Source organism: Zingiber officinale, chromosome 11B, assembly GCF_018446385.1.
Source record: "Zingiber officinale cultivar Zhangliang chromosome 11B, Zo_v1.1, whole genome shotgun sequence".
NCBI lineage: Eukaryota > Viridiplantae > Streptophyta > Magnoliopsida > Zingiberales > Zingiberaceae > Zingiber > Zingiber officinale.
Window position 1 is genome coordinate 78,963,169 of NC_056007.1, and position 144,179 is coordinate 79,107,347.

General features: G+C 38.6%; 2 protein-coding genes and 2 non-coding genes across 4 annotated transcripts; 2 read left to right on the forward strand and 2 right to left on the reverse strand.

The window, feature by feature from the left end:
* The first annotated feature begins 55,115 nt into the window (after positions 1–55,115).
* On the forward strand, positions 55,116–72,457 carry LOC122034078. Its single transcript, XM_042593208.1, has 3 exons — positions 55,116–55,126; positions 71,571–71,867; positions 72,167–72,457. Exons 2-3 carry the CDS (start codon positions 71,676–71,678, stop codon positions 72,455–72,457), a joined length of 483 nt encoding a protein of 160 aa, XP_042449142.1. The 5' UTR covers positions 55,116–55,126; positions 71,571–71,675.
* A 2,709-nt stretch (positions 72,458–75,166) lies between these two features.
* On the reverse strand, positions 75,167–75,238 carry TRNAD-GUC. The gene has a single exon. It is a non-coding gene; the product is annotated as a tRNA-Asp (tRNA).
* A 21,716-nt stretch (positions 75,239–96,954) lies between these two features.
* LOC122034784 (N-terminal acetyltransferase B complex catalytic subunit NAA20-like) lies at positions 96,955–108,614 on the forward strand. Its single transcript, XM_042594137.1, has 6 exons — positions 96,955–97,297; positions 100,256–100,346; positions 103,713–103,845; positions 106,541–106,610; positions 108,158–108,218; positions 108,301–108,614. The coding sequence occupies exons 1-6, from the start codon at positions 97,220–97,222 to the stop codon at positions 108,390–108,392; spliced, it is 525 nt and encodes a 174-aa protein (XP_042450071.1). The 5' UTR covers positions 96,955–97,219; the 3' UTR covers positions 108,393–108,614.
* Positions 108,615–134,144: 25,530 nt separating this feature from the next.
* On the reverse strand, positions 134,145–134,216 carry TRNAD-GUC. The gene has a single exon. It is a non-coding gene; the product is annotated as a tRNA-Asp (tRNA).
* Positions 134,217–144,179: the final 9,963 nt, after the last annotated feature.

Here is a 144,179-nt window from a genome sequence, read left to right on the forward strand (position 1 = left end):
TGATGACCGGAACAAGCATTCATCCTCCAAAATTCGACGGAGACTTCGCGACATAGAAACGAAGAATGGAGGTATTTTTTAAAATGGATTTCGATATTCTTCTAACTATGAAATTTAATTTTATAGTTCTAAAAGACAAAGAAGAGTATAAGTGAACGAAGAAGGAGCAAGCTGATTTTGTGGTCAACGGAAAGCCTAGTTCCATCTGCTCAGTGTTCTGCCGCCCCAGGAGGTAATTCGGATCGGAAGCTACGACTCTGCCAAAGACCTCTGGGAAATATTCCTAGAGCTCCATGAAGGCACCTCAGAAGCGAAATTAGCAAGGCATGACATCCTCCGAACTCAACTGAAAAATCTCCGGATGAACAACGATGAAAGGGTAGCGTAACTCCAAGCAAGAATAAAGGAGCTGATAACTCAACTGACCAATCTTGGAGAATCGGTAACGAACCAAGATTCTATCCGGTATGCGCTCAACGCCTTCCCAAGAACTCCAGAGTGGGCGTCCTTAGTAGATGCATACTACATCTCTAAGGACTTTGAGGTAAGTACTTTAGAAAACTTATTTTCTACTTTCGAACTTCACGAGTCTCGAATTGTAGAACCAAATCAAGTGAAGTCAGATCTCAATGTTGCCCTACAAGCCAAGATGGATGATCCTGACTCTGAAGCACCAATCGACGAAACTGAAGCGGCGCTATTGGTAAGAAAGTTAAATAAATTTATTAAAACTAATAAATTTAGATCGCAGTCGAAAAAGCTTCAACGCAACAGAAGGACAGTCCGTTGCTACAACTGCAACGAGGAAGGGCACATCAAGGATGAATGCCTAAAATTAAAGAAAAGGGATAAGGAGAAGTTTCAAAGACCAACGTCCTCTAAACGCAAGAGTCTGAAGGCTACATGGGATGAATCATCATCCTCCGAATTAGAAGTCGAAGCCTTCTCGGGACTAGCGCTAATGGCCAACCATCAATCAGAGGAAGAAACCAGCTCAGAGATGAGCATAGATGAAGGGGGAGGATCATCAGAAGAAAAGTTGCGATGAAGTGGGAGCATCAGAAATTGAGGAGGTAAGTAAGGTACGTGCTCTAACTCTCACGTAGTCGTTTCATTTCATTAAAGTGCTTACTAAAGATTTAGTTAAGTTAGAAAAGGAAAATGCTGAATTAAAATTAAATTTAGCAAAAACATGTCCTCTACAATTATATGATAATTTAAAATCAGAAAATGAAAAATTAAAGATAGAAATTGATAAATTAAAAAATAATCATGCATGCTTGAATAAATTTCAAAAATCAAAATTGAGAATTTATGGTAAATTAAATTGGTGTATTAGACATTACCAAGGTCAACTTAGGAAAATTTCTAAAGAATATGCACCCCCTAAGTTTTTGACTAACATAGTAGGAAGGAACCTCTATTGGGTTCCAAAATCATATCTAGAGTAAAACTTCTGTTAATCAAGGCTTTCAGAAAGAATTAAATATTGAAATTCCTTAAAAGACTTTTTCTAGAAGTGGTTGATGATCCAATAACCAAGAATGCCTAGTGCCTTGCCACAGCCTGGAAGCCGATTATCGAATTAAATATTTAATTGACAATATGATAAAGCATAAAATATCAGTTAAATGCTTTTAAAATTTCTTGTCAATTATTTGAATTTTTTTTAACTTAAAAAAAATAGTGTTAAAAGTTTGTTTTAACTTAGACAATTTCTTTAGTCCATTAACTTGGAAATTTCTTTCACTAACTATGTTACCGGCAAGGGGTTCCTATAACCTTTGAAGATATTGAAGGAAAAGACAATCAATTAGCTGATGCTCTTTCAAGGCTAATAAATTGTCTTCTTATTTCAGCATGGCCGACAAAGAAACTTGGAGAGCTAGAACTGGTAGCTCCAGGAATTCAAGAACTATATGAGAAGCCCAGGGGGAAGCACAAGCACAAATGATACAAGCCCTCATGACCCTCTCCAACTCGTTGAACAATACCAACGATTACTGCACCATATGCCCCCAATCACATTGGAAGAATTCAACAGAAACAGCCAGCAACTCCAACAACTACAACAACAAGCGGCGGTTCATGTAACAAACGCCCTCCAGCAGCTTAGGCTGCTCCACTCCCTGAAAAGACAGGAGTGCCGGAGAAGAAGCATGTCAGACAATTGGTGGTCAGATTGGTATCTAGCTACAGAACAAGTGGACAAATAGTTGGAAACCATTTCTTACCTGCTAAATGATGTGATTAGATGGATGGCTTCTTTCCAACTGTAAAGAAGAACTTTGTGAAAGTGGTGGACCCGCAAAAGAATCAAATGACTCAGCCCACCAAACGTTATCTTGTGAATTATTGAGTAAGTGTGCTGTAAAGTGATTGATAGTACAATCACGAGAATAAAGTGTGATGTAAAGTAGATTCCCTCTTAGCTAGAGGACAATAAGCTTCTTATCAGAAGGCAAAGGCCATGTGTGATGGCACCTGACATTGTCTTTCCTCCTTCTTTATAAAAAGAATCCTACTCCTTTGCATAAGCATAAGCAACTCTTAGCTTCTACTTAGGAAATATTGTAAGAAGTTTGTGTAGCAAGTAATAGAATCTGTGAGTTTTCATCTTTCTCTCCTTATTTTTGTTATTTGCTTTATTTTCTTCTACATTCCTTCAATCCCTGCCTAAATCTGGTTGAAGGGAAAAGAGAACATAGATGTTTTCAAAGGCTCATTTGGATTATGTGGAATATTTTGGTTCTTTTGACAAGGGAGACAGGTGGCAACGAGTCGAGTAGAGTCATGTTGCAGATTGGACTAAAAATATCCTGCTAATTGAATTTTTCGAGCGAGCGCTCGATTTTTACCGTGATTACCGCAACAATCTTAGTGAATTGCCTATATAACATGTTGAATATCTTCTGGTCCGAGGCATTTGAGCAATGGGTGAGAGAAAACCCACTTATATAAGATGCCGCCAATTAAAGTGAACCGATTGGCTTATTTTGAGCCGATCGACAGAATTCTGTACCGAAGGTATGAAATCAACAGGGCTCACCAGTCTTTTTTATGCTTGCCTACTAATCAATATAAGCTATTAGCAAAGTCTATGCAACAGAATTGTCAAAAACCCAAGTGGATAATGAACTAGCCATTTTTTCCAGCTCATCTATCCTCTGATTATCATATTGGGGGACTTTATGTAGGATAACTTCCTGAAAACTGACCTTTAATTTCTCAAAAGCTTCTACATACATCTTTAGTTGCTCATTATTGACTTCAAAATTCTCAACTATTTGTTGAACTACTAACTGAGAATCCTAGTGGATTATGACTCAGGAGGCTTCCACACGTGCTTTGTTGCCTGAAGTCCTGCTAGCAAACCTTCATATTTAGCCTCATTGTTAGAGGCCTGAAAGTTCAACCGAACTGAGAGCTGCATTATGTCTTCATGGGGAGATATTAACAAAATTCCCACACCGCTTCCTTACCGAGTGAAAGACCCATCTGCATAAATTTCCATGTGTCTTCTGTTTCTGGGTTGTGAACTTTAGTTAGAAAATCGGCTAAGGCCTGAGACTTAATAGACGACTGGGGTTGATATTATATATCATACTTGCTTAACTCCGTAATTCATTTGATTAGTCTCTTCGAAGGTTCTAGATTAATTAACACTATGCCCAGAGCATTGTTAGTGAGAACTACGATTGGGTGAGAGAGGAAGTAAAGCCTCAATCGACAAGTTGTCAAGACTAACCCGAAGGCTAACTTTTCAAGAGTAGTGTAGCAGCATTTAACATCTTTCAATAAATGGATAAGGAAATACATAGGCGGTTGTATATTGCCCTCTAATCTGATCAACACTGGCTGGCTACCCCCTCAGCAGCAGATAGATACGCTGAAAGTTGTTCTCCAACTGTTGGTCTAAAGAGAAATGGGAGATACACCAAGTATTCCTTAAGCTCAGCAAAGGATTTATCACAACTCTCATCCCACTAGAACTTAATGGCTTTGCGAAGTATTTTGAAAAAGAGGAGGCTCTGGTTGGCCGATCAAGGAATAAACCTAGAGAATGTTGTGATCTAACCAACCAATCACCGGGCTTCTTTGAGATTATGAAGATTCATATTTTGAATGCTTGAACTTTTTCTGGATTAGCTTCAATCCCTTGCTCCGTCACCCTATAATTGAGGAAGCGACTACTTTTAACTCTAAATAGACATTTGTTTGGGTTCAATTTGATCTCATATTTCCTCAACGACCACATGATCAAAACTTAATTTGTGAGCTTCTTTAAACATATATCTAGCATAAAATATTTTTCCTTTGGCTCAATCACCCTTACCATGGATATACATCTCTTTGTTGGATCGAGACGCGCTAGAGGGGGGGGGGTGAATAGCGCTCGTGGCTATTTTGTTCGATTATCGGAATCGTAAGAATTATCGGAGTAATTAAGCAGCGGAATAAAACAAAACAAGCACACAGAGACAGGAGGATTTTTACTTCGTTCGGAGCCTTGATCGACTCCTACTCGAAGGCCCGCGATCCTTGATCGATTCCGGTGGGCAACAACTATAAGCTCGATAAAATGATTACAAGATGAAGTACAAGAAAATGGAAAAACTAGTTATATCGACGACAAGAGTAGAATTTTAAAGCTTCGGGTCATCGGAGACTTGTGGCAGCACTTCCGGGCGTCTTTCGGAGCAGCACGTTGAAGAGAGAAGACTTAGAATGCGTTGTATTGAAGTGTTGATCGAATCCCCCTTATAAAGGGTGTTCAAGGCGCCTTGAGGGCTGTTCAAGGCGCCTTCATGCTGCCTGGTCTTCCGCGTGGATCAAAACTGAACTGGTCGAATTTCATCCATTCAAGGCGCCTTATATCCCTCTCAAGGTGCCTCCCAAGGCGCCTTCTGCCTGCTTCAAGGCGCCTCCAGTGGTCTTTAGAAGCCAGCTCAGCTTTTGCACCCGAGGCGCCTCCATCAGAGGCTTTAGGTTGCTCCTTTGCACCTGCAAGATACGTTAGTCCCAAACACTATCCTGCAACACAAAGTTAGCACAATACACATGATAAATGAAGTATAGGCGGTCTCGGTTGTCCGAGATCGACGGGTTTCCAAGGAAACCCTAGGTTCGCCTCTTGTTCCTCTTGAGGCAGCGTCCTCCTACTCCACTCGGAGATTTACATTGCGGTTGATCCTCGGATCAGTGGACTTTTCTCGATGCTCGATGCTTGACTTTCTTTGGACATCCGCTTCCCGGCTAGTCCAGTCTTTCACCGTTCGCGACACCGGGACTTTCCACCTAGGGTTACCCTGTTAGGATCCTCGAATGCGGCTAGAGAGGGGTGTGAATAGCCCCAAATCTCTCGCGTTTCTTCCTACAATTCGTTAGCGCGGCGGAAAATACAAAGAAGAAGAAAACCAAACCTTAACACGAGGATGTAACGAGGTTCGGAGATTAGGGCTCCTACTCCTCGGCGTGTCCGTAAGGTGGACGAGTCCAGTCAATCCGTCGGTGGATGAGTCCCCGGAGAACCGGCTAATACAATATACTCCTTGTGGGTGGAGAAACCTCGCCACAAACGTTTGCAACAGCAAACAAAGAGTACAAGAACAAAGAGTAAGCAAGAAATACAATAAGAATACACAAGCACTCTACCAATCTTGCTTTCTCGTCGACTGGAGTCCGGATGAAGCAGCAGCTTCAAAAACTCTAACAGCAGCAGCTGTTCCAGTCGGTGAAGCTCACGCGAAGCTTTGGACGAGCTCAACAAAACTCAAGCACAGCAGCACTTAGCAACAGGAAGGAGGAAGAAGAGTTGTCGCACAGAAGATGCCCTCGATCCTTTTATACCTGCGAAGAAGACAGCGAGAAAACTAGTGATCGGTCCACAGACCGATCAGGGCTCTGCAGGACCGATCGGCCTGGGGCTGATCGGTCTGTGGACCGATCAGGCCCCTGACCGATCGGTCCCTAGGCCGATCGGACCTTGTAGAGCCCTGATTACCTTCGTCATGTGCTCACGAGTCGGTTGTCGTTTTCTGTCTCGGACAGGGACAGGCAGAATCTCGGGACAGAAGATTTGTCTCTTGATCGATCGTGGAGACCGATCGGCATACACCTGATCGGTCCCTGGACCGATCAGGAGCTTCTTTTCTCCGCTTCGATCGTTGCCTGATCGGTGCGGGGACCGATCGGGAACTCCACAGATGCTACTGAGTGGAATATGATCGGTCACAAGACCGATCAGGAAACTCAGTATCCGGATCGATGCAGGCCGATCCGAGCTTAATTTTGCCCAACCAAGTCAAACCAATATCCGGTCAACCTTGATCTATTGGTTCATCATGCTTAGCATCTGGTCACTCCCTTGACTGCTAAGACTCCCCACCAAGTGTCCGGTCAATCCTTTGACCTGCTTGGACTTTCACCGAGTCCGATCATCACTGATCCATCTGGATTTTCCAACACCAAGTCCGATCATCCCGATCCATCGGATTTTCCAACACAGTCCGATCATCACGATCCATCTGGATTTTCCCTTGCTGGTTTCACTCACGGGACTTTCAAAGCCTAACATCCAGTTAGGACTTTCCCCTGCCTGGCTTCACTCACCGGGACTTTCCACCTGCCTAACATCCCGATTAGGACTTTCTCATTCCTAACATCGATTAGGACTTTTCCTTTGCGGCTTTACTCACGGGACTTTCATTGCCTAACATCCCGATTAGGACTTTTCCTCGTGCCAAGCTCCCTGCTTGGACTTTTCCGATGCCAAGTCTCCATACTTGGACTTTTCCGTGCCAAGTCTCCATACTTGGACTTTTCTAGTGCCAAGCTCCCTGCTTGGACTTTTCCGTTGCCAAGTCTCCATACTTGGACTTTTCCCGAATCAGGTCAACCGGTCAACCTTGACCTACGGTTGCACCAATAATCTCCCAAACATCTATTCTTGTCCCATATCAAAATAGAACTCTCTCACAAGAGTCAAACATCAACATGCAACTCAACTGGGTCAATCTTGACCTAAGGTTGCATCAACAATCTTCCAAGTCAAACATCAAAATACAACTCGAGTCAAGTCAACTCGAGTCGGGTCGACCAGTCAACCTTGACCTAGGTTGCACCAACAATCTCCCCTTTTGATGTTTGACAAAACCATAATCAAGTTAGGTTAACGGTAACCTAACTTAGGTTTTCAACCATCTTCCAATGTCCGATGTTCTTTCCTTGAACATTCTCGGACATTCTCCCTTTAGGTTAACCCGATAACCTAACTTGGGTTCTCCAATAATTCTCCCCCTTTTTGACACACATCAAAAAGTATTCCAATGTTCTTCCTCGAATATTCCTTGACATTCTTCCCTTAGCTTAGTTTAACCCGATAACCTAGCTTGGGTCCTCAATAATTCTCCACACTCTCCTTTTGACACACATCAAAAGGAGGATATCAGGTCGAGAGTTTCTTCCTAATGAAAGTCTCATACCTTTCATTGAAACTCTTAATTTCCCCCTTGATACTAAACTCAACAACCAACTTAGTGATAATTCCATATCACTCAAGTCTTTAGGAGTAAAAACTCCCCCTAAAAGTCAACTCCCCTTGACAATTAGGTAAAAACTCCCCCTAAAGGTCAACTCCCCCTTGACCATTGCACCAACAATGTCTTGGAGAGTTTCAAACCTTTAGAAATCCACAAAACCCAGCTTCCAGTTGAAATTTCAGACCAACAGCTGAAAATCAGAAGCGCAGCTGATCGGTCCCAGACCGATCAGGAACCCATGGATCGGTCCCAGACCGATCCACGCTTCTGGATCGTCAGCGATCGGTCACGAGCCGATCGGGCCTTCGCCGAATCGCGCAAGCTCACGGATCTCCTTTGGATCGGTTTGCGAGACCGATCCACAATCTCTGGATCGGTCCATGGACCGATCAGATCTTCTGGATCGGTCCCGGACCGATCCGATATGGTCGAATTTACGATTTCCCCTTGAAATTCAGAAACTCCTAATAAATTCAGAAAATTCCAAAAATCGTGAAATTTTGAGGATACATTCCTCATAACATACACTATCATGGAAAAATAGTTTTCTATGAAAATAGTTTCTATTTTCAAATCTTGATACAAAATTCGAAAACTTTGAAATAGTTCAAAGTTAAGTCAATTTTGTATCACAATGTCCAATGATGAATGCTATCACTAGGAAAGCTTCATCAAGGTTTTTCAAATCAATTTTAAAATGCTTTTAAAACCATTTGAATTTAGGACCATAATCTTAGGGCTAGATGTACATGACTTGTACACAAGCTTTCCCTATGATCCCCATTTCTTGAATTAGGCTCATCTAGGTACAAGGACTATGCACCTTGATCCTAACTCATGATCCTAATATCTCACACACATCTAAGGTGTATCAAACCACATTCAAGTCAATTTGATGTGAGATATGAGTTAAGGTCAACTTAGGCTAAGTTCTCATGCATTTTCTAAACCCCAATTTGATCTCAATATCAAATTATATGTTTGTCCTTAAATCAATTTCATTGATCATAATGCAAGAGATGATGACATGGCATAAATGATATCGTAAGTAAAAACATGTGCCAATGTCATGATGTCATGGCATAAAGTTTGAATTTTAACTAAAGCATGACATATAAATAACCTAAGCATTATCATGACATTTCAAATGATCATAAATTAAATATGATGTCATGACATGGCATATGACAAACAATCATGGTAAGTTAGCACAAATGAAATACCTAGATTACCTATCTAAGTATCCTTAATCACTTAGCTAATTTAACATCTAATCCTAGATTGCCCTTATATCCCTAAGGGAAACCAAAATCCCAATTATGGTATTTCCCTAGGTTTTCCTCAAATTGTGCCACTTAAGATTAAAAATGATATTTCCACCATTAGGCACATTTAGCTCTTCAAGGAGTAACTAGTAATTCTATTTCATTTTCAAAGGTTAACAAAACCTTGAAAATGCTCCTTGAGTGTCAATTTCCTCAAAGTTGGGTTAACTACCCTTCTTATTGGAGTTGACACTCTCTAACCCATCTATGGGGTAGAGAAAATGCTCCTAGGAACCCAATACCTATTAGAGCTCATTGGGTTCACTAAATATTCACTAGGGATAACTTCCCTAGCAACCCTCCTAATGACCCTCTTAGGCTTTGAAGCCTTGGTCATTTGGGTCTCATCAAGGTCAACTATAGGGGCGACTCCCCTTGTGACCTTGGTAGTGGTCTTCCTAGCCCTAGGTTTTGTTCCATAATCGAATGGAACATTATGATAAGTGGGCTTGACCACTTGGAACTTAAGTTTGTGACCCAAACCCTTTTTGTCCTTGGACATTGGTTTTTGACCCTTAAACCCTAGAGATGACTTCTCCAAGTTCTTAAGAGCATTTTCCAAAGTATCAAGTCTTGACCTCAAGACTTGATTCTCCTTCTCTAGTACCTCAATTTTTAATTTGTCATTTTTCTTTGAGGCATTCCTAGGCATGTGTCTAGTTGATTTGGGATTCCTACCTAGGTTCTCCTTAACCTTAGATGAGGTAATTCTAGGGTTGGCTTTCCTAGTGTTATCCTTATCTAGGCTCACATGTTTGGTACCTAAGCATGTGTATCGATTTCTAATGTTATCATGCTTATCATTATTGACTAGTGCAATAAAATTTCTAGCATGCATCTTACTAGTATTGCACGAATGAGACTTAAATGATACCTTAGGGTTTGCCTTAGCTCCCCCTATAGAAGTGCTCGGTCTCTTGCCCTTGTGAGGTTGCCTCCCCCTCGGACAATGACTCCGATAATGTCCCCTTCGCTTGCATTGGAAGCACACCACGTGCTCCTTGCCCTTGCGTGTCGGGACTCCGGCTACCTTGACCTTTGGCGCCGGTGGAGTCTTCCTTACCCTCTTTGGACACTTACTCTTGTAGTGCCCAAATTCCCTACACTCAAAACACATTATATGCAATTTACTTGAACTTAAAGTGTTTGAGTTACCTAGGGTTGAGGATGAATGGATGCTCCCTTCTTCATCCCTCCCGGAGGTAGAAGCTTCTTCTTCGTGCTCCGATCTTGAAGAAGAAGAACTCACTTCCTCTTCTTCTTTAGATGTTGAGTAACCCTCAACTTCCAATTTGCTCTCTTCATGATGTGAGCTACTTGACTCACTAGGCTCCTCTTCATGGCTTGAAGTGGAGCTCTCTTCATGGTACTTGGCCAAGTTATCCCATAATTCCTTGGCATTGTTGTAACCTATCTTACACAAGATGTTAGTAGGCAATGAAAATTCAATTATTTTCGTTACCTCTTTGTTGATTTCGGATTTGTGAATTTGTTCTCCGGTCCACTCCTTCTTCTCAAGAGGTTTTCCTTCCCTATCCACCGGAGGAGAAAAGCCTTCTTATACACAAAACCAATTCATTATGTTAGTCATAAGAAAGTACTTCATCCTTACCTTCCAATACGCGAAGTCGCCGCATTCGTAGAAGGGTGGAATGGTGACGTCTTCTCCATAGAGATCCATTCTCTAGCTTTGCTCCCACGGGTGTTGATCCGATGAAGAGCGACCTCGCTCTGATACCACTTGTTAGGATCCTTCGTACGGCTAGAGAGGGGGTGTGAATAGCCGACCCCAAATCGCTCGCGTTTCTTCCTACACTTCGTTAGCGCAGCGGAAAAATACAAAGAAACGAAAGGAAGAATATCAAACCTTAACACGAGGATGTAACGAGGTTCGGAGATTAGGGCTCCTACTCCTCGGCGTGTCCGTAAGGTGGACGAGTCCAGTCAATCCGTCGGTGGATGAGTCCCCGGAGAACCGGCTAATACAATATACTCCTTGTGGGTGGAGAAACCTCGCCATAAACGTTTGTAACAGCAAACAAAGAGTACAAGAACAAAGAGTAAGCAAGAAATACAATAAGAATACACAAGCACTCTACCAATCTTGCTTTCTCGTCGACTGGATGAAGCAGCAGCTCAAACCACTCGAAGAAGTCGAGGAAGCTCACGCGAAGCTTTGGACGAGCTCAACAAAACTCAAGCACAACAGCAAACAGGAAGGAGGAAGAAGAGTTGTCGCACGAAGATGCCTCGATCCTTTTATACTGCGAAGAAGGCGGCGAGAAAACTAGCCGTTGCAATGCAGCGGCTAGAACTCTGATCGATGCGGGCCGATCGGTGTCGCGATCGAGCTCGATCGATCGTGGACCGATCAGGCCCTGTTGATCGGTCCCGGACCGATCGGCGTCTGAGAACCATGTGTACTACGATCGATGCGTGGACCGATCGGGCTATCTGATCGGTCCCGGACGATCCCTCTCCGGCTCTCTCACGGGCATGAGAATCGCTTCGTCTCTTGATCGATCGTGGAGACCGATCGGCATACACCTGATCGGTCCCTGGACCGATCAGGAGCTTCTTTTCTCCGCTTCTGATCGTTGCCTGATCGGTCTGGGGACCGATCAGGAACTCCACAGTATGCTACTGAGTGGAATATGATCGGTCACAAGACCGATCAGGAAACACTGAGTATCACTGGATCGGTCTGGAGACCGATCCAGAGCTTGGTTTTTGCCCAAACCAAGTCCAAACCAATATCCGGTCAACCTTGATCTATTGGTTCATCATGCTTAGCATCTGGTCACTCCCTTGACCTGCTAAGACTCCCCACCAAGTGTCCGGTCAATCCCTTTGACCTACTTGGACTTTCCAACACCAGAAGTCCGATCATCCCTGATCCATCTGGATTTTCCAACACCAGAAGTCCGATCATCCCTGATCCATCTGGATTTTCCAACACCAGAAGTCCATCATCCACGATCCATCTGGATTTTCCTTGCTGGTTTCACTCACCAGGACTTTCCAACTGCCTAACATCCCAGTTACTTCCCTTCTACGGCTTCACTCACCGGGACTTTCCACCTGCCTAACATCCCAGTTAGGACTTTCTCATTGCCTAACATCCAGTTAGGACTTTTCCACCGCCTGGCTTTACTCACACTTCCATCGCCTAACATCCAGTTAGGACTTTTCCTCGTGCCAACTCCCTGCTTGGACTTTTCGGTGCAAGTCTCCATACTTGGACTTTTCCCGTGCCAAGTCTCCATACTTGGACTTTTCTAGTGCCAAGCTCCCTGCTTGGACTTTTCCGTTGCCAAGTCTCCATACTTGGACTTTTTCCCGAATCAGGTCAACCAGGTCAACCTTGACCTACGGTTGCACCAATAATCTCCCAAACATCTATTCTTGTCCCATATCAAAAATAGAACTCTCTCACAAGAGTCAAACATCAACATGCAACTCAACTAGGTCAATCTTGACCTAAGGTTGCATCAACAATCTTCCCAAGTCAAACATCAAAATACAACTCGAGTCAAGTCAACTCGAGTCGGGTCAACCAGGTCAACCTTGACCTAAGGTTGCACCAACAACCACCCCCTAGGACTTTTGCCTGAAGACATCGACCTACCAAGACTTTCCGCATAGGGTTACCACCCCCTATGACCTAGGGTTACCACCCCCTAGGGTTTTACCCTTCGCCTAACCGCAGCTAGGACTTTCCTGAAATCCTCAAGTAGACTTGTTAGACTACAAAACATCTTAACTTTGAATTCTTTGTCATTATCAAAACACGAGTTCGATCGTCGGATGCTTCCCGCACCAACAATCTCCCCCTTTTTTATTATGGCAATTCAAATTCAAAGTTAAGTAAACAACCGAATCGATAAACGTTTTTAACACAGGCAAATCTGCTAAGTTTAGATGAACACAGTAACTAAAGCAAATTTGCCCTATATGCTCCCCCTTATGCTCCCCCTTAACTTTTGCTCCCCCTTAACTTGAATTTTATATTTATATTTTTGCTACTCTCCCCCTTTGCCATATATCAAAAATGGGCAAAAATAGACATTGAATTGTACAGGAATTTACTGAGGTCAACAGGTTAGCTATGTTCAACAGGGTTTGAAAGTTAAGGTCAATTGGAACTTAGTTTCAATAATATTTTAAGTTTTAGGACAAGGTTATTCATTTAAGTTCAGTTGATCCTTAAGTCCAAGCACAAGTCATGTTCACTAGATTGATTTACTAGGTATCAGAGCCATAAAGAACAAAACATTCTTAACTAGAAAATTAAGTATCTTTTACCAACTGTCTAACCTTTAGTTACTTGTTGATAGTCTACAGGACAATAGCTTTCACTAGGTTAGTCAAGTTAAGTTATTTTGGTCCAGATAGACTTGACTAGAGCTGGAGAACTTAACTTGATTAATGTTTATTGCATATTTAATGCCCAGACTCATATTGATGCACAGATATAAACATTCTTGAGTCCAGGGTATACCCTATGCATCTCACGCCGTTCTATGTTTTTAACTAAACATCCAGATCTATCAAAATTGACTAGATATCCACTGTCACATAATTGACTTATACTTAGTAAATTAAAGTTAAAATTTTCAACCAATAAGACATTTCGAATAATAAAATCGGAACTAAGTTCAATATTACCTTTTCCGATTACTTTAAGTTTACCGTCGTTGCCGAATGCAACCGATCCTAACTTTTTGTACTTCAATTTTGTAAACTTCAACTTATCTCCAGTCATATGTCTAGAGCATCCGCTATCCAACATCCATTGATCTAACTCCTACACATGAAGGAGTTTGAGTTGGATTTAAATGGATTTAAAGATGGCTTATTTGAAGTAGACTCCTTAGTTTTTCTATTTTACTCAATTATATTTAAAGTAATTCAGCAAATACTTAACCTATTTTGAAGTTTTGAATTGATATAATTAGATTTTGACAAGAATAATAAAGTTAGTTAACTTTGGAATAATATTAAAGATAGTTTAGTAATTTTGAAATTTAAGTTTTTAAAATAATTTTGAAATTTAAGTTTTTTTTAAAAATAATTTTGAAATTTAAGTTTTTAAAATAATTGTGAAATAATTTTGAAATTTAAGTTTTTTAAAATAATTTTGAAATTTAAGTTTTTAAAATAATTTTGAAATAATTTTGAAATTTAAGTTTTTTTTTTTAAAATAATTTTGAAATTTAAGTTTTTTAAAATAATTTTGAAATTTAGGTTTAAAATAATTTTGAAATTTAAGTTTAAAATAATTTTGAAATTTAAGTTTTTAAAATAATTTTGAAATTTAGGTTTAAAATAATTTTGAAATTTAAGTTTAAAGTAATTTTGAAATAATTTTGAAATTTAAGTTTTTTTTTAAAAATAATTTTTAAAATTTAAGTTTAAAATAATTTTGAAATTTAGGTTTTTAAAATAATTTTGAAATTTAAGTTTAAAATAATTTTGAAATTTAGGTTTTTAAAATAATTTTGAAATTTAAGTTTAAAATAATTTTGAAATTTAAGTTTAAAGTAATTTTGAAATAATTTTGAAATTTAAGTTTTTTTTTTAAATAATTTTTAAAATTTAAGTTTAAAATAATTTTGAAATTTAGGTTTTTAAAATAATTTTTGAAATTTAAGTTTAAAATAATTTTGAAATTTAAGTTTAAAATAATTTAGAAATTTAGGTTTAAAATAATTTTGAAATTTAGATTTTTAAAATAATTTTGAAATTTAGGTTTAAAATAATTTTGAAATTTAGGTTTTTAAAATAATTTTGAAATTTAGGTTTTTAAAATAATTTTGAGATTTAAGTTTTAAAATAATTTTGAAATTTAGGTTTTTAAAATAATTTTGAGATTTAAGTTTTTAAAATAATTTTGAAATTTAGGTTTTTAAAATAATTTTGATTGAATTTGAATTAATTAATTTTTTTATAATTGAATTTGAATTAATTATCCGTTTGATTTTAATTACTTAGTTATCTCACCCGATCTAAATTTTCAATCAGGGAATCCTATAATTTTTGTGAGATGAATTATGGTTGAATTTTTAGGGTAAGGTTTAACTTTGTGTTAGATTCAGGTTTAGCTTTGGGTTCAACAAGTAGACATTCTTTGGATAAACTTCTGGGCTATGGTGAGTCACAAGGAACTCATTAAAGTAACCATGCCTTCGAGGTCTTCCAAATAGTCCTACCCATTGAACTTAATACCAATCCTTGGTTTAACTAGTTAGGATCCATTTAAGGGTAGCTTCGGTCAGTTCCACTTAGCCAAATGCACCAGCTCGAAGCCATATCTTCCTAGACATGCGATGCCCAAGCTTCCCTAACGTACTATCATCTAAAAACTTCACCAGTACTGTGGTTCAAGTTAAACTTATCCCGTTTTAATCTGACCTTAATTACCCTGCCGGGTAATCTATTCTTGTTCTACCCATTCCGGGTAAATTAGGTTCAGTTACCCTGTCGGGTAGTTCAGTTGGAGGTGCCAGCTAGTTTGGATCCTCCATCTATTTTTCAATTTTGAATTTATAATTTATAATTTAATTTTGAGTTTTTAATTTAATTTCGAATTTTGAATTATAATTTTGTAATTTAATTTTGAATTTTTAATTTAATTTCGAATTTTGAATTTAGAATTTTAAGATCGTTTTCATTTTAGCTTTCCCTGGTTCACGGTCTCGATATGGTCTGTCGAGGTAGTATATTTGATCCTTCGGAACCCAGTATTAGCCAAGTCCAACTTGATTGATCAATTTGGACTTGGGGACCCATGCTTGGACTGATTTACTACTTTGTTTGTTTATTAGGGATAAATAAGATTTATATTTCTTTTTTACTTTTATATCCTAGCCCAGTTCTATTGTAGACGGCTCTTTGTGTCCCAAGAATTAGGTCCAGATTCTTGGATCCTAAAGAAAACCGTTCTAAGGTATTTTTTAAGTCTTTTACCTGATTTTTTAAACTTGAATTTTCTTCCTCAAGTTGTTGAACTTGAGTTGAATCTTCAGTTTGAACTTGATCAGGTAAGTATTTTGAGTTAGGTACTCCTTTAAGAATAGCAACTTCTTTTAGAAGTGACTTTATTTTCAGATTTGATTTGGCTAATTTGCGAAGTAAATAATTGACTAAATTATTAAGCCTAGGAATACTTACAGCGGAGTCTGGCCCTTCGGAAACGGATGCGGATCCGTGGCTTTGCTCGGAGTCGGCTTCTGACTCGCTCTCGGATTCGGTGATCTGGTCCCGGGCCATCAATGCGAGTAAACTCGTTTGGTCGAGTTCGTCGTCTTCGTCCTCCGAAGAAGATTCGTCCCAGGTTGCCTTTAGGGCCTTCTTTCTTCTTTGCTTCTTGGCTTCCTTTTGGTTGGGGTAGTTGGCTTTTATATGCCCCTTCTGGTTGCACCCGTAGCAAGTGACTTCGAATTTTACCTTTGAGTTATGTTGGGCTTCCTTAGTTTGAACTGCCTTCTTCAGATCTTTCTTGTTGAAGCCCTTCTTCTTCTTGTAGAGCTTCTTTACAAGATTCACAAGTTCGCTGGTCAGTTCATCTTCTGAATCTTCTGAATCGGGTTCGTCTTCTGATTCCGATTCAATTTTTCGCCGTCCTCTTGATTCCCGTGTTCGACTCGTTCCTGCAATCAAAGCAATACCTTTCTCGGATGGCTGTGCATTAGTTTGTTCATGGAGTTCAAATTCGCTAAATAACTCGTCTAATTTTAAGGACGACAAATCCTTAGAGACTTTGTAGGCATCTACCATTGATGCCCACAATGTACTCCTAGGAAATGAGTTAAGTGCATACCTTATTATATCTCTATTTTCTACCTTCTGCCCGATTCCATGAAGGGAATTCAGGATATCTTGAATTCGAGCGTGTAAAGAACTTGCCGTCTCGCCTTCCTGCATTTTCAAATTGTATAGTTTATTAAGTAACAAATCATGCTTACTTACCTTGGTTTCCGAGGTGCCCTCGTGAAGTTCGATCAGTTTCTCCCATAGTTCCTTTGCGGAGGAGAATGGACCGACTCTGTTGAGCTCTTCTTTGGTAAGACCGCACTGGATGGTGCAGGTGGCTTTGGCGTCGGCTTCCACCTTTTTGATAAATGCTGGCTCCCAGTTCTCACAGGATGTAGGCTTACCGTCGGTACCAGTTGGTAGTTGCAGTCCTGTTTTGACTATCATCCAGGTGTAGAACTGGATCTTCAGATATATCTCCATTCGCCCCTTCCAATATCCGAAGTCTTCTCCGGAAAATAGTGGGGGGCGAACGGTGCTATATCCTTCTTGTTGGGCCATTTAGATCTACAAAAACAGAAACAACAAGATCTATTCCAAGACTAAGTCTTGGATTAGTAGTGCGGGAGGAAGGAAGAAAAAAAATAACAGGCTCAAGTGGTATTGACCAACTTTGAGCAGAAAATCGATTCGTGAAAAGAAATTAGAATATAGCTATGAGGCTAGATTCTAATCGACCAAAAAAAATAAAAATACCACGTGAAAATTATTTTGAATAGTGGTTACACTGATTCAAAACGACCCCGCTCTGATACCAATTGTTGGATCGAGACGCGCTAGAGGGGGGGGTGAATAGCGCTCGTGGCTATTTTGTTCGATTATCGGAATCGTAAGAATTATCGGAGTAATTAAGCAGCGGAATAAAACAAAACAAGCACACAGAGACAGGAGGATTTTTACTTCGTTCGGAGCCTTGATCGACTCCTACTCGAAGGTCCGCGATCCTTGATCGCTTCCGGTGGTCAACAACTATAAGCTCGATAAAATGATTACAAGATGAAGTACAAGTAAATGGAAAAACTAGTTATACCGACGACAAGAGTAGAATTTTGAAGCTTCGGGTCATCGGAGACTTGTGGCAGCACTTCCGGGCGTCTTTCGGAGCAGCACGTTGAAGAGAGAAGACTTAGAATGCGTTGTATTGAAGTGCTGATCGAATCCCCCTTATAAAGGGTGTTCAAGGCGCCTTAAGGGTTGTTCAAGGCGCCTCCATGCTGCCTGGTCTTCCGCGTGGATCAAAACTGAACTGGTCGAATTTCATCCATTCAAGGCGCCTTATATCCCTCTCAAGGCGCCTCCCAAGGCGCCTTCTGCCTGCTTCAAGGTGCCTCCAGTGGTCTTTCGAAGCCAGCTCAGCTTTTGCACCCGAGGCGCCTCCAAGCTCCATGGAGGCGCCTCGGACATTGTTCATCCGAGGCTTTAGGTTGCTCCTTTGCACCTGCAAGATACGTTAGTCCCAAACACTATCCTGCAACACAAAGTTAGCACAATACACATGATAAATGAAGTATAGACAGTCTCCGGACTGTCCGAGTCTGACTTCGGGTTTCCAACCGGAAACCCTAGGTCGACCAGACGCCTACTGTTTCCTCTTCGGGGAACGCGTCCTCACCTACTCCACTCAGGAGATTTACCTGTTGCCAGTCGATCCTCCAGATCGACTGGACTTTTGCTCAGTACTCGATGCTTCCGGACTTTCTTGCTGGACATCCGCTTCCCCGGCTAGTCCAGTCTTTCACCTGGTTCGCGACACCAGGACTTTCCACCTAGGGTTACCACCCCCTAGGACTTTTGCCTGAAGACATCGACCTACCAAGACTTTTCGCATAGGGTTACCACCCCCTATGACCTAGGGTTACCACCCCCTAGGGTTTTACCCTTTGCCTAACCGCAGCTAGGACTTTCCTGAAATCCTCATGTAGACTTGTTAGACTACAAAACATCTTAACTTTGAATTCTTTGCCATTATCAAAACACGAGTTCGATCGTCGGATGCTTCCCGCACCAACACTCTCTACGCTAATACTCCTAACCTCTCCAATAGTTCTCGCTTTGGCGATAGTATAGGTTTGACTAAGCAGCAAGAGCGAGAAAGAATACAGGAAAAAATGTTGAAAAACTGAGCTAATCAATTGTCAATCGATTAATGTCATCTACTAATCGATTGACACACTGCTTAATTTATTACCAACAGGTAGCAATCAATTGATACTCCTTATGTGCCAATTCTTGGAAACATCAATCGATTGTCCACCAATGGCAATGGACAATCGATCGGTACACAGTAGTCGAGTTCCTTGATCGACTCGAAAGGCTCCTGTCCATGAGTTCATTCACCCAAATCAATTGGTTAACACTAATCGATCCACCGATCTATTTGGAAACCCTCAATGGACAACCCATCGAACAACAATCGAATGGTACTTATGGCAATTGAGTGGTGTTAACCAATCGATTATGTGACCTTCTGCATCTGACTCAGGGTTCTTTATTCGTTGGCTCCTCATGGAAATCGATTGGTATTAACCTATCGATCAGCCCAATCAATCTCAGGCCCTTTTATTCGCAACCTAGGTTTAACAATCGATTGATCCTTATGGCACCAATTGATTGTCCAATCGATTTTAGTCATTTCTATGGGTGATTCTAGGCATCCCAATCGATTGGTCTTTATGACAATCGATTAGTAAACATCATTTAATCAACCCGATCGACTTGGGAGCATTCTGTGCCCAAATTCACACTTACCAATCGATTGATATAAGAAAATCTAATTTTCTGAACATGATTTTTAACTCAAAAAATCTTAAACATCCGTAGTTATTCACGTTCTTCATGGATAATGCGAAAAACTCGAAATCTAGGTTATATCCTAGAGTTTCCAATGATCTATTCGACAGATATATATCGATTTACTCATCCATAAGGAATTAAATACAAAATCAATGTATATTTCTAAATCGTCGAAAAACCAACGATACGCTAATCCTAAGCTCTGCTACCAATTTAAAGCATTGTTATATATGTTGAATATGTGTGAATGGAGAAGAGGTGGAAGAGGATAAAAGCTCAATTGTGAATGGGACTATAGTCTCACATTAAGAGTTTCATGGCATGTTAGTTGGTTTATATTGATTCACATGCATTGAGGATGTGAAAAAAATACATAGAGAGAGGCTCTCTCTCACGCGTGGGTGCGCAGGGGGTACAAATCCAGGGCCTGAATTGCACTGAACCATGTTGACTCGTGTGCGGGCATGACCTGCGCGCGTCGAATGCCGGACCAGTTAAGGCAAAATTTGCCCAAATGGAACAACCAACATTTTTCCACGTAAACCTTTTGCTGCTGTGAAACTGATGCATTAAAGTCGAGATTAATGCAGAATCAAAACAGTCGAGTGATAATGAGTGAAACGGTGAGCATTTCATTGCTTGGCAAGTAATGATCATTAATAAACTATTAACGCTACCATTGATCTGAGCTCCTATATAAGGAAGCTGCGATCTCAAGCAGAATACATAGTAGCACAAAAAAGCAGCAGAATCTTTTCACCTGTGTTTCCTCCTCCTCTGTCATGCAACTCCTGCTCGACAGAGTACCCGTGATAGCAATCGGGGGTCTCTCAGTTCGCCGTGACCACCAATGCTTGGTGGGATTCACGGTCAGCCGTTGTATTATGGAAAACAGACGACACTAGTAAGCCTCGAAGCATAGCCGGAGGTGGGGCAAATCTGTTTCAAGGAAACTGCGACTCTCGCAGGCCTCGATCAGCTCGCCCGCTCGGAATCTTCGCCCGACCAATCTGTCTGACAACCCAGCCTGTCTGTTCGCCCGATCGACACCAGCTCGCCTGACTAGTCTCTTTGCTCCTCGGCCTGCCAGCTCTCTCGGTCGGCCATTGTCCGCCCAACCGACTTCTCTGATAGCCCGGCCTATCTGCTTTGCCCGGCCAATCTGCCCGATCGGCCTGTCTACTTCGCTTGGCCAGTCTGCTCAACTGCTTGACTGTGCATCCCGGTCAGTCGCTCTACACGCCCGGCCAATCTTCCTACACGAAACTTTCTGCTCGGCCGGCCTGCCCTCCCGGTCGCTCAGCCGACCTGCCCGCCCGGTCGCTCAGCCAACTCTGTCAACAATGTGCAATCTGCCTTCATCACTTGGCAGAAACCAGCCCCTGCTGGCAGCGTGAGATTATCCGCTCAGGTCATCTTTATTGTAAGTTGAATTTAAATTCTGTATAATTTTAAATTCAGCTAAGTCACCAAAAAATCTCTAGTAACAGATTGTTTTGTCCAACAATCTTGAAACAAATTTGATTCTGTTGAGATAGCCACAGAATGGAATTTAAGGTGCTACAGACTCAACACGTGCAGACCCCCTCTGCCCCGATTGGAACTGTGCCAATCAACCACGGGGAAAATCCAGAGAAGTTCAGTGGACTGAACTTCAAGAGGTGGCAGCAGAAGATGCTCTTCTACCTAACCACGCTCAACTTGGCTCGGTTCTTGACCGAGGACCCTCCCAAGCGTGCTGAGGATGCTGATGCCCAGACCATCAGTGCAGTGGAGGCATGAACTCATTATGAGTTCCTTTGCCGAAACTATATCCTCAACTACCTTGCCGACTCATTGTACGTTGTGTATAGCATGAAGAGAATGACTAAGGAGTTGTGGGAGTCCCTGGACAAGAAGTACAAGATGGAAGATGCAGGGGCCAAGAAGTTTATCGTGGGACGATTCCTGGACTACAAGATGGTTGACTCCAAAACGGTGATCAGCCAAGTCCAGGAGCTTTAGGTGATCTTGCACGAGATCCACTTAGAAGGGATGGTTCTGAGTGAAACCTTCCAGGTGGCTGCTATCATTGAGAAGTTGCCTCCCGGTTGGAAAGACTTTAAGAACTACCTGAAGCATAAGCAGAAGGAGATGAATGTGGAGGAACTCATTGCTCGACTTCGCATCGAAGAAGACAACAAGAGTTCAGAGAGAAAAATGTTCTCTCAGGCTACTGTGAAAGCCAATGTGGTCAAGCACAGTCAAAGCTCGAAACGGAAGAACCCTAAGTCTTCCAAGATGGGACCCAGAGGAGGCATCAACAAAAAGTTCTCTGGGAAGTGCTTCAACTGTAACCGAGTGGGTCACAAATCTTCGAAGTACAGGAAGTCGAAGAAGAAGCAGGAGGTCAACCTGAACGAAGGACCAGAAATGGACGACCTCTGCGCTGTGGTCTTAGAGCTGAACCTGATCGGTTTAAATCCGCGACAATGATAGATCGATACTGAAGCCACCAGACATGTCTACTGTAATAAGGAGCTACTCCACAACTTTGAAGAAGTCACTGGAGACAAGTTGTTCATGGGGAACTCAACTCGGACATCATGGGCCAAGGAAAGGTGGTGCTGAAGATCACCTCGGGCAAGGACCTTATTCTGAACAATGTGCTGTATGTTCCGGAGATTTGGAAAAATCTAGTATCCGGATCATTGTTAAGCAAGCATGACTTTCACATTATTTTTGAGTTGAACAGAGTTGTATTGTCCAAGAATGGAGTGTTTGTAGGAAGAGGTTATGTATCTGATGGGTTGTTTAAGCTCAATGTAATGGTAATTAGGCATAAGATAAATAAAAATGAAAGCTCTTCCACTTATATACTTGAGTCTTCATGTTTGTATCATGGTAGACTAGGACATATTAACTATGATGTATTACGTAGATTAATTAATATGCAAAGCATACCTACATTCCACCTTGACATAAAACACAAGTGTAAGATTTGTGTTGAAGCGAAAATGACAAGGTCATCATTTCAACATATTGAAAGAAGTAACGAACCACTTGACCTAATCCACACTGATGTGTGCGACCTAAAAGGTACGCTAACATGTGATGGTAATAAATACTTCATCACTTTGTAGATGATAACACAAGATATTGTTATGTGTATCTTCTCAAAAGTAAGGATAAAGATATAGAGAAATTTACTTTCTATAAGAATGAGGTTGAAAACCAATTTAATAGAAAGATTAAGGTGGTTCGAAGTAACCGAGGTGGTGAATATGTATCATTGTTTGTTGAATTGTGTGCTGAACATGGGATCAGATACGAAACAACAGCTCTTTATACTCCTCAATAAAATGGAGTTGCTGAGTGAAAGAATCGAACTCTAAAGGAGATGATGAATGCTCTTCTATTGAGCTCTAGATTGCCAGAGTCCATATGGGAGGGGAGCTGTGTTAACAGCTAATTACCTTTTAAATAAGATGTCCCGGAAGGAAATAGATAAAAGTCCTTATGAGTTGTGGAATGGAAGACAACTGTCCTACAAATATTTACGAATGTGGGGGTGTCTTATCAAAGTGTTAGTGCATGATCCGAAAAGGATTAAGATAGGACCAAAGACTGTTGATTGCGTATTTATTGGATATGCACAGAATAGCAGTGCTTATCAGTTTGTTGTGTATGAATCACAAATACCGGAGATACACAAGAACTCGATAATAGAATCGAGAAATGCCTCGTTCTTCAAGCATGTGTTTCCGTATAAGACCCGAGAGGATGCTAGCTCCTCAAAGTGGGAATATGACACACAAGGTGAAAAAGATGATGATGGACCAGTCGAGGCTGAGCTTAGACGGAGCAAAAGAGCTCGGATAGAAAAATCCTACGAATCGGATTTTATCACTTTTATGTTGGAAAGTGAGCCCCGAAGTTACTCAGAAACAGTAAGCTCATCTGATGGCCTTCATTGAAGAGAGACAATTGCATCTGAGATAGAGTCTATCTTACAAAATCACACTTGAGAACTTATGGATCTTCCTCCGGGAAGTAACCCACTAGATTGCAAGTGGATCTTCAAGAAAAAAATGAAATCAGATGGAACAATTGATAAGTATAAGGCCAGATTAGTAATCAAAGGATACCGACAACAAGAAGGCCTTGATGACTTTGATATGTATTCTCCGATATCGAAAATAACTTTCATTAGAGTATTGTTGGCTATTGCCGCTCTATGGAATCTCGAAATACATTAAATGGATGTAAAGACTGCCTTTCTAAATGGGGATTTAGAAGAGGAAATCCACATTGAGCAACTTGAGGGATTTTCTGTGCCAAGACAGAAAAACAATGTATGTAGATTAGTGAAGTCATTATATGGCTTGAAACAAGCAACAAAGCAGTGACATGAAAAATTTGATAATGTCATGAAGGAATGTGAATTCAAAATCAATGAATGTGATAAATGTGCCTATATGAAAGCCATAAAGAGTGATTATGTCATCTTGTGCCTCTATGTAGACGACATACTTATCATTGAAAGTAATGATAAGATAATAAAATCTATAAAAGGTATGTTGAGCTCAAGATTTAATATGAAAGACATGAGTCTAGCTGATGTGATTCTAGGAATCAAAATTCTTAGAACAATAGAAGGACTTGTTATTAGTCTCATTATGTGGATAAAATTCTTGAGAAATTCACCAAGGGTGATACTGTGTTGGCACGAACGCCGATAGATATGGGTCAACATTTATCAAAAAATTAAGGTAAAAGTATCTCTCAGTTAGAGTACTCTCGAGTGATTGGAAGTCTGATGTACCTGATGAGTTATGCACGACCAGACTTGGCCTACGCAGTAAGTAAACTGAGTAAATATACGAGTAATCCCAGTATTGAGCACTGAAAAGGGATAACAAGAATACTGAGGTACTTAAGGTATACTCGTGAATATGCTCTACACTATAGAGATATCCTATTGTGATAGAAGGATACAACGATGTAATTTGGATATTTGACATAAAAGACTCTAAGTCTATGAGTGGATATGTATTCACTCTGGGAGGTGTAGCCATTTCCGAAAAATCTTTTAAGCAAACCATAATAACCAGATCCACGATGGAATCTGAGTTTGTAGCTCTTGACAAATGTGGTGAAGAGGTTGAATGGTTACGATAATTCTTAAAAAATATTCCACGATGGCCGAAACCTGTGCCGACAATTTGCATACATTGCGACAGTCAATCAACGATTGGTCAGGCATAGAGACATCCGTATAATGGTAAGTCTAGATATATACGTCGTAGACATAATACCATTAGACAACTACTCTCAACGGGAGTTATCTGTTAGTGCAATATCCCTCAGGTCAAGGTTGACCTGGTTGACCTGGTTGACCAAGCTTGAGTCTTGGTTTGGGTTTCGATGTTTGACAATACAAGACTTCGATGATATGGACAAGTGCAGGTGCAGTTGTTTATTTGGGGAGATTGTTTGGTGCAATTCCCCTCTGATCAGGGTCTGATCAGTTTGGTTGTAGAAGAGTCAAGTAGGTCAAGGTTGGCCGGATACTTGACTGGGAAAGACCTAGTGGTGAAGCTAGACAGAGAGGAAATCCTAGTGAGTGAAGCTAGGTGAAAGTCCTGATGAGTGAAGCCAGGCAGAGGAAAATCTTGGTGAGTAAAGCCAGGTGGAAATCCTAATGAGTGAAGCTAGGTGAAAGTCCTGGTGAGTGAAGCCAGGCAGAGGAAAATCCTAGTGAGTGAAGCCAGGTGGAAATCCTAGTGAGTGAAGCTAGGTGAAAGTCCTGGTGAGTGAAGCCAGGCAGAAGAAAATCCTAGTAAGTGAAGCTAGGTGAAAGTCCTAGTGAGTGAAGCTAGGCAGAGGAAAATCCTGGTGAGTGAAGCCAGGTGAAAATCCTAGTGAGTGAAGCTAGGTGAAAGACCTGGTGAGTGAAGCCAGGCAGAAGAGAAGTCCTAGTGAGTGAAGCTAGGCAGAAGGCAAGTCCTGGTGAGTGAAGCCAGGCACGGGGAAATCCAGATGGGTCAAGGTTGACCAGACATCTGGTGAAAAGTCCAAGTAGGTCAAAGGGATTGACCAGATACTTGGCACGAGAAGGAAAGTCCAAGTAGGTCAAAGGGAGTAACCGGATACTTGGCACGAGGGAAAAAGTCCAAGTGGGTCAAAGCGATTGACCGGACACTTGGTGATGGAGTCCTAGCAGGTCAAGGGTGACCGGATGCTAGGCATGATGAACCAACAGGTCATGGATTGACCGGATGTTGGTTTGGGGGCTTGGGACTTGGTTTTGGGTAAAAACCAATGTCTGGATCGATCAGCCGATCGATTGGCTGATGCCCAATCGATCGGCCAATCAATTGGGAAGGTCCTCGCGACAAGCCTCGAGTGGGCAAGTCGCAGAGCGCACCGAACGCCTCTGGGTCAATCAGCCGATCGATCCAGAGCTCCCAATCGATTAGTGGATCGATTGGGAGATGGCGATATTGCGCGATAAGCCCTGGATCGATCAGCCGATCTATCCAGGCGATTCCTGAGAGCACAGAGGTGCTCTGGATTGATCAGTCGATCGATCCAAAGCCTCCCCGATCGATTGGGAGCAATCCAATCTATTGGGATCCGACCGTTGGCGCAGATAAAGGTCATTGGTGTGCGTCTTCTTTGGCAGAACTTGCACTGTTCACTCCAGATCCTCAACAACAACTCCACAGCTCTCTCTAAGCTCCAGATCGCCAGTTCTTGAAGGTTCTTGGAGGCTCTTCCAAGTCAAGAGGCGGATCAAAAGCAAGAAGAAGAAAGCTAGGGTTAGGGTTTCTTGTATTCATTGTAAGTGTTGCTTATACTTTTGTTCCCTTTCCTTTCTTTCTGTATTGAGAGTATTGTAGGGCTTCTCCGCCTTCGGTAGTTACCAAAAAGGAGTGTTTATTAGTAGAGGTGTGTGTGAGTGTGTGGATCCTTGGACTAGTCACCTCCTTTGGAGGTGGATACCAAGTAAATCTACTTGTTAGCGTTGTGTGTGTTGTTTCTTGTATATTTCCGCTGCACATCTTTGAAGAAATAAGTAACGCTGACCACGAGCACGCGACGAGCTATTCACCCCCCCCCCTCTAGCTATATTTTGGTCCCAACAAGTGGTATCAGAGAAAGGTCGCTCTTCACCGGAATCATCGCTGGAAGGGACAAACAAAACAAGCAAAGCTAGAGGGTGAAGAAGTTGGAGCAAATTCATCAAAGTCAAAGAATTCAAGAAGCTCAACTTCAAGATGCAATTCCAAGATGGACTTGGATTTGACACAAGGGTGGCTCCACCGTACACATCTACAAGCTTCGATCTTTGGAAATCAAGGATCGAAAACTTCTTAATGGTGGAGATAGAGCAATGGTTTGCTCTTATGGAAGGCTTCGAAGCTCCAACGAATTCAAAGGGCAAAGTTCTCAAGAGGAGCAAATGGAGCCCGGAGCAAGTCCAAAGGTGCGAAGCAAATGACAAGGTAACCAAATTATTGGTTAATTTATTGCCTAGCACACTTCTATGCAAAATTGGACAATATGAAGATGCCAAAGAGCTTTGGAGCAAGTTGGCTAAGCTCCATGAAGAACCCTCCATTGTACCAAATCAAGGGGAATCCAAAGAGGGCGACTCATTGGAGCAAGACCAAGAGGAGGACTCCGAAGTTGAGAGATGCTCAACTTCCGAAGAAGAAGTCCAAGAAGAAGCTTCATCTTTGAGGGAATGCAATGAAGGGAACAAGGAGGGAGCATACTCCTTGTTCCATGTATAAGATGATGAAGCCTCCACCTCTAGAATTGAGGGGGAGTGTAGATCATTGACCCCGGAGTAAAAAGAAGTTTCTACATCCGGGTCAAATGGAGAAGAAGAGGATGAAGTGGCTTCCACCTCCACAAGTCGAGACAAATCAATAGGAGGGAAATCAATTTTGGATTAAGAAGAAGCCTCCACATCCGGATCAAATGGAGGAGCAAGTGCCACCCCTACACAAGAAGGTATAAATAGTTCATTTAAAATTAAAAATCATATTATATGCTTTGAATGTAGGGAACATGGGCATTACAAGAGCAAATGCCCTAAATTGATCAAGAAAAAGGGCCAAGTGGCACAAAAGGGCAAGGAGAAGCCCAAGGAGACCGCTCCCGGAACAAAAAGGAGCAAGGAGCACATTGTGTGCTTTTTGTGCAATCAAAAGGGACATTACTGGAGTCAATGTCCCAAGGGGAAGAAGGCGGTCAAGGCTCAAGGAGGAAGCACACCTCAAGGGGGAGTCTCCAAGGTAAAAAGAAAGGTATCATTTATTGAGCCTACTCCTTTGAACAATGGTAAAAAGCATGCTAAGTCAAGTCTTTATCATTTTAATGTTATTTACCATGAAAATAGGAAGCATGATAGCATTAAGGAAAATCATATGACTCTACATGCTAAAACCACTACACCTAGGGCTAGGAATGTAGATAAAAATCTAGGCAAGAACACTAAGGTCAATAACTATAAGCCTAGAAATAAAAACGCTCAAGGATTAAATAGAAAACCTAAATCTAGGGATTTATGGAAAGAAAATCAAGTCTTGAGGTCAAGACTTGATAAAATGGAAAAGACCCTAAAAAGGATGGAAAATATCCTAAAAGGGCAAAATGAGCAAAACCTAGGTTTAGGAAAACAAAGGTCATCCAAGGGACATAGGGGTTTGGGATACAAACCTACCACATGGTTCCATACAATTATGGAACCAACCCTAGGTCTAGTGGTCAAGTCAAAAATACTAGGAAAGTTATTCCTACGAGTATTTTTGCAATAAACGTGACTAAGACTTCTAAGAAGTCTAAGAAAGTCACTAACAAGGTCACAAGGGAAGCAATCCCTAGGGTTGACCTAGAAAAGGTGACCAAGGCTTCTAAAAAGCCGAACAAGGTCACTAGGAAGATATCTAGGGAAGTTATCCCTAGTGAATACCTAGAGCATCCAAGGAGCACCAATAGGTTTTGGGTTCCTAGGAGCATTTTCTCTACCCCATAGATGGGTTAGAGAGTGTCAACTCTAAGAAGAAGGGTAGTTAACCCAACTTTGAAGAAATTGACACTCAAGGAGCATTTTAAAGGTTATTATTAACCTTTGAAAAAGAAATAGATTTATCATTTACTCTTTGGAAGAGTAAAATGTGCCTAATTCCGGAGATATTGATTTTAATCTTAATTGGCACAATTTGGGAAAACATAAGAAATACCAAGTTAGGACTTTGATATTTTCTTAGTAATTTAAGGTCAATCTAAGCCTTAATTTAAAGTGCTACTCTTGTGGAAAAATGAAATATGCCAACACTTGAGGAATATGCTTAATTTCAATTGGCATGAGTTAATCAAGAGAACTAGAAATGTCAATTTAGATTTGGCATTTTTTTGGAGCGTTTAGAGGGCAATCTAGGTCTAATTTTTAACTTAGCTAAGGTTTAAGGACACTTAGATAGGTAATCTAGGTATTTTATTTATGCTAAATCTTGCCATTATTGTTTGCCCATTATATATCATGACATCATATTTAGTTTTGTATTTTGCATTCATGACTTATTATGAAAAATATAAAAATATCATGTCATGTCATACATATATCATGTAGTTATAGGAAATTTTCTTTTGAAAGCTATTTCATTTTGATGTATGTCATAACATTATCATGCATTATATTTATTTCCTTAAAATTAAGGACAAATGTCATTTATCAACAGGTTTATCAACAAGTAACATCCTTGGTGGATGTCTATAATTAAAAAATACCTAGATAGATATGCATGATCCCTAAATTAGGGCAAAATTAAATTTTACATCTCACAAAGACCTATAAGATGACTTGTATGTGTTTTGTGCACAGTAGATACAAGTGAGATGTTAGGATGATGAACAAAACTCAAGATGTTGATTTAGTGCATTCTTTTGAGTTTTAAGTTCATCAAAACACATAGTTATGTGTTTTCCCATCATTGGGAAAGCTAATGTACAAGTCATGTGCATTAAGCCCAAAGAACATGGTGGGATATTGGTTTTGAAAATATTTTTAAAATGATTTTGGAAAACCTTGGTGAAGGCTATCTTTTGATAGTAATCACCATTGAATAGTTAGACACAAACTTGAAGAAAACACTAAAGCTTTTACAAGTTTTCAAGTTTGTGTCAATCTTTGAAAATATGATGTATTTTCTTAGAAAACTATTTTTCCTTGATAGTATATACCCTAAGAAATGTCTAAAGGAATTTTTATGATTTTTAGAATTTTGTAGAATTTTCTAGGGGTTTCTGAAGTTGATTGAAATGAAATTTCAGCAACTATCAGACCTCAATCGAACACCCGATCGATTGAAGGGTCTCAATCGATCGGGCGATCGATTGAGAGCAGGCTTCTCGCGAACAGAAGCTTCCTGGATCGATCCACCGATCGATCCAGCCCTCCTGAATCGATCAGTGGATCGATTCAAGCTGGTTCAATCGATTGGAACCCAACTCCAATCGATCGAAGATGCTGATTTTAGCTGGGAAAGCTTATTTTTAGCATTTTGAACATATTTTAGTCTATGTAACCATTCCTAACCCCTCAAAATACATTTGTATACATAAAAAGGGTGTTTTCATGTTGAAATCAAGGATGGATTGGTTAAGGGAGACTAAGTAGAAGTTTACGTTGAGGTTGATTCAAATTTTAAACTTTTGAACCTCAAAACTTCTAAATTTGGGTTTCCTAAAGGTTTAGGGATTCCAAGTCATTGTTGGTGCAATGACAGAAGTTACCACCATGTCTTTAGGGGGAGGCATTCTTTAAGGACATGAAAACTATTTTTCATGAACCTTGGAAGGTGGTTAACCTTCTTTTAAGAACATGCTCAAGGTTGAGAGTTTGAACTTTAATGGGGAGTGGATATCCTCATTGTTCAAGTGGTTCAAGTTGGTATATGCTCATGGATGAGCATTCGATACAAATGAAGGGTATGAGACCTTCATTTGGGTTATTGGACCTTGTTAATGCTCAAGGGCGAGCATTGATGATAATGAAGGGTATGGGACCTTCATTATCGTGTTGATCACAACGAGTGAAGTTGTGAACAACGATGAGCATCTTTTCAGGGGGAGAGTCTCAAAGGGGAGAGTTTTCAACAAGTGAATTTGTTGATGTGTGCCAATAGGGGGAGAATGTAGGGTTTAAGTTAGGCCTTCATTATCTAAGAGGGAGTTTGCCTTCTTAGTGGGAGAATGTAGGATTTAACTTGTGCCTTCATTACCTAGTGGCATGAAGGAGGTTTAGGCTATGGGATTAGCCTAACTTAAATGAGGTATTGTCAAACATCAAAAAGGGAGAGATTGTTGGTGCAATATCTCTCAGGTCAAGGTTGACCTGGTTGACCAAGCTTGAGTCTTGGTTTGGGTTTCGATGTTTGACAATACAAGACTTCGATGATATGGACAAGTGCAGGTGCAGTTGTTCATTCGGGGAGATTGTTTGGTGCAATTCCCCTTTGATCAGGGTCTGATCAGTTTGGTTGTAGAAGAGTCAAGTAGGTCAAGGTTAACCAGATACTTGACTGGGAAAGACCTAGTGAGTGAAGCTAGGCAGAGAGAAAATCCAAGTGAGTGAAGCTAGGTGAAAGTCCTGGTGAGTGAAGCCAGGCAGAGGAAAATCCTAGTGAGTGAAGCCAGGTGGAAATCCTAGTGAGTGAAGCTAGGTGAAAGTCCTGGTGAGTGAAGCCAGGCAGAAGAAAATCCTAGTGAGTGAAGCTAGGTGAAAGTCCTGGTGAGTGAAGCCAGGCAGAGGAAAATCCTGGTGAGTGAAGCCAGGTGGAAATCCTAGTGAGTGAAGCTAGGTGAAAGTCCTGGTGAGTGAAGCCAGGCAGAAGAAAATTCTAGTGAGTGAAGCTAGGTGAAAGTCCTGGTGAGTGAAGCCAGGCAGAGGAAAATCCTGGTGAGTGAAGCCAGGTGAAAATCCTAGTGAGTGAAGCTAGGTGAAAGACCTGGTGAGTGAAGTCAGGCAGAAGAGAAGTCCTAGTGAGTGAAGCTAGGCAGAAGGCAAGTCCTGGTGAGTGAAGCCAGGCACGGGGAAATCCAGATGGGTCAAGGTTGACCAGACATCTGGTGAAAAGTCCAAGTAGGTCAAAGGAATTGACCAGATACTTGGCACGAGAAGACAAGTCCAAGTAGGTCAAAGGGAGTGACCGGATACTTGGCACGAGGGGAAAAGTCCAAGTGGGTCAAAGGGATTGACCGGACACTTGGTGATGGAGTCCTAGCAGGTCAAGGGTGATCGGATGCTAGGCATGATGAATCAACAGGTCATGGATTGACCGGATGTTGTTTTGGGGGCTTGGGACTTGGTTTTGGGCAAAAACCAATGTTTGGATCGATCAGCCGATCGATTGCCTGATGCCCAATCGATCGACCGATCGATTGGGAAGGTCCCCGCGACAAGCCTCGAGTGGGCAAGTCGCAGAGCGTACAGAACGCCTCTGGATTGATCAGCCGATCGATCCAAAGCTCCCAATCGATCAGTGGATCGATTGGGATATGGCGATGTTGCGCGATAAGCCCTAGATCGATCAGCCGATCGATCCAGGCGATTCCTGAGAGCATAGAGGTGCTCTGGATCGATCAGCCGATCGATCCAAAGCCTCCCCGATCGATTGGGAGTAATCCAATCGATCGGGATCCGACCGTTGGCGCAGATAAAGGCCGTTGGCGTGCGTCTTCTTCGGCAGAACTTGCACTGTTCACTCCAGATCCTCAACAGCAACTCCACAGCTCTCTCTAAGCAATCCAATCGATCGGGATCCGACCGTTGGCGCAGATAAAGGCCGTTGGCGTGCGTCTTCTTCGGCAGAACTTGCATTGTTCACTCCAGATCCTCAACAGCAACTCCACAGCTCTCTCTAAGCTCCAGATCACCAGTTCTTGAAGGTTCTTGGAGGCTCTTCCAAGTCAAGAGGCGGATCAAAAGCAAGAAGAAGAAAGCTAGGGTTAGGGTTTCTTGTATTCATTGTAAGCGTTGCTTATACTTTTGTTCCCTTTCCTTTCTTTTTGTATTGAGAGTATTGTAGGGCTTCTCCGCCTTCGGTAGTTACCAAAAAGGAGTGTTTATTAGTGGAGGTGTGTGTGAGTATGTGGATCCTTGGACTAGTCACCTCCTTTGGAGGTGGATACCAAGTAAATCTACTTGTTAGCGTTGTGTGTGTTGTTTCTTGTATATTTTCGCTGCACATCTTTGAAGAAATAAGCAACGCCGACCACGAGCACGCGACGAGTTATTCACCCCCCCCTCTAGCTACATTTCGGTCCCAATATTATCGCTGTTGACTATGTGTGGTCAAAGGATAACCTAGCAGATCCGCTAACCAAAGTGTTAAATTGAGAGTTAGTTGCAAGCTCATCACGAGGAATGAGTTTGATGTCGTTGTCAGCAATCAATGCAGAGGATACCCAACCTATGCTGACTAGAGATCCCAAGAACTAAGTTCAAAAGGACAACTAATCTGCACTGACTAAACACACTGTGGGAGATAGCCCAATACAATAGTGACTATACCAGGGTAAACCGATGGACTCTTAATGATCAAGAAGAGTATATGACAACTCTTGAGGGATCACCTATGTGAGAAAGAAGTGAGGATGTTTCGAAGAGAATTGGAGGCACAATTCTTAGAGCTTCTCACAGAACCAGGTGTGTTCATGGTTAAGAACAAACACACTAATGAGAATTGAGTTGTATCAGGGAGAGTCTTGGGGTGAGATTTGTTACTGCTTACACAGACGACAGTATAGTTCAAGGACATCGTGTCTACTATCAGCCAGTAAGCAACTAGATCTTCACAAGGGAAGGTTCAAAGGGTAAAGCCTACCTATCATATACTTGAGTCAACTGCTGAATGCTATGACATACCCTATCTCCATTCATGTGGGGATTGTTGAATATGTGTGAATGGAGAAGAGGTGGAAGAGGATAAAAGCTCCATTGTGAATGGACTTTAGTCCCACATTGAGAGTTTCATGCCATGTTTGTTGCTTTATATTGATTCACATGCATTGAGGATGTGAACAAATGCATGGGGAGATGCTCTCTCTCATGTGTGGGTGCGCAGGAGGGTGCAAATCCAAGGTCCGGATTGCACTGAACCATGTTGACTCGTGTGCGGACACGACCTGCGCGCGCCGAATGCCGGACCGGTCGGGGCAAAATTTGCCCAAGTGGAACAACCAACATTTTACCACGTAAACCTTTTTCTGCTGTGAAAATGATGCATTAAAGTCGAGATTAATGCCAAATCAAAACGGTCGAGTGATAATGAGTGAAAGAGTGGGTGTTTCACTGCTCGACAAGTAATGGTCATTAATCAATCATTAACGATGTCATTGATCTGAGCTCCTAAATAAGGAGGTTGTGATCTCAGGTAGAATACATAGTAGCATAGAAAAATAGCATAAGCTTTCCGCCTGTGTTCCCTCCTCCTCTGTCGTGCAACTCCTGCTCGGCAGAGTGTCTGTAATAGCAATCAGGTGTCTCTCAGTTCGCCGTGACCACCAATGCTTGGTGGGATTCACGATCAGTCCACTACAACAAAAATAGCTTTTCGCAACTTGCTAATAACAACACACATTAAAAGCACGCTGTTAATAGTATTATTAATGACGTGCATGTTGATGCGCGCTGTTAATAGTATAAACTTGAATAAGAAAAAAATTTATGTCTAAATATTAACAGCGCACATTAAAAGCATGTCATTAATATTATAAATATTTAATAACAATAACAGCGTACAAGAATAGGCATGCTGCAAATATTTTTATTTATTATCAATAGCATGCAACATATATGCTGCGATTAGTTTGGAAATAATAAAGAAAAGTAATAATAAAATAAAATTATGTTAAACAAAATTAAATAAAAAAACATGATTAAAATATAACGTAACTTGTGATTAGTTTGGAAATAATAAAGAAAAAGTAATAATAAAATAAAGTTATGTTAAACAAAATTAAATTAAAAAAAACACAATGAAACGAAAACATAACTTGGTTAAAAAAATCAACTTATGTTTTCGTGCTAAATAAAAACAACATATAGGTTAAACCAATGCAAAGTTAATTAAAACAAAAAAAAAAAGCAAGATCCTGCTAAATAAAAAAACGCATAGGTTAAACCATCGCCCGAAGCCTTCGCCGCCCGAAGCCATTGCCGCAATAGCTCCTTGCCTCTCCGCAATAGCTCTCTACCTCTCTTTGTAGGGACCTTTGTGGCCGCTAGAGGGGGGGGGGGGTGAATAGCGGTTCGTCGCGCTTGCGTTGGTTTGCTCCGTCTTGATGATGATATGCAGCGGAAATAATGTACAAGACTCACACAACGCTAACAAGTAGATTTACTTGGTATCCACCTCAAGAAGAGGTGACTAATCCAAAGATCCACATACGACACACTATCTCCACTATGAAACACTCCTTCTCGGTCGCAGCCGGAGGTGGAGAAGCCTCGTACAAACTCACACTATAATACAACACTCACACAAGAAAGAGAAATATAAATACAAATGAATACACTCTCTTCTTGCTTACTTGTGCTTGTTGTTGCCTCTTGAACCTTGAGAGAACACTCTCAAGAGCCTTCAAGAACTGGCGGTGAAGATCGGAGAAAGTCGCTGAAGGTCGCAGAAAAATCGCAGGAAACAAATCGCAAAAGATCTACGGAGAAAACGCTCCGCCCAGGCTTTAAACAGTGCTCCCAATCGATCCAATTCATCCCCAATCGATTGCCACGTCAGCACTGCTTCATCGCAACCGTCCATCACCTGTATCCTGCGCAACAGTCACTTCTCAATCGATCGACTGATCGATTGGAACTTCCTGAATCGATCGGTCGATTGATTCAGGACCTTTCTGTGCTCTCGCGATCGCGCGAGAGCTTCTGCTGCCCAATCGATCGACCGATCGATTGGCAGCTCCCAATCGATTGGCCAATCGATTGGGAAAGCTTCTGTGCTTGCGATTTCACATCCCAATCGATCGGCCAATCGATTGGGCCTTCCCACAATCGCAGCACACTCCAATCGATCGACTAATCGATTGGACCCTGGTTCAATCGATCGCCCAATCGATTGATCAGCCTGAACTTGACCCAAACTCAAGTTCAAAGCCTCCAACCCAACTCCTGGTCAACCATGACCTATTGGGTCTCCATGCCTAGTATTTGGTCACACTCGACCAGCCTCGAACTAGCCTTCTAGTCTCCTCCATCAGCCTTGCGTCCCTCGGATATCTACCATCCTTCATGCCTTGCCTTCAAGAGCTTCCTTCGGCCTCATCCTAGTTGTCGGATTATACCACCACACTCGACTAACCTCGAACTAGCCTTCTAGCCTCCTCTATCAGCCTTGCGTCCCTCGGATATCTCCCATCCATCACGCCTTGCCTTCAAGAGCTTCCTTCGACCTCATCCTAGTTATCGAGTTCTCCTTGCCAAGTCACACTAGGGCTTACCTTGCCAAGACCACATGCTTGGACTTACAACCTTTGCCAAGATCACACTTGGACTTTCCAATTACCTGGCTCCTCACCAGGACTTTCTCCTTTGCCAAGATCACACTTGGACTTTCCGTTGCCTGGCTTATCACCAGGACTTTCCAACTGCCTGACTCCTCACCAAGACTTTCCACTTGCCTGGCTCCTCACCAGGACTTCCCAATTGTCTAACATCCAGTTAGGACTTCCACCACTGCCTAAACTCCAACTAGGACTTCACCATTGCCTAACCTCCAGTTAGGACTTCCAGACGCCTAACCTTCAGTTAGGACTTACATACGCCTAACCTCCAATTAGGACTTACAGACGCCTAACCTCCAGTTAGGACTTCCACCACTGCCTAAACTCCAGTTAGGACTTCACCACTGCCTAACCTCCAGTTAGGACTTCACCACTGCCTAACCTCTAGTTAGGACTTCATCACTGCCTAAACTCCAGTTAGGACTTCACCACTGCCTAAACTCCAGTTAGGACTTCCACCACTGCCTAAACTCCAGTTAGGACTTCACCACTGCCTAACCTCCAGTTAGGACTTCCAGACGCCTAACCTCCAGTTAGGACTTACAGACGCCTAACCTCCAGTTAGGATTTACCCAGTCAAGTCTCCCGTCATCCCTGACCTACTTGACTTGTCTTCTCATCAACCTGGTCAACCCTTTGACCATCTCCACAATCGGACGATTGCCCTAGCAATCTCCATATATTGTCAAACATTAAAACTCAAATCCCGACTCAGGCTTAGTCAAACTGGTCAACCTTGACCTAGGAAAATTACCCCAACAATCTCTCTCTTTTTGATGTTTGACAATCCTCTAAGTTAGGCTAAATCCCATAGCATTAACTTCTTCTTTATCACAAGACTAAATCTAATAGCCTTCACCTCTTCTTTACCACAAGGCTAAATCTCATAGCCTTAATCACTTCTTTATACCAAGGCTAAATCTCATAGCCTTAATCTCTTCTTTACCACAAGGCTAAATCTCATAGCCTTACTCCATGACAAAGCATGAATGAAGATTTCCTTCATTCTCTCCCTTTCCTAGAGGGCAAACTCCCCCTTCTTGGGATGAAGACCTAACCTAACCTCTAATTCTCCCCCTTTGTCACACATCAAATCAGAAAATAAACTCTTCTCCATAAGAGTTAACTCTACGTTGTTTACAACCTCATATGTTGTTAACAACCCCACAATGAAGATCTCATAGTCTTCATTGTTGGGACCGAAATATAGCTAGAGGGGGGGTGAATAGCTCGTCACGTGCTCATGCTCGGCGTTGCTTGTTTCTTCAAAGATGTGCAGCGGAAATATACAAGAAACAACACACACAACGCTAACAAGTAGATTTACTTGGTATCCACCTCCAAAGGAGGTGACTAGTCCAAGGATCCACACACTCACACATACCTCAACTAATAAACACTCCTTTTCGGTAACTACCGAAGGCGGAGAAGCCCTACAAGACTCTCAATACAGAAAGAAAGGGAAAGGATACAAAAGTATAAGCAAAGCTTACAATGAATACAAGAAACCCTAACCCTAGCTTTCTTCTTCTTGCTTTTGATCCGCCTCTTGACTTGGAAGAGATTCCAAGAACCTTCAAGAACTGGCGATCTGGAGCTTAGAGAGAGTTGTGGAGTTGCTGTTGAGGATCTGGAGTGAACAGTGCAAAGTCTGCCGAAGAAGACGCACGCCAACGGCCTTTATCTGCGCCAACAGTCGGATCTCGATCGATTAGATTACTCCCAATCGATCGGGGAGGCTTTGGATCAATCGGCTGATCGATTCAGAGCGCCTCTGTGCTCTCAGGAAATGCCTGGATCGATCGGCTGATCGATCCAGCCTTTATCGCGTAAGAACGCGCCACCCCAATCGATCCACTGATCGATTGGGGTCTCTGGATCGATCGACCGATCGATCCAGAGACGTTCTGTGCGCTCTGCGACTTGCCCACTCGAGGCTTGTCACGGGGACCTTCCCAATCGATCGGTTGATCGATTGGGCATCAGCCAATCGATCGGCTGATCGATCCAGATATTGGTTTTTGCCCAAAACCAAGTCCCAAGCCCCCAAACCAACATCCAGTCAATCCATGACCTGTTGGCTCATCATGCCTAGCATCCGGTTACCCTTGACCTGCTAGGACTCCCTCACCAAGTGTCCGGTCAATTCCATTGACCCACTTGTGTTGGTGCAGCGGAGACCGGCAAGAGGGGGGTGAATTGCTGAAAACAAAAAATAAAAAATACCCTCCTCGTACTTTCAACTCAATTAGTGCAATAGTTAACAAAATAATAAAACAGTAAAAGAAAGACACAAAAGAATTAACCCGGTTACAACCAAGGAGGTTGTTAATCCAGGGCAATAGAAGCGCACTAAAAGAAACTCTCCTTTGCTGAAGGCGGAGAAGCCTTTTACACTTTCAAAAGCTCAGAACTATTGCTAGGAAACACTACAGATTGAATGCTTGAGTTGTTGTATGATTCCTAGCTCCAGGGGCCTTTATATAGGCCCTGGAAATCTTATCCCGAGAGTCTAAGGCGCCTCCAACAGGGTTCAAGGCGCCTCCAACTCGATCTACATATAAAACTTTATCCGCAGCGCAAAGGCGCCTTGAACAGGCTTGAAGGCGCCTTCAAGGGCCCCTTCAAGCTTGTTTAAGGCGCCTTCAAACTACAGTAACTTCTGCTACAGTAACTTTCTGCTACAGTGACTTCCAGCTTCTTTTGACTCCTTTTCTTCTTCGCTTTGTCTTCCGAAGCTCCGTTCTTTTGGGTGATTGCGGCCAACCGGAATAGGGCTCACCCGAACTCAATTCCCGGCCTTCTCCTCGAGCAGCCTTCCGTCCCGGCTTAACATCCCTCGAACGTCGTGCACGCTCTTCACGCCCACCGGAGTACTCTTCCGCAGCTTTCTCGTCCTTCGGACGCACCGAGCCCGTCGGCTCCCTTCCCGTGCCGTCCTTCTCGCTAGCTGCGTCTTCCGCTCGACTTCCTGTGTTCCTAAGCTCCTGCACACTCAGACATAGGGATCAAATACAGCGCAGGACTTAACCAACTTGGTTGATCACATCAAAACTACCATGGGGTCCAACAATCTCCCCCTTTTTGATGTGCATCAACCCAAGTTCAAGTTAGGGACAACATAGACATAAATAGTAATTTGAAAGGTAAATTACTAAACTGACAAGTTAAACATAATTTTTGCAATTAGTAAAATTGCAACACTTTTTATAAAAATAATAACGGAAATTTTAAATTTTTTCTAACTCCCCCTAAACTTGTACTTCTGTCTCCCCCTTTGATCACAGCAAAAATGGGGTCTTTAAGAATTTTCAAGTAAGATTGAAGTTTTTGAAAATTTTCTAAGTTAAAAATGAATTTTTGAAAAAATTGCTAAGTTAACATAAATTTTCAAAAAAAATTCTAAAAAAAATCCTAAGTAAATGTTCAAAAAAAAAATTTCTAAGTTAAGTGAAATGAACTTTTAGAATTAAAAAAAATTCTAACCCAAAAAAAATTAGAAAAAAAATTCTTAGGAATTTTTGTTTATTTTAACAAATATTTGATAAACTTTCAAAGCATTATTTAATACTTGTTTAATGCTTTTTCAGAAAATTAATTAAACATTTTCTTTCAATATTTTAGCTTCCAGGTCGTGGCGAGACACTAGGCCTTCTTGGTTATTGGAGCAACAACCACTTCCTTAGACAAAGCTTCCATAAATAATTTCAATGTTTAATTTTCTCACTGTAAGCTTTTTAATTTTTGAAAAATAATTAAGCACAGATTTTGGAACCCAATAGAGGTTCCTTCCTACAGGATTATTCAAAAATCTAGGGGGTACATAGTTTCTTGGTATTTTTCTAAGTTGACCTTGATGCTTCCTTATATACCAATTTAATTTACCATAAATTCTAATTTTTGACTTTGGAAATTTCTTTAAGCATGCATCATTTTTCAATTTTTCAATTTCTAATTTTAAATTTTCATTTTCTGATTTTAGATGATCATACATTTCTAACGGGCATGCTCTTGCTAAGTTCAACTTTAGTTCAGCATTCTCTTTTTCTAATTGATCTAACTCTTTAGAAAGAGACTTGATAAATTTGAAAGATTGAGTTGGGGTTAGATTGCGTACCTTACTTACCTGGTCTGGTGACACTCCCCCTTCACTGCTGCTTTCTCCTTCTGATGTTCCTCCCCCTTCATCTATGCTCATTTCTGAGCTGGATGTTTCTTCTAGTTGATGGTTCACCAATAGCGCTAACCCTGAGAATTCTTCGATGTCCGACTCAGAGGTTGACGAATCTGACCAAGTAGCCTTCAGATTCTTGTGCTTGGAGGGTTCTGGTTTCTTGTATTTTGGCTTTGTCCTTTCTTTCTCCTTTCTCTTTAGCTTTGGGCAGTCATCTTTGATGTGTCCCTCTTCGTTGCAGTTGTAGCAGCGAACCGTCCTCTTCTTTCGATGATGCCTTTGCGATTTAAATTTATTAGTACTAAAAAACTTATTGAAGCGTCTTACCAGTAGTGTCGCTTCGGATTCATCGACTGAGGCTTCGAAATCAGAACTGTTCATCTTTGCCTTTAAGGCAATGTTCTGACTTGTCTTCTCTGCTCCGTTGGGTTCTGAAACTCGAGATTCGTGAAGTTCAAAAGTTGAAAATAATTGTTCTAACGTACTTACCTCGATGTCCTTAGAGATGTAGTACGCATCTACTAAGGAGGCCCACTCTGGAGTTCTCGGAAAGGCATTGAGCGCGTATCGGATAGAATCCCGATTGGTTACCTCTTCTCCAAGGTTCGTTAGTTGCGTTATCAGCTCCTTGATTCTCGCCTGGAGTTGCGCTACCTTCTCGCCTTGGTTCATCCGGAGGTTCGTTAACTGGTTCCGGAGGATGTCACGCTTCGCTAGCTTCGCTTCGGAAGTACCTTCGTGAAGTTCCAGGAATTTCTCCCAGAGATCTTTCGCTGAGTCGTAGCTTCCGATCCGATTTACCTCCTGCGGCGGCAACACACTGAGCAGGTGGAACTCTGCCTTTCCGTTGGCGACGAAATCGGCTTGCTCCTTCTTACTCCATGTGTTTTCTTCTTTGTCTTTCGGCGCTGCAAAACCATATTTCATTGTAATAAGAATATCAAAATCCATTTTAAAAAATACCTCCATTTTGCGCTTCCAAGTGGCGAAGTCTCCGTTGAACTTCGGGGGATGGAGGTTTGCTCCGGCCATCGTCTTGATTGTAGTGCTTCAGTTGGCGGTTAGTCCTTCTGAGGCGATCAGGCTCTGATACCACTTGTTGGTGCAGCGGAGACCGGCAAGAGGGGGGTGAATTGCTGAAAACAAAAAATAAAAAATACCCTCCTCGTACTTTCAACTCAATTAGTGCAATAGTTAACAAAATAATAAAACAGTAAAAGAAAGACACATAAGAATTAACCCGGTTACAACCAAGGAGGTTGTTAATCCAGGGCAATAGAAGCGCACTAAAAGAAACTCTCCTTTGCTGAAGGCGGAGAAGCCTTTTACACTTTCAAAAGCTCAGAACTATTGCTAGGAAACACTACAGATTGAATGCTTGAGTTGTTGTATGAATTCCTAGCTCCAGGGGCCTTTATATAGGCCCTGGAAATCTTATCCCGAGAGTCTAAGGTGCCTCCAACAGGGTTCAAGGCGCCTCCAACTCGATCTACGGATAAAACTTTATTCGCAGCGCAAACGGTCAAACTGGCATGCTCAAGGCGCCTTGAACAGGCTTGAAGGCGCCTTCAAGGGCCCCTTCAAGCTTGTTTAAGGCGCCTTCAAGCTACAGTAACTTCTGCTACAGTAACTTTCTGCTACAGTGACTTCCAGCTTCTTTTGACTCATTTTCTTCTTCGCTTTGTCTTCCGAAGCTCCGTTCTTTTGGATGATTGCGGCCAACCGGAATAGGGCTCACCCGAACCCAATTCCCGGCCTTCTCCTCGAGCAGCCTTCCGTCCCGGCTTAACATCCCTCGAACGTCGCGCACGCTCTTCACGCCCACCGGAGTACTCTTCCACAGCTTTCTCATCCTTCGGACGCACCGAGCCCGTCGGCTCCCTTCCCGTGCCGTCCTTCTCGCTAGCTGCGCCTTCCGCTCGACTTCCTGTGTTCCTAAGCTCTTGCACACTCAGACACAGGGATCAAATACAGTGCTGGACCTAACCAACTTGGTTGATCACATCAAAACTACCATGGGGTCCAACAACTTGCACTTTTCCTCATCATGCCAAGTATCCGGTCACTCCCTTGACCTACTTGGATTTTCATCCTTGTGCCAAGTATCCGGTCAATCCCTTTGACCTACTTGGTCTTTCCAACACTAGGTCTTTCACCTGGCTTCACTCACCAAGATTTCCATCTACCTAGCTTCACTCACTAGGTGTTTCACCTGGCTTCACTCACCAGGATTTTCTCTCTGCCTAACTTCACTCACTAGGTCTTTCACCTGGCTTCACTCACCAGGATTTTCCTTCTGCCTAGCTTCACTCACTAGGTCTTTCACCTGGCTTCACTCACCAAGATTTTCCTTCTGCCTAACATCCTAGTTAGGACTTCCCAGTCAAGTATCTGGTCAACCTTGACCTACTTGATTCTTCTTTAACCAACCTGATCAGACCCTGATCAGAGGGGAATTGCACTAAACAATCTCCCCAAATGAACAAATGCACCTGCACTTGTCCATATCATCGAAGTCTTGTATTGTCAAACATCGAAACCCAAACCAAGACTCAAGCTTGGTCAACCAGGTCAACCTTGACCTGAGGGATATTGCATCAACAATCTCCCCCTTTTTGATATTTGACAATACCTCATTTAAGTTAGGCTAATTTCCATAGCCTCAACTTCCTTCATGCCACTAGGTAATGAAGACGTAAGTTAAACCCTACATTCTCCCACTAAGAAGGCAAACTCCCTCTTAGATAATGAATGCCTAACTTAAACCCTACATTCTCCCCCTATTGGCACACATCAACAAATTCACTTGTTGAAAACTCTCCCCTTTGAGACTCTCCCCCTGAAGAGTTGCTCATCGTTGTTCACAACTTCACTCATTGTGATCAACACGATAATGAAGGTCTATTACCCTTCACTATCATCAATGCTCGCCCTCGAGCATTAACAGGGTCCAATAACCCAAATGAAAGTCCCATACCCTTCATTTGTATCGAATATTCATTCATGAGCATATACCAACTTTAACCACTTGAACAATGAGGATATCCACTCCCCATTAAAGTTCAAACGCTCAACCTTGAGCATGTTCTTAAAAGAAAGTTAACCACCTTCCAAGGTTCATGAAAAATAGTTTTCATGTCTTTAAAGACATGGTCGTACCTTCTGTCATTGCACCAACAATGACTTGGAATCCCTAAACCTTTAGGAAACCCAAATTTAGAAGTTTTGAGATTCAAAAACTCAATATTGAAACCAAACCTCAACCTAAACCTCTACTTAGTCTTCCTTAACCAATCCATTTTTGTTTTCATCATGAAAACTCCCTTTTTATGTATACAAATGTATATTGAGGGGTAAGGAATGGTTTTATAGATTAAAAATGGTCCAAAATGCTGAAATCAGGCTTTCCCATCCAAAATCAGCATTCCCAATCGATTGGAGTTGGGTTCCAATCGATTGAGCCTGGCTGAATCGATCCACTGATCGATTCAGTCTGCCTGGATCGATCGGCTGATCAATCCAGCGAGCTTCTGCTCGCGAGAGACTTCCTTTCAATCGATCGCCCGATCGATTGAAGGACTCCAATCGATCGGGTGATCGATTGAAGCTCTGAAATTGCTGAAATTTAATTTCAGAAACCCCTAGAAAATTCTACAAAATCCCAAAAATCGTGAAAATTGTTGTAAACATTATTTAGGGCATATATTATCATGGAAAAATAGTTTTCTATGAAAATACATCATATTTTCAAAGATTGACACAAACTTGAAAACTTGCAAAAGCTTTAGTGTTTTCTTCAAGTTTGTGTTTAACTATTCAATGGTGATTACTATCAAAAGATAGCTTTCACCAAGGTTTTCCAAAATCATTTTAAAAACATTTTCAAAACCAATATCCCACCATGTTCCTTGGGCTTAATGCACATGACTTGTACATTAGCTTTCCCAATGATGGGAAAACACATAACTGTGTTTTGATGAACTTAAAATTCAAGGAAATGCACTAAATCAGCATGTTGAGTTTTGTTCATCATCCTAACATCTCACTTGTATCTACTGTGCATAAAACACATACAAGTCATCTTATAGGTCTTTGTGAGATGTAAAATTTGATTTTGCCCTAATCTAGGGATCATGCATATCTATCTAGGCATTTTGTGGATATTGAACATCTACCTAGGATGTCAATTGTTGATTCCACTTGTTGATAAATGTCATTTGTCCTTAATTTTAAAGAAATAAACATAATGCATGATAATGTTATGACATACATCAAAAAGAAATAATTTTCAAAAGAAAATTTTCTATAACTACATGATGTATGTATGCCATGACATGATATTTTTGTATTTTTCATCATAAGGTATGAATGCAAAAATAATCATGATGTCATGGCATATAATGGGCAAACAATCATGGCAAGGTTTAGCATAAATAAAATACCTAGATTACCTATCTAAGTGTCCTTAAACCTTAGCTAAGTTAAAAATTAAACCTAGATTGCCCTCTAAACGCTCCAAGAAAATGCCAAAACCTAAATTGGCATTTTTAGTTCTCTTGATTAACTTGTGCCAATTGAAATTAAGCTTATTCCTCAAATGTTGACATATTTCGTTCTTCCACAAGAGTAATACTAAGAAAATACCAAAATCCCAACTTGGTATTTCCTTATGTTTTCCTAATATGTGGCATTTTAAAATAAAATCAATACTTCTCAAATTTGACACATTTTACTCTTTCAAAGAGTAAATCATAAATCCATTTCATTTTCAAAGGTTAATAATAACCTTGAGAATGCTTCTTGAGTGTCAATTTCTTCAAAGTTTGGTTAACTACCCTTCTTCTTAGAGTTGACACTCTCTAACCTATCTATGGGGTAGAGAAAATGCTCCTAGGAACCCAAAACCTATTGGTGCTCCTTGGATGCTCTAGGTATTCACTAGGGATAACTTCCCAAGATACCTTCCTAGTGACCTTGTTTGGCTTCTTAGAAGCCTTGGTCACCTTTTTTAGGTCAACTCTAGGGATTGCTTCCCTTGTGACATTCTTTGTGACTTTCTTAGACTTCTTAGAAGTCTTAGTCACATTTGTTGCAACAATACTCTTAGGGATAACTTCCCTTGTATCCTTGACTTGACATCTAGACTTAAGGTTGATTCCATAGCTATATGGAATCCTATGGTAAGAGATTTCATCTTTCTTAGCCTTAGGTTCGTATCCCAAACCTCTATGGCCCTTGGATGACCTTTGTTGTCATAACCCTAGATTTTGCTCATTTTGCCCTATTAGGATATTTTCCATCCTTTTTAGGGTCTTTTCTATTTTATCAAGTCTTAACCTCAAGACTTGATTTTCTTCCCATAAATCCCTAGATTTAGGTTTTCTATTTAATCCTTGAGCGTTTTTATTTTTATGCTTATAGTTATTGACCTTAGTGTTCTTGCCTAGATTTTTATCTACATTCCTAACCCTAGGTGTAGTGGTTTTAGCATGTAGAGCCATATGATTTTCATTAATGTCTCCATGCTTCCTATTCTCATGGTAAATAGCATTAAAATGATATAAGTTAGAACTAGCATGCTTTTTACCATAATTTAAAGGGGTAGGCTCAATAAAAGTTACCTTTCTTTTTACCTTGGAGGCTCCCCCTTGAATTGAGCTTCCTCCTTGAGCCTTGACCACCTTCTTCTCCTTAGGGCATTGACTTCGGTAATGCCCTCTTTGTTGGCACAAGAAGCATACAATGTGCTCCTTGCTCTTCTTTGTTGTGGGGATGGTCTCCTTGGGCTTCTCCTTGCCCTTTTGTGCCACTTGGCCCTTCTTCTTGGCCAATTTAGGGCATTTACTTTTGTAATGCCCTTTTTCCCTACACTCAAAGCAAACGATATGATTTTTGTTATTTTCTATTGAAATTGTTATACCTTTGCTTGTAGGGGTGATATCTTCTCCTTTTGATCTGGAGGTAGAAGCTTCATCTTGATCCGAACTTGATACTCCTCCAATAGATTTGTCTTGACTTGTGGAGGTGGAAGCTTCTTCATCCTCTTCTTCTCTTGACCCGGATGTGGAGGCTTCTTTTTGCTCCGGGGTCAATGATCTACACTCCCCCTCAATCCTAGAGGTGGAGGCTTCATCATCTTATACATGGAATAAGGAGTATGCTCCCTCCTTGTTCCCTTCATTGCATTCCCTCGAAGATGAAGCTTCTTCTTGGACTTCTTCTTCGGAAGTTGAGCATCTCTCAACTTCGGAGTCCTCCTCTTGGTCTTGCTCCAATGAGTCGCCCTCTTTGGATTCCTCTTGATTCGGTACAGTGGGGGGTTCTTCATGGAGCTTAGCCAACTTGCTCTAAAGCTCTTTGGCATCTTCATATTGTCCAATTTTGCATAGAATTGTGCTAGGCAATAAATTAACTAATAATTTGGTTACCTTGTCATTTGCTTTGCACCTTTGAACTTGCTCCGGGCTCCATTTGCTCCTCTTGAGAACTTTGCCCTTTGAATTCGTTGGAGCTTCGAAGCCTTCCATAAGAGCAAACCATTGCTATATCTCCACCATTAATAAGTTTTCGATCCTTGATTTCCAAAGATCGAAGCTTGTAGATGTGTACGGTGGAGCCACCCTTGTGTCAAATCCAAGTCTATCTTGGAATTGCATCTTGAAGTTGAGCTTCTTGAATTCTTTGACTTTGATGAATTTGCTCCAACATCTTCACCCTCTAGCTTTGCTTGTTTTGTTTGCCCCTTCCGGCGATGATTCCGGTGAAGAGCAATCTCGCTCTGATACCACTTGTTGGGACCGAAATGTAGCTAGAGGGGGGGGTGAATAGCTCATCATGTGCTCGTGGTCGGCGTTGCTTGTTTCTTCAAAGATGTGCAGCGGAAATATACAAGAAACAACACACACAACACTAACAAGTAGATTTACTTGATATTCACCTCCAAAGGAGGTGACTAGTCCAAGGATCCACACACTCACACACACCTCCACTAATAAACACTCCTTTTCGATAACTACCGAAGGCGGAGAAGCCCTACAAGACTCTCAATACAGAAAAAAAGGGAAAGGATACAAAAGTATAAGCAAAGCTTACAATGAATACAAGAAACCCTAACCCTAGCTTTCTTCTTCTTGCTTTTGATCCGCCTCTTGACTTGGAAGAGCCTCTAAGAACTTTCAAGAACTGGCGATCTGGAGCTTAGAGAGAGCTGTGGAGTTGCTGTTGAGGATCTGGAGTGAACAGTGCAAAGTCTGCCGAAGAAGACGCACGCCAACAGCCTTTATCTACGCCAACAGTCGGATCTCGATCGATTAGATTGCTCCCAATCGATCTGGGAGGTTTTGGATCAATCGGCTGATTGATCCAGAACGCCTCTGCGCTCTCAGGAAATGCCTGGATCAATCGGCTGATCGATCCAGCCTTTATCGCGTAAGAACGCGCCACCCCAATCGATCCACTGATCGATTGGGGTCTCTGGATCGATCGACCGATCGATCCAGAGACGTTTTATGCGCTCTACGACTTGCCCACTCGAGGCTTATCGCGGGGACCTTCCCAATCGATCGGTTGATCGATTGGGCATCATCCAATCGATCGGCTGATCGATCCAGATATTGTCTTTTGCCCAAAACCAAGTCCCAAGCCCCCAAACCAACATCCGGTCAATCCATGACATGTTGGCTCATCATGCCTAGCATCCGGTTACCCTTGACCTGCTAGGACTCCCTCACCAAGTGTCCGGTGAATTCCTTTAACTCACTTGGACTTTTTCTCATCATGCCAAGTATCCGGTCACTCCCTTGACCTACTTGGATTTTCATCCTTGTGCCAAGTATCCGGTCAATCCCTTTGACCTACTTGGTCTTTCCAACACCAGATGTCCGATCAGCCTTAATCCATCTGGATTTCCTCGTGCCTGGCTTCACTCACCAGGACTTTCCCAATTACCTGGCTTCACTCACCAGGACTTCCAACTGCCTAGCTTCACTCACTAGGACTTTCACCTAGCTTCACTCACCAGGATTTCCATCTGCCTAGCTTCACTCACTAGGACTTTCACTTGGCTTCACTCACCAATATTTCCATCTGCCTAGCTTCACTCACTAGGACTTTCACCTGGCTTCACTCACCAGGATTTTCCTTCTGCCTAGCTTCACTCACTAGGTCTTTCACCTGACTTCACTCACCAGGATTTTCCTTCTGCCTAACATCCCATAGGACTTCCCAGTCAAGTATCTGGTTAACCTTGACCTACTTGATTCTTCTTCAACTAACCTGATCAGACCCTGATCAGAGGGGAATTGCACCAAATAATCTCCTCAAATGAACAACTGCACCTGCACTTGTCCATATCATCGAAGTCTTGTATTGTCAAATATCGAAACCCAAACCAAGACTCAAGCTTGGTCAACCTTGACCTGAGGGATATTGCACCAACATTCATTGCCACCAAAGCTCCCCCTTGAGCTCTACTTCACTTCACAATGCTCATCCTAGAACATGCATCAACTTCCCAATGAAACTCCCATTCATTGTTTTCAATGCTCCCCCTTGAGCAGTAATCTTCTTCTTAATGCTTATACTAGAGCATTTATCACATCACCAATGAAGGTCTGATCCCCTTCATTAACCCAATGCTCCTCGTGAGCAGTAATCTACTCCACAATGCTCATCCGAGAGCATTCGTCATCCTAGCAATGAAGATAACCAATCTTCCATTGCTCCCCAATACTCGACCCTGAGTATTAATTCATCGCGAAGGTTTAACCCCCTTCCAAGGTCTTTGAAAAGATTTTTATGTTTTCAAAGAGTAACTCCCCCAAAAAACATGGTCAACCTTCTATCATTGCACCAACGATGACTTGGGGTTCCTAAATAATTAGGAAAACCAAAACTCGAAGTTTTGAGGTTCAAAATTCAGTAATGAAACTAAACCTCAACTTAAACTTCACTTAAGTCTACATTAACCAAACCATGCTTGTTTTCATCATGAAAACTTCCCCTAAGTGTATACAAATATATTCCAAAGGGTTAGGAATGATTAATGACTCTTGAAAACCAAAACTTGAAGTTTTAAGGTTCTAAAATTCAGAATTGAAACTAAACCTTATCCTAAACTTCACTTTGGTTTCTCTTAACCAATCCATACCTGTTTTCATCAAGAAAACTCCCCCTAAATGTATAAAAATATATTCCAAGGGGTTTTGAATGGTTATTTGAACTTGAAGTGGCTTAAAGTGCTGAAATCAGGTTTTTCGGGCCAAAATCAGACTTCCCAATCGATTAAAGCTGGGACTCAATCGATTGAAATCACTTCAATCGATCCATTGATCGATTCTGCAAGCTACTGCTCACAGAAATTCCCTCTGAATCGATCGACTGATCGATCCAACCTGGGTCAATCGATCGGCTGATCGATTCACTACCCTTCTGTTTGTGGGAATTGGCTTCCTAATCGATCGACTGATCGATTGAACCCAATCCAATCGATCGGCTGATCGATTGGGTTTCTGATTTCTCTGAAATCCAATTTCAGTAAAATTCAGAAACTCCCAAAAAACTCTACAAAAATCTAAAAATCATGAAAACTCATGTAGTCATTATTTAGGGTATACTTTATCAAGGAAAAATAATTTTATATGAAAATACTTCCTATTTTCAAAGATTGACACAACTTTGAAAACTCTTGAAAACTTCAATGTTTTCTTTTAGTTTGTGTCTAACTTTTCAATGATGAATACTATCAAAAGATAGTCTTCACCAAGGTTTTCCAAAAGCATTTTAAAAATATTTTAAAATCAATATCCAACCATGTTCTTTGGTCTCAATGCACATGACTTGTACATTAGCTTTCCCAATGATTGGAAAACACATAACTATGTGTTTTGATGAACCTAAAACTCAACAAGATGCACTAAATCAACATCTTGAGTTTTGCTTACTATCCTAACATCTCACTTGTATCTAATGTGTACTAAAACACATACAAGTCACCTTATGGTTCTTTGTGAGATGTGAATTTGGTTTTGCCCTAAACTAAGGGATCATGTATATCTACCTAGGCATTGTGAGACTTATGATCATCCACCTAGGATGTCATTTGGTATAATCCCACTTGTTGGGATATTTCTATCCATAATAAATGTCTTTTGTCCTTAATTACAAGGAAATTGACATAATGCATGATGATTAATAGCATACATCAAAATAAGTAATTTTGAAAAGAAAATGATGTTATAGATACATGATGTATGTATGACATGACATGGTATTTTATTGTTTTTCATAATAAAAATGAATGCAACGCATGATGTCATGATATATGATAGGCAATCAATCATGACATTTTTAGCATAAATAAAATATATCTAGATAGGCTATCTAAGCATCCTTAAACCTTAGCTAAAACCTTAAAATTAAGCCTAGATTGCTTATCTCTTAAAGGAATGCCAAAACCCAACTTGGCATTTCTTTTACCCCTTTTCTATTTATGCTAATTGAAATTAAGAATTCAATCCTCAAATATTTGTTTAGCACAACTTACTCTTCCAAAGAGTAATTAATTTGATTAAGGTTTAAATATTCCCTTAACCCCTCAATAGAATACCAAATTTCCAACTTGGTATTTCTTTTTGCATTTGTGCCAATTTAAATTTAAGTCAAATTCCTCAAGACTTGGCACATTTTACTCCTCCAAATAGTAACACTTAATCCTTCTCATTTTCAAGGGTTACTAAAACCTTGAAAATGCTCTCCAAGTGCCAACTTTAACAAGGTTGGGTTAACTACCCTTCCAATTTGAGTTGACACTCTTTAAACCCATCTAGGGTGTAGAGAATATACTCCTAGGAACTCAAAACCTATTGGTGCTCCTTGGATGCTCTAGGTACTCACTAGGGATGACTTCCCTATATACCTTCCTAAGAACCTTCCTAGGCTTCTTAGAAGTCTTGTTCACTTTTACTTGGTCACTCCTAGGGATAACTTCCCTTGTAACCTTCTTTGTGACTTTGTTTGGCCTTTTTGGATCCTTAGTCACATTTACTAGGTCAACTTTAGGGATGACCTCCCTTGTGACCTTCTTTGTGACTTTGTTAGACTTCTTAGAAGTCTTAGTCACATTGGTCTTGCCAAAAGAACCTTTAGGGATTCCTTCCCTAGTATCCTTGACTTGACCTTTATACCTAGGGTTGGTCCCATAGCTATATGGAACCCTATGAAAGGAAGTCACATCCTTCTTGACTTTAGGTTTGTATCCCAAACCCCTATAGCCATTGGATGGCTCTTGTCTAACTTTTCCTAGGTTATGCTCATTTTGAACCCTAAGCATGTTTTCCATTATTGCTAAGGTCCTTTCTAAACTATCAAGTCTTGTCCTCAAGACTTGGTTTTCCGTCATTAAATCCATAGACTTGGATTTTTCTTGACTCCTATGAGCATTTCTAATTTTAGGCATATATCTATAATCCTTAGAGTTATTGCCTAAGTAATTATCTACATTCCTAGCCTTAGGTGTGATAAATCTAGCATGAGGAGGAATATATTTATCCTTAGTGCCCTCATGTTTCCTATTCTCATGATAATTGGCATTAAAATGATAAGAGTTATTTCTAACATGCATTTTATCATGTGTCAAAGAAATATGTTCATTAAATGATACCTTGGTTTTTACCTTGGAAGCTCCCCCTAGATTTGTGCTTCCTCCTTAGACCTTGACTGACTTCTTCCCTTTAGGACATTGACTTCTATAATGCCCTCTCTGATTGCATAAGAAACACACAATGTGCTCCTTACTTTTGCGTTCCATGAGATTAACTACCTTAGGCTTCTCGTTAGCCTTTAGTGTCATTTGGCCCTTCTTCTTGGCCAACTTGGGTCACTTGCTCTTGTAGTGCCCATGCTCCCTACACTCAAAGTAAATGATATGATTTTTATTATTTACAATTGAAGTTTCTATACCTTTGCTTGTAGGGGTAGCACTCAATCCTCCATTTGATTTATCTTGTGTTGTGGAGGTGGCATCATCATCTTCCTCTTCTCCTCTTGAGGGTGTGGGTGTTTCCACCTCTTCAACTCTCGAGGATGTGGATGCTTCCACCTATTCCTCTCTCGAAGATGTGGATGATCTCTCATCTTTCTTCTCCTCTTCGAATGTTGACCTCGTGTTAACATCGGATTGGTCCTTCTCCTCTTGGACCACTGAGCCCTTCTCCTTGGGCTCCTCCACACCTTGGAATTGTGTAGGGTTCTCATGATATGCAATGATCTTTTTCCAAAGATCACTTGCACTTGTGTATTCACCTACACTCACAATAATATTATAAGGTAATAAGTTTAACAATAAATTTGTTACCTCCTTATTCGCCTCTACTTGCTCCCGTTGTTCCTCGGTCCAATGTCGAGGTCAAAGGCGCTTCCCTTTCTTATCCATTGGAGCTTCAAATGTGTCCTCCAAGACCACCCATTGGTTCCAATCCATTTGGAACCAAGTCTCCAATCTTGTCCTCCAAAAATTGAAGTATTCTTTGTCATACGGAGGTGGAATCTGGATGTCCCATCCGAGTGGTCCTCCCAAATCCATCTTCTTCTTCCTCTAGCTTCTTGCTCTCTTGGCGGTTAGTCCATAGAAGAGTGACCTCGCTCTAATACCAATTGTAAGGACCTTTGTGCCCGCTAGAAGGGGGGGTGAATAGCGGTTCGTCACGCTTGCGTCGGTTTGCTTCGTCTTGATGATGATATGCAGCGGAAATAATGTACAAGACTCACACAATGCTAACAAGTAGATTTACTTGGTATCCACCTCAAGAAGAGGTGACTAATCCAAGGATCCACATACGACACACTATCTCCACTATGAAACACTCCTTCTCGGTCGCAGTCGGAGGCTGAGAAGCCTCGTACAAACTCACATTACAATACAACACTCACACAAGAAAGAGAAATATAAATACAAATGAATACACTCTCTTCTTGTTTACTTGTGCTTGTTGTTGCCTCTTGAACTTTGAGAGAACACTCTCAAGAGCCTTCAAGAACTGGCGGTGAAGATCGGAGAAAGTCGCTGAAGATCGCAGCAAAATCGCAGGAAACAAATCACAAAAGATCTACGGAGAAAACGCTCCGCCCAGGCTTTAAACAGTGCTCTCAATCGATCCAATTCATCCCAATCGATTGCCACGTCAGCACCGCTTCATTGCAACCGTCCATCACCTGTATCCTGCGCAACGGTCACTTCTCAATCGATTGACTGATCGATTGGGACTTCCTGAATAGATCGGTCGATCGATTCAGGACCTTTCTGTGCTCTCGCGATCGCGCGAGAGCTTCTGCTGCCCAATCGATCGACCAATCGATTAGCAGCTCCCAATCGATTGCCCGATCAATTGGGAAAGCTTTTGTGCTCGCGATTTCACATCCCAATCGATTGGGCCTTCCCACAATCGTAGCACAATCCAATCGATCGACTGATCGATTGAATTCTAGTTCAATCGATCGCCCGATCGATTGATCAGCCTGAACTTGACCCAAACTCAAGTTCAAAGCCTCTAACCCAACTCCCGGTCAACCGTGACCTGTTGGGTCTCCATGCCTAGTATTTGGCCACACCCGACCAACCTCGAACTAGTCTTCTAGCCTCCTCCATCAGCCTTGCGTCCCTCGGATATCTCCTATCCTTCACGCCTTGCCTTCAGGAGCTTCCTTCGGCCTCATCCTAGTTGTCGGATTATACCATCACACTCGACTAACCTCGAACTAGCCTTCTAGCCTCCTCCATCAGCCTTACGTCCCTCGGATATCTCCCATCCTTCACACCTTGCCTTCAAGAGCTTCCTTCGGCCTCATCCTAGTTATCGAGTTCTCCTTGCCAAGTCACACTAGGGCTTACCTTGCCAAGACCACATGCTTAGACTTACAACCTTTGCCAAGACCACACTTGGATTTTCAACCTTTGCCAAGATCACACTTGGACTTTCCAATTGTCTGGCTCCTCACCAGGACTTTCTCCTTTGCCAAGATCACACTTGGACTTTCCGTTGCCTGGCTCCTCACCAGGACTTTCCAACTGCCTGACTCCTCACCAGGACTTTCCACTTGCCTGACTCCTCACTAGGACTTCCCAATTGCCTAACATCTAGTTAGGACTTCCACCACTGCCTAAACTCCAGTTAGGACTTCACCACTGCCTAACCTCCAATTAGGACTTCCAGACGCCTAACCTCCAGTTAGGGCTTACATACGCCTAACCTCCAGTTAGGACTTCCACCACTGTCTAAACTCCAGTTAGGACTTCACCACTGCCTAACCTCCAGTTAGGACTTCCAGACGCCTAACCTCTAGTTAGGATATCTACCACTGCCTAAACTCCAGTTAGGATTTCACCACTGCCTAACCTCCAGTTAGGACTTCCAGACGCCTAATCTCCAGTTAGGACTTACAGATGCCTAACCTCCAGTTAGGACTTACCCAGTCAAGTCTCCCGTCATCCCTAACCTACTTAACTTGTCTTCTCATCAACCTGGTCAACCCTTTGACCATCTCCACAACCAGATAATTGCCCTAGCAATCTCCATATATTATCAAACATCAAAACTCAAATTCCGACTCAAGCTTAGTCAAACTGGCCAACCTTGACCTAGGGAAATTGCCCCAACACTCTTCACTACCGTCGCCGTCACCGAACTCCTCTCTACCTCTCGGCACTCACCGCCACCAGCCGTAGGAATCCTCTTCGCCTCTCTGCACTGACCATCGCCGGCCGCACGACTCCACTCTGCCTCTCCACACTCGCCGTCGTCTGCTGCAAAACTTCCTTCCATCTCTCCGTATCATAGGACCACAGCAAGAGTAAGCAAGCCCTTTGATAGTCACTCCACACTCTACATCAAGCCAAAAGCTCAAAGCCAAAGGTAACCCTAATCTCTAAGTCCCTAAACTTATTTGGGCGACACTCTACAACAAGTAGTTTTATTCATAAGTTGGAGCTCGAGTGTATTTATATATTTTACGATATTATGTTCATTCTACTTACATTGAAGATTTTAATCTTGCATGTTCATATTGCCAGCACAACATTGTTCTATCAGTTTTTTTCTTTGACCCCCATTCCAGTTGTTTGACGTATTTATATTGCATGCCTGATCCCAGTTCATGAGTTTTCATGCCACTTTGGTCATGTATGCTAGAACTTAGTAGTTACATTTAATGACATCTGGTTTTAGTCTGTATCAGATGTGTTTCCAAGATTTTGTTTCACCTCCAAGCAAATTGCATTATGTGATTCTGTTTGTCTGCTGTCTAATGTACCTGCTAAACTTTTGGGTTTCATATTTTAGACTATTCCTTTTCATACTTCCTAGAGCTCTCTATGCAATTTATTGCACTTCTATTAGTCGACAAATTTTTGACTTGTGATCTTTTAGAATATCATTGCCTATCTTTTTTAAGAGTCAGAAGGTATTATTAACAAGGATTCAAATCTCATTCCATATTGGATGGCATTGTTGAAACACATTTATTTCGCTGGGTAATTCAAATTGAAACCAGTCATCACAGTGGAACATTCATATTCCTCTACAGTTGCCTTATACTAGCCATGCACTGAGTGTGGAATGTGGTATAAGTTTTTTTTTGGGGCTTATATCGAGAGAGATGTATTTCTTTGGTAGCTGAGAAGGTTAGCTACTTCCTCCTTTCTTTCCTCTTATTCTTCTTAGAAATGATTTTGGAGTATAGTGTCTCAAATTGTTATTATTATTTTTCTTTTAAATTCTTCCCACAACATAGATTAATTCTGATTTAACAAAATTGGTTAGGGATGATCAATTCTATAGAGTGTAGTGGAGGAGTTGGATTAATAATTACAATTTCGCATCCTCTTTTTGTGAGCGATTTATATAAAAGATTTTTTAGTTTCGATTGCTTAATGCTTCGATTTGTCTTGCAATATTTGTGCTCCAAGAGTCATGCCTTTCTTCTTTATAAAATGATCAAGTATTTTACTAGTTTCAATTTACAAGCACGTTATCGATGGTATAATTCAACCCCTCTCATTTTCTTATCTTGATGGTATAATTTAACACCTTCCATTTTCTTATCTTGATTTGGAACACGCTAATTAGATTAGAATTAACTGATCTTGTGTGTTACATGCATATATTAATACAATTCTATTAGTTATGCCACCCTTGCTTTACATGAAATGCACATTATTTAGTTCTCACCATTGATATATTTTGTTTGATCTTTTGACACTAGTATATCATTAGAGACAATGATTGATATGGGTAACAAGAATAAATGGACACAAAAATAATGATTAAATATATTAAACTAAAAAAGAAAAAAAAACAAATTATCAGTCTTTAAAGTGTGTGAATAATACTTTGACTGTTGGTTGCTACTCGGAAAGCCTATAGGTTCCACTGTACAAAAATTTTGTACAAAGATCTGAACCTTTTCCTAGCTACCATGTGTTCTTTTAAATTAAATTTTGGATCTCCTGCGGAACTTAACACGTTTGATCCAAAACTTAATCTATTTGTTCTTTTAGGTTTTGACTTGGATCTCCTGCAGAACTTAACACGTTCGACCCAAGTCTCCTTAAGTTATTAATTCCATTAAATATTAATTTCCATCAAAGGTTCCCAGTACTGACGTGGCGAGGCACATGACCTTCTTGGATATGGGAGCAACCACCACCGACTAGACAAAACCTTTAATAGAAAGCTAATATTTAATTTCCTAAAATAACTTTAGGTTAACCAAAGAGAACAATCAAATCACAAGGAAAAGAAAGAAACAAAAGAACACAACTTCGAAAAACATATTGAAATACTAGAACGTAAGCCTCTTGTATTTGGTATTATTTCCATAAATAACTAGCATGATGCGGAAATAGAAATTACTAGTTATACCTTGTAGAAAAACCTCTTGATCTTCTACCGTATTCCTCTTCTAACCTCGGACGTTGTGTGGGCAACGATCTACCAAGATGAGAAACCACCAACCACCTTCTTCTTCTCCAAGCAAGGTTCGGCCACAAAGGAAGAACTTTACCAAAGAAGAAAATCAAAATACTAACCAAGCTCCAAGAGATGCTAGCTTTCTCTCCTTCTTCTTCTTCTTCTCCAAGTAGTATCCGGCCACCACAAGAACTCCAAGAGAGATGAAGTATTCGGCCACCACAAGAGGAAGAGAGGGAGAGGGTAATGGCCGGCCACAACACCAAGGAGAAAGGGAGAGAAAATAATAGAGGTTGTGTCTTGTGAAGGCACCCTCACCCCTTCTTTTATATTCCTTGGCCTAGGCAAATTAGGAAATTTAATTACAATAAAATTTCCTTAATTTCCTTGACATGATTTATTTGAGAAAAATAAAATAAAATTTCCCAAATAAACTCTAATGGCGGCCACATCAAGAGGAAGCAAATTGGACAAGTTTTAATCAACAATTAAAACTTTCCTTATTTGTTTCCGGAAATTTTAAAAAATAAAATTTCTCTTTAAAAATCTCTTCATGGTTAATAAAAGGAAATATCTATAATTTTAATTTTATTAACATGTGAATAATTTTAAAGAGAAAATAAAAACTCTCAATCTACAAATAAGGAAAGAGATCTAATCTCTTTCTTTAATCTTTGTAAATCTTTTACAAGAGAGATATTTTAATTTTAATTCTCTTTAAATTATATCTTCCACATAATAATAAAATCTAAAATTAAATTTCTTTTTATTTAATTATGGCCGGCCCTACTAGCTTGGGTTCAAGCTAGGGCCGGCCAAGCTTAGGCCGGCCCTAGCTTGGTTCCCAAGCTAGCTTGGCCGGCCCCTTTAGGTGGGTATAGAAGGTGGGTATATGTGGGTATAGTACTCTATAAATAAGAGGCTACGATAGGGACCGAGAGGAGGAATTGGTTTTGGTCTCCGATAAAATTAAGCATCCCATGCTTCGAACACACAACTTAATTTTATCAATGATAATTCATTCCACTAGAGAACTATCATTGAACTACCGCACCAATCCCAAATTACATTTTTGGGCTCCTTCTTATTATGAGTGTGTTAATCTCCCTGTGTTTAAGATATCAAATGTCCACTAATTAAGTGAGTTACTGACAACTCATTTAATTAATATCTAAGTCCAAGAGTAGTACCACTCAACCTTATTATCATGTCGGACTAAGTCCACCTGTAGGGTTTAACATGACAATCTTTATGAGCTCCTCTTGAGGACATTATCAACCTAGTATCACTAGGACACAGTTTCCTTCTATAATCAACAACACACACTATGAGTGATACCATTTCCCAATTTATCGGGTTTATTGATTCATCGAACTAAATCTCACCCATTGATAAATTAAAGAAATAAATATCAAACATATGTGCTTGTTATTATATTAGGATTAAGAGCACACACTTCCATAATAACTGAGGTCTTTGTTCCTTTATAAAGTCAGTATAAAAAGAACGACCTCAAATGGTCCTACTCAATACACTCTGAGTGTACTAGTGTAATTATATAGTCAAGATAAACTAATACCTAATTACACTACGACCTTCTAATGGTTTGTTCCTTTCCATTCTGGTCGTGAGCTACTGTTTAGGTACTGATAACATCATCTTCTGTATGTGACACCACATACTATGTTATCTACAATATAAATTAAATGAACAACTACAAAACAAATGTAGATAATTAGACCAAATGTGATTCTTTATTCATAATGAATGTTTACAAAGCTTAGGCTTTCAGTATACACTCCAACAATCTCCCACTTATACTAATGACTAAGCTGCCATATCTTCTACCATACATCTGATTCCCATTCCTCCACATGCCGATCGAAAGCTTTCACCGGAAGGGCCTTAGTGAAAGGATCTGCCAGGTTATCCGCTGATGCAATCTTGGCGATGACAACTTCTCCTCGCTTCACGATATCTCGTATCAGGTGGTACTTGCGCTCTATATGTTTACTCGCCTTATGAGCTCGTGGTTCCTTCGAGTTTGCAACTGCACCGCTATTATCACAATAAATTGTGATGATCTTGGGCAAACCAGGAATCACATCTAAGTCCATTAGAAAGTTCCTGAGCCATACTGCTTCTTTAGCTGCCTCAGAGGCTGCTACATACTCAGCTTCCATGGTTGAGTCCGAGACGCATTTCTGCTTAACACTCCTCCATGCAATGGCTCCACCTCCTAGAGTAAACACATAGCCTGACGTAGACTTACTATTGTTCCTATCTGATTGGAAATCTGAATCTGTGTAACCCACAGGGAGCAAATCGTGTGCTTGGTAGACTAGCATATAATCTCTAGTTCTTCTCAGGTACTTTAATATATGATTCACAGCAGTCCAATGTCCTTGTCCAGGGTTACTCTGATATCTGCTAACCATGCCCACGGTAAAACAGATATCAGGTCTCGTACATAGTATTGCATACATAAGGCTTCCTACAGCCGAAGCATAAGGAACTGCTTTCATGTCCTCTATCTCTTTTGATGTCTTTGGAGACATCTCTTTAGATAGAGCTACTCCATGTCTAAAAGGTAAGAAACCTTTCTTGGAGTCTTGCATGCTAAAACGAGCAAGGATTGTATCTATATATGAAGCTTGGGATAGACACAACATTCTTTTCTTGCGATCCCTTATAACTTTGATCCCAAGAATGTGTGCACATTCTCCTAAGTCCTTCATATCAAATTGTTTGGACAACCATACCCTTACGTCTGATAATACCTTGACATTGTTGCCAATTAACAAAATATCATCTACGTATAGTACAAGAAATACCACCACGTTTCCGTTACACTTCTTATATACACAAGACTCATCCGGACTTTGAATAAATCCATATGACTGGATTACTTCATTAAACCGGATGTTCCAAGACCTTGAAGCTTGCTTTAGTCCATAAATGGACCGATTGAGCTTGCATACTAGATGCTCTTTGCCTTTTTCAATAAATCCTTCTGGTTGCTTCATATGGATGTTCTCTTCAAGACTTCCATTAAGGAAAGCTGTCTTGACATCCATTTGCCAAATCTCATAATCCATATGAGCAGCAATGGATAAGAGTATCCGGATAGACTTAAGCATGGCTACCGGTGAAAAGGTTTCCTCATAATCGATTCCCTCTTTACGAGTGTACCCTTTCGCAACAAGCCTAGCTTTGAAGGTTTCTACCTTCCCGTCATCCCTCTTTTCCTTTTGTAGATCCACTTGCATCCAACGGCTTTTACACCATCGGTGGTTCTACAAGCTCCCGCACCTTATTAGAGTACATGGACTCTATTTGAATTCATTGCCTTTTGCCAAGATCTTGCATCTATATCTTGGAGTGCTTCATCATATGGCCAGGTTCACTAGGGATCAAGTCCAAGACTCTCCCAAAACATGAATCTTTCAGTGCATTACAACCCTCCCACTACGACGAGACTGTGCGTGGTTGTGTATCATGTGTGACACGTGTTGCGTCTCTTGTGGTACTTCATCTTGTCTTGTTGTAATGAAGTAGACATGTCCTCTCTAAGTTCTTCTAAAACAACTTTACTCTTGGACTTGTGATCCATTATATAGTCTTCTTCTAAAAGCGGGCATTGGTGCTAACAATGACCTTCGGTCTTTAGGACTATAAAATAAACCACCTTCGTTCCTTTGGGATATCCTACAAACACGCGAACTTCTGTACGAGATTCTAACTTATCAACATCTGGTTTCAGCACATGTGTTGGACTACCCCATATCCGAATATGTCTTAGACGGGTTTTCGCCCATTCCACAATTCTATGGGAGTAGAAGAAACTGATTTAGAAGGTACTAAGTTCGGAATCTGCGTTTCAGAGCATATCCCCAAACGAATTTGGTAATTCGAATAACTCATCATCGATCTAACCATCTCCATAAGAGTCCTGTTCCTTCGCTCGCTACACCATTACATTGGGGTGTTCGGTGCGAACAATTGAGATTGAATCCGACCTCGATAAGTAATTCCTACACTCTCCTAAGAGGTATTCGCCACCACGATCAGATCGTAGTGTCTTGATACTTTACCTAATCGTTTCTCCACATCGCCTTGTATTCTTTGAACTTATCAAAGCACTCGGACTTCGGCGCATTAGGTAAATGTATCCGTATCTTGAATAATCGCCCATGAAAGAGACAAAATATTCAAAACCTCCTCTCGCTTGGACAGAGACCACACAAATCAGAGTGAACCAATTCTAACACTTCTTTGGCTCTATACCCCTTGGCCTTGAACGACCTTTTGGTCATTTTACCTTCTAAGCAGGATTCACAAGTTGGAAAATTTTCCAACTCTAATGAACTCAAAAGTCCATCGGCTATAAGCCTCTGAATCCTACTTAAGTTAATATGACCAAGCCTTAGATGCCAAAGATATGCTTGGTTCATTTCCGAAGGTTCTTTTCTTTTATTAGAATTAGAAGATGAGTTATAAATTTCCATGTTTTGCTTTGTGGAAGAAATTGGATTTAAAGTATACAAATTACCAACCAATGCACCATAACAGATAATCACATTATTTCTTTTAATAACTACATCGTTACTGAAAGAAACTGAATATCCATCTAAAAATAGTTTAGAAACTGAAATTAAATTCTTTCTAAAACTGGGTACATAAAGACAATTTCTTAAAACCAAATTTCTATTTCTACTAAAAGATAAGTAGACGTCTCCCACTGCAACAGCTGCCACCTTAGTAGCATTGCCCATGTAGACAGTAATCTCCCCTTCAGATAGTCGTCAGGTTTCCTGGAACCCCTGCAAGGAATTGCAGACATGATCAGTGGCTCCCGTATCTACACACCAGGTGCTGGTAGATAACACCGCTAAACATGTTTCAACAACTAGAGTATGAGATATACCTTTGTTTTGGTTCTTACGAGGACAGTCCGCCTTCCAATGTCCTGCCTGCTTGCAGATGAAGCACTTGCTTCTTCATTCCAGCTTTAAATCCCATACTCTGAGATTTATTCACTTTCTTTGCTGAGCCAGCTTGTTTCTTCTTCTTCTTTCCTCTCGGTTTAGAAGTAGAACCATTTTCAGCATAGTGAATTTGAGAATTGTGACGAAATAATCCTTCTGTCGCTTGAAGTTCTGTCAGTAGTTCCCCTAATGAATAAATCCTTTTATTCATATTATAGTTCAGGCGGAACTGCTCAAAACTTCTAGGTAGCGTTTGGAGGATCATATCGATCTGGGTTTCCCCATCAATTTCTCCTCCAAGGATCTGTATTTCGTTCAGATAAGCCATCATGTTTAGGATATGATCCCTTACAGGAGTACCCTCTTGCATGGTGGCTGTCATTATCTTTCTCATAGCTTCTTGTCTAGAAGCCCTATCGATGACCAAAGAGTTCCTTGAGATTATATCATAAATCGTTGGTAAATCTTTATGTTGATGTTGCAATACATTTGACATTGAAGCCAAAATGTAACACCGCGCCATCTCATCTGCTTTTACCCATTTCCTATGATATTCAATCTCCTCTTGGGTAGATTCACCAGTGGGTGCATCAGGGCAATGCTCAGTCAGTACAAATTTATAGCTTTCAGCAGTAAGAACAATATCCAGGTTTCTTTTCCAATCTATGTAATTTGGTCCAGTAAGTCTATTTTGTTGAAGTATGATGGACAGTGGGTTGAAAGTCATCCTAAGAATCACAAATAACTTTTGGTCAGAACTCTAAATTTAGAATAATATTGATTCCTCAAACAATACTATTTTAAATTAACCAACACCTTAAAACACCGTGAATTTTGTATGCCACGTTAGTGTGGACGATACAAATTCAACATTTGTAAAAGGAGGGTTTTAACCCATTAATTTTATTATCTTGTCAACCTAACTTTTGACAAATAAAATTAATAGTTGGTATTATTTGGTCACACAAATAATAGCGGTGACTCCGTTGGGAGGATACTATTAGATGTGTCTAAGTGTACACCATTACTTGACACTAAGTCCATTAATAAGATTATGCCCCTTCCGTTGGGGAAGATCACACGCTCTTAATTAACTTCCTATAGTCATCCAAAATGGAAGTCTGTTCTAGTGATCCGCAAACAAGCTCATCCGTTATGGAGGAAGGCACTTAGAGCCAACGCAAGCTTGTTTGCATCACTTACAAACCAGTAATGGAGACCATGGCATTTACTTAAAAATCCTCTCCCACTTAGTTATTTATAAATGAGGAATTTTAACTATGCTAGCCTACTAAACTTGTAAACTAACATGCACATACAAGACAATATAAAAGCAATAAATAGAAAATCTAATTTTCAACTATTATGGCTTTTATCTTTAATTGTCCTCCGTGTGTTGTCATCCAAAGCTGCTGCCATATTTGGCCACCGCCACCGGGTCTAACTGTCGCATCCATCTTGCTCCGAGTTCCTCTGCGCCTCTGGTCCTTAGAAGGTTCCACGCTTTGCAAGATTCGATCCATGACATAAATAGAATTTTACATTTTGATCCTATATTCCATAAAAGGAATGTACATGTATCTAGATCAAAAATAAAATCCTAATAAAACTAAATACACCTCCTGTATTTTAATACAATCATGCACACACATATAAATTGCCCTTGATATGTCCAAGGGTCCAATCACACACATAATTAACTAAAAGCCATAATAGTTGGATCCTGCATCCATAGAGTTAGCACATCCTACTATTAACCTGCCTAAATTATGTATGACATGTGCATAATTAAACTAAATACCAAATACACAGAGGCAAAACCCTAACTCTGATACCAATTGTTGGTTGCTACTCGGAAAGCCTATAGGTTCCACTGTACAAAAATTTTGTACAAAGATCTGAACCTTTTCCGAGCTACCAGGTGTTCTTTTAAATTAAATTTGGACCTGCTGAACTTAACACATTTGATCAAAAACTTCATCTATTTGTTCTTTTAGGTTTTGACTTGGATCTACTGCAGAACTTAACACGTTCGACCCAAGTCTCCTTAAGTTATTCATTCCATTCAATATTAATTTCCATCAAAGGTTCGACGTGGCGAGGCACATGGCCTTCTTGGATATGGGAGCAACCACCACCGACTAGACAAAACCTTTAATAGAAAGCTAATATTTAATTTCCTAAAATAACTTTAGGTTAACCAAAGAGAACAATCAAATCACAAGGAAAAGAAAGAAACAAAAGAACACAACTTGAAAAACATATTCGAAATACTAGAACGTAAGCCTCTTGTATTTGGTATTATTTCCATAAATAACTAGCATGATGCGGAAATAGAAATTACTAGTTATACCTTGTAGAAAAACCTCTTGATCTTCTACCGTATTCCTCTTCTAACCTCGGACGTTGTGTGGGCAACGATCTACCAAGATGAGAAACCACCAACCACCTTCTTCTTCTCCAAGCAAGGTTCGGCCACAAAGGAAGAACTTTACCAAAGAAGAAAATCAAAATACTAATCAAGCTCCAAGAGATGTTAGCTTTCTCTCCTTCTTCTTCTTCTTCTCCAAGTAGTATCCGGCCACCACAAGAACTCCAAGAGAGATGAAGTATTCGGCCACCACAAGAGGAAGAGAAGGAGAGGGTAATGGCCGGCCACAACACCAAGGAGAAAGGGAGAGAAAATAATAGAGGTTGTGTCTTGTGAAGGCACCCTCACCCCTTCTTTTATATTCCTTGGCCTAGGCAAATTAGGAAATTTAATTACAATAAAATTTCCTTAATTTCCTTGACATGATTTATTTGAGAAAAATAAAATAAAATTTCCCAAATAAACTCTAATGGCCGGCCACATCAAGAGGAAGCAAATTGGACAAGTTTTAATCAACAATTAAAACTTTCCTTATTTGTTTTCGGAAATTTTAAAAAATAAAATTTCTCTTTAAAAATCTCTTCATGGTTAATAAAAGGAAATATCTATAATTTTAATTTTATTAACATGTGAATAATTTTAAAGAGAAAATAAAAAACTCTCCAATCTACAAATAAGGAAAGAGATCTAATCTCTTTCTTTAATCTTTTGTAAATCTTTTACAAGAGAGATATTTTAATTTTAATTCTCTTTAAATTATATCTTCCACATAATAATAAAATCTAAAATTAATTTTCTTTTTTATTTAATTATGGCCGGCCCTACTAGCTTGGGTTCAAGCTAGGCCACCTTAAACCCAAGCTTAGGCCGGCCCTAGCTTGGTTCCCAAGCTAGCTTGGCCGGCCCCCTTTAGGTGGGTATAGAAGGTGGGTATATGTGGGTATAGTACTCTATAAATAAGAGGCTACGATAGGGACCGAGAGGAGGAATTGGTTTTGGTCTCCGATAAAATTAAGCATCCCATGTTCGCCCGAACACACAACTTAATTTTATCAATGATAATTCATTCCACTAGAGAACTATCATTGAACTACCGCACCAATCCCAAATTACATTTTGGGCTCCTTCTTATTATGAGTGTGTTAATCTCCTGTGTTTAAGATATCAAATGTCCACTAATTAAGTGAGTTACCGACAACTCATTTAATTAATATCTAAGTCCAAGAGTAGTACCACTCAACCTTATTATCATGTCGGACTAAGTCCACCGTAGGGTTTAACATGACAATCTTTATGAGCTCCTCTTGAGGACATTATCAACCTAGTATCACTAGGACACGGTTTCCTTCTATAATCAACAACACACACTATGAGTGATACCATTTCCCAATTTATCGGGTTTATTGATTCATCGAACTAAATCTCACCCATTGATAAATTAAAGAAATAAATATCAAACATATGTGCTTGTTATTATATTAGGATTAAGAGCACACACTTCCATAATAACTGAGGTCTTTGTTCCTTTATAAAGTCAGTATAAAAGGAACGACCTCAAATGGTCCTACTCAATACACTCTGAGTGTACTAGTGTAATTATATAGTCAAGATAAACTAATACCTAATTACACTACGACCTTCTAATGGTTTGTTCCTTTCCATTCTGGTCGTGAGCTACTGTTTATAATTTATAAGGTACTGATAACATCATCTTCTGTATGTGACACCACATACTATGTTATCTACAATATAAATTAAATGAACAACTACAAAATAAATGTAGATAATTAGACCAAATGTGATTCTTTATTCATAATGAATGTTTACAAAGCTTAGGCTTTCAGTATACACTCCAACATTGACATGGCTAGTAAATACTACTATGACACATGATATTTATTTGTTTAAAATATTATGATGTAGGAATCAATTTTTTATATTTAAGTTTTTTATTTATTATGTGGTGTTTTTTTATACATATATTTTGATAAAATCTCATAATTATTTCATATAAATGAAAAAGGTTTATTCACGAGATGGATAAGGAATGGATGCATCTACCTTCAAGGTTTGTACCTGAGTATGAAGAAGGGGTAAAAAAATTTATTTCACAAGCTAGGAACTATGCAAAAACACGTGAAGTAATCTTATGTCCTTGCAAGCGTTGTAAAAATAAAAAGTATATGAAATTTGACCAAGTGAACGACCACTTAATTATTAAGGGGTTTGATCCTACTTACACTACTTGGGTCTTCCATGGTGAAACTTATAACTCACAATCTCAAGATGAAGGTAGTTCAAAAGGAGTTCAAAAAGACGATGAATGTAGAGAGGCATATCACTTATATAAGGATGTTTTTGTGCCAGAAGAAAAGGTTAGACACACTATGTCTGAGGCAAAAGATTATGAGTTTGATGATTTATTAAAAGATGCAGAAACACCTCTCTTTCCTAGTTGTACAGCTTATACAAAGTTGTCGGCAGTCGTCATACTATATAATTACAAGTCTACTAATGGTCACACAGACAATAGTTTCAATGAGCTCCTTAAGATCTTAGGTGACATGCTTCCAGAAAACAACACACTTCCAGAAACTGTTTACACAATGAGAAAATTATTAAAACCATTTGATTTAGGATACGAGAAAATTCATGCTTGCCCAAATGATTGTTGTCTATTTAGAAAAGAGATTAAAGATTTGGACTCATGTCCGAAGTGTGGTTCCTCAAGATGGAAGATAGACAAAGTCACTACCAAAGTTTGTAAAGGAGTTCCTGAGAAGGTCCTACGATATTTTCCAGTGATACCAAGATTGAAAAGGATATTTAAATCAAAAGAAAAGGCTGAAGAGTTGATTTGGCACTCGAACCACAAAAGTCAAGATCATATGATGTGGCATCCAGTTGATTCAGTGGCTTGGCATACAGTAGATCATAAGTGGCCAGATTGTTAAACTTAGATGTGATGCATGTTGAAAAGAATGTCTGCGAGAATATCATAGGCACATTGTTAAACTTGAAGACAAAATCCAAAGATGGTGTGAATGCTCGCAAAGATTTGGTACACTTAAAAATTAGACAAGAATTACATCCTCAAGAAAAAGGAGAAAATAAATATCATTTGCTCGCTGCACCGTACACATTGTCTAGAAAAGAAATGGATGTGTTTTTCTCTAGGTTGAAGAAAATAAAGTTACCCGATGGATATAGTTCAAATATTGGTAACTGTGTTTCTGTAGAAGAGCGTAAGCTTATTGGGCTGAAATCTCATGATTGTCATATTCTAATGCAACAATTGCTATCAGTAGCATTGAGAAATCTTCTACCGAAAGGTCCACGTAATGCTATATTTATGTTGGGTGCATTTTACAATGAATTATGTCAAAGAGTATTAGACCGGAACCGTTTAGAACAACTCGAGGAGAATATTGTTGAAATTCTGTGCATGTTGGAAAGGTATTTTCCACCTGCTTTCTTTACTATCTCGGTTCACTTAACAATTCATTTAGCAAGAGAGGCTCGTTTGTGTGGACCAGTCCAGTTCCGTTGGATGTATCCATTTGAAAGGTAATAAAGAATAATTATTCTTTTTGATAATTTTAATATTATAAAATGATTTATATTTTGTTAGAACACTTCTTTCATTTGAATTTTGCTTTGTGATTTAGATTTATGAAAACACTAAAAGGGTATGTGAAGAACCGGGCAAGACCAGAAGGATGCATAACTGAGTGTTACCTCGCAGAAGAACGAATGATATTTTGTAGTGCTTATATAAAAAAAGGCTTATAGTATTGGTAGTCGTTCTAATAGGAATGATGATTTGGAAGATGGATTATTAGAAGGTCGCCCAATTTCTAAAGGGAAAGAAAAGATTTTAGAGGACCACGTGTTGCAAGTTGCACATTGATATATATTATTCAATAGTGCAGAAGTTGAACCTTACTTACAGTGAGTGTAGTTAATTTCATATTGTTAGTCTTGATCTATTACATGTCTTATGCATTCTAACATCTCCCTTCAATGATTTTAAATAGGATGCACATTGACGAGCTTAAACAAACAAATCGTCGTTTCTCAAGTAATGAAACATTGTTACAAAAGAAACATATGGAAACATTTGCCGAATGGTTATCAAAACAGGTTTCTGTTAACTCTTCAGGTCGAATTCAATGGCTAGCACATGGTCCTAGAAAGCACGTTACATCTTATATAGGATATATTGTAAATGGATATTGGTTCCACACAATTGATGTTGGAAGGTCGACACAAGATAGTGGTGTTTCAATTGAAGCCGATACTATTTATCAATCTAATGCTAATGACGATTCACATACAGTAGGAAGATTATCATACTATGGGGTTATTCGAGATATTATTTTGCTAGATTACTATTCTTTTAAAGTGCCTGTTTTTAGATGTGATTGGGCCAATCCTGGAACTAGTATCAAAATTGAAGATGGTTTTACACTGGTAAACTTACATCAAGGACTAAAAACTTTTGAAAGTGATCCTTTCATTTTAGCATTACAAGCAAAGCAAGTATTCTATTATAAGGATAATGATGAATCAAATTGGTATGTATTGCTAAAAGCGCCGCCTCGAGATATTCATAACATGAACACGCTTGAAGAAGATGCTTATACGTCATCAACACCTCTTGATGTGTCCCAACTTGAGATTAACATTACTGAGAAAGAACCGTACTCAAGGAATGAGTGTAAGGGAATTGATGTGATTGAGAAATGATGGACATTTTCAACTATAAATTTTATAGTTATTTATTTTGATTGATACATGTTCTTATCAATAATTGCATAACTCTTTATTTAGTGTTTCAATATATTTGTCTGCTTATTTATTTTCAGCAATGCATCATGTCATATTACATGTTTGACCAGGTCATTACATAGCTTTCAAAAGATGAGTAAAATGGTTAAAAACGTGGCAAAGGATCTGTAGCTGAAATTCAGGTGATATTGTATTCTATTTTAAATGTTGGTTTATTTTACTAAAGACATTTCAATATCTCTTTTCGCTATTTAACAGGAAAATATAACTAATAAGTTATCGAAATTGGACTCTAACAATTCAACCAATTCATCAGAAGATTTGCATGGTAAAGAACCAATTGTTGATGAGAAAATTGATAAGAAAAAAAGGACGGGGTGCATCAAAGTTGAAAATGGTTAGTGGCCAAGACAAGTGCAAAGAGCTGGAGCGTAATGAGTTTGGACAGCCGATTGGAGATAATTCAATGAAGTACGCTTCTTTCTAGGTTGCATGATAAAGGAATTTGTGTCATATACATTAGATGGAGGGAGTGTTATTGATGAAGAAGTGAAAGATAGGATGTGGAGTTGTCTTCAGGTAATATATTTAGTTACTTAATTTTTCATTTCCATTTTTATAACAAAATGTAGACATATTTTTGTGTTATTAAATGTACAGATGACTTATAAAGTTGAGGATTGGGAAAAGAAAATAATTTTTCAAAAGTTAGCTAAATTGTGGCGCGATAGAAAATTCAAATTGCAAATACTTGTACGAGAAGTTAAAACAAGTCGAGTGGCTTCACGAGATCTTAGTTTGTTGAAGCCTAAATTTATGGACCAAAATCAGTGGGACTTGTTTATACAGAGAACATTATCATCTACCTTTCAAGTAAGTATTTATTCACTTAGGCCATGAGTTGGATGGGAATGCACTGAATTTATTCTAATACTATGGTTGGGTAAGAGACTACTAAGTTTTAATATGTTGGAGAGTTTGATTATGTGATTTTGACTAATCTTAGGAAAAGAGTGCAAGATTTAGAGCAATGAGGGAAAAACAAGACCACATTCACACAATGAGTCGGAGGAGTTATGCTCATTTGACTCACATTATGGTAATTATTTTTAATTTATTATAATTTAAGTAATAATTAATGATATATGCATCTTTTAAGTTATGATGTAATGATTTTGTATATATTTTTATATTTAAGGAAAAGACAAGTCCGATAGATACAAAAATTACGAGATTGTAAGTTTGGATTGAAGGTCACAAGAAAAAAAAAATGGGGAGCCCAGTACTCAAGTCGTTGGAGAGAAAATGGTAAGCATGCTCATTCATTTTAGATTTCTTTGGAATTTTATTCCATTGATATGGTTTTTTATAAGCATTTATACTTAAGAACTCCATTTATACTCTTACCAATGTCTCCGTAGAAAGACTTTTATCATGTTAAGCAAGTATTCCACTAATCTTGTTTTTTCTATAACTCCTTGTCTATTACTTGGATCTAAGATATGGCCAAGAATGCTAACGAAATCATACAATACACAGCTCTAACTGTTCTTCTTTGCATCATGACCTTATCAAATGAAGCAAGGAGTTTCCTTTGGAGAATAGATGGATTATATTGAACAGAAGCTCCAACTGTACCAAACTTATATTTTCAGACTTCGTGAAGCTTATCAATCTTTGGCTCCTTTGGTTCTTTCATTAACCAACTATGTAAAGGAGCTTCATTCCACACTAACCAAACTTGCACGTGTTTCCAATCTCCATGCAGGAAATCTTCATAAAGTAATTCTCAAGTTATAACTTATAACTTCTTTGTGCTTAAGAATGTTGTTGGCCAACTTTAGTCGTTCTTTCCTTTTGATTTTGAAGTCATCCAAATTTCATTTACAAATACCAGAATTTTTCCTTTTACTTGATCATTTAGCTTGATATAGTTCTCTAAAGTTTGAATGAGCAAATCATTCTGTTCAATCATGATAATTGTGGTTTTTATTGCAATATTGAGAAAACAAATGGGCATACATTTGCATAAACATAGATGTGCTATTGGGCCTATATCAATTTCTTAGAATAATTATCTAAAACAACAAACTAGATCTTTTATTGAAGTACGTACATGTGATTTTATTGAACTACGTGCATTATATGTTGATTTCATTTACATGCATTATATGTTGATGTTCAGTATAGTTATCTATTATATTAATGATAATATATTGAAAGTTATTTTTTGTTGCAGAAAAAAATATTAGAATGTCCACCCGAATCTCAAAACACAACTAATATTGTTGATGATGCAATTAGCATTGTGTTTGGCAAAGAAGCTCGGGGTAGAGTGCGTGGAATGGGCTTTGGAGTAACACCATCGAAAGTTGGAGCTTTTGTGCAACAAAATGGAATGGTTCAACAACTTCAAACTATAGTACAAAATGTTCAACAACAAATGCAAGAAATGAGGCAACAAAATCAACTAGAAATGCAAGAAATGAAGTCTATGTTTTTACAAAGTATGAGACAACAAAATCATCTAGAACAGGTTAGTAAGTAAACAATATATATAAAATAAGTTTGATATGTACACTTAAATGCTTTTGAATTATCATGATGACATTGTTTGACACGATTTGGTTATAAAATTATATTGCTAGTGGTGACATTTGTAGCGATATTGGGAATGAATTTGGTAGCAATAGCGATATCAATATTGGTGCCAAAAAAAGTGGTGATTTTAGTCATGTTTTTTAGGTGATTATCATAAAATTATGTATTTCTGAAACAAAATTGTTACAAAAATATATATGATTGAATTAATAACTTTGTATTGTTTATTTACAGTCAAATTTGAGAAATGTGAGTCGTGGAGATATCTGTGCTAATACTAAATGTAAGCTGCTTCATTGGTCTGCTGATGAATTAGTTGTTGCAGAAGGTCAAATTGCATCCACAGATCCAAACACAAAAGTGCATCATGTTATTCTTGGTGGATCATGTTGGAAAGTTTGGGTTGATAAAGTTTTGGTAGAAAAGGTGGACCTAATTCGACCAAATGATGAAATGCAATTTCTTAATGATGCAATAGGAAGCACGGTTGCATGGTTATCGAAATTTATAGTATTGTGTGATTGATACATAATATACTAATTTGTGTGGATTGTAAGTTTAATTGTTGTTATGTAATAACTAGTTTGATAGAAATTTTGTATTTTGTTTAAGATCTTTAAATTTTTTTGGTATAATGAAAAACTATGATTTTTGTTAATTTTGTGGACTTATTTGCACTAAATTTGTTGTAAAATTTTGATTTATTATTTTCATCAAATTAATATATTTTTTAATATAGTTAAGACTATCAACAGCGTACATTTATAAGCTACAGATTATTATCCTTAGCGCATAAAAATGCTTTCCGCGGCGTGCTTTGCACGCTACGGATAATATTATCCGCAGCGCACAAAGCACGCCGCGGAAACTATTATTTGTAGCGTGCTTTGTGCGCTGCAGATAATGTTATCCGCAGCGCGCAAAGCACGCAGCGGAAAGTATTATCCGCGGCGAGCAAAGCACGCCGCGGATAATATTATCCGCAACGCACAAAGCACGCCGTGGATAATATTATCCGCAACGCGCAAAGCACGCTGTCAATAATTTAAGACTTTTAACAGCTTTTAATTGTGTAGCACGCAATGCGCGCTGAGGAAAGCGAATTTGCGCGCTGCGAAAAGCTATTTTTTTTTTATAGTGGTCGTTGTATCTTAGAAAACAGACGACCCTAGTAAGCCTCGAAGCACAGTTAGATGTGGGGCGAATCTGTTTCAAGGATACTGCGACTCATGCAAGCCTCTTTCAGCTCGCCCGCTCGGAATCTTTGCCCGTCCAGTCTCTCTGACAGCCCGGCCTGTATGTTCGCCCGATCAGCACCAGCTCGCCTGACCAGTCTCTTTGCTCCTCAGCCTGTCAGGTCGCCTAGTCGGCCATTGTTCGCCTGACGGACTTCTCTAACAGCCTGGCCTGTCTGTTTTGCCCGGCCTGTCTACCCGACCGGCCTGTCTGCTTCACTCGGCCTGCCTAGACCCGGCCGGCCTCTCGCTCGGCCAGTCTGCTCGACCGCTTGGCTCTACATCCCGATCAGTCGCTCTACCCGTTCGGCTGATCTTCCTGCACGAAACTTTCTGCTATGCTGACCTGCCCGCCCGACCGCTCAGCCAGCTCTATCAACACTGTGCAATCCGCCTTCATCACTTGACAGAAACCAGCTCCTGCTGGCAGTCTGAGATTATCCGCTTAGGTCATCTCTATTGTAAGTTCAATTTAAATTATGTGTAATTTTAAATTAAGCTAAGTCCCCAAAAAATCTCCGGCAACATATTATTTTGTCAACAATATATCAATAATAAACTAAATGATGCATATACAACATGATCTAGCTATCATAATATGGCAAAAGTGAAATCCGAATACAACAAGCGAAGGCTAACCTGAATCCATCACAAGGGACATTGTTTCTTATTGTCGGAGTTCCTGCAAACATGAAATGATCTTCTACAAAATTGGACGACAACCGAAGCTGGGTCTCAATGGGAAAGAGTCTAAGGAAAAGAAGCTCTCCAAAACCCTCTTGATTCAAGATGTCCAAATCAAAGGAAGTTTCTCCTTATATACAAAGCCCATCATATAAGATCATCCATGTTAAAAGTTACTCATCATTAATAAATCATTCATGTTAATGAACCGGATTAACGGATCTATATATTAAATCCATATCTAATAATCTAAACTCCATGTATAAAGTGTTAGATCACTTAATTGGAGTTTAATTTCTTTAATAACAACTAATTGCGTAAGGAAGATTTAAGCCCACCAACTTGGACTTAATCCTTGAATTCAAACTAGCATTATTCGGTTAATTTAACAACTTGAAACAGCCACTAAAGAACGAGCATAAACTAATAGAAATTGCTATTCAGTTGATTTCATTGACAGTAAGCACATTGATATAATGAGACATGAATATCACCAATCAAGCAAGGTGGAAGAAAAAGGAAAATGCAGTTATGATACAGATTGCAAAAGTGAATTATACGTCCAAAGAGCATTTCAGCCTTTCTCGATCACAATATTGAAGGATAGGACTCACTGCCGAAAGGTAGGTCTTGCATGTCGGCCTGAACCACCGTGATGCCTGGCGGTGCAAGGAAAACAAAAAGAAACCTTCATGTCAGACCGTCGATGTTGACATTTCCACAAACAACGCAAGAGCAGCGGAAATCCTACTAAAGACTCATCACCTTCATGTCCCTTGTCTCGAAAGCGGCTCCGCATCCTTTCAACCGCGACAGGAGAGATGTCGACGCAGGTCATGTCGGCGATGCCATCCTTGTGAAGCTCCTCGCAGAGCAGCGAGTTGCCACAACTGATCTCCAATACCTAGCAATATACCAAAGAATACAAATTGAATGCTATAACTATGCACGCATGCCGGACGAGTCAGTGAGAAAGCGAACACGGTGAAGTTACCGAGTGGGGTGGATTGAGGAAGGGGCGGAGGAGGTGTCGGAAGTGGGAGTAGTCTTTGAACCATTCATAGTGCTCCTCGGCGGCGCGAACCTCTCGTCCCTATGAAGTCAGAACAGAGATTGAGGCAGGAAGCGAAGCGAAGCGAAGGAAAAGAGAGGGAGAAGAGTAGCAAGCTGCCATACCAATAGTGGGGATCGAGATAGGAGGCAGCGTTGAGCTGGGCGACGTCCACGGGGCTACTGCGTCGACCATGATCGCCGGAATCGCCCATCGGTTTAGAAAATAAGCAAACGGGAAAAAAAATTAGAAAACGTGAAAGAACGCCGTTGCCGGGGATCGAACCCGGGTCACCCGCGTGACAGGCGGGAATACTCACCACTATACTACAACGACATTATTGAAGTGGTCATCTCTTAAAATTATTATTAGTTATAACTTTACGTAAGGAAGGACACTTGAATACATTTAGTTGAAGAAAAGTGAATTCAGTTTATCAAGCATGTCAGTCCATTGGGGAGTTGATTGAACGCAAAGATTCATTTTGAGAAAATACTAGAAGCTTGAGCAATTCCAATTGATCAGTGACATAGCCATTTGCTTTCCAGAGATAAAATTTTACCAAATTAGTTGGTTAGAGGATATTGTAGTCAACTAGAGACAGATAACTTATGATCATTAGAGTTATTCTTATATAAGCCTTTGGGAGCTTTGAGCTGGAGAGGTTGCATGAAAACATTCTCGAAACTCCTCTAATCAAGTGCTTATATTGCTCAAATGTTATTTATTCACATCCTATAAAAATAATATGTACATACTTTGATTTACTAGGTTTATGTTTTGCATATAATAAATAATTTTAAAATTCCATGTGTCTTGAAAGGTTAATCGTTTGAGCTTACCTCATGGATCATGAGATATCCACATTCTATTTTTTATTCCCACATCGAGTCCTTTCTAATTGATATGTCACGTAATGGCTTCAGACTTATGATCCACTTAGAATTCTAAACACAAAAAAGTATATCTCAAGAAGTCTACATCCAAACAAAGTCATTATCTTTCAACGCACAACTATGTATTTTATCACAAAAGTTGTGTTGTGATATGATTATGCTAACACAGTAATCTATAATTGCACCTATAAATGACAAGCATATAATAAACGGTAATAAGAGTAAGGTTAAGAATTTATGTATCTCCGGTTGAAGCGTCGGGCTTGCCGATTATCTTTAGAGAATTTATTACCGCCCACGGTGCAGAGGCTCTCCGGCAAAATTCTCCCAAGATCCGACAACCGCTCGCGCCGTTCGTAGGTGCACTCCAAGACGAACGCTGCACTCGGACTCAACCTCAGATCGCAGAACCAAGCCTCAGAACTTGGAAAGAAGAAGAAGAAGAAAGCAGAGAGCAGAGGAATGCTTTGCTTTGTTCGGAGTGAGTTGAGAAGGAGCAGAGGAAGTGTATTTATACACTTGAAGCAGTGCAGAGGAAGCGACGCACGCTTTGCTTCTGCTTCCTCATCTCATGCGCGGGTGCGCTGCTTCGCATCCTCACGCGACGCGGACAGAACCGAACAGATGCCGTCGCGCTGCTTCGCTTCCTCGCGCGGACAGAACCGAACCACCAGGTGCGAGGGACAGAACCAAACCGGATCAACAAAAATAAACCAGGTCACAAAACTGGCAAAAACAAACTAGGCCGCCCGCAAGCGCGAGGCCCACGAGCTGGGGATTTGCACCCCCCCCCCCCCCTGCGCGCGATGATCGCGTTCGGTTTATGAATTTTCGGCTCGAATCCCCCGAAACCACCTGATTTGGGCTCAGCCCACACATACGTGTAAGTCCCCTTAGCATTGCTAAACATGGATGGAAGGATTCCATATATAAGGCCTTCCAACGTTCTTGACTTAACAATGTGAAACTAAAAGTATAAGGAATAATATGAATTAAAACTCAAGTTGCTCATATCCTCTTTACAACTCTTACTAATTATTTTACTTTCATTGGCTTTCATTTCTTTTTGTTATCTGTGATCGTTTTTTTTTGCTTTCTATATATGCAAGCGACATGTTAGGATGGGGATAATGACATTGTAGAGATCTACGTTAGTAAGCCTCTCCTAAATCAAAATGCAAAGAGTTATCTTAATAGTATCCAACTCAGGAATAGAATCCCAAATTAAAGGGGAGCTTAATATTAAGGGAACTTTATTGGTGCAATAATACCTCATGTGCTTGAGAAAAGGTTTAGTTTATGTTTTTATGTGTTTATCAAGCATGTAGGGACTTGACATAGTGCACATCGAGCTCATAGATGTGGTGACTTGACAAAGTTGGTTTGATGGCTTAATGATTTGTAACAAGGTGAGCTCAGATTTGAGGCAAAAGATGACTTGAAGTAAGCTTGTTGGTATGATGTAGTCAACTCTCGATGATCATAATGAGATGAAATCAAATGCAAGGAGTGAAGGTTGACATGGAGTTGAGGGATTAAAGCCTTGGTGAGATGGACTCTAGGATGAGGAGCATAGAGTGGTTGTTATTCAATGCTTGACAACTTGTAACAAAGTGAACATGATAAGCTAGTAGAAGAGGATGACATTTTTGAGCAAGTTTGGACAGTTTAGTGCATCTAACTAGCTGAGGCCTGACTTGAGTTGCCATGATTCGAGGTTATCCTGGAGACTCCCCGATCGCTTGGGAGGTGCTGGCGTAGTTGCAATTGTTATCTATTAGATAACATTAACAAAGCTTCTCGGTCGATTGGACTCCCTCCAATCGCTAGGAGAAAGGTTAACCCTGATCTTGACCCAACTCGCTCGGGTTGCTCATAATGCCATGTCGCCTAAAAGTTGCTCCGGTCACCCATTTCTTTCAATCACCCCAACCTGATAAAGTCACTTGGACCCTTCAAATTTTCTTGTCAAGAGGTATCATTAGCAGTCGCCCCCAACTCCCTCCGACCACCTGGAACCATCGAACCTTGCTTCCCTACAGTAGTTACACGTAATGAGTAGGATAAAAAGTGTAAAGTTACTCTCACTTACGTTGGGTTTAGATGTGCAACCCTAGTTGACTCATCTAGATTGAGTTGTCAAGCTAAAGCTTCCAGCTAGGGGGCGTAGCCACCTTGAGGAGAGGGGGTGCGACCGCACCCTCTCACATTTTATTAAAAAATTATATATATATATATATATATATATATATATATATATATATATATTTGGAAGTATTTATCGTCACTTTGAGTAGTTGATTCATCACCATTCAATGTCGAAAACTGAAATTGATCATATATTTGAAAAGTTCATAACTTAAGTTATCCATTGGTACCACTTTTGCGAGAAAATATCACAATTTGAAATGTTAAGTATTAAATTTTAAAAATAAAATATATAATAATAAATGGATGAACTAAATCGTATGACACAAAGTAAGGAAGCTAAATTAAAATTGAATCGAGTTTGAACTAAATTCAATGGGTAGATATGGAGATAAGTATTATGTTGGTTCAAATTGGAATTAATTTGAAGTTGAGTTATGACCGAACCAAGTTTAATGTTTAAATGAGTTCGAATGATTTAAAAAAGAATTAGATATTTTTCACGAAACCTTTCATTCTTTTCTCTCCCTCTTCTCCCTATGCATGTTACATCCCAACCATACCGTATGCCACCCCTTCGCCCATTCTTCTCTTTTAATTTTTTTCCCTCTTCTTCCTCATTTGCTTCTTCTCCTTCTCTTCTCTAACGTTAGGAAACCTACAATTTTTTATTCTCCTCTTCTAAAGCACAAGAGCTTTTTTCTTCTCCTTTCTCTTCTCCAGCAAGCAAGAAATGCAACACCAGTTGCTGGCCTCTTCTAGAAACAAGATCAAGCAGCCATCAACCCCCCTATCTTCTTCCACTTCTGATATTTTTTAGGATTCTATTGGCATAGCAAAATAGTCATGTTTTGTATTATCTTGCTCTCTTTGTGTTATTGTCGAGCTCATCGAAACTAGTCAAGGTTGCTAACGAAAAAAGTAAAGTTATCCTTTTTTTTACTTCTTCCTCTCTATTTTATCTTCTCTATTTTTCTCAAAAGCAATAATCTTCCAAGAGTTGTAAGTTATTCCTTTCTCGTTTCATGAGTTTTTGAAAATTGTCCCTCCTAATCGAAAATCCTGGCTACGCCCCTGCTTCCAGCTGATTCTACTTGGACTTGTTTGTTAAGCTTCAACTCCCAGCTTACTCCACTTGGTCTTGTCCGCCAACCTTTAGCTCTCTGCTTACTCCACTTAGATTTATCTACCAAGCTTTAGCTCCCAGCTTATTTCACTTGGACTTTGTCCGCCAAGTTTTTAGCTCCCAGCCGGCTCTACTTCGACGTGATTCACCTAGCATCTAGTTAGGACTTTATTGTTTGATTCAAACCAAGACTTAGACCATGTCTAACTCCTAATCAGGTCTTCAATTGCCTAGTTCCACTAGGACTTAATAATTGTCTGACTCCTGACCAGGACTTCACCACATGTCAAGTAATTTGTACCTGCACACTTAACACAAATTTCTAGATTGCAACTAACCTAACATTAACTTTAGTTATACATCAAACTATGTGTTAAATGTTGTGCTCCTAGCACCAACAATCTCTCCTTTTTCATTGTATGAAAACTAAATTAAAGTTAGTAAACAATAATAAAAAAATAAGGGCATTTATATTCAATGTATGATAAGAATATAATTAATGCAGTTATACATGAATATATTCATTTAAAAAATAACTCTCCCTTAACTATTGCTCCCCGGGTGTTTAAATTGGGCAGTTAAATTTTTATCTCTTGTAAATTTAAAATTAACTTTAACCTTTGTTTTAACCTCTCTTAATTTTAAAAATTGACTTTAACCCCTATTTTTATCCCTCTCCTCCTTTTTTATACATCAAAATGGTTTAATTTGGAAAGAAGAGATAAAAATAAATCAAGGCATATAGTCAAGTGTAATTAAATAAATAAATCAAGCAGATAAACAAGATAATTAAATTGTAATAGGATAACTCAATTGTAAACAAAACATGCAAATTATAAAATAAGTCTAAAATAAACCACAAGTCAAGATAAGAAGATAAAAAAAGAGTTAAACCAACTATAAATAAGCCTAGTAATAATAGATCAAAGTCTAAGAAGAAAGCTAGTCTATCTTGCATAATCCAAGTCTTCTTCTAAATGTACTAAACTCGACTTCTACTAAGACTTTTGTGAAGATGTCTGCTATGTTAGATTTGGATTCAATATATTTAAGTTCAATGTCATCATTTGATATGTGTTCGAGAACAAAATGATGTTGAACTTCTATGTGTTTGATTCTGGAATGATGTACATGATTTTTTGTTAGATTAATGGAGTTAATATTATCAATCATAACTTGAACGTTGTTATAATTAAGTTTATAATCTTTAAGTGTATTCATCATCCATAACAATTGAGCTACACATCCAACCATAACAACATACTCTGTTTCATGGTGGATAAGGCCACATAGTGTTATTTTCTACTACTCTAACTAATTAATGATTAACCTAGAAATTGATAACTTTCACTCATGCTTTTTTTTGTCTAACTTACATCCAGTATAGTCTGAAGTAGTGAATCCTACTAACTCAAAGTTGCTTGTTCGTGGATACCATAGTTCGACATTTTGAGTTCTTTTAGATACCTTAAAATTCTTTTAACTACTGCTAAATCTGACTCTTTAGCACAAGATTAAAATCACACATACCTATTGAGAAAAGTATATTTTGTCAACTAGTAGTTAGGTACAAAAGTCCACTAATAACACTTCTATAGTATTTGGCATCTACCCTCTTTTCACTTGGGTCATTATACAATTTGACATTTAAGACCATTGTGATTGCTAAGTCTTTAGAATTTTCCATCCCAAAACTTTTAATTAATTCATTAACATACTTGGTCTGATAAACATAAATATCTTTCTTAATTTGTTTCACTTGTAATCCTAGAAAATAGTTAAGTTCGCCTACTAGATTCATTTTAAATTCACTTTCTATAGTGGACTTAAAATCCTTTATAAATGCAATGTTAGTTGACCCAAAAATAATATCGTCAATATAAACTTGAGCAATAAAAATGTCCTTAGCGTGACTTTTGATAAATAGAATTGGATCAACTTTACCTTATCTAAATCCCTTAGAAATTAAGTAGACAATCTTTCATACTAGGCTCTAGGTAGTTATTTTAGTCCATAAAATATCTTTTTAAGTTTTAGTATATGGTTAGGGTTATCTAGATTTTTCAAATCCTAGTGGTTGGGATGTATACACTTATTCTTTAATAAAACGATTTAAGAATGTTGATTTTATATCTATTTGAAATAGTTTAAACCTTTTATGAGCAGAAAAGGCTAATAACATCCTAATTGACTCAAGTTTAGCTACCGGGATATATGTCTCATCGTAGCCCAATCATACTACTTAACTAAACCCTTGAGCTATAAGGCGAGCTTTATTTCTGGTAATTTCTCATTTAGTTTGTTTCTAAATGCCCATCATGTTCCTACAACAGTTTTATCACTTAGTTTGAGTACTAAGTCCCAAACTTGGTTTTGATTAAATTGGGCTAACCCTTCTTTCATAGTTATGATACAATCTGAGTCAAGTAGGGCTTCATCTATATTCTTTAGTTCTATTTTGGATATTAAAGCTATCTAACTCAGATTTCGGAAGGTAAATCTGGTTCAAACTCCTAAGGTTGGATCTCCTATAATTTGTTCAACTAGATGATTAGTGTTGGTTCTAGATGTCCTTATAGTTTGACCTTTAACTTGAGTTTGGGGTTGATCATCGTTTGACTCATGTCTAATTTTTCTTAAGTTATTGTTAACTACTTTATTACTTTCTAATTGAATATAGTGGTCTGTTTTGGTTAAATTTTCTTGATTAAAGGTTACATTTATGGTTTCTTTAATTTTAAGAGTTTGCTTATTATAAATTATATATTCTCTACTTTTTGTTGCATACCCTACATATATTCCTTCATCAATCTTACTTGTAAATTTTGGTAAGCTATCTCTAGGGCTTAAGATATAGGCTTTTGCACCAATTTTTTTGAAGTATTTAATTGAGGGTGTCTTATTAAAGAATACTCCATTGGGTGTCTTTTATATAGTTTTATTAATATGAATTCAATTATGAACGTAGCATGCTGTGTTAACTACTTCTGCCCATAACTAACTTAATAAATTAAACTCATTTAACATTATCCTAGTTGCTTCTATTAGGGTTCGATTCTTTGTTTCAATTATGTCATTTTGTTGTGGAGTCCTAGGACATCAACATTCATGTTTGTAATCATTGTCTAGATAGAATTTTTTACACATATGATTGTCAAATTCTCCTCCATGGTCACTTCTATTTTTCTTAATTTTAATAGTTATTTCATTTTCTATTTATTTAATAAATTGAATTAGTTTGTATAAGGTTTCATCTTTGTGTTTTAGAAAGTATGTCCAAGTAAACTTTAAAAATTCATCCATATTTACTAGACATATCGACTTCCATTTAATGATTTAATTTTGTTACTCTTAAATTAATCCATATAAATTATTTCTAAGACGTGAGTTGTTTAATTCGAGTTGGTTGATTTACGAGTTGATCTTGCTTGTTTACCCTTCTTACATGTATCATAATTTAAGTTGTCGGATTTGGGTAAGATTGGCAAACCTTTAACAAAGTCATTTCGACTTATTTTTAACAAGCGTCTAGCATGAGTATGAGCTAGTCTTCTATGTCACAACCTAGTTTTGTCTGGTTGTGAGATAAAACATGTATGTGAGGAAGAAGGTTAACTTATGGTATAAATATTATTTTTTCTAGTTTCTAGCAAGGTCAACTTAGTTTCTTTAGTAGATTTAACAATACATTTGTTTATAACAATTCTACTTTATATCCAATGTCATAGAGTTGATTTATGCTAAGCAAATTGAAACTTAAGCTTTCTATAAATAAAACTTTCTTAATGAATAACTTTGAATTTAATACTATGTTACCTGACCCAAATACCTTTAGCTTTTTATTATTTCTGAAGCACACTGTTCCCATTTCTTTGAGCTCAAGTGAGGCATGTTGGTGTAGGGAGCACTAGACGATCGAACTTGTATTTTGATTATGGCAAAGGGGTTCAAAGTTAAGTTATCTTGTGATATAACAAGTGTGACTAAGTTTATAGGAAAGTCCTAAATGATCTTAGACAAAGGAAAAGTTCTAGTTGAGGCTAGGCAGGTGGAAAGTCCTAGCTACGGTTAGGTAACGAAGTCCTGGTTTGAGAGACAAGGCAAAGTCTTGAGGATCGAGGACTTTCGGCAAAATCCTAAAGTTAAGAACTCTAGGTGAAAATACTGGGGGGAAAAGACACCAGGTGGAAGACTGGACGAGTCATGGAGCGAACGTCTAGCATGAAGTCCTGAAGTCTCGGACATTGAGCAAAAGTCTAGTTGGTCTGGAGGACCGATTTGGCAAAAGATAAACTCTCCTGAGAGAAGTAGGTGAGGACGCATTCCCCGAAGAGGGAACAGAAGGTGTCGGTCTGACCTAGAGTTTCAGTGAAACTCAAAGTTAGGATTGGACAGTTCGGAAGCTATCAAAGTCACTTTTTATATATACTGTTTGTTTATTATTCTAACTCTATTTTATAGGGTCAGATTTTGCCTTGTTCGGTCAACCGAACATTAGGATCGGTCGACCAAACCCCCAAGCAAAAGGATTAGATTTCAGCTCATGATGAAGTGTTGACCGAGAGATCGATCGACTAAATAGGGTGGTTCAGTTGATTGAATGGTGGATAAACAACGAGTTAATTGGACCAGATAAACTAACGAGGGTAACGGGACCAGTCGATCGAATGGCGTGATCAGTCGACCAAGCAAAGATCTCATCCAAAGCGGTAGTATATGGATGGAAAGCCACGCCGATATAAAAGGATTGGTCGATCGATCGATAAAAGTCAAGTTGTGAAACTTGATATCGAGATCAATAGATCTGGATCAGGTTCAACTCAGCTATAAAAGGAGGTTTCGAGTAGCACTTTGATACAATGAATTCAAACATCTTCTGCTCTTGTGTGCTACTCCAAAGACAAGTCCACAAAGTCATAACGTTGTCCCAACGACCAAAAGCTTGCATCTCCAACCCTTTAAGTTGTCGGTATAATTTTTCATTTATTGCATGTAATCTACACCATTGTAATTGTACTTATTTTTGTAATTCTCTGAACTAATAGTAAATTGCCCAAAGTAAACACTCAACGAGTATGAGCCTTGGAGTAAGAGTCATCATATGCTCTGAACCAAGTAAAACCAAAGGTATTAGTTTGGTTTTCTTTCTTACTATTCTGCTGTGTTTACTTTATTTTTCAAAAAATGAATGTGAAAGTCACGAGCGCTATTCACCCCTTCTAGCACTTTTGATCCTATAATTGATATCAGAGCAGAGTCTCTTTGAATCGGTACAATTACCATTTAAGCATTCTTTTTCATTGTTTTTTTATCCTTTTTTTGAAAAAATAAATTCTTACACTTTTTTTTTATTTTTAAAATTTTGTCATAAGTTAGAATTGGTCTAATAACCTCTCCTGACAAATTTATTGATTTGTTGAATTTTTTCTCTAAATTAGTGCAACAATAATAGAGTCAATTTTTCGTCTTATTCTCCTACTGCATTACTAATCCAAGATTAAGTCTTGGAATAAATTTCATTGTTATTATCTGTGCAAGATTTTCTATCAATGGCCTACCAAGAAGGTTACAACACCACACGCCTACCACTATTTTCCGATGAAGGTTTTGGCTACTGAAAGAGCCGAATGGAGTACCACATGAAAACACCAATGGAAATGTGGATAATCATCCAGACGGGATCCACATATCCCGCCGAAGACGAAGCTCTCATCCCCTATGACAAATGTGATGCATCAACCCATAAAAAGATCGAGGCTGATGGAAAGGCGACTCGAGCCCTACAATGCAAACGAACCAAAGATGAGCTGAATCGAGTTGGATCATTCAGCAGCGCAAAGGATCTCTGGCAAAGGTTGATCAAACTTTACGAAGGAACCTTCGACGTTAAGGTATGTAAGAAAGATTTGTTGTTAAATAAATTATATAACATCAAAATGCAGAATGGAGAATCAGCAAGTTAACTACACACTCGAAGATCTGCTTACTATACTCCACTCAATTGGATATAAAATGAAAAATCGTGATATTGTAAGGTATATACTACAAGCCTTTCCTAGGAATACCTTATGGGTATCTATGATAGATACCTATAAGGTTTCCAAGGATCTTTCAATTATTAGATTAGATAAATTATTTTCTGATTTTGAGTTATACGAATGGACTAATGCATGCCCAGCCGAGAAAGATATTATTTTGTTGCAAGCACAAGCAAGATTAAGAAGTCAAAGATCAAATTTTGACCTGGACCTAAATTCGAACTAGAAGACAACAAGGAGATCACCTCCAAACTAGTTAGCCAGGTTCAAAAATTGCTAAAGAAGCAAAGGACAAGGAATGCCCTAAAAGATACGTGGTCTGAGTTGTCAGAAGACTTTGAAGAAGAAGAAGAAGAAGAATAAGCTCAAGCAATCTTCCTTTCTCTACCAGTACAAGCCTACATTGCTGAAACCGAGTCCGAGTATGAAACTAGAGCTAACTCAGAAATCGAGTCTGAAAGAAACCATGAATCTGTATCCGTTTTTCATGGGCCAAATAATACTGTAAGTTCTCTGGTTGCTGGTGCTCAAGTAGATGATCTATAGAATTTAGTTTCATATTTATTAAGAAAGTTGGCGAAATCTAGTATCCAGATCAAGTCACTCCAAAAGGAGGTAATATCCCTTAAGGAAGTGACTAGCTCGAGTTTTTTGACCTAGCAAGCTCAAGATGGAACCTCAACTCAAGTCCAACAACTTGAGGAAGAGAATTTTAATTTAAAAAATCAAGTCAAAGAACTCAAAGACATATTGGAACGGTTCACATTGAGTTCTAAGAATTTTGATTTGATTCTTGGAAAACAAAGGGTCGTATACAACAGATCCGGACTCGGATATAAGGTTAAGTAAAAATTTAGATCATACTTATCTTTAGTAAAATGATTATATAGAACCTAGCCCAAGCTTGGGTCCCCAAGTCTAATTTAATTAATCAAGTTGGACTTGATCAATATTAGATCCCTAAATATTAAATCCACTACCATGAGAGATCTTATCAAGGCTATGATCCAGGGGAAGCTAATAAAAAATTATTTTTGTTATTAAATAGAATTGCATGATACTTGATTTACCATTTTCTTTATTTATGCTTAGATTAGGGTAGATAAGGATTTAGGCTTGATCAACACTTGACAAGTTAGACCTATGATTTTCAAAAAGAAAATTAAATATCCAATTTCTTTAAAAGTTTTTGTCTAAAAGTGGTTGCTTCAATACTCAAGAAGGTCTAATGTCTCGTCACAGTCTGAAATCTAATTATTGAAATATATATTTAATTGATTAATTGTTAAATCTAAGTCTAGCTAACTCAAATGTCGATCAATCCATAGAATTCAATTTAAATTGAGGATAAAAATTAACCATATCACAAAACCTATAAGGTTCCTTGATAGAAAATGATGAGATGGATTTAGGTTAAAATTAAGAATTAGTTTAATCAAATTCAAATCAAACACAAATTAAATCAAACTTAAATGAACTCAAATCAAATTTAATCAAAACTAAATTAAAATTAATTAATTTCAAAATCATAATAATTTCAAAACTAAATAATTTTAAAATTTAATTAATTTCAAAATCATAATAATTTCAAAGGTTAAGTAATTTTTAAATTTTAATTAATTTTAAAATCTTATTTATTTTCAAAACTTGATTAATTGTTTAAATTTTAAATAATTCTCAAAATCTTAATTAATTTTAAAACTTAGTTATTTTCAAAATTTAAATAAATATTTTCTAAAATTCAAAGCTTAACTTCTTTGATAACTTAGAAAAGATGGGATGGAAAATCATGAAAATAAATGATTACTTTAAATAGATTTTTAATCTTATTTTTCATTTTTCATGCTAGGACTCTAGAGCCCCTCAAACTTAAACAATTTATTATTATTATTTTGGTATTAATCGGGGTGGAGAAAAAGGAAGTTAAAATATTTTTTATTTACAAAGTCTATGTATTTTTTAAAATTTAGAGTCAAAAGCTAAGTTTTGCAAAAACTTAAGTTTTCTTTTGTAGCGTCAAAAAATGGTTTTTGGGATAAGCCAAAGAGATTCTTTTTAGATAAGTATTTTACAAGAAAAATCTTTTTAAAAGCTAAGTAAGAAATTCTTTTAAAGATATAGATTTAGCTAAATATTTTTACAAGGAATTTTTTTTTAAAAGCTAAGTAAGAAATTCTTTTAAAATTATAGATTTAGCTAAGTATTTTTATGAAGAAAATATTTTCAAAAACTAAATGAGAAACCCTTTTCAAAACTAAGTATTTAGTTAAGATTTTTTCTTTAAGCTAAACACATTTAGCTAAGATTTAGTTAAGTGCTACTTTCAGGAAAAACTTAAAGGAAAAAGATTAAGGAGTCAATCTTTCAAATTTAAAATTTTTCTATAACTTTTTCTCTCTCTACTTAGTACTATTTTTGATATATGTTAAAGAGAGAGAGAAAGGTTAAAGTTAAGTTAACTTAAGTCAAAACATAATTAAACATAATTTTTTATTAAGGGGAGCATTTTTTCAAGCAATTTTTCAAAAAAATTTCAAATTGTTTTACTTAGGCTCATGCTCAAATTCCTTATATTACAGTAATTTTTGTTATGCTTTATTTAACTTTGAACCAGATTACCATAATAAAAAAGCTAGAGATAGATTATTAGTACAAGGAGCACCAGACGATCGAACCTGTGTTTTAATTATGACAAAGAAGTTCAAAGTTAAACTATCTTGTGATCTTCCAAGTGTAACTGAGTTTGTAGGAAAATCCTAAGTGATCTTAGGTAAAGGAAAAGTTCTAGTTGAGGCTACGCAAGTGGAAAGTCGTAGCTGCGGTTAGACAATGAAGTCCTGATCCAGGGGCATGGGCAAAGGATTGGTGGGTCAAGGACTTTGAGCGAAATCCTAGAGTTGAGGGCTCTAGGTGAAAATCCTAGGGGTCGTGGACACCAGGTGGAAGACTGGACGAGTCGTGGAGCGGATGCCCAGCATGAAGTCCTAAAGTCTCGGACGTTGAGCAAAAGTCTAGTTAGTCTGGAGGACCGATCTAGCGAAAGATAAACTCTACTGAGAGGAGTAGGTGAGGATGCGTTCCCTGAAGAGGGAACAATAAGCGTCGGTCTGACCTAAAGTTTCAGTGAAACTCAAAGTCAGGACCAGACAGTCTGGAGGCTATCAAAGTCACTTTTTATATATAGTATTTGTCTATTATTCTAGCTCTATTTTATAGAAAGACTAACATTTTACAGGGTCAGATTTTGCCTTGTTTGATTGATCGGATGTTAAGATCGGTTGACCAAACCCCCAAGTAAAAGGATTAGATTTCATCTTGCAATGAGGTATTCACCAAGGGATCGGTCGACTGAGCAAGGAGGTTCAGTCGACTGAACGGTGGATAAACAATGAGTTGATTGAACCAGATAAGCCAGTGAGGATAGCGAGATTAGTCGACCAAATGGCTGGATCGGTTGACCAAATGAAGATCTCATCCGAAGCGGCAGCACCTGGATAGAAAGTCAGGCCAATACAAAAGGATCGGTCGACCGATAAAAGTCAAGTTGTGAAACTTAATCTCGAGATCAATGGATCTGGATCAGGTTCAACTCGTCTATTAAAGGAGACATCGACTACCACTTCGGTACAACAAATTTGAACATCTTCTGCTCCTGTGTGTTACCCAAAAGATAAGTCCATGAAGTTGTAACGCTATTCTAATGACCAAAAACTTTCATCCCCAACCCTCTAAGTCATCGGTATAGTTTTTTATATTTTGCACTTAATCTACACCATTGTAATTGCACTTGTCTTTATAATTCTCCGAACTGATAGTGAATTACCCAAAGTAAACACTCAATGAGTGTATGTTAGAACTTGAGGGATGTCCTAAGGCAATCGCCTTATGGTTTTTTCTATTTATTTGATAAGTATGGATTCACTATTTGAGTGCATATTATATGTTTGATTATCTTTAACTCATTTACTAAATGCTCATAATATAATTCATAACATGAGAGAATTTGTGATTGGATTGCAACTAGTGATTATTGTTGGTACCCCAAGGTTGTTTTGATGTGATCAAACAAGTTAAGTTAGGTCTTGTTGTCTTTAACCCTGTGTCTAAGTGTGCAAGAGTTTAGGAACATAGGAAGTTGAGTAAAAGATGCAGTTAGCAAGAAGGATGTTATGGGAGAGAGCTGACGGGCTCGGTGTATCTGAGGGACGAGGTGTTGCGGAAGAGTACATCGGCGGATGAGAAGGGAGCGTGCGGTGTTTCCGAGGGACGAGAAGCCAGGAGCGGAAGATTGCTCGAGGAGCAAAAGATGCAGCTAGCGAGAATGTCAGCACAGGAGAGAGCCGATGGGCTCGATGCGTCTGAGAGACAAAAAGCCGTGGAAGAGTACGATGGCGGACGAGAAGGAAGCATGCGGTGATTCTGAGGGACGAGAAGCCGGAGCGGAAGCTTGCTCGAGGAGAATGCCGGAAGTTGGGTTCGAGTGAGCCCTATTCTGGATGGCTGAGATCACCTAAGCAAGAGGAATCAGAGTGGAAGACTCAGACCGAGGCGAGCGAAATCGGAGCGGAAGGTCCGGACTGAAAAAGTCAACATGGTTGACTTTCCAGGACCGGGCGCCTGGAATCGAAGTTTATCCGGATCATGATTGACCGCGATCCGTTGCGAAGGGAATAAAATTTTATCCCCCTCAAGGCACCTGGAACTCTTCCAGGCACCTCGAGCAAGGCTATATAAGTAGCCTTCCTCCCAAAGCTAAACAACAACAAGAAATAGTGCAACAACACTTGTAGACGCTTTTTTGTTTTGTTTAGCTTTATTTTTATGTGCGTTCATTATTGTAAGAGGTTTTTCCACCTGAAGGAGATTCGTAGTGTGATTCAACTACCTTGGATTAACAACCTTCCCGATTATAACCAAGTAAATATGTGAGCCTCGTCTTTTTAGTTTATCGTTTATTTATTCTTATGCAAGTGTTTGTTTAAGGTATAAGCCGATGAAGGTACTTTTATTTGTTTTTGTGCATGGGCTATTCACCCCTCTAGCTGGTCGTGGCCTAACAAGTGGTATCAGAGGTATGACGCTTCAGGAGGACTAATCGTTGATCGAACCAAAAGACGATGGTTGGAGCAAGCATCTACCCACCAATATTTGAGGGGGAGTTCACTTTTTGGAAACGTCAGATGGAGGTATTTATTAAAATGAATTTTAATATTTTGTTAATAATGAAATATGGTTATGAAGCACCAAAGAACACAAACGGAGAAGAAATTAAAAAACACCTCTGAACCAAAAAGTAGCGCGATGACTTTACGTCAAATGGTAAGGCTGAATATCATTTAATAAGCATACTATCGGTGGAGGATCTCGACAAAATCGGCAACTACCAAAGTACGAAAGAACTTTTCTGAACTTTGGGAAAAGTTCTCGAAGCTCTACGAAGAACCAATTGAAGCCGAAACCAACTCCTCGATGGACACCGAGTCATCGTCAGAAGAATCCGAGACCGAGGAAATTACCGAGATAGCCCTTATAGCCGAATTTTTTCCTGAGGGCACAGAAAGCTCATCCCAGATGAGCATCGATGAAGGGGGAGAGTCTTTGGAAGAAAGCAGCAGTTCAGGGGAAACTACTGATAACGGGATCGACTAGGTAATTTGTTAAATTGCTATCAAAAACCTGTTGCATGCTAGAAAAAGAAAACAATGAATTGAAATTGATTTTAGATAAATTTTGTCGAGTAAAATATTATGATAAATTCAAAATTGAAAATGATAAATTGAAAGTACAAGTAGAAGACTTGACAAATCATGCATGCTTAAATGTTAAAACCCAAAATTATAATATACTAAGCTGATATCTTAGATTTCATAGGGGCCAAATCAGAAAACTATCCAGAAAATATATCTCAAAGAAATTTTCAATTAATCCAGTTAGAAGAAATCTATATTGGGTTCCCAAATCTTGTATAAATTAAACTTTAATTAGGCTTAGGACTTTCAACGAGAAAATTAAATATTTGATTTCGTTAAGAGGTTTTTGTCTAGAAAGTGGTTGTTGCTCCAATAACCAAGAAGGCCTAGTGCCTCACCACAACTTGGAAGCCAATTAATGAAATAAAATGTTTAATTGACTAACTGACAAAAGCATTTAAATATGATTAAATAATGTTTTAATTAGTTGTCAAAGTTACTTAAACATTTTTTTTTGCAATTTTTTTAACTTAGAATTCTTTTTAAAACTTAAAGTCTTTTAAAATTATTTGTCTATCAAATTTTTTTTTTTTTAAAGCATCAGTTTTAATTTATCAAAATTATTTCTCCAAAATTACTCAAATATATATATTTTAATTTGTTTAACTTAAGAAATTATTTTTACAAAACTTAAAGTTTCTAAAAAATATTGACGTTACAATTTTTTTTTCAAAAGGTGATATCAAAATTATTTTCAAAAACTTGAGAAGTTTTTTAAAAAAATATTGGAAAATCAAAGTCTCTCTTAGAACTAAAAACTTTCTTATTTTTTGACAAGTTACCCTTAGATTTTTTTTTATATCCCATTTTTTATGTGATCAAAGGGGGGAGAAGGGAAGATTAAGTTTAGGGTAAGGTAGTTTAAAACTTTTTAAAACTTTTTAATTTTTACACTTGAATTGCAAATTCTTTACTTTTACTTTATGTTGGTTAACCCTAACTTAACATGGGTTGCTCACATCAAAAAGGAGGAGTTTGTTGGTACCCCAAGGTTATTTTGATGTAATCAAGCAAGTTAGGCTATGTCCTGTTGTGTTTAATCCTGTGTCTAAGTGTGCAGGAACTTAGGAGCATAGGAAGTCAAGCAAAAGATGCAGCTAGCGAGAAGGATGACATGGGAGTGAACCGACGGGTTTGGTGCATTTGATGGACGAGGTGCTGCGGAAGAGTACACCGACGGACAAGAAGGGAGCGTGCAGTGTTTACGAGGGACGAGAAGCTAGGAGCGGATGATTGCTCGAGGAGCAAAAGATGCAACTAGAGAGAAGGTTAACATGGGAGAGAGCCGACAGGCTCGGTGCGTCCGAAGGACGAAAATTTGCAGAAGAGTACACTGGCAGACGAGAAGGAAGCATGCGACAATTTCGAGGGACGAGAAGCCGGAGCGGAAGCTTGCTCGAGGAGAAGATCGGAAGTTAGGTTCGAATGAGCCTTATTTCGGATGACAGAGATCACCTAAGCAAGAGGAACCAGAGCGGAAGACCCGGACCAAGACGAGCGAAATTGGAGCGGAAGGCTCGGATTGAAAAAGTCAACATGGTTGACTTTCCAGGTCCGGGCGCCAGGAACCAAAGTTTATCCGGATCATATTTGACCGTGATCCATTGTGAAGGGGATAAAATTTTATCCCCTTCCAGGCGTCTAGAACCCTTCCAGGTGCCCCGAGCAGGGCTATATAAGCAGTCTTGCTCCCAAAACTAAACAATAATAAGAAATAGTGCAACAACACTTGTAGACGATTTATGTTTTGTTTAACTTTCTTTTTCTGTTTGTTCATTGTTATAAGAGGCTTCTTCACCTGAAGGAGATTCTTAGTGCGATTCAACTGCCTTAGATTAACAATCTTCCCGGTTGTAACCAAGTAAATCTATGAGACTCGTCTTTTTAGTTTATCTTTTATTTATTCTTATGCAAGTGTTTGTTTAAGTTATAAGCTGAGGAAGGTACTTTTGTTTGTTTTTGTGCAAAGGCTATTCATCCCCCCTCTATCTGGCCGCCAAGGAGCCTAACAATTATTTCTACATGTGCAATTATAAATATATTAAAATTTCTCTAGTCGTCGAATTGATGCATTAGGACATCATCAATTCTATAAGACTAGCACAGGTTATATTCCTTAATTCGGTCAAGCAGCTATTTTCTCACTGGCTGGAGATATTGGGATGTCAAAAATTAATCGTGGATGCTGATTATGGTAACTAGTTCATTGGAGTGACTCATTGTAATACTTCATATGATTCTCTCTCTCTCTCTCTCTCTCTCTCCATATATATATATATATATATATATATATATCACTACAACACGAGTGCAAGTTTTCTTCAACTTGAGGTATAAAAGTCATCTTGGTCATGGAGACTTATACTTTGACATCTTAAGCAAGCATCTCATTGAGGTATTGACTCGGGATGATTGAGTATAAGTTGAAGTGCCCGAAGGTATTTGGATATCCCAGAGAGGATTCACCGTTCCTTGCGAAGAGACGTATACCCTATGACCACTCGTTAGGATTATTACTCATAGTCTTTGACCAAATCATCACATGTTAAGAGTGCGAGACTCTTGTACACATTTATGAGTAATTTGAATCCGTAGAATGAGGAAGTATTACTTGGGCTAGGTGTGACGTAGTCATCCTAGTGGGGGCAATACACATAGACCATATCCTGAACCAAGTGAGTATAGAACGAGTGAACCAACTTGGTTTAGTTGCAACCAACCCAAGGGGTTAATGACCTAATTTTTTATTAAGGAATAATGAGTTGGATTTGAACTTTCTAATCCAACTCATTAATGAGGGTTATATATTGATGTGGTTGAGAGAAGATTATATACATGAGATCATTAATTGGCTTGTAAGGTTTTTGAAAAATCTCAACCCAATTTCTCTTCTCCTCTCCCTCTTCCCTCTCTCTTTACTGCCACCAACAAGGGGAAACTCTTCCCCTTGTTGCTGTGACCACTATAAAGAAGAAATCTCTTCCTTGTGTACTTCTCTTCCTCTTCCTCTTGATCCCTCTTCTTCACTTGTGGTTAGTAACTTCCGAAGGAGAGGCTTGTACTCAAGGAGTTGTTTTGAGAAGCTCGGCGTGGATATGAATAGATGTGAGGTTCGACAACGTCTCTACGGTTGATGCCCTTCTCGTTACAGGTCATCCGTAAGGTACACCTAGCGTAAATTTACTTTCCATAAAAATTTAATTATGCGATCATGTTTGGCATGTTGTATCATTGTATGCGTGTGGTGTGTGATGTAATAATTTAGGAATTATTATTATTTTATTTTCTGCTACGCATATTTACAAAATGTGTTTTAGCACACACTGCATCGGACATATCCCAACAGTGTAGACCTTGGAGTAGGAGTCGTCATAGACTCCGAACCAAGTAAAACCAAAGGTGTTAGCTTGGTTTTCTTTCTTACTATTCCGCTGTGTTTACTTTGTTTTCCGAAAAACGAACGTGAAAAGCCACGAGCGTTATTCACCCCCTCTAGCGCTTTCGATCCTACAAGGTAAACATTTTTCTAGTTTTCGATTATATCTTTGGTGCATCTACTGTCCATTATTCATTCATGTTGGATTTGACTTGCCTAGTTTTTTGAGTCTAACTTGGCGATGAGTGCGGTGTAACATATATGCTTTGACTCAGTTTCTTCATTGTTTTTACAATTAACTTTTCCCATAGCTCTTTCTCATTTTTAAATGATCCAACTTTCTCAACTTGAGGGCTAGTCAGACCAAAAAAAATTATGGTTATTACTTTTGCATTTGACTGAGCTACTTGCTTCATGTTATTTTTCCATGTGTTCAGTTAGCACAGTTCACCTTTCGTGTATTTTGGCTAGTTAGTTCCATTTTGGATACTATTCTAGCCATCTGAGTTAGTTTTAAGAATGTCTTCCATCTTTCTTCTCCAATTGCAAAACTTTTGCCATTGAAGATAGGAGGGCGGGTTGTGTTAAATCCTTCCTGCAACGATACTACTCTAATACACATTTGTTTATGTTGTATTAAGGTTTGAGGCAGGATATAAGTTTGGTTTGGATTTGGAATAGTTGTAATTAGGGTTCGAATTGGGTTCAGGCTAAGCTTAGATTATTAATCAAATTAATTGTTTATTCTGTCTCAAAGCACAAAGTTCATCCTATATTAGATTCAGATTTTGCTTTAGGCTAATTAAGCAGAAGTTTCCTAAGTTAGTTTCTAACCAATGGCAAGACACGAGGGTCTTAAGACAAAGATAACTTAAGAATCTAACACTAAATCAACTTTAATACAATGTTTTGGTCTAATTGGTTTAGAGTAAGGTAAGTTAGCTTCTACTAGTTTCACTTGACTAAATGCACTAAGTGTGAATGTCTCTATGCGTATTTTAAAATTTATTTTCGAAAAACATGTAGTGAAAACATAATAATAATTTTCTAAATTATTATAATACACATCACACATACATGGAACACATATGCATAGATATAATAGTAGAATAGCTTTGTTTAGGAAATATACTTATTGGATGATGTAGGCAGGAACGACATCAACAAATAACCCTCACAAGGATTGCCTCTATTCGTATCCACGCTGAGATACCTTTGAGATGACTTCTGTAAGTCACAAACTTCGTCTTAGTTTTGGTACTAGCCAAAGAAGGAAGACGACACAATCAAAGAGAGAACCCATGACTTAATTTGTGCCTGTCTACAAAAGCAACCCTACGACACAATATCGAGAGCACAAATAGTCCCTTGGTTGTTGTCAAAAGACCTACAACACACAAGTGGTGGGTGGCAACGAGAAATAGCTAGCGACACCAAGAGGACAACAACTCCTTTGTTGTTGTTCGACAACACAGCAGCTTGCTGGCTGCTGCCCGACGGTTGAGAGGTTGTCTGGTGGCTGGGGACGTCGATGATAGGTTACAGGGGTGGGCGGGAGGATGGCTGACGGTCAGCAAGTGGCCGAAGGCTGGGAAGAAAAGGAGGCAACTATGCTTCCTTTGTGGGCGATGACAAAGAGAGGAACAGAGGAGAAAAGAAAAACATTAAAACATTGTCTCATGTTTCTCCCCTATAGAGAAGTCTTTATACATCTCTATAAGGGTTTTATAGCAATATCAAAACCCATACCCATTATGCTAACCCGGTCCATTAGCAATAAATTTGGTTCAAAAACTAAATCATCTTGATTTACAACCAAACTAATTTTAATTCATAACTAAACTAAATCAATTGGATTTATTATTAAACTATAATAAATCTTATTCGCCTACAATAAACGTGACTCACTGTCACTTTTGGTGTGATAAATACTTTTCATATTTATCTTTTTGTTTAATTTTATAAGATTTAATCTCTCTATGAAAAGTTTGAGATGAAAGGGGAGAGCTGGTAAATTAACTTTTTTTGAAAAAAATAAAATAAAATAAAGAAGAGTATTATAGGAAAGAAAATGGAATGAGATATATGATTTGGTTAATTTTATAATGGGTACACTTTTTGGATAAATCACACTTGAATATTTATATTTACTGAAATTTAAAAAATTGTGATCAGTTCCGTATTTATATTCCAAGTTTATTGTTTATTCTTTAAAACGTATTATAAATTCTTATTTCATTTAGTTAAATATTGTCTACTTTATATATTTGCGTAGTCGCAACCCTAAATATTTGAATTTCTTATATGTCATAATTTCTAGTTCGCCATCTGCATCGGCTTCCGTGTTACCTCCGTCCTCATTTCATTTTGCACGCCACGACTTCGCTGCCCCCTCGTTATTCTTAATCCGCCCTTCTGCAGGAGAAGTTTGGTACTGTAGCCCGAGTAGAGGAAATCGAACAGATAGAATTAGTGCATATGATCAGGAGTGAGTAAAATTCTGGTTAAATCTAATAAATCGATTTAATTATTTTAGAATTTCGGTTAATTTAATTAATTATTTTTTAAAAATTCGGATTGGGTTTTAAAATTTTCTATTCAATTAAATTGAAAAAAAAAATCGAATTTTAATCCGACCTGGATTTAAATCTCGGGTAACGTGGGCCACGTGCCTACTTTTTAAAGCCCAAAACCCTAAATCTCCTCGTTAGCAAGCCGCTCGCGACTCTCCTGTCTCCCCACCCGACCCCGTCGCACGATCCCCTCCTCTCTCGCCGCTCGCGACTTTCCTGTCTCCCCACCCACCCCCATCTCAGGATTTCTAGTTCGGCATCTGCATCGCCGCCCGTGTTACCTCCGCCCTCATTTCGCTTTGCGCGCCACCACTCCGCTGCCCCCTTGTTAATTTTCATCCGCCCTTCCGCAGGAGAAGTTCTGTATTGCAGCCCGAGTAGAGGTAATCGATCAGATAGAGTCAGTGCAGATGACTACCATTCGTCGATTTTGCTGTAACGATCTCCTTCGTTTTGCTTCTGTGAACCTTGACCATCTGACGGAGACAGTAAGTTCACATGCTTAACTTTTCTCGTTCGCATTCTTTCTTTTATACACATACACTCTGTGCTTATGCTAATCTATCAAACAAAAAATTGAAAAGAAAATTGATAGCTTTATTGATCATATATATATATATTAATATATTATCACAGATCGATACATATTTATATACAAAAATTTCTTTTACTTGGTCCTAAGACTTTGTGGATCTGTGTTTATACTAAATCTATCAAACAGAAAATTGGAAAGAGAATTTGCAGCTTTGTTGATCACTTTGTATTACAGATCGTTTCATATGTGTTTACAAGGAATTCTTTTACTTGGTCCTAATACTGTGGTGAAGATCGATTCCTCCATTCTTACTCATCCTTTATCGTTATTATCTTCTTTCAACGGTGTCAACATCAGTTTGCATATAATATAATCATGCCTTGTCTTATTTTGTGACTTAAAATTTGCTAGTCATCCCTTGTATGCAAGGAAAGGAAATTAGTCTTTTTTAAATTTCTCTCAAACAAAGTAACAATTGTCTTAATTTGCTTCATCCAATGCAAGAAAGATTCTCTCATGTAGTACAAATTATTAGTTATTTTTTCTTTGACCTTCATGTCTTACATCTAACAACATTTCACCTTATATTCTGGAGATCGACTTCTGAGTATGTGTAAGCTGTGCTCAGGATTTACTCAGTAGGCAAATCAGGGTGAAAGATGTCTACCTATTATATATAAAAACAATTTGTCCACCTTATTATTCAATATTTTCTCTTTGCTCTAACAATAAGGCTATTTTATTCTAAAAACCTTAAGTTTGATATAAGGGGCTTTAGTGATGCTAACTATGCTAGACACAATCACTAATGTGATAATAAGATCTACTAGATTGCTTGCCATGCAGTCATATTAAGTAGGGCTAAAGAGAGGATCATAGTTTGAAATTTCATACCGTGCCAAGTGGCATGGTCGAAACATATAATCTAGTAAATCAATACTTGATATTACTTGACACGGATAATCTATCATGTATCGTTGTGTCAATCATATTGATGAGTATCATATCGTGTTGATATTCAACACCCCTTGACATGCTATAAAATGAATCAAGATGAATTAAAATAATATTTATTATTTTCTATAGCTTTTATTTGCACAACACAATGTAAGAAGAACAAAGTTTGAACTTAGGAATATAATTGCGTTTTCTTCTTTTATCTTGTTCCTCCTTCCTCTATAATTCTCCAATGGCACTATATGTTGAAACATTTGTTTGATATCGAAATAGTATCGTTCTAGTCAAAGTTCGTTGTCAAAGCTTGAATTTTGAACAATGGATAGGATATCCATCTATACAACTATACTTCATATTTAGTTCAAAGTGTGTGTCAGCTAACTTATCATCTGGAAAACCCACTAAATTGTTATATCTTCTCTTGTTTTTAAATTAGAGAAATGCCTTGAAGTGCTCTTAGATATCTCTATGCCAAAAAATATACAAAGTTTAAGGTGTTTCATCTGGAAACTCTACTCTAGAGGTTGCTTGAAGGCCTGAATCTCATTGTGATTGTCTCCCATAGTGAAAATATCATCAACATAAACCAAAATCCAAGATGCGTCCTTTATTTTTGGAAGAAGAGAATAAGAAGTAATCATTGGAACTTTAATGAAATCCATCTTTTAGTTTAGTACCAATTTCTTAGTGCATGTTTTAGTTCGTAGAGTGAATTTATAATTTACAATACATTGGACATATAAACGTTTCCCTTACATCACTAATAGATGTCATTTTTTGCCATCAGTGTGAATGTCTTTTCATAGTTAACCCTATTTACTTGCTTGTATGCATATGCATTCAATCCATCTTTATAAGGATCCAAAGATCTATCAGACTTCTTCATAATAGAATACATCCATTTTGAGCCAATGAGATGCTAATTAGAGTGATATTAATGAAATTAGATCCCAAGTGTGTTATTGTTCCAATGTTTCAAGTTCTTCTGCCATGACCTAACTCCATTCTGCACCTTGAAAGAGTGAGCAATAAAAAAAGAAGGAAGTGTAACAGATAGAGAATGACCGACTTCACCATAATAGAATACACCAGAACACTATTACCATTACCAGCACATTTTTTGATGTTATGAAGACTCTGACACCAAAGTCAAACTAAGATAATGATTAAAAAGCACTTACTGAAATGTCATCCAGTATAAAAGGAACAAATCATTAAGAGCAAAATAGTGGATCTCCAACCTGTGACCAAATAAAAGAAAGGAGATTGTCTCCAACTGGTGATGAATCTAACGGGTAGGTAATGACGTTCTTGGTGGTCTGCAATGCCGGAGTGTGTGAGGAGGAATAGAAAGCAACTTAATTTGATGAACATTAGGCAACAGTGGGTAGCATGGGATGCTAGAGAGTTAGATCTACTGCAGGCAATGGTGTTCTGGTGAGGCTGCTGGAGACAAGTATTCTTCATTTGCTGTGGTGCTGGATCTAGGATCCCTCCAGTGGCTGATTTAGGAGGGGAATAACAGTGAGGGAGCTAATGAACCGAGGTGGTTCTGTAGCGTAAGATTCCAAAGTTCATTGTGTTTCAATGTGCATAGAGGTGAGGTTAAAAGCAGGGAGGGAATCTGCCTAGATTAGGATGGCCAAAGAAGGTGATGATACCTTTGATTATAGGTGTATCCGTCATACAGGACGCTCTGATACCATATCACACAGAAAGTTGGAAAGAAAATTTATAGCTTTGTCAATCACTTTTCATCACAAACTATACATATTTATATCCAAAGATTTCTTTTACTTGTTCCTAAGACTGTCATGAAGATTGATTCTTCCATTCATCTCATTTGGATATAGTCATCTCTGATCTTGTAGTTATCATCCTTTTCCATTTTTATCTTCTTTTTTTATCTTTTAATCCAATTTTAATTTAACCTCTTGCTCTTGAATTTTACCAGTTCAACATGTCATTCTACATGACTTACCTGGCTCGATGGCCAGATTACTTTCGTGTTGCAGTGGCTCCTGGTAATCACATCATGGGATATAGTAAGTTCTCTATTTCTGTTGATCTCCTTTATTACTTCTTTGCGATACCAAATTGTTAACTGTGCTTTTCGAAGATGAATGCTCTTGTTATCTTTCATAACTAAATAAATTAGTGCTAAATATACTATAAGATGGATGACAAACTATACAATGATTTGTTTATCAAGATTAGGAATGGATCACCGTGAAGATTATCAGTATTAACCACCTAGAGATATGCCATACGATCGAACCTTTAAATTTCCAAGAGACTCTGGATAGTTAATGATACTGCTCATGATTTTGAAAGATTACCAATTCGCAGTATATTTGAAGATTATTATTTATGGATGTCTTGTAATGGTTAGACATGAGGGCATTGTCTACTGCAAATGAACATATGTAGTGGAGACTAGCATTAATAAATCAAGGTTAATATGGAGGATTATTTCAGTGAATTTTTTATCTTGAATTATATCAATTTGTGGATCCAAAATTTAGATGGAAATTATCAAGTGTTGAGTTTTTTTTTCCACTTTAGTTGAATAGTTTGATATCCTAATGTCTATGTGTATTCTATTTATAGCATACTATAATAGATTAATAATAAAAATACATAAGTTCATATTTTAGATTGATGATATTGCACAAATGCCATTTATTTTGTCAATCAAGAAATGAAAAGAGGGGTAGAACAATTAATCTTCAAATTCTTTTGACATAGAATAATCATCAAAAACTCCCTCTTTGTTATCAATTTAAAATTTTCGGTTGTCATGACATGTAAAAACGGTATCGTTTTACATATGAATAATGTTTCGTGACAAATCAGGAATCATGCTATTCTATGGTAGAGACATAAAGGTTCTTTATGTTGTGTAGCACTTTCACATGATAGGAGGGCTTATATACCATTTTGTCTCTTTTGATGCAACTACTAAGTGTTTGAAAAAGCTTCTTAACCTTTTTAGTGTTCAGCAAGGTGCAAACATGGTATCTTGAATTGTGTGAAATTCTATATGTTTGTGAATGGAGATGTTGCCGTTTCTATACTATATAACTGTAGATTATTATTTTTAGTTCCATAGAGAGTATTCTGAGTTGAAATTGCTGGATCATAAAATTTACCATTATTTCTTGCAAGAGAGTGTGTACTAGGTTTAACAAGTCCAGTTTATTATTCTTACATGGTAGATAACCATGTCTCACGTACTAGCCAACTTATTTAATTTTACCTAGGGTGCCCTTTGGTTTTTGTAATGTGAGTTGGCTAGAAGTTCTTGATTCTTTAACACTTTGAGGTTGCTTGGTTGGTGGAATCATGGGCTATATCATGTAAGTGTTCCATGTATACTTTAGCATTTATGACAATCTTTGAAAAATAATTGAAGTTTTGAACTTCTGCCAGGAATCAGTTTACCCTGTTTCTATAGTAATTCTCTCAAAGAAAGGTGATAATCACACATTAACATAAAGGGAGGATCTTTAGCTAAATTGTTTGCAAAGTAAAAAATGTAACATCTTCCGCATAACAAAATAATGCTTTCTTTTTATATTTTTCAAACTTTGGATTACAGCATATTTTAAATGAAAAGAGTATATATATTGAAAATACTAGAAAAAGTACATATTGACAATTATTCTTGCCATATGATTCTTTTTGTTTACAACACTACCCTTTTTTTGATTCATAAATAACCAAAAATCTTAATTAGTATATTGTTAATATGAATGCTTCTTTTCATTTTTATTTGTGAAATAGAATGGCAAATTATCACTTTATGTTAACTAAACCACAAATGACTATAGAGTATCATCAACAATTAAACTTTCTTTTACTTTCTATTCTGAATGTTAAGTCAAAATTCTCTTTATAGTTGTATAAGGTCCTTTTTTAAGATCAAGATGGTATTGCTTATTTGATGATTTATTGCAATCATTAAAAAAGTATACATATCCTCTTTACTTAATTCAATCATCTATTTTTTATTTCTATTTTAGTAACTTTTTAACTTAGCTACTTATAACATGAAACTTTTGGAAAAGGTTATAAGAGATGAAACAAATATTTTGATAATCAATTTGCTTTCATGCTTGTAAGATCAACTATAGAATTTATTTATTTAATAAGCAATTAATTGAGCAGTACAGTGTAATGAAGAGAGATATGCATATATTTTACCATCTTGGAAAAATGGTTATGATAGAGTTCATGGAAAATTATTGTAGTTGCTGTTAGAGGAGAAAGAATATCTAGTAATTATGTCAATGTGATAAAATACATGTACAATAATGTATTTATTAGTAGCAAAGTTTTCAGTGTATGTTTTACATTAGAACCAGATGTAGTTTAAATTAATTAGAACTACAATTGAATGCTTAATTATAATGAAAGAAGTGAAAGGATGTGTAAGATGAAAGCAACACGGGTTATGCTCGTGTGTGATAGATAAACAAGACTAATGTAAATGACCATTATAAACTTTTTATTATAATGCACTAAAAGTGTCGTATTTCATAAATTTGTTGATGCAACTTGCAACTTACAAATATCATCTGATAGACAGTATAGCAAAGATAGGAGTGGTCACAAAAATGGTGCCAACTTCAAGACAACTGGAGAGTTATGGAGCAAGAACATCCAACATTGTTTTGGACACCATATGCAACATATTGTATTGAATTGATGATGCTGAACATCGGTAAACTTGATATAGTAGTGAAGAAAGGCAGTGAAAATGAGATAATTGTTAACAAAATTCAATGAATTAATGAGGAAATGTATTGATAGGATAGGAAGATTCTACGACTTGGAGCGATTAGGTTTGCTACTCTCTTATGTTAAAGTTGTCCTAGAATGGAAGAGGACTGCAGGCAGTCTGCAGCTATGGGTTAGAAAGAAATATCAGACCTTGTTAACAACAACCTTCAAATCATCCAATCAGCCAGCATGGAAATGTTTGATAGATGATTTAACCAATAAAATTTGATTTCCTTTGACCATTGAATAGGAAATTTAATGCATTAGTGTTTCCCAGGCTCTTAGGAGTAAAATAACTGTGGTAAACCTTCACAGCCTGGGCAAGGTCCTAGTATCTTTTTAGTTATTCGTAATAACAATAATATTTCTTTTAAAACATTCTTATTCTCTAATTTGATAAAGCACTATTTAAATTGGGAAAGTCTTAACAGTTTTACACTTTTAATATTTGTTTTTTATAGAACTGTTCTCACGTTTGCATTCTTTTCCTTAGCGTGTCCTGAAAATTGATTGTGGTATGATGATGTCTTTAGAGTAAGCATTAACAAGGTTGTTGATTTCGTTTTTGCATTTTGATAATCCATTATGTACCTAATTATAGTTGTTTACTAATGTGCTTGTTTCAGTTATGGGCAAAGTTGAAGGACAAGGTGAATCTTGGCATGGCCATGTAACTGCAGTTACTGTAGCTTCCCAGTACCGAAGGCAACAACTAGCAAAGAAGCTTATGCATTTGTTGGAGAACATTAGTGACAAAATGTACTAGTTACGTTTTTAAATATTCTTTGCTGTTTAATATTTATATGTTTAGGTTGTTTTTTCTGCTAAACTGCATGCATGTATGGTGCTGTCCTGCTAGATATCTCTTGTGTGCTCTATGCTTTTAAATTGCTGGATATTAATGGAATTGCATCATATGCACACATCACACCAAGGTTAATAATTCAATATATTATGAATCTGGCTAGAAGTTCTATGATTGGAATATGAGTAAACATGACTTCATTTATATCCACTAGACTTTGATGTTTGCTGTTAATATGACTCATCTAGTTAACATTGAGTTTTATACTGATGTAGGATTTTAGTTTAGTCAATTATGCATACCAACATTTATCTTGAGCATTTTGCTTGGTAGTATTCTTTTAATTTAAAAGAGAGATCTAGCATGAAGAAAATTCCAATCACAATTCACAAATGATTGTAAAATACTTATCTAGATAGATTGAGGTTCATATGATGATATATATGGAAGATCCCTTACTTCATATATTCGAGTATTTTGAGAATGTTATGAGATGGTAAATTTATCCTTATCGGAAAATTACCCTCATAACTCTGCCCGTGACGACCTAGTCATGGCCGGTCCCAAGTCCGGATAAAGGAGGAGGGTTGTGTTAGGTTGCTATCTTAAAACTATGACAAATATTCAATGAATGGATCCATTAAACTATTGTGTGTTGTATCGGAAAATTACCCTCATAACCTAGCAGTGGATAGAATTGAGTTTCTAACTGGCGGTAAAAAGTTTCAAATGTTTTTCTCCTACTGATATTTACCTAGACAATCCAGTTTATATTGCATAATATTACTCTATTCTTTCTTGATTTATTTTCATCCAAAGTTAGTTTTACTTAGGGTTTCTGGATTCCATATTTACAATGACTTGCCTAAGAGGGAACTTAGCTTTCCCTACTTTAATTTTGTTTCAATGAAAGCACATATTACTGAGAACATGATGGAGTAGGTGACAACAAATATTTCTTATTTTGAATATTTCCTTGCATATTTATTTCAGTTTATATTGGTTATAACAAATAAGTGTAACTTAGCTTGCAGACTTATTGTCACGACTCATTCATTATTGTCTGTTTGCTATCACATTCTTGAGACGTCCTTTATTTGATTCTAAGGTTTCTTATGTAGTGAGTTTGATGTTTTTAAAGTTTGCATGGTCTTACATTCTTCTAACACATAACTAGTCTGGTTGTCATGTCTCTTGAAACTTCTTGTGATGTCTCCGAAACTTGTTTTTTAACATGTATTCTTGAAATTGATCAGTAAATGGGTATCTTTAAGAATATATAATTTAGTTTTTTTACGAGAACAATTAAGGAAATTTGAATTAGTAATAGTTCTGAAATGGGTAATTTAGGATTGGAGTGTTCCATTCATGTCATTATGGCTGCCTCAAAAAATTTCCAAATTTGGTGTTGCCTTCTGAGTTGCAATTACATTACGGCATACACTACTCTTAGTTGGAGAAAAAACACTAGTATCTTCTTCCTAGCTTGCAAATTGAGTTGTTAGAATTGCTATATTGCTTGCGGGGGCTCTTACTGCCTCAATTTTGACTTGTGCTGATTCAAAATTCAGTGACTTGTACTGAAGGATTGATCTTTTGAAGTAATAAGAAACTACTATAAAATAAACAACAAAGAAGCTAAGATCAGATGAAATGATAATTTAGCCTTGTTCATCTTGTCAAGAATAATTTCTTTTGGTTATGCATGAATCCCCAATGATATTATGTGAATTAAGCATAATTAGGAGAACTAATTGAAAAAAGGAGCAACAGCATTTACTGACAAGAAGCCTCTAGAATAAGTTTAACTAACCCTCTGCATCCAAGTGCAATGTTTTTTTTTCATGTCCTGTTTTATTTATTTTCTTGATTTCTATATTGCGGTTGGTAGAAAATTGCTGAACTAAAACAGAAATTATACACTTTCTTTTGTCCTTATAAGAGAAAATGTCTAGTTGTAAATGCAAAGTAGCATGGTGCAGAAAGGCATAAATGACTATCCATTCAGTATGTCTATGGTTCATGTCTTATTTTTATTTTGAGCACAGTATCACAGATCAGTCAACATTTGTCTCAAAAGATTACTATCTTTTACCAAGTTTCTATTTTCTTTGCCAACTTCATCCTCCTGCATTATAATTCTATTCTTTTGGTTATCTGCAAATCAGTGAAATAGATTGTGAACATTCTCAATAAGCTTTTTCCAGGTTTCCCATATGATGAAATTCTAAGATCATGGTTATATGCCTACTAATCTCATGCAATTTTGGAGTGACTATTTCCACTTTAAATTGTTTGAATATGAAATTTGCTTAATATGCCACAATACAAACCAACACCAAGGGAATTACTAAATACAACATTCATTTTTTATACACAATTTTTTGACCCTTATCTCTCATTGCACACGAATAAGAAATCGTCAATTTACATTAATATGCCAATTTAAGTTCTGGATACAATAAAAAAACTTGTTCCATAGATCTCATCAGAACTGGCTTTGACACTCCTTTTCCCTAGAATTCTTGTCATTTGTTTCTTTCCAATTTCACTATTATACTTCCAAGAATGTTAGAACTATCAGATGGCTGGATGTCAGTTCCTATTGTGTTCCTAGTGATTTGTTCATGTATTGCATATCTTATGTAGGGACAAGGCATACTTTGTTGATCTTTTTGTAAGGGCATCCAACATGCCAGCCATAAAAATGTATGAAAAGGTGTGGACACTATCAAATTAAATTTTTTGCTTGTTTGTTTGGCTACAGATTTTCTGTTTTATTTCAGTCTGTTATGCTTTCAAAATCTTGATTATTCTTATTTGACATTTGAAGTTGTTGCTTGATCTAAATCTGTAGTGTTTAAGCATTTGACCTGTTGATATTTCCGCTTTGCATCCTAAGTAGGCAAAAAAGGAATGTAGTGATAGAAATCTATCTTTTGGTGAAGTGAGCATGATGAGAAACAGGGAAGGTTCTTATACGTGCTACATATAGAAATCTATCTTGTGTATGAGGGTAGAAATGTGATTAATACTTGTGAATCATTTTTCTTTTTGATTATTAATTGTGAAAATCTTAAGTATAATTGTAAAATATTTGGGAACAGAAATGAAGAATAACCATAATTGCGGCCATCTGGCCATATTTGTCCAATGGTATTTTAATCCCTCATCCAAATTATTTTGCGTTAGCTATAAGACCTTAATCCTCAATTGAGATCTATGCAAAGCTATATCACCATTATTTTCAAATTAATAAATTAGTCTTTGTTATAGATGTTTGCCTTGCCTCCTCTACCTCTTGCATCTTTTACTCTACTAATAGATCCAACTCTTAAGTCTCAACTATAGAATTTGTTTGTCATTTTTTAACGTTTTTATCATCTCAACTTATTTTTTTTCATTTTAACATCTACTAGAGTTGCACCTAATTACCAGAAATCAAGCCTATTTTTTTTTACAAATGGACACATATTTTGATGCAATCACTAACAAGTGATCTTCAGCAAATTAATGTGATGGAAATGGATGGAAAGTTGACCGGGACACTCAGCTTACCCTTTTTAAGTTAGAAGAATATCTTTTGTTTTTCTTTTTTGAATTTAGTCTTGATCAAATCTCTATTCCTATTTTTTTTTTCTTCCTTTCACTCTTTTACTTGCATTCCTTACCTAATCCTCATCTCATTTGATATTTCTCTCTTCTCTACCCACCAAAGAATGGTGTTTCCTTGATCAGAATGGTTGTGGACCTTCTTGAGTGATTGATGATTAGGAAGTTACTTGAGGAAATTTTGCCGGGCAGCTTGTGGATTGAATGCTTGATCTCCTGTTTTGTGAGAACTTAATGTTTTTAACCCTTGCTAGAATCTCAAAACCATCATTTAAAAGATATTTTCATAAGCTGCATGTGTACCGCATAACTTCTTAAGCTTATTCACCTAGGGAGCAAATTTCATCTGCTTAAGCCATAGCTTGTTTGAGTCATGGCCAAGTTAATGTTGCTGACTAAATTGTGGTTTAATGAACCAAAAACAAATCTATTGTTTAGATCTCTATTCGCAACTAACTTTGAATGGATTACTATGTTGGTTAACTCATATTCCTATATTCTATTTATTTTATGTTATTTTGTTTTGAAAAGTTGATACTGATTGGTTTGAGTGAAATAATAATTTATTATTGTAATTGTAATTGGTGGTATGCCAACTGAAGAAGTTTGTTTGGATTGACTGACTATTCATTGTGTTTGTCTATCCTTGTACAGCTTGGCTATGTGATATACAGACGAGTTCTTCACTATTATTCTGGAGAAGAAGATGGGCTGGGTAAGCGACTTCAATTTTGAGGTAAAGTAATAGTTTCGTTATTCGAATTGATTATGACAATGCAAATCTTTACTTGTTTTAGATATGCGAAAGGCTCTATCTCGAGATGTCGATAAGAAGTCTATTATACCCCTTAAACGTCCAATAACCCCAGATGAACTCGAATATGATTGAGTACCTCAGCAAGTGATGAACTTTTATTTGGTAAATCGTTGTATTTATAACAATTTAAGTCGGTGCTCGATAAATTTGAATTATGCTTTGAAGTTATTTGTGTGAGAAACTACTTAGTTGTGTATTATTTGCTTCTTTTAGCGGGGTCGAATTTGATCCAAGATTAAGCAGCTTGATGCTACATTTTCTGTCTACGTTAATTGGAGGAGACTTTTTTGGAAACTACTGTGACCTGCCGTGATTTAATTTTTCTGTTCTCGTGGTCTTTTTCAATTCAAGTGTTTTTTTTTTTGGTTCTGTATGATGCTTCTGCTGGAGATCATCACTCGATGCATAGACGGTTGAGTAGAAACTCTAGGAGTTGCCAAACCACATAAAAATTAGATGTCTTTGTTCTTGTATTTTCTTTATGTCTTCTGCTCATTAACTCTTTGTAAATGAGCACGAGAATAAAAAAAAAATGATGGACTATTCACCCTCCTCTAGTCATTCTGATCCTACAATTAATATCAAAATAGAATGCTTTGAAGAGGCTTCATCATCATTAAAGCACAAGGCTAGAGATTTGCATTTCAAGTTTTTTTTAAAATTATCTTAGAATTTTTGTTTTTGCTATAAAAGAACAGGAGGATGGACTTCAAACAAAAATTCAGTCACGACATCTATGATCCACCGTCATTCAAGATAGAAAATTTCAAATATCGGAGAACCAACCATGGAAAATTTCATCTTAATGGGAGATTTTAAACGGAAAATTATTGAACCATATAGTTTAAGTTTCGTATTACTCAAATCGCGTAGCCAACTTTGAAAATACCCAAGTTGCATACTTAATGTTATATTTGAGAGATATTCTAAAAGTAATCACCTTAAACGTTATCTTATTTATTTGATAAATAAAATTTACTATTTGGGTATGCATTCTATGTGTATATGATTGGATCTTAAACTTAATTAATGAAGTCACAATATAATGTATATCACGAGAGAAATTATGATTGAATCATAATTAGTGGATATCTCATCATGTGTAACTATGTAAGTATTGAAATTTTCCTTGTCGATGAATTGATGAAACTTGACATTATCAATTCTATGAGACTAACACATGTTATACTTCTTGGTTTATCCAAGGAACTAATCCTCGCTGACCGAAAACATAGGGATGTTGAGAATTAACATATGAATGTTAGTTAATGGTAACTAGTTCATTGAATGTGATATACTATGAGATTTTATGTAGTTCTTTACATGTTAATGAAAATCTCATTGTAGCTCGAGTCCAAGTTTCTTAGACTTAAGTTATTAAAGTCATCTTAGTCATGAATACTTATACTTTGACATCTTAACATAAAATTTCCAAGGAGGTGTATGTCTATGATGATTGGATATAAGTCAATATGTTCGAAGGAATTTGAATAACCAAAAGAGGATTCACCACTCCTTTTATAAGGAGACGTGTACCCTATGACCTCTTGTCAAGATTGTTACTCATAAGTCTTTGAACAAAACAAACATGTCAAGAAGAAGGTCTTCTTAGATATATATTTTCGAGTAATTTGAATCCATAGGATAAGGAACTACAACTTAAGTTAGGTGTGACGTAACCAACCTAGTGGGGACTAACATATAAATCATGTCCTAAATTAAGTGGGTATAAGATGAGTGAAAGGAATAGACACACTGATAACTATAGATGCTAAAGGGTTCAAAATATATTCTTAAGTCAACTATAACTTTTCGATCAATTAGGGATCATGATGTACTACTAGATATCACTCATAATTAATTTATAATTAATGGTTAATTATGAATGATCTACATAACTAGAAACTTATTATGTCATACGTATTACGAGTATGTCTTAAAGACCTAAAAATAAGTTAGAGAATAAGACTTTCAAAGAGAGAGAAATTAAGTCTAGTCAGACAAGGCGAAGGGCAGATATAAAAAGAATTACTGTGACAGAAGCACTAATGGGCCACTCTCTTGTAGGTGAGATGGGCTACTCGTGACATGAGTTTGGAGTTTATGTTCACACTTCTTGTAAGCAAATTGGAACAACACGTGTGATGTGGGCTTGGGCTTGAGCTTGAATCTCAATCCTTAATGAAAAGGTACAAAAGAACTCTCCATGGAGCAATAGGTTATAGGATTTTATTTTTGCTCCTCTTCTTTTGTTGTCGCCGGCTCCCCTTGTTGTCGTCTTTCTTCGTGTGTCGTCCAAAAGGTTGGTTGCCTTTGCCCTTGTGTTGCCCAAAATTGTTGGTTGACCCTCGCCCTTGCCACTAATTCCTCTTGGTGTCACCGGCCCATCTCCTCTCTTGTGTAATCTCCTTGATTTGGCTAGTACCAAGCAGAGAGGCAACTTGTGGCTTGCGAAGTCATCCTGAAGACGACTCAACATGGATACTAATAGAGGCAAGTCTTGTGAGGTTTGCTAGTTGATGTATTTTCCTCTAAACGTCATAAGAAAGGTATTACTTGTAAACTTATTTTGATCTATGATTATGTTTTCTACATGTATGATCTTGTCATTTTGGGATGCGCGGAAACTTTTTAAGAAAATCATTTTCACTCCTAGTACGTGTTTTATTGTAAAACATTAGTAATTTTTCACGTACACCCCAAAAATGGTATTAGAGCCTCTTGTGTTTTCAACTTAGATCGTAAATCTTATTTGCTTATCGTAAGTTTTCTTAAAAAAAACCAAAGTTGTGCCTAGTAGCACCAATGGTGCTAGCCACATATTTCATGTCCGATTAGGAAATTCTAATTTTGGAAATTGTTTCCTAATCCGTTAGGAGATTTTAATTTTGGAAATTATTTCATAATCCATTAGAAAATTCTAATTTTAGAAATTGTTCCGTAATCCCGTTAGGAAATTTGGAGATTTAGAAGTTGTTTCCTAATCTGATTAGGAACCTCCAAATTTAGAAATGATTTCCTAAATTCAATTTAGAATTTCTGAAATTTCCAAAGTAGTTTCCTAATCTAATTAGGGCTTCCAAATTTGGAAACTTACCAAATTATTTTCAATTCTAATTATGGAATTTTTGGTTTATGGAAACTGAATTCCTAATTGTGGAAACATGTTTATACCATGACAATTATGTCATAATCATACCATGTTTATACTATGATAATTATGTCATGTTCCTACCATATTTATACCATGACTTTTATGTTATGTATGTACCATGATATTTATCCCATGTTTATACCATGACAACTATGCCATGATTGCATCTTGTATGAAATTGATGAGACCTTGATAACATACATTCCTTGTGTAAGTATTAATGTTTACATCTTCCATTAATATGGTAAGAACTAGAGTTTAATTTCTTATTTAGGTTGTTGGACTCTCTCCAAGTCAAACTTGACATTGGACATGTTTGGACTATTGAGATATGATCTCATGATTAATTAGGTGGCTTTAACTTGAAACATTAATTTGTTGAATTCATTCCAAGATTAATGTGGATAGAGGTGAAGTTGGATGAGAAGCATATGATGTATATATGTTAATGGGTTAACAACCTGATTAGTTATGCAAATATCAATAGTTGACAGCATAAAGTAATAGTTATATATATGTGATATATAATTGATATATTTGATACTTATCACTAGAACTAAGAATGACTTGTTAGACTCATTCTAAAGTTATTCTTATCTATAGTGGATATCAATCCGCTTGTAGACAACCTACTATTTTCTGAATTTAAAATAAGGGCTCTTGAATTTAAATAAGTGGATTTTTTTTTTAATAAATGTGAATTATTTGCATGTCATATTTAATTTAATCTCTCTTATATACTCAATTTTATATTTCTAGGCTGTTAGAATAAGCATGACTTCTATAATTTGTGCTTGATTTTGAACACAAACAAATTGATAGGGTCAACTTCTTGGATTGACTTTGAAACCTGAGAATTGTTCTCAAGGTTGAGAAGATTGCCTATGTCCTTAAAGAGCCTTCCCCCAAGTCTGGCTGATGATGCTACTGATAACCAAAGGTTGGCCCATCAGAAGCATATAACAGATTCTGAGCTTGCAGGCTGCATCATGCCAGCTTCAATGTCTCCTAATTAAACTATCAAAGCAACATGAGCATTTTGATGCTTAGACTATTGTTTATCATCTTCATGAGTTGTTTAATGAGCAAGCGAGATCTGAACGGTTCGAGGTCTTCAAGCTCCTCTTTCACTCTAAGATGCAAGATGATTCATCTGCAGTACAATTTGTACTAAAGAAGAATGACTATATTGAGCAGTTGAGATCACTCAGTTTTATCATAGATCATGGGTTAAGTATTGACTTAATTCTGCATAGTTTGCCGATAACTATTCACAGTTTATGATGAACTATTGGATGAACCAACTTGAATTCACAATTCCTAAGTTGATCAACATGCTTAATACAGTAAAGTCATTAGTTAAGAAAGAACCAAAAGCTATGATGTTTTTGACTCTTCTAAGAAAGGTTCTAAGATGAAATAAAAAACTCAAGCCAAAGGGAAGAAAAAGTCCAAGAAAGAAGAACCGGCTCCAAATGACCCATGTCATCACTATAGGATCATAGACATGTGGGGGGGGGGGGGGGGGGGGAATTACGTGATTTTAAATACTTATTTTTTTTAACTTAAAAAAAAAAGTGTGAGTGCGCAGCATAATAAACCTAAGTATAACAACGAAAAATAGAACACGGTCGATTTTTACTTGGTTTGGAGTCTTCAATGACTCCTACTCTAGGACCTAGGCCCCTTTAGATTTATCGACGGATAATCCACTAAAATTCTCTATCGATAAACTCTCAGTAAAGAGTACAAAGAGAAAAATAGGAAAGTGTAGCAACCCTACACTTAGCAATAAAGTAAATGATTTAAAATTAAATCATTACCCAACACAAGGATGTTGAAATATGTGAGCTCAAGTGTTGGTGTCGGTCTACCGAAAGCGGTTGAACGTAGTTGAGTAGGTGTAGTAGTATCGTTACAACATAGTAGCAGAGGTCGGAGCAGCCAAATGGTCAAGAAAGCACGTAAACAAGTCATAAAAAAGTGATACTGAAGATGCTATTCAAGGCTCTTTTTATAGTCATTTTCGGGGGCCTGGACTACCTCGGGCGCTTGGACTGAGGCATATTCGATCCTTCTTCATTACTAGATTATCCACCTCCGGGCACCTGGACCACTTCCGAGTGCCTATATAGCCGACGTGGCTACATCTAGGCGAAGCTCTATCCAGTAGCATCTATCCACTCTCGAGCACCTGGACCAACCCGAGCACCTGGATGCTGACGTGTGTCATCTATTTAGAGTGCGCCAACTTAGCTATTCGAGTGACTATATTCAGGATCATCCGGGCTCCTAGACCTTCGGGTGCCTGGATCCTACCCAAACATCTGGAAACCCTTTTTCCAGCTTTCACTTTCCTACACCACAATGTTAGGACAACAAGTATAATATGAAATAAATGTTTTGATAGTCTCAGGATTGTCCAGTTCTTTCCGATTTTGCTGAAACCCTAGGTTAGACTGATGCCTACTGTTCTCTTAATCGGGAACGCATCTTCACTGGATCTTTCTTCCACTTACTTGCCTCACTTACCATTTGCCGACTTGCTTGACTTTTGATCAATCAGGTCTTCCTGCTAGATGCCCCATTTGATTTTCAATCAGTTGTCAGGTCCCGCAGACCAATTGGACTTCCTACCAGATATCAACCTATCTGGTCTTCCCATGCAGTTATCAACCTAACTGAACTTTAGTCTGGTGTCAGGTCTCATCAAGTCTTTTAGTCTTACACACTTGGTAAATAGGTTTACAAACACAACATCTAACTTTAATTCATTTGTAATTCATGTAAGTACCCTATGTGAGTTTTGATGTGATCAACTGAATTAAGTTAAGTTCTTCGTATTTGATGCCTTGTGTCTAAGTGTGCAGGGATTTTGGAACATAAGAAGTCGAGCGGAAGACGCTGCTAGTGAGGAGGATGACACGAGAAGCGAGTTGACATTCTTGGTGCATCCGAAGGACGAGGTACTGTGGAAGAGTGCACCGGCAGATGAGAAGGATGCGTTCGACACTTCTGAGGAATAAGAAATCGGAGCGGAAGACTGCTCGAGGAGAAGCTAGAATTGGGTTCGGGTGAGCGTAATTCTAGATGGTCGAAGAATCACCCAAGTAACTAGAGTAGTAGTCGAACAAGTCAGCTATGTGTTGACTTGTCCAGGCACTCGGACCAAGTCTAGGCGCTCGAACCAGGTCTAGGCACCCGGACCAAGTCTAGGCGCCCAGACTAGGTCCAGGCACCCTGACCAAGTCTAGGCGCCCGAATCAGGTTTAGGCACCCGGACCAAGTCCAGGCACTCGGACCAGGTCCATGCACCTTAACGATGACGATTCAAAGTCGACATCAGCAACACTCCAGCCAATAAAGTGTTATCATCAAGACATTGCAAGCAGATAAGGTCCACCGTTGGGGGTGCCCGGATCCACCCTAGGAGCCTGGAGTTGCCACATCAACTAACACTCAAATCTGACTAGAGGGCTATAAAAGAAGAGCTTGTTCTCTTATTAGAATATAACACACTCTGTAATCTTCTAGTTTTGAATTTCTGTGCTCTCAACGCTATAAGAGGCTTCTCCAACTTCAAAAAAGGAGATTTTTTATTGGAGCTTTCATTGCCTTGGATCAGCAACCTCCCTGGTGATCGGACCAAGCATCAGTTTGGGTGAACTCAATTTCGGATGGTCGGAGCATCACCCAAGTGATCGGACAGAAAAATGGTTAACAAGAGAAGTTAACCATTTTTGAATGAACATTGTTGAAGGCACCTTCAAAGGCTTGGAAGGCACCTTCCATGAATAGTACCGAAAACGCCTTCAAAGGCTTGGTAGGCACCTTTAGTGATAGTGTCAGCCTCAAATGATCGTTTGTTACCATTGAGTTGTGGATAAAATTTTATCCACGTGAAGGCGGTTTGAACCCTTTTGAAGGCGCCTTCCATCCACGGATAGGATCTTCCAGGGGCTATAAAAAGACACCTGGAGTTAGAAAATATACAACAACTTGAACTACAACTCTTGTAACACATTCCTAGTATTCTCTTCAACTTTTTCAATAATTGTAAGAGACTTCTCCACCTGCAATGAAGGAGATCTTTTTGTATCTTTTACTGTCTTAAATTAACAACCACTTAGGTTGTAACCAAGTAAAACCCCGACTTTTTAATCTTTCTTTTAAGTTGTTTAGTTTAGTTTTATTATTACTATTTTAATTGTGCTGCTAATCAAGTCCAAAGTATGAGAAGGAGTTAATTTTATTTTACAGAGAATTCACCCCCCTCTTGCTGGCCCCGCTGTACCAACACTTCAGAGCTAGAGGGTGAATAACTCGCTTGCTTAATCGATGATAATATTTTACAGCAGAAATACTTGAAGCCAGCTCCTCCAATGCTAATAAATAGGATTTACTTGGTATCCACCTCAAGAAGAGATGACTAATCCAAAGATCCACACCGAGCATACTCTCCATTATTAAAAACACTATTTCCCGGAAACAATCCAGAGGTGGAGAAACCTCGTACAACTCACAAGCGTACAACTTAAACAAGATGTAAATATACAAATACAAATGAAAAACCTTCTTGCTTGATCTCTTGTTACTTGTTGATGCCTCTTGTAATCTTGGAAATGTAACAACACCTCAGCCCTAAGCTTTCAAGAACTGGTGAAGAAGATGGAGTGAAGAAGTGTGATGAACAGTGCACGCGAACCTTTTCTAGGGTTATCGTTGGCCCCTTAATTGGTTAAGATTTTTCCTTAATCGACTATCACGTCAACAACCTACATAACGGATATTTTTCTGAAACTTAATAGATTACCCTAATCAATTATGTCTTTCTAATCGATTAACCTAATCAATTAGGAAGTTTTCTGTTTGCATGAATATCTACTTAATCGATTATCGTAATCGATTAAGAATGTCGTAATTGATTACCCTAATTGATTACGACCTTCTCTGTTTCCTAACAGAAATAGCCTTAATCAATTATCATAATCGATTAAAGCTTGCTGAATAGATTACCCTAATCGATTCTACTCCATTCTATTCTCACAACAATGAGCTTAAGCGATTAGGATAATCGCTTAAGCTATGATAATCGATTATCCTAATTGATTACCAAACCCTAACTTCCAAGCCTAAGTCTAGGGTTGCTTTACCCAACATCTGGTTAATCGTGATCTATTGGAACTCTTCCTTGTCTAGCATCCGGTCAACCTTGACTTGCTAGGACTTCTTCACAAGTGTCTAGTCAATCTTTTAACCCACTTAGACTTTTCTCCTCGTGCCAAGTGTCTGGTCAACCTTGACCCACTTGGACTTACCATCTTGTGCCAAGTGTCTGATTAGTCTTGACCCGCTTAGACTTCCAATCACCAGGTGTCTGGTCAACCATTGACTCACCTAGATTTTTATCTGCCTGACTTCACTTACCAGGATTTTCTTAACTGTCTAGTCTCACTCACTAGGATTTTTCACCTGGCTTCACTCACCAAGATTTTCTCATTGTCTAGCTTCATTCATTAGGGGTTTTCACTTGGCTTTACTTACTAAGATTTTCATATACCTAGCTTTACTTACTAGGGCTTTCACCTAGCTTCATTGATCAGGATTTTTCAACTGCCTAGCCTCGCTCACTAGGATTTATCATCACCTACCTTCACTTACTAGGATTTCCATCTGCCCAGCTTCACTCACTAGGGCTTTTCACTTGGCTTCACTCACTAGGACTTTTATCTACCTCGCTTCACTCACTAGGACTTTTCACCTGGCTTCACTCACCAGGACTTTTCACCTGGCTTCACTCACCAGGACTTTCAGACCAAGTGTCCAGTCAATATCGACTAACTTGGATTTTCTTCTTCTGTCAACCTTCCCATTGGTCTTGTCCTTACCTAACCTCCAATTAAGACTTCTCAGTCAAGTATCCGGTCAATCTTGACATACTTGACACTTCTTCACATCAAACTAGTCAACCATTGATCAGAGGGGAATTACACCAACAATCTTTCAAACGGACAATTACACTTGCAATCTTCATATATTGTCAAACATCAAGACTCAAGCTTAATCAAATTGGTCAACCTTGACCTAGAAAAATTGCACCAATATTCCTGCCTCACTTCCACAATCTGCTAAGACTTCCTTGCTTAGCCATGACTAGGGTTTTCCTGGTTGAGTAAACATCCTGCACACTTAGTCAATTCATCATATTACAACAAGACTTAATTTGAACCTTTGACAACATCAAAACTCAGGTTTGATTCTAGTAAACCCTACACCAACAAGGAGGCTCCCACGTGTTTTGCTGCATGAAGTCATGCTAGTAAACCTTCATATTCGACCTCATTATAGGAGGCCCGAAAGTTCAACCGAATGGAGAGCTACATTATGTCTTCTCATGGAGATATTAGTAGAATTCCCACACTGCTATATTGTCGAGTGGAAGAATCATCTACATGAATTTTCCATGTGCCTTCTATTTCTGGGTTATAAATTTCAGTTAGAAAATCGACTAAGGCTTGAGCCTTAATAGCCGACCAGGATTGATATTATATATCATACTCGCTTAACTCCGTAGTCCATTTGATTAGTCTCCCCGAAGCTTCTAGATTAATTAACACTCTACCCAGAGTATTATCAGTGAGAACTACGATTGGGTGAGAGAGGAAGTAATGCCTTAATTGACGAGTTGTCAAGACTAGCCCAAAGGCTAACTTTTCAAGAGCAGTGTAGCAGAATTCTGCATCTTTCAATAAATGACTAAGGAAATACACAGACGATTGTACATTTCCCTCTAGTTTGATCAGCACTGATTTAATTGCCCCCTCAACAATAGACAGATATACTAAAAGTTGCTCTCTAACTGTTGGTTTAGAGAAAAGTGGGAGATACACTAGGTATTCCTTAAGCTCTACAAAGGATTTATTACAATTCTTGTCTTACTGGAACTTGGTGGTTTTGCGAAGTACTTTGAAAACGGGAGGCTTCGGTCAGTTGATTGGGAAATAAACCTAGAGAGTGTTGTGATCCGACCAACCAATCACTGGGCTTCTTTGAGATTCTTAGGAGTTATATTTTTGAGCACCTGGACTTTGTCTGGATTAGCTTTAATTCCACACTCAGTCACCATATAGCCGACGACGCAACCACTTTTTGTTGGTTGCTACTCGGAAAACCTAATGGTTCCACTGTACAAAAATTTTGTACAAAAGTCTGAACCTTTTCCTAGCTACCATGTGTTCTTTTAAATTAAACTTGGATCGCCTGCGGAACTTAACACGTTTGATCCAAAGTTTAATCTATTTGTTCTTTTAGGTTTTGACTTGGATCTCCTGCGGAACTTAACATGTTCGATCCAAATCACCTAGGTTATTAATTTCATTAAATATTAGTTTCCAGAATTGGCTCCCAGTACTGACGTGGCGAGGCACATGACCTTCTTGGATATGGGAACAACCACCACCGACTAGACAAAGCCTTTTAAGGAAAGTTAATATTTAATTTCCTTAAATAACTTTAGGTCAACCGAAAAGAACAATCAAATCACAAGGAAAAGAAAAAAAAAGAACACAACATCGAAAAACAAATTCGAAAAAAAAAACTAGAATCGCATGCCTCTTGTATTTGGTATTTATTTCCAAAAATAACTAGTATGATGCGGAAAGGAAAAATACTAGTTATACCTTTTAGAAAGACCTCTTGATCTTCTATCGTATTCCTCTTCTAACCTCGGACGTTGTGTGGGCAACGATCTTCCGAGATGAGAAACCACCAATGCACCTTCTTTTCCTCCTTGCAAGGTTCGGCCAAGTCAATAGCTCCTCCAAGGATGAAGAGAAAACACCACCAATGCTCCAAGGGATAAAGCTTTCTCTCCTTCTTCTCCAAGCTTGAATCCGGCCACCACTTAATCTCCTAGAAGAAGAGAAGGTTCGGCCACAACAAGGGGAAGAGAGAACTTGAAGGGGCCGGCCACACCAAGGAAGAAGAGAAGGAGAAGAATAATAAAAGTTGTGTGTCATGAAGGCACCCCCAACCCCTTCTTTTATATTCCTTGGCTTTGGCAAATAAGGAAATTTAATTACAATAAAATTTCCTTAACTTTCTTTGATAACAATTAATTAAGAAAAATTAAATAAAATTTCCTAATCAATTGTAGCCGGCCACCTCATGGAGAGCAAATAAGATAATTTTCAATCAACAATTAAAAATTCCTTATTTGTCTTTGGAAATTTTAAAAAATAAAATTTCCCTTTAAAATCCCTTCATGGTTGATAAAAAGAAATTTTAATAATTTTAATTTTTCTACATGTGAATAATTTACAAAGATAAAAAATAAAATATCTTTCCTATCTACAAATAAGGAAAGAGATCTAATATCTTTTCTTAATCTTTTGTAAAAGAGATATTTTAATTTTAATTCTCTCTAATAAATTACATCTTCCACATAAGAAAAATTTTAAATTAAAATTCTTTTAAATTTAATGGGGGCCGGCCACCTAAGCTTGGGTTCAAGCTAGGGCCGGCCACCCATGAACCAAGGCTTGGCCGGCCCTAGCTTGAACCACAAGCTAGCTTGGTCGGCCCCCTTCTCATGGGTATGAAGGTGGGTATAGGTGGGTATAGTACTCTATAAATAAGAGGCTACGATAGGGACCGAGAGGAGGAATTGGTTTTGGCCTCCCGATAAAATTAAGCATCCCGTGTTCGCCCCGAACACACAACTTAATTTTTTCAATAATAATTCATTCCACTAGAGAACTATTATTGAACTACCGCACCAATCCCAAATTACATTTTTGGGCTCCTTCTTATTATGAGTATGTTAGTCTCCCTGTGTTTAAGATGTCAAATATCCACTAATTAAGTGAGTTACTGACAACTCATTTAATTAATATCTTCATCCAAAAATAGTACCACTCAACCTTATCGTCATGTCGGACTAAGTCCACCTGCAGGGTTTAACATGACAATCCTTATGAGCTCATCTTGGGGACATTATCAACCTAGATTACTAGGACACAGTTTCCTTCTATAATCAACAACACACACTATAAGTGATATCATTTCCCAATTTATCGGGCTTATTGATTCATCGAACTAAATCTCACCCATTGATAAATTAAAGAAATAAATATCAAATATATGTGCATGTTATTATATTAGGATTAAGAGCACACACTTCCATAATAACTGAGGTCTTTGTTCCTTTATAAAGTCAGTATAAAAGAAACGACCTCGAATGGTCCTACTCAATACACTCTAAGTGTACTAGTGTAATTATATAGTTAAGATAAACTAATTCCTAATTACACTACGACCTTCCAATGATTTGTTCCTTTCCATTTTGGTCATGAGCTACTGTTTATAATTTATAAGGTACTGATAACATCATCTTCTGTATGTGGCACCACATACTATGTTATCTACAATATAAATTAATTGAACAACTACAACTAAATGTAGACAATTTGACCAAATGTGATTCTTTATTCAAAATAAATGTTTATAAAAGCTTAGGCTTTCAGTATACACTCTAACACTTTTGACTCCGAATAGACATTTGTTAGGGTTCAATTTAAGCTCGTATTCCCTCAGCGGTCGCATGGTCAAAAAATGTTTAATTAAATTTGTGAGCTTTCTTAAATATGTATACTGCATAAAAATGTTTTTCCTTTGGGTCAATCATCCTTAACTTGGATGATCCTGTCGGGAAGCTGAGAAGACGAACCTGCCGGAATGACGTGTCTGGAAGGTTGACCGCCCCCCATGACCCGGTTGATGATCTGTCCTCTACGTTGACCAGATCGTCAGAAGTCCTCCTCCAGTCAACTGTACCTGTATCCAGCGACCGGGTTCCCCCGGTCTCTGGTACCTCGGTGCTCGAGGCGAATCCCACAGACATATAAGTAACCGCATAATAGTATAGCAATAAAATGAACAGATACCGAATACGAGAACTTACCCTGGCCCAGGGGGCGCCCTCGGATGGATGGATGAACTGGTAGAGCTACTGATCAAGTCGTCGCAGCCCAGGCGGCATGTAAGTCAGAATATATCCTCGGCTCACAGGCCGGGCTACAACACACACTAACGGCTCCTAGGTCGGCTGGTAAAATGCCTCACCATCATAGCAATAATACAAAGAGCAGAACATCACGGCTCGATGGCCGGAAAACACAATGGGTGTCTGGAAACATCGCGGAGGACTGGATCTACGCCAAAAGCAGTGGAGACAACAAATGTACAACCGTCGATGCGGACTGTCAGGGCGTCAGAGCTAGCTGTGGGGCCGTCGGAAAGGGCAGCGGCGGCTACCGGTGGCGGTGGCTACCGGTGGCAACACCTGCGGGAGGTGGCAGTGATCCTCCTCAACAGCATCAGCACCGGCGAGCAGCGAGAGGGGCCGGCGGTGGAGGCGGCGCCAGTAGCGCCCTCTACTGGACGTGCTCGGGGCGGAGAGCACCATGAGGGGAGAAGATAGCGTCGAGGAGAAATAAAGAAGGGGAACGACCATCGACGTCGGTGAGGAGCGATGTAAGAAGGAGCTTCCTTCGTCGAATCTTCTGGCGGTGGACCAAGACCATCGAAGCCCTCTTTCCCCCACTGTTCCTAGTGGCGGCTCTCAACCAAGCACCCTCTTGCCGGTGGCCACGTTGAGGAGAAGAGGAAAGGAGGTGTAATAGAGGAGGAGGAAAGGAGTGGCCAGCGCCGCCCCTGGCGTTGGCCGGCAGCGTGAGAGGAAGAGATCCTCCTCCTGGCGGCGGGCTCGAGCACGAAGCCCCCCCTCCCCCTCAAAAAAAGACCCCCCGTCGGCTGTGAGCAGTGCTCCCTAAAAACACTCAAACCCTCAAGCTCTCCCATGACCCAATTGCCCTCCCACCTCTCCTTATTTCCCCTCATGTCCTCAATTACATCCGGATCATTGGATATACATCCCTTTACGCTAATACTTCTAGTCTCTCTAATAGTTCTTGCTTTGACGATAGTATAGGTTCAACTAAGCAACAAGAGTGAGAAAGAATACAAAAAAAAAAAATATTGAAAAACTAATCTAATCAGTTATCAATCAATTGGTGTCATCTATCAATCGATTGACACACTGCTCAATCGATTTCCAAGATGTAGCAATCAATTGCCAACATGTAGTAATCGATAGATACTCCTTATGTGCCAATTCTTATACACATCAATCGATTGCCCACCAATGACAATCGATTGGTATACAACAGTCGAGTTCCTTGATTGACTCGGAAGGCTTCAGGCTCAATCGATTGTTGAACACCAATTGATCCACCGATCGATTCGGAAACCTTCTATTGACAACCCATCGAACAACAATTGATTGGTACTTATGACAATCGATTAGTGTTAACCAATCGATCAACCCAATCGATTCTGTGACCTCTATATTTGACTCAAGGTTCTCTAATTGATTGGCTCCTTATGGCAATCGATTGGTGTTAATAAATCAATTAGCCTTAGGTTTAGCAATCGATTGGTCCTTATGACATGAATCAATTGCCCAATTGATTCTAGCCCTTTTTGTGTATGATTGTAGGCATCCCAATCGATTGGTAAACACCAATTAATCAGCCGATCAACTTGAGAGCATTTTGTTCCCAAATTCGCACTTATCAATCGATGATGACTTTCACCAATTGAATGATATCAGGAAAATCTAATTTTCTAAACATGATTTTCAACTCGAAAGATCCTAAACATATGTCAGTATTCATGTTCTTCACAGATAATGTAAAAAACTCAAAATCTAGATTATATCTTAGAATTTTCCAATCATCTATCGACAGATATACATCGATTCATTAGGAATCCAATGCAAAATCAATGTAGATTTTTAAATCATTGAAAAATTAATAGTACGCTAATCCTAAGCTCTACTATCAATCGAAAGAATTAATTGGATCATTTAACTGGAGTTTAGTTTTCTTAATGATAATTAATTATATGTTAATCAAATGTAAGTCCGTGTAATGGAGATTTAAACCCACCGGACTTAATCCTTCAATTCAAACTAGCATTATTCGGTTAATTTAACAACTTAGAATAAAATAAAATTCACGGCACGCTAGCAAAACTAACTAATACTACAGCCACTAAAGAACAAGCATAAACTAATAGAAATAGTTATTCAGTTGATTCCATTGACAGTAAACACATTGATATAATGAGACATGAATATCACCAATCAAGCAAGGTGGAAGAAAAAGGAAAATGCAGTTATGATACAGATTGCAAAAGTGAATTATACGTCCAAAGAGCATTTCAGCCTTTCTCGATCGCACTATTGAAGGATAGGACTCACTGCCGAAAGGAAGGTCTTGCATTGTCGGCCTGAACCACCTTGATGCCTGGCTGTGCAAGGAAAACAAAAAGAAACCTTCATGTCAGACCCTCGAAGTTGACATTTCCACAAACAACGCAAGAGCAGCGGAAATCCTACTCAGACTCATCTCCTTCATGTCCCTCGTCTCGAAAGCGGCTCGGCGGAGGAGGTGTTGGAAGTGGGAGTAGTCTTTGAACCATTCATAGTGCTCCTCGGCGGCGAACCTCTCGTTCCTATGAAGTCAGAACAGAGATTGAGGCAGGAAGCGAAGCGAAGCGAAGCGAAAGAGAGGGAGAAGAGTACCGAGCTGCCATACCAATAGTGGGGATCGAGATAGGAGGCAGCGTTGAGCTGGGCGACGTCCACGGGACTACTGCGTCGACCATGATCGCCGGAATCGCCCGTCGGTTTAGAAAATAAGCAAACGGGAAAAAAAAAAATGTGAAAACGTGATAAAACTGTTAGAGTGTATACTAAAAGCCTAGCTTTTGGTATAAACATTTATCTAGAAATAAGAATCACATTGGTCAAATATCTACATTTATGATAAATGTAGTTGTTCAATTAATTTATATTGTAGATAACATGGTGTGTGGTGTCACACACAGAGGATCATGTTATCAGTACCTTATAAATTATAAACAGTAGCTCACGACCATAATGGAAAGGAACAAACCATTGGAAGGTCGTAGTGTAATTAGGTATTAGTTTATCTTAACTATATAATTACACTAGTACACTTAGAGTGTATTGAGTAGGACCATTAGAGGTCGTTTCTTTTATACTGACTTTATAAAGAAACAAAGACCTCAGTTATTATGGAAGTGTGTGCTCTTAATCCTAATATAATAACAAGCACATATATTTGATATTTATTTCTTTAATTTATCAATGGGTGAGATTTAGTTCGATGAATCAATAAGTCCGATAAGTTGGGAAATGATATCACTTATAGTGTGTGTTGTTGACTATAGAAGGAAACTGTGTCCTAGTGATCTAGGTTGAGAATGTCCCCAAGAGGAGCTCATAAGGATTGTCATGTTAAACCCTGCAGGTGGACTTAGTCCGACATGATGATGAAGTTGAGTGGTACTACTCTTGGAGCTAGATATTAATTAAGTGAGTTGTCAGTAACTTACTTTATTAGTGGACATTTGTTATCTTAAACACAGGGAGACTAACACACTCATAATAAGAAGGAGCCCAAAATGTAATTTGGGATTGGTGCGGTAGTTCAATAATAGTTCTTTAGTGGAATGAATTATTATTGATGAAATTTAGTTGTGTGTTCGGGGCGAACACGGGATGCTTAATTTCATCGGGAGACCAAAACCAATTCCTCCTCTCGGTCCCTATCGTAGCCTCTAGTATATAGAGATTTATACCCACCGCATACCCACCTTCTTACCCATCCAATGGGGCCGGCTAAGCTAGCTTGGAACCCAAGCTAGGGCCGGCCAAGACCAAGTGGATGAGCCATGTAGGTGGCCGGCCAAAGCTTGGGTTCCAAGCTTAGGTGGCCGACCACTAGAATATTAAAAAGGATTTTTATTAAAATTATTTCTTATATGGATATCATGATTTTAAAAGAGAGTTTAAAAATTAAAAATTTCCTTTTATAGTTTTCTACAAAAGATTAAGAGAAGAGATTAATCTCTTTCCTTATTTGTAGTTTAAAAGGATGGTTTTAATTTTTGGTAAAAACTTTCCTTATTTGTAAATCATCTACATGTTTAAAAGAGAGTTTAAAATTTGAAATCTTTCCTTATTTGTTGATTAAAGGAGGATTTTAAATTTTAAGAAAACTTTCCTTTTAACCATGTTCATGATTTAAAGAAAAGTTTAAAATTAATAATTCTCTTTTATTAGTTTCTACAAAAGATTGAGAAAAGATTTGATATCTTTCCTTATTTGTAGATTAAAAGAGATTTTAATTTTTAGAGATAACTTTCTTTTATCCACATGTTTAAAAGAAAGATTTTAATTTATTAAATTTCCTTTTATAAACCAATCATGAAGGGATTAAATTATTGGAGAAATTTTATAAATTTCTGGAGACAAATTAGGAAGTTTTAATTAATTAAAACTCTCCTTGTTTGTAGCTTTGTGTGGCCATGTAAATTGAGAAAAGGAAAATTGTTTTTAATTAAATAAATTTTTCCTTTTCATGGCAAAAGAATTAAGGAAGTTTTTAATTAAATTTCCTTATTTGCCAAGACCAAGGATTATAAAAGAGGGGGTAGAGAAGGCTTCATGGTGAACAACCTCTATTATTTCTCTCCCTCTTTTCCTTGTTGTGGTGGCCAACCTCTCTTCCTCTCTTCCTCTTGGTGGTGGCCGAACCTTCTCTATTTGCTTGGAGCTCTTGTGGTGGCCGGATACTACTTGGAGAAGAAGAAGAAGGAGGAGAGAAAGCTTGTATCCCTTGGAGCTTGGTTGGTGGAAAAAGATCTTCATCTTTTGGAAGCTTTGTGCTTGGCCGAAACTTGAAGAAAGGAGAAGAAGGTGCTTTGGTGGATTCTCATCTCGGAAGATCGTTGCCCACACAACGTCCGAGGTTAGAAGAGGAATACGGTAGAAGATCAAGAGGTCTTTCTAAAAGGTATAACTAGTATTTTTCTTTCCGCATCATACTAATTATTTTTGGAAATAATACCAAATACAAGAGGCTTACGATTCTAGTATTTCGAATATGTTTTTCGAAGTTGTGTTCTTTTGTTTTATTTTTCCTTGTGATTTGATTGTTCTTTTCGGTTAACCTAAAGTTATTTTAGGAAATTAAATATTAGATTTCTATAAAAGGTTTTGTCTAGTCGGTGGTGGTTGCTCCCATATCCAAGAAGGCCATGTGCCTCGCCACGTCAGTACTGGGAACCAATTATGGAAATTAATATTTAATGGAATTAATAACTTAAGGTGATTTGGGTCGAACGTGTTAAGTTCCGCAGGAGATCCAAGTCAAAACCTAAAAGAACAAATAGATTAAGTTTTGGATCAAACGTGTTAAGTTCCACAGGCGATCCAAAATTTAATTTAAAAGAACACATGGTAGCTAGGAAAAGGTTCAGACCTTTGTACAAAATTTTTGTACAGTGGAACCTCTAGGTTTTCCGAGTAGCAACCAACAATTGGTATCAGAGCTAGGGTTTTGCCTCTGTGTATTTGGTATTAGTTTAATTATGCACATGTCATACATAATTTAGGCAGGTTAATAGTAGGATGTGCTAACTTTGTGGATGCAGGATCCAACTATTATGGCTTTTAGTTATTATGTGTGTGATTGGACCCTTGGACATGTCAAGGGCATTTATATGTGTGTGCATGATTGTATTATAAAATACAGCAGGAGTCGTATTTAGTTTTATTAGGATTTTATTTTTGATCTAGATACATGTACATTCCTTTTATGGAATATAGGATCAAAATGTAAAATTCTATTTATGTCATGGATCGAATCTTGCAAAGCGTGGAACCTTCTAAGGACCATAGGCGCAGCGGAACTAGGAGCAAGATGGATGCGACTAGACCCGGTGGCGGTGGCCAAATATGGCAGCACTTGGGATGACAACACACGGAGGACAACTAGAGATAAAAGTCATAATAGTTGAAAATTAGATTTTCTATTTATTGCTTTTATATTGTGTGTGTGCATGTTAGTATACATGACTAGTAGGCTAGCATAGTTAAAATTCCTCGTTTATAAATAACTAAGTGGGAGAGGGATTTTAAATAAATCCCATGGTCTCCATTACTGGTTTGTAAGTGATGCAAACAAGCTTGCGCGTTGGCTCTGAGTGCCTTCCTCCATAACGGATGAGCTTGTTTGTGGATCACTAGAACAGACTTCCATTTTTGGATGACTATAGGAAGTTAATTAAGAGCGTGTGATCTTCCCCAACGGAAGGGGCATAATCTTATTAATGGACTTAGTGTCAAAGTAATGGTATACACTTAGACACATCTAATAGTATCCTCCCCATCGGAGTCACTGCTATTATTTGTGTGACCAAATGAAACCAACTATTAATTTGTCATAAAACTAGGTTGACAAGATAATAAAATTAAAGGGTTAAAACCCCTCTTACAAATGATTGATTTTGTATACGTCCACACTAACGTGGCATACAAAATTAACGGTGTTTGAGATAATTTTATTTGTCATAAAGATACGTTGACAAGATAGTTAATGGGTAAAACCCTCCTTTTACAAATGTTGAATTTGTATACGTCCACACTAACGTGGCATGCAAAATTCACGGTGTTTGAGGTGTTGGTAAATTTAAATAATATTGTTTGAGGAATCAATGTTATTTTAAATTCAAAGAGTTTTGACCAAATATTTGATCAAAGATAGATCAACTATTAATTTTATTCGTCATAAAGTAAAGTTGACGAGATAATAAAATTAATGAATAAAATCTCCTCTTCGATTTTGTATACACAAAATTCATGGAGATTTTAAGGAGTTGATCTTGACCAAATATTTTTGTGATTCTTAGGATGTTTGTCAATCCCTAGTAGTCATACTATAGAAAAAGACTTAGTAGTCCCAATTGTAATGATTGGAAATAGGACTTGGACATTAAGGTAGACTGTCTTCTTAGAACTAAGAACAATTTAGGTGTATTTAATTCATTAGTTGAAACATGTCTAGTGGTGTTATCTACTAGAACCTGGAGTGTAGATACAAGATGTCATTAATCATGTCTGCAATTCATTGCAGGGTTCCAGGAAACCCGACAACTAAATGAAAGGTAAATCACCGTCCACATGGGCACTACTGTAAAAGTGGTAACTGTTGCAGTGGGAGATGTTTATCATTTGATAAGAATAAAATATGGATTTTAAGTAATTGTCTTTACGTACCAAGTTTAGAAAGAACCTGATTTCAGTTTCTAAAGTATTATAGATATTATGTCTATTTTGATAACAAAGTTGTTATCAAGAAAAATAAGAAAGTTATCTATTCTGGTATGATGGTTGACAATTTATAATCCAATAACTCCCATGATGCAACAAATGGAAATTAGTAACACATCTTCTAATTTTAAGAGAAAGCAACCTTCGGAAATGAACCAATTATATCTTTGGCATCTAAAGCTAGGTTATACTTGAGTAGGATTCATTGGTAGCTGATGAACTTTTGGGTTCATTGGTAGTGGAAATCTTTCCAACCTGCGAGTCTTACTTGGAAGAAAAATAACCAAGAAGCTTTTAAGTCCAAGGGGTATGGAGTCAAAAATATGTTGAAATCGGTTCATTCTGATTTGTGTGATCCTATGACTATCCAGACAAGAGGTAGTATTGAATATTTTGTCTAATTTAAAGACAACTATTCAAGATACAAATAAATTTACTTAATGTACCGCAAGACTAAGTACTTTGATTAGTTCAAAGAGTACAAGGTTGATGCGGAGAAATAAAGTAAAAAGTCACTATGGAAGATCGTAGTGGCAAGTACCTCTTGAGAGATTTTAGGAGTCACTTATCAGAAGTTGGATTTCAATCCCAACTAACTGCATCTGGTACACCCCAACAGAATGGTGTAGTAGAAAGAAGGTAAAGAACTCTTATGGAATAATTAGATAGATGATGAGTTATTCAGAAAATTACCAAATTTGTTTTAAGGATAAAACTCTGAAAATAAAAGTGAACATAGTGTCTTCCAAGTCATAACTCTCTACTCATATAGAATTGCTGAATAGGCGTAAGCCTATTTTGAAGCATATTCGGATTCGGGTAATCTAGCACATATGTTAAAGAGAGATAATGATAAGTTGGATAGGAGTTCACTTGTTTGTAAGATATCCTAGATAAAAAAAAGTAGGTTTATAGTCTTAAAAATCAGAAGGTCATTGTTAGCATCAATGACTGATTTTTAGAAAAGGACTATATAATAAACCACGTGCTCATAAGTAAATTTGTTCTTAAAGAAATAATAAAGGACATGTCTAACCTAGTACCAACTGTACAAGATGAGATACCACAAGAAAACTGCAACACGTATCACATATGATACACAAGTGCAGAAAATGCCTTGTCGTAGTGGGAGGGTTGTTAGGCAACCTAAATAGGTTCATGTTTTGGGAGAGTTTTTGGATTCGATCCCTGGAGGACATGAACATGATCTCCGGTCATATGATGAAGTACTCCAAGATAAAGATGCAACATCTTGGCAAAGAGTAATGAATAACAGAGTTAAAATATATCTATTCTAATCTGGAAGCTTATAGAATCACCAAATGGTGTAAAAGCCGTTGGGTGTAAAAAGGTATATAATAGGAAAAGAGGGATAGACAGGAAGGTGGTAACTTTCAAAGCAAGGCTTGATGAAAAAGGAAACTTTTTCACTGGTAGCCATGCTTAATTCTATCCGGATTCTTTTATCTATTTGGCAAGTGGATGTCAAGACAGCATTCCTTAATGGAAGTCTTGAAGAAAGCATCCATATAAAGCAACCAGAAGGGTTCATTGCAAAGGGCTAAGAGCATCTTGTGTGCAAGCTCAATCAGTCTATGGACTGAGGTAAAGCTTCAGGTCTTGGAACATCCGGTTTATCAAAGTAATCCAGATCTATGGATTTAGTAACCGGATAAGTCTTGTGTATACAAAAGGTGTGATGGAAGCGTGGTGGTATTTCTTGTACTATACGTAGATAACATTTTTGGTAGTTGGAAACAATATCAAAATGTTGTCAGAAGTAAGGGTATGGTTGTCCAAACAATTCGATATAAAGGACTTGGGAGAATGTATATATTCTTGAGATCAAAGTAATAAGGGATCGCAAGAAAAAAAATATATTTTACTTATCCCAAGCTTGATACATCGGAAAAATCCTTGCTCATTTTAAGCATGCAAAACTCCTAGAAAGGTTTCTTACCTTTTAAGCATGGAGTGTCTTTATCTAAAGAGATGTCTCCGATAACATCAAAGGAGATTGAGGACATGTAGGCAGTTCTTTATGCTTCGGCAGTTAGACAACCTAATGTATGCTATGCACGAGATCAGAAATCTGTTTTGCCAAGGGCATAGTTAGCAGATATCAAAGTAACCCTAGACAAGGACATTGGACTGCAGTAAAGCATATATTAAAGTACCTTAGAGGAACTAGAGATTATATGCTAGCTTACAAGGCAGTTAATGTTGGCCGTGGGGGGTGCATGGATTTTGACTTCCAATCGGATAGGGACAATAATAAGTCAACCTCAGGGTTTTGTGTTTACTTTAGGAGGTAAAGTCATAACTATGGAAGAGTGATAAGCATAGGTGTTTTTCTGGACTCCACCATAGAAGCTTAGTATATGGCAAGCCTCTGAGGAAACCATAAAAGCTAAATGACTTAATTACCTCAAGATAGACTTAGATATGATTTCTAGTTTGTCCAAAGATTATTACAATTTATTGTAATAATAATGGTGCAGTAACAAACTCGAAGAAACCATGAGTCTATAAGGCAAGTAAACACAATAGAGCGCAAGTACTACCCAATACGAGAGATCGTATAAACGAGGAGAAGTTGTTGCCGCCTAGAATGCATCAGATGATGACCTATAGATCTTTTCACTAAGGTCCTTAAAGCGAGAGCTTTTGATGGACATGTTGAAGGGTTGGGAATCAGATGTATGGCAGCAGATATGGCAGCTTAGTCTTTTAGTATAAGTGGGAGATTGTTAGAGTGTATACTAAAAGCCTAGCTTTTGGTATAAACATTTATCTAGAAATAAGAATCACATTGGTCAAATATCTACATTTATGATAAATGTAGTTGTTCAATTAATTTATATTGTAGATAACATGGTGTGTGGTGTCACACACAGAGGATCATGTTATCAGTACCTTATAAATTATAAACAGTAGCTCACGACCATAATGGAAAGGAACAAACCATTGGAAGGTCGTAGTGTAATTAGGTATTAGTTTATCTTAACTATATAATTACACTAGTACACTTAGAGTGTATTGAGTAGGACCATTAGAGGTCGTTTCTTTTATACTGACTTTATAAAGAAACAAAGACCTCAGTTATTATGGAAGTGTGTGCTCTTAATCCTAATATAATAACAAGCACATATATTTGATATTTATTTCTTTAATTTATCAATGGGTGAGATTTAGTTCGATGAATCAATAAGTCCGATAAGTTGGGAAATGATATCACTTATAGTGTGTGTTGTTGACTATAGAAGGAAACTGTGTCCTAGTGATCTAGGTTGAGAATGTCCCCAAGAGGAGCTCATAAGGATTGTCATGTTAAACCCTGCAGGTGGACTTAGTCCGACATGATGATGAAGTTGAGTGGTACTACTCTTGGAGCTAGATATTAATTAAGTGAGTTGTCAAGAACTTACTTTATTAGTGGACATTTGTTATCTTAAACACGGGGAGACTAACACACTCATAATAAGAAGGAGCCCAAATGTAATTTGGGATTGGTGCGGTAGTTCAATAATAGTTCTTTAGTGGAATGAATTATTATTGATGAAATTTAGTTGTGTGTTGGGGGACACGGGATGCTTAATTTCATCGGAGACCAAAACCAATTCCTCCTCTCGGTCCCTATCGTAGCCTCTAGTATATAGAGATTTATACCCACCGATACCCACCTTCTTACCCATCCAATGGGGTCGGCTAAGCTAGCTTGGAACCCAAGCTAGGGCCGCCAAGACCAAGTGGATGAGCCATGTAGGTGGTCGCCAAAGCTTGGGTTCCAAGCTTAGGTGGCCGACCACTAGAATATTAAAAAGGATTTTATTAAAATTATTTCTTATGTGGATATCATGATTTTAAAAGAGAGTTTAAAAATTAAAATTTCCTTTTATAGTTTTCTACAAAGATTAAGAGAAGAGATTAATCTCTTTCCTTATTTGTAGTTTAAAAGGATGGTTTTAATTTTGGTAAAACTTTCCTTATTTGTAAATCATCTACATGTTTAAAAGAGAGTTTAAAATTTGAAATCTTTCCTTATTTGTTGATTAAAGGAGGATTTTAAATTTTAAGAAAACTTTCCTTTTAACCATGTTCATGATTTAAAAGAAAGTTTAAAATTAATAATTCTCTTTTATTAGTTTCTACAAAGATTGAGAAAAGATTTGATATCTTTCCTTATTTGTAGATTAAAAGAGATTTTAATTTTAGAGATAACTTTCTTTTATCCACATGTTTAAAAGAAAGATTTTAATTTATTAAATTTCCTTTTATAAACCAATCATGAAGGATTAAATTATTGGAGAAATTTTATAAATTTCTGAGACAAATTAGGAAGTTTTAATTAATTAAAACTCTCCTTGTTTGTAACTTTGGTGTGGCCATGTAAATTGAGAAAAGGAAAATTGTTTTTAATTAAATAAATTTTTCCTTTTCATGGCAAAAGAATTAAGGAAGATTTTAATTAAATTTCCTTATTTGCCAAGACCAAGGATTATAAAAGAGGGGGTAGAGAAGGCTTCATGGTGAACAACCTCTATTATTTCTCTCCCTCTTTTCCTTGGTGTTGTGGCCGGCCAACCTCTCTTCCTCTCTTCCTCTTGGTGGTGGCCGAACCTTCTCTATTTGCTTGGAGCTCTTGTGGTGGCCGGATACTACTTGGAGAAGAAGAAGAAGGAGGAGAGAAAGCTTGTATCCCTTGGAGCTTGGTTGGTGGAAAAAGATCTTCATCTTTTGGAAGCTTTGTGCTTGGCCGAAACTTGAAGAAAGGAGAAGAAGGTGCTTTGGTGGATTCTCATCTCGGAAGATCGTTGCCCACACAACGTCCGAGGTTAGAAGAGGAATACGTAGAAGATCAAGAGGTCTTTCTAAAAGGTATAACTAGTATTTTTCTTTCCGCATCATACTAGTTATTTTTGGAAATAATACCAAATACAAGAGGCTTACGATTCTAGTATTTCGAATATGTTTTTCGAAGTTGTGTTCTTTTGTTTTATTTTTCCTTGTGATTTGATTGTTCTTTTCGGTTAACCTAAAGTTATTTTAGGAAATTAAATATTAGATTTCTATAAAAGGTTTTGTCTAGTCGGTGGTGGTTGCTCCCATATCCAAGAAGGCCATGTGCCTCGCCACGTCAGTACTGGGAACCAATTATGGAAATTAATATTTAATGGAATTAATAACTTAAAGTGATTTGGGTCGAACGTGTTAAGTTCCGCAGGAGATCCAAGTCAAAACCTAAAAGAACAAATAGATTAAGTTTTGGATCAAACGTGTTAAGTTCCGCAGGCGATCCAAAATTTAATTTAAAAGAACACATGGTAGCTAGGAAAAGGTTCAGACCTTTGTACAAAATTTTTGTACAGTGGAACCTCTAGGCTTTCTGAGTAGCAACCAACAAAAACGCCGTTGCCGGGGATCGAACCCGGGTCACCCGCGTGACAGGCGGGAGTACTCACCACTATACTACAACGACCTTAGTGATATTGATTTCACATACAAAAGTTATTAATGTTTAGTTTAGTTGCAGGTCTACAAAGCAGCGATGCAAAGAGCACCTTTACCTCCGCCGCCAGCGACACGTGATAGGATTCCGATGCATGGTTCCTCTGCTTCTTGCTGATTAATTTAGTCGTGAACTATGAAAACATCCTTTTCTTCAGATCAGATGCAACCATTTTACGCAAAACAAGTTCGTCAGCTCTTCCTCGTATCTTACTTGCTGATTTTGTTTGCACAGAGTTTCCTGGAACATGATCATGTTTAGATAGATTCTACACTGTTGCGTGAACATCATTCTACTTCAGCAATAATTTGAAATTGAGGATTCACACAGCAACACTCATTGAATTGAAGGTTCACACAATATAGATTTGATTCAAATCAAATACAAGGTACTCTCTAGTTTTGTAAAAAGCAAATTTTGGAACCGCCCAGAGAGATCCCAATCAAAAAACTGAATAGAGTAGGGAAAGAAAAACATATAGAGAAGGGAAGTTTTCGAGCATTATCAGCCTCAATGATGAATTGATGTTGACAGTTGCATGTGCTAGTAAGTCTTCTTGTTCTTGGTCCTCGATCCAGCTACTCCTTGCCAAATGAAGGTTTCTACATGATGCGAATCAGAGAGGATTCCAACCGAGGGTTTCAGTCCCAGCCGCTAGTCAAGATGTTTATTGATGATGATGAACATGTCTTTGCTTTTAAGGGCCTCACCGAGAGGTCCACCCATGGAGGTGATGTGCGTAAATATTATGATAGTTTATGCATGTTTTTACGTACATTCACTTGCTTTATATGTACATATTCTTTGTATGATCACTTTTTTTATCATGTACTCATCATATATACTCTTTTATACGGATATCTGCTCTTTGTTTTGTTTTGTGGTGACAGGGACAACTTTTGGTGCGAAAACAGCGTTTGTTGACGCACCAGAGCGAGCCAGAGAACACGACCGTGCAAACCTTGCACAGCCGTGTGGCCAAACAGAAGCGGAGAAGTGCACGGCCGTGCAATCCTTGCACGACCGTGCGGCCAAACCAGAGGCAGATCAGAACACGGGCGTGCAACCCTGCACGGTCGTGCCCCCATGACCGAGACCAAGCAGCACACGGTTGTGCAACCCTGCACGACCGTGTCCCCAGAAGCCGAGTCCGAGCATCACACAGCCGTGCCAATTAGCATGGTCGTGCAGCGCATCCAAAGCCCAAAAAGGGCACGACCGTGCCATCCTTTCACGGTCGTGCCACCGTGCTGCGCCCTAGCCTATAAAAGGGGGTTTAACCCTTTTCCCGAAGGGGAGAGAGCCGGGAGGCGAGCCATCAAGAGGAGAATCACCCTGGTGTCGCTCCACGTCGTCCAGGACATCGACGTTGGTGTGGGAAGCTTTCGACGATCGAACTCAAATTTTGATAATGGCAAAGGGATTCAAAGTTAAGTTTAATTGTTATCTAATGTGTATGATTGAGTGTTTCAAGAAAGTCCTAGCTGCGGTTAGGGAAGGGGAAAATCCTAGGGGGTGGTAACCCTACGTCATAGGGGGTGGTAACCCTATGCGGAAAGTCTTGGCGGGTCGGAGCTTCGGGCAAAAATGCTAGGGGGTGGTAACCCTAGGTTAAAATCCTGGTGTCACAAACAGGGTAGAAGTCTGGATGGGTCGAGGATCGGACATCCAGCATGAAGAATGGAAGCATCGGACGCTGAGCAAAAGTCCAGTCGATCTGGAGGATCTCACTGGCAACAGGTAAATCTCCTGAGAGGAGTAGGTGAGGATGTGTTCCCTGTAGAGGGAACAGTAGGCGTTGGGTCGACCTAGGGTTTCCGATTGGAAATTCAAAGTCAGACCCGGACAGTCTGGAAACTGTCAAATATTCATTTATCATATTTATTATGTGCAAACTTTATGTTGCAGGGTATTTTTTGGAGCTAACGTATCTTGCAGGTACAAAGGAGCAACCTTAAGCCTCGGATGAATAGTGTCCGAGGCGCCTCCATGGAGCTTGGAGGCGCCTCGGGTGCAAAGAGATCAGCTGGCTGTGAAGTGGGGCTGAAGGCGCCTCAAGGGAGTCTGAGGCGCCTCAGACATTGGCTTGGAGGCACCTCAGAGGTTTGTTGGAGGCACCTCCAGGCAGAGATAAGCAGCAGTCAGCAGAGCTTATCGTAGCACAGAAAGAGGGATAAGTGTTGGGGTTTAAGGCGCCTTGACTAGCATTAGAGGCGCCTTCAACGTCCAATAAAAGGACATCTCGACCAGCAGTACAGTAGATCAACACACGAGCTATCTTCTTGCGACAAATTGCTAACGAGACGATCCGACAAAGCTGCGACTTGACGTCGATGACCGGAGACTTAATATTACCATTTTCCTTCTGTCGTTGGCATAAGTTTACTGTTTTTCTTGCACTTAACTTGTAACTCATTTTCGATATTATAGTTGTTGCCCACCGAAAACGATCAACGATTGCGGGCCTTGGAGTGGGAGTCGCCACAGGCTCCGAACCAAGTAAACGACCTGTGTCTTTTTGTGTTTGTCATTTCTTTATTATTCCACTGCGTTATTACTCGAGTTTTACGATTCCAAAACAAGTGAAAGCCACGAGCGCTATTCACCCCCCTCTAGCGCTTTCGATCCAACAATCGATCCAGCGATCTTTCATCACCACATCAACTCCAGAAGCAAGGGATTGGATCCGAAGATCACTCATCGTCATTGGATAAGCATACTTCTTCTTTCTTTCTTCGTGTTGAGAATTTGTATGTTTATATATATCATGTCTTCGGGTTTTTCTCCAGCGTCTATGGAGTAGAGTCCTTATTCTAGGATGAGGGAGTAATTGTGGATTGATTTTGATGTAAAACTCATATTACGCTTATATTCATTGGATGATTTCGCTTGTTTTGTTTTGACTACTCGATCTCTTTGTCGTGTTGATTGATTGTATAGGAATTGGCAACCTCGTAGAGGGAATACCATAGATCGTACACCCGAGGGGCCCTAGTGACAAGGGTAACCTGTTCACGGACATCTAAGGTACTTCCTTGAAAGGAGAAACAACTCCTCCACAAGGAAGTGAGAGACCAAACTAAGCTTCTTAATTCTATCTTTGATAACATCAATTAGAGTCGTGTCCTTGTGATCTACCGAGACACCCTAGTGACAGAGGTTAATCGTAACAAAATTTCATAGGGATTGTCTTTATCTGGTGCTTAGGGATAGTTGCTTTAGCTTCCGGTAAATGCATGCTGATGGACAGTGAGTATAGGATGGTATGTGACACATCAATACCACCACAATGAAACCGAATTCCTAGAACTCTTCATCACCTAGGTTGATTTCTTCTCTTTGCTAGTTCTCATTCCCCGCTTTCTAATCTCTTGTCTTAAATTACTTACAACCATCATTAGTGTAGCTAATCATAAGTGTGTCATCACTAGTGTTTATAACCAGTTCTCGTGGGATCGATATTATTTATTACTGACGACAAATTCGTGCACTTGCGGAATCATAACAGAAGGTCCCCAAGGAGATTGGAGTCCAACTCGCTTGTCTTTGGTTGTCTTTGCGCATCCTACACAATTGTGAACCCGACAAAGCAAGATCATATTTACGCGACAATTTAAGGGGTGAGAGTGTATCATTGTCATGGTTTGGAGTAGTAGAGGATGAGAATTCAGAGGAAGCCATCGATATCAACATTAGCAAGGTCTTATTAGCGAATCAGCATAATTCCTTTAAGGCTTTAGGGTTTATATCATTGTGATAATTCCACCATTGTACGATCTATGTCTTAAAAATAAAATATACGAGTAAGGCGTATTTAATATTTAATGTGGGAGTAAGGTGTATTTAATGTCAGCAATACATGTGATGGCGTCTACCATGATAAATCGAGAATAGGAAAGATTAAAACTATGAACACGGAAGCGTACCAAAATCCATAGGTTAAATCTAAATTGTCTGGTATAGTTTTTCAAAACGATCGGTTCTTCCCTTTTGAGTACGTTCTATCGAGAGAATACAGAAACTGATGGAATAAGAACCGTCGTTTGGGAACCATAACCCTTTTAATAACAAAGGCACTTTATTTTCAATTTGGTCACTCAACAAATGAAAATCCCTTTATGGTATCTACACATTAATTTCATGACAATTTAATATTCTATTTTGTCCAAACTTTAAACCTTGGTAGATCGTTTTAATTGGACTACCGAAAGATAGCTATGCACATTTGATTCAACATATGTAAGTCCAAATGTTGGATTTTTTCAACAATCTCTCACTTGGACTACAAAAGTCATCGGACAAATGTGCATTACCTTATGAGATCAAACCTTGCTGTCAACAATAAGGATATCCCTTAAAAAATCTCGTCCATTAATCGTATTGATATAGGACTAAAGAGATTTTCATCACTTTAAGTGTGACTAAACCCATCAATAATCACATATACCAACACAACTAAATGACATAGATCAATCATGGATGTGTAGCATGAAAATTATAAGCAATGTGATATGAACATGCCTATTTCCAACTGGTTCAAACTTATTCCTTAGTGAGATCAACCATAACCATACATAACAGAGTGGAATAAAACTGAATACTTTATATCTGTACAGAAATATCGGAATTACACAACAAATGTGTCCATAACATAGTATAGAGCAATACAGACTCCCACTAAACCAAGAATCCTAAAACAATACAATACCCATATGAGTACTGTGCTCATGAAAGACCTTGGGTGGTAGCCCTTTAGTCAACGGATCTGCTATCATTGAGTCTGTCCCTATATGCTCTATAGCAATCTATCCAATCTGTATCCTTTCCTTCACAACCAAGAACTTAATGTCAATATGCTTTGACTTAGTAGAACTCTTGTTGTTATTTGAATACAACACCGTCGAGTTATTGTCACAGTACAACCTTAGTGGTCTTTCAATACCTCCAAAATTGCACATCCCAGTGACAAGGTTTCGCAACCATATTCCTTAATTGGATGGCTCATAACATGCTACAAATTATGCTGCCATGGTATAAGGTGCTACTAGTGTCTGCTTAACAGTTCTCCATGCACCCCTCGCCCCCGCCAATAGAAATATGTAGCCCGAAGTGGATCTCCTACTATCTTGCCATCCAACGAAATCAGAATCGGAATACCCTATGATCTCCAGCTGATCTAATTTCCTATATGTGAGCATGTAATCCTTAGTCCTCTGTAGGTACCTCATAACCCGTTTGGCTGCTTTCTAGTTATCCATTCTAGGGTTACTTAAATATCTGCTCAACATACCAACAATGAATGATATGTCAGGTCTTGTGTAGACCTGAGCATACATTAGACTTTCAATAGCCAAAGCAAATGGAATATTCTATATTTCCTTAACCTCCAGATCATTTTTAGGGCACTGACTGAGACTAGACTTGTCTCCCTTAGCCATAAGGGTATCTCCCGGTTTGTAATTCTACATGCCAAACCTTTGCAGCACTTTTTCTATATGGCCTTTTTGTGATAACCCAAGAATACCTCGAGAACGATCTCGATGTATCTGAATTCCAAGAAAAAAAGAGGCTTCCCCATGATCTTTCATTTCAAATCTCTTTGAAAGAAAGCTCTTGCTGTTGTGCAGCAATCCTGAATAATTGGTGGCAAGCAATATGTCATCGACATATAACACCAGAAATATACACTTACTCCCACTGAACATGTGATACACACAATCATCAACAGCATTTGTCTCAAACCGAACGAAATGACTACTTGGTAAAATTTGTAGTACCACTGACGGGAAGCCTCCTTGACCCCATAAATGGATTTCTTTATTTTGCAAACTATAGTCTTTGGGTCTGCAGATACAAAATTTTTGGTTTCACCATATAAATTGTCTCATCAATGTCGCCATTGAGAAACACTGTCTTATGTCCATCTGATGTAACTCAAGATCAAAATGTGCAACTAAAGCCATTATTATCCTGAAGGAGTCTTTCGTAGAAACCGGAGAGAAAGTCTCTTTACAATCAACGCCTTCACGTTGAATAAAACCTTTAGCTACAAGATGAGTCTTATATCTCTCCACATTACCCTTCGAGTCCCTCTTAGTTTTAAATATCCATTTACAACCAATGGGCTTCGCTTCTGCAAGTAATGACACAAGATTCCAAACTTGATTGTCTTGCATTGACTTATACTCTTCGTTCATGGCATCAATCCACTTTTGAGAGTTTGTACCCTGCATGGCATGATAGAAGCTGAGAGGATCATCTTGCATCAAACCATTATTTTCCTCATTTTCTTAAAGAAACACTACATAATCAGTATTTCTCCTCACTCTCGTGGATTTCCTTAATGGTATTAGTTCTTGAAGTTGTTGAGTTTGTTCATCCTGAATGGGGAATTGTTCAATATTTTCTTGTACATTATCCTGTTGAGGTACCGGATCTGTTTCTTGATCAATGACAGGACTAAAAACCTGCACATTGCCAAAGGCAGTGGTCGGTGTTGACACCGACTCCTCCTCAAAAGTAATGTCTCTAACCTTATTTCTCCCCCCAAATTCAACATCCTCAAAGAATGCCGCATTTCCCGTCTCAAAAATAGACCCTTTATTGGGATCATAAAACTTGAAACCCTTAGATTTCTCAGAATAATCAATAAAGTAATTACTTACTGTTTTGGAGTCCAATTTCTTTTCATTTGGCCTATAAAGTCTAGTCTCAGCTGGACATCCCCAAATGTGAAAGTGCTTTAAATTAGGCTTTCATCCAGTCCAAAGCTAAAAAGGTGTTTTGGCAACTGCTTTAGTTGGTACCATGTTAAGAATATAAGCTGCAATCTTTAGTACTTCTCCCTAGAGTGATACTGGTAAGGAGGAATGATTAATCATACTCCTTATTATAGCCTTAGAGTTCTGTTTCGTCTTTCAGGAACACCATTCATACTAGATGCCCCCGACATGATGTACTATGAGACGATTCCACATTCCTCGAGAAAGATAACAAATAGACCTAAATATTATTCTCCTAAATCATCATATCTGTCGTTGGACCACCATAGCAAATGACTAATCATACACCTTCGTATCCTTATAATTCTCTTACCGTTGGACTATCAAATATTTTGAGAATTGTTTTGAAATTTTTTAAGATATTTATAAAATAAATTGAATTTGTATAAATATAATCGATATTTTTTTATGCATAAATTTCTATATATAGATCCAAAGATCTGTCTGAAAGTAGGACATCATCGGTCGACCCTGAGATCACGATCGACCCTGAGATGAGAGATCACAAGCCTTTCACGCGGGATGCGAAGCTCAACGGCGGCGCTCTCCAACCGCCGACAGCTAAGCGACCGCAATAGCCTCCACGTCCCTCGTCCCACGTCGCCGCCTGGCTCGGAGTCACGACTCCGCCGGCGGCGCTGCCGATTCCGTATGTTGCCCATGTCCATCGTCTCCGGCACTCGCATGGAACCCAGAACGAAGAGGAACCACCTTGGCCGATGCGGCTCCTTCTGAGTCCTTGCGGCCGTTGGCTTTTCGAGCCCCTTTCCGTCGCAGTCCGACACCTTCCGGAGCCTCCGGTACCCGGCCTTCGACTGGGCGCCGCCCCATAAGCAGGCATCGTCGGTTGTGCACCTGGTCGTCCGATGGTCGACTTGGAGTAAGTCTCTCCGGCGGAGTTCTCCTTCCGAGATTTGGTACCGTTTGGGAGGAGGAGCGCCGAAGGGAAGGATCTTTCCGGCGAGGAAGATATCGGCGGCGGCGCACAAGGCAGGAGGAGAGTCTGGGGAGTCGGAGAAAGAGCAGAATTCGAAGGGACCACGCTCCACAGTATGATCTCGGCCGTCAATTTTGGAATGGACGGCCATTTGCGCGTCAAATATCGTTTAACTTTAACAGAAAACAGGGGAGAGTGAATGAATGCTTTACGCAGATATGAAACGATGAGGCTTTTAAACAGAATGAGAATGATGGATTCGTAACCATGAATTTTCCCCACAGATGCTATGCCACAATGTGCCATGCCATCCTGAGAAGTAAGAACTCCGGCAAAAAGAATTGCGTGTGAAGTGGTTCTCTTCATTGATTCTCACTCTTTTCTCCTTTCCCATCATTTCCCAGTCCTACGGCCAGATTGATGGTTTTTGTGGAGTGTGTATTGGGGTTGAGGTTTTTGGTGATTGATGCTTAAAATGAAAGCTCAAATCAGATAAACCAAAGTTGCAGGCATAATGCAGATAATGATGTGGTCTTCTGCTTCCAGCTTCGAGGAGTTGGCTTTCGAACAGGGTAAGTTCTATGGCCCTGCAACTTGAGGCTCCATGATGTTTCAATGGCACATGAGAAAAAGAGAGATGGAGGAGCTTTGGCTTTGTCTATCAACGTCCTCGACAAGGACTGGATGAGTGGCCCATGCCTTTCATTGCGTGCATTCTTCCTGTTGGAGCAAGCCCAGATTGATGACGAGACAGGTCTCAGATGTCAGGCCTGGTGTTCCTCGTGCAGTGACGATCGAGAAAAAAGGTCCAACTTCCATCGGCCAGTAGTGTGATTAATTCCATCTGGGAATTGATGCCTTAATTTATGAAGCTGAAGTCATATTTCACAAAGTTCCCTGTAAAGCATTGAATTGAATCCCTGTCAAAGAAATGGTCAGTCGAGTGAAGTTGAGATTTTTTACCATTGATTGGCCTTTGCTATTCTATTTATAAGGACATGCTCCAAATCCTAATGGACTATCTGGTCTTAGATTTTATAATCTGTAACTAATTGGGCTGGGTCTGCTCCATATGGGTCGGATCTGCTAGGTGGTAAAGAGATATCGCGCCCTTTGGAATCACTAGTCCCCCTTCCGAGTCAGAACAAGGAAGAAGCATGGAACGCTTGGACTATCTAGCTATAAGAGTGAACATAAAGGACCATGGTCAGCGCAGTCGCCTCCGGCGGCTGTCCCCGCCGTCTACGGCGGCTGTCGCCGTTTCCGTCGACTCCAGCATCCGCCGCCACCTCCAGCCGCCGACGATGCCTCCAGCGACTACCATAGCTGTCCCGAGTGGGCGCCGTCGTCGTTCTCCAAGCAGCCACCGTCCGAGGACTCAGGTATCATACTGTGCCGTTATTGTATCCCGGTCTGCGAGCCGATGGAGTGTTCGACCTTCGTGCCGTTGTTGCATTCCGGCCTGCGAGCCGAGGCTGTAGTCGGACTGTGCGTCGTCCTACGGATCCATTTCGCGTCCGGCTTCGAGCCACCGGAGCCAGCTACTCACCTGGTGGATATTTATCTACTATTCAGGGGCGCGATAACTCGATCAACCCACCCATCCATCCGAGGGCGTCCCCCGGGACCAGGGTACATTCTCGTACTCCTTATTCGTACATTTATTTCTCTATTATTATCTGGTTACTCATATGTTCACGGGATCCACCTCGAGCATCGAGGTACTAGGGATCGGGGCAACCCGATCGCTGGTTGCAGGTGTTGTTGACCAGGAGACTTCGGACGACTTGGTCAACATAGAGGACAACTCACCATCCGGGTCATGGAGATGCAGTCAGCTTTCCAGACACGACATATCGACAGGTCTGTCTTCTCAGCTTCCCGACAGGATCAACCATCATTCTTAGGGCTGTAAATAAACCAAGCGTTCGTGAATAAGCTTGGTATTCGGCTTGGTAATAGCTTGTTTATGTTCGTTCAATATACATAAGATTAATTAAACAAACAAGCTTGAACAGCTCGTTAAGCTAAACAAACAAGCTTGAACACATATGTGTTCAGCTCGTTAACGTTCGTGAACAACATTCGTGAACAATGTTCACGAACCATACTTATTAAAAACCTCTTTTCAATATCCTAAATAAATAATAAAATAAAATAAATAAATAAATAAATTTAAATTGTAAAATACCGAAAATAGGCGAATATTAATAA

What these genes read in the sequence shown, in the direction of transcription:
- LOC122034078 (XM_042593208.1), top strand. Translation starts at nt 71,676, where the DNA reads ATGGGCTTTGGAGTAACACCATCGAAAGTTGGAGCTTTTGTGCAACAA. An exon ending in AACAAAATCATCTAGAACAG is followed by an intron (nt 71,868 to 72,166) that starts GTTAGTAAGTAA and finishes GTTTATTTACAG; the next exon opens with TCAAATTTGAGAAATGTGAG.
- LOC122034784 (XM_042594137.1), top strand. Translation starts at nt 97,220, where the DNA reads ATGACTACCATTCGTCGATTTTGCTGTAACGATCTCCTTCGTTTTGCT. An exon ending in GAGAACATTAGTGACAAAAT is followed by an intron (nt 103,846 to 106,540) that starts GTACTAGTTACG and finishes TATCTTATGTAG; the next exon opens with GGACAAGGCATACTTTGTTG. An exon ending in CCATAAAAATGTATGAAAAG is followed by an intron (nt 106,611 to 108,157) that starts GTGTGGACACTA and finishes ATCCTTGTACAG; the next exon opens with CTTGGCTATGTGATATACAG.